Raw genomic sequence first — 144,179 nt, 5'->3', positions numbered from 1 at the left:
AGACTTAAAATATATTAATCAAAAGCTTATTTAAAAAAGTAATATCTTCACAAGCTTGGTAAAAATGTGAATGCTCGATTTCACATTTTTAGGCAGCGTCTCCAGATCTATTTATGTTTTACAGTAGAGTGTGGCAAAAAAATGTCACCAGTTGAGAAACAAGGTTTAAAGTAATAATACTATAGAGCTTTATAATAGTAAGAAATGATTTCTAAACATATTTGTGTCATGTTTAAGGGAGTATTATGCATGCCGTTGCGTTTTGTTGGTACATATATGCCCTGACATCAGCTCAGATCTGCTGTCAGGACGCTTTACCTTCATAGCAGTGCACTCAAATCAGCCCTCACCGGCTAATTCTCTCTCTCAGTGCACAGATGCCACAGGCTCTCTGTGTTTGCTCTGAGTGCATGATGGTCAGTGTTAGTCATCAGCCCTTCTGTTCCCTGCAGGTACTTCATGACTCTTTTTTTCATTCCAACTTCTGTCTTTACTCAGTGCACTGAAAGGGGCTTCGGATAACAGCACTTTAAAGGGCTTGTGTCGTGAGGAAATTCATTTCCTTTGATCTTTTCAGATAAAAGACTTCAAACATACTATGCATTTTGAGCGTCGATCCATTTATTGAAAATAAAACATATAAATAATAACATATTCAGCTCACACAGTAGAGCATGATGCTAGCAACACCAATGACATGGGGTTTGATTCCCAGGCAATGCATGAATAGATAAAATGCATACTTTGAATGCAATGTAAGTTGCTTTGGATAAAGCATATCCCTGTAGTTTCAACATCTAATTCATTTTAAGGTAAATATTCTGGGTGGTTGTTACACAAAACTCATTTAATTCTTTCCCTGCCAGCATTTTTTTTAACAAAGTTGCCAGCTACTTTGTTCATTTGATCATTTCCACAAATTTTTCATGGCCCCCAGAATATCTGAACTTGAAATATATCAAATGAAAGAACAGAGCCTCTGCTTTTTCATAAGCAACAAAAAAAGTTGTATTTCTACCTTAATGCAGTAATTTTTTTTATCAACACTAGAATGTGGGTAAATATCATTAAAAAAAAATCTAAATTTTCATCAAAAAGCTGAAAATGTCACCAAATTTCATTCAAAATTCAGAACGATGATCAAAACACAGATGGAGTAGATCGAGTCCATCAACACCAAGGTTGCACAGTCCTATATCTTGTCCCGGGTCGACATTTCATTCAGTAACATTAGGCAGTTTTGATTTATATACTGTTTAATGTTGATGATCGTGCTATTTTACATATACATCTGCTTACATATGAGATTGCTTGTTTCTACTTCTTTTTCGCCTGTGATTTGATCAGGAGATACTGTACTCTTTTTAGAAGAAGTGTCAAAGTGCCCCCCACTGTATAATAGTAAAAACACGGAAAACCGTAAATTTCAGTCAATAGCGGGGAAGCGTTGTCTCCTAAATGTCGGAAATTTCTGTCAGTGGTGGGGAAAGAGTTAAAGGGATACTTCACCTCTGGGAAGATGAATGTGTATTTAAAATAGGTCATTTAAGTAGAAGAAATGTGAAGAAATTTTTGAATTTGGAGCTTTCTAGTCTGAGAAAAGCCAGAAAATGTATTTTTGGCTTATGTGGATGAAAGACAACAACTCCCAGAATGCACTTGCTTCGCTGCCTTAGGAGGCCACGCCTACCGGTAAGAGTGCGCAGTTGATAACAACAAAGCTAGCCTACGTGATGAGTTTGCGAGGGATTTAGAGATCGTCCAAAATGTCCGGGATTCGGCTTTTGCGTTCTACAGTCGCCATTCATCATGTTTACTGTGGCGAGCAGGACGAGGCTGACGGCCGCGGGAGAACGGCGCGAGGCCGGTGGCGTCATTACTGAGACACGCCGGGTCTCGCATCTCTCACGGAGGAGCGGGAATTTTTCTTAGCAATGGTAAAACGCACATCAACCGATCACTTGTTTAGCGTTCATGTAAACACTACATTCAAATTCACCAATCGGAATGAATTCAGTTAGATTGAAAGGTGTGCATGTAAACAATGAATGGCGACCGCAGAAAGCAAAAGCTGAATCCCGGACATTTTGAACGATCTCGCCCGCCGGACAAGTCCGGGAAAAGGAGGATGGTTACTTACTCAGCTTTCTCCTACTACTCAGCTTTCTCCTACTATTCAGCTTTCTCCACAGAACAAGAGCCTGCTAGCTTAGCTTCCAAAGAAAGACGGCTGACACTGTGTACATTCTGAGTGAGATCCCACCCTCTATGGGCGGGTTGAAAACATGCGGAACAACGCCTTCTACTGGCTGTAGTCTTTAGCCTCTGGCCAGAAAATCCTCCGATGACGCAAAATGACGATTTTTGCGTCATCGGAGGATTTTTTCCAGACAAAAAAATACATAAATCTCTTGTCTCAGGGGGATATGAGGGTGGAAAGCATGGTAATTCGAAAATACTACAGGTTTTCTACTAATACAAAGCTTAATGCTAAATCCTGAAGTAACCCTTTAAGTTAAGCTAACTAATGTCCTCCAACTTAGAATTTCTCAGTTGTATTTACTTGAACAGTGATCTGTTTTACTTGTTAAAACCATGCAAACCGAATGCCTTAAAAGGCCAAGTAAGTGTTACTCCAGTAAATGAAGTGCTTCAATCATCCAGCTAGACATATATATAGCGTGCTGGAAATGTTTTCTTCCATTTACTACGCCTGGTACAAGATAAATCCTTCCTCACACAAAAAGTTCATGCCTTAATTTCAGCTCACCTAGATTACTGCAATTCGCTTAACTATGGAGTTAATCACTCATCTATAGAGCATTTAAAAAAATTGGTTCAGAATGCCGCAGGCAGGCTGTTGATGGGCATACGTAGCATATCACCCCTATCTTAACTACTTTGTCCTGGCTGCCGATTAAATTCTAGATTTTCTATTAAATCACTAAATGGGCTAGCTCCTGGATATCTTTCTGAAATGCTGATATTCCACATAAATCGAGATCGCTTAGGGTGCTTTCACACTTTCACTTTGGTCCGCTCTTGGTTTGATTGATGTCAGAGTTCGGTTTGCCTGGATGATGCTTTTCGAAAGGGAACTCACACTGCGTCCTCTGGGGGACGCTATGGGGAATGCTTCCGGCATGACAGGTGTCTGAAGCATGAGTCTAAACACGACAATGAACTTGACATTGCCAGGCAGCAGGGCCAGGTGCTCCCACCTGAGGCAGTGGAAGAGCTGCGCCATACCACAGATTTGGCTCTCAAACAGACTGCAGCCAAACAATCCTTTGCTGTCATGGTGACTACGGAGAGACATCTCTGAGAAAACCTGGCTGACATCAGGGAGAAGGAGAAAAACGTTCTCCTCAAGAGGCGAAGGCACACTCCATGGCTTTCAAGACCTGTATACCACGCTTGTCCAGGTCTACGCCTCAAGCCGCAAAGGGGGCTGAAGGCAAGACCAAAGGGATAAGAAAAGATCTAAGGGAAGTGATCCAGGGTAAACTTGGATTTTTGTTGTAAACTAGCATATTGATGCCTCCTCTCGTCTCAATGAGTCAGCATATTGAGGCCTCTGTTCTTGGAACTAGAATTGGGCAGTAGCACTGGGTCGTAGGATCCTTTCTTAACCATTGTTTATTTGCTCCCCTGAACTCAATCTTCTATATTAATGTCAAGTTGTTAGGCCTTCGTTAGGCCTCTCCCTGACATACATTGGATGTAGCTAGTCTTCCTCTCTTGTGAGAATCAGTATTGCAAGTCCTCTGTCTTCCAAGCTCAGCCTGGGGCTAAGTTGTTAGGCTCTCTATGAGCCTCCTTACAAGATATCCTGAGTGTGGGGCATCGTTAGGTCTCCTCTCCCTTTGAAAGTCGTTATGCTGAGACCTCTGCTCCTAAAGCTCGGCTAGGTTGTTTGTCAAGTGGTTAGGCTCTTTGTGAGACTTCTTGGCTGCTGCGAGCATAGCTAAGCCTCTTCTCACTATATCTTATTGAGGCCTCTTATTCAATGGATATTTTTTTAAATGGATACTGGATTAAAAACAAACATAACACTCCAAGTAAACCAGTGCTGCACTGAAATGTGCTAAATGACATAAAGATATAAATATGAATATATTAAAATGAGAAGTCTTACAGAACAAACTCTACAGAAAATTATTTAAACATTAAAATATTACAGGTATTACAGGTAATATTACAAATGTGTGTTTCTTTAGCTATAACCTAGAAACATATGTACATTTCATAGGTAACACTTTGTTAACAAGGATGTGTTAGCTAGCTTTCATGAACTATATGCATTATGCAATATACAATATATGTTTTTACTGCATGTATTAATATTTGAGCAATAGAATTGTACCTTTTATCATTCATGTTAGTTCATAGTACATTAACCCCCTGAGGTCGGCTATCGCGCCGGCGCGATAGGCTCGTTTTTTTCCGTATGAGTGCAAAAAATAAAAAAAATAAAAATATTAATTTTTATCTTATATGCTTGTGTTATACATCAATCGATCCTGTTTAGTGTGTATTTTTTTTGTGTATGCTCATAATAAAAACAAAGTGTTGTGCTTTTCGCCAAATAAAGAAAAATAAACATGATGCGAGTTCTGCCTACTCTCCGTCAGTGAAGTCAATTCTGAAACGCGTCCGAAAATGAACTGTAACTCAGCGAATACTCAGTCAAACAGACATACAGTCACACAGGCATGAAGCTTGAATTATCTTCTTTTAAATGAAGTAATTTTTATAAAAAACAAATATTCACAGTTTATGTAATATGTATGCAAAGAGAGAGATGTCAGTCGTTCTCATCTCAGCTAATTAAGTTTTAATGTGCTCCGCCCACGGAGAGCGCGCGCTATTCAAACGCAAATGTGAGGCGATCCAAACAAACCTGTGAAACGCCCACATCAGCTGGATAACACACACCGCGAGTTCACTTTCAGACTTATGTACTTTACGATGCTGTGAGGAATAATACTATCTTGATAATAATCCTGCAAAAATTTACCTCAGAAGTTCTGGAAGTATCATTTCGAGGAGCAAACGGATCCCGCTGAGGAATAGGTCAGTTCTGTTTGCTTTGTTCTAATCGGAATGAATGAACGCACAGATGCGTGCTGTTGTGGAGCTACTACAGCTGGCAAAAATACTGTTTTAATATGAATCGCGAATACAAAGAAAGATTACACTGGAAATAAAAAAAAAAAAAAAAAAAAAAAATATATATATATATATATATATATATATATAAGGATAGATGTAAACAAAATCTTAAAAGGTCATTATAAGCCTTCTCTTTAAATAATTTTATTATGCTTTATTAGTGACACATTTGGGAAGAGAATATATTCCAAATCAGTATGAGAACAATTAACTGCACAATTACTAGAAATGTTTACCTTGGATATTGTACAATTTGCAAGCAAAATTTGTGGAAAAAACAACAAACCAGTTATATATTGTCCTTGCATTCTTGTGGCTCAGTCACACACCTGAATGAAAGGCTCATTACGTATGCAGCCTCATTATGCAGGCCCCATTGACTCTGCAGGTGTGAATCACGCCCACCCGCATATGGCCTTTCCAAACAAAAAGTGTTTTACAAGATTTAAATCAATGTATTGTGTTATGTGAATGATTAGGCAGGATGATTTTCACATAATTTTGAAGAAAAAATTCTAGGCAACGTCATCCATTAGTCAAAAGTCTTATTTACATATATTTAGAATGTGTTTTATGGCCTTATTTCAGAAACTTTAGTTTTTTGTTTTTGAAAAAACCATGCATAAACATTATTCTATCAAAAATACAAACATGTACATGCAAGTTGTTCACATATTATGGTAGCAATGTTTGTGCTAAATAGAGTGAATTTACACCTTTGCCATTAATATGTTTATAAGCAACTGAAAAAAGCACAAATGTCAGGGCATGTCAGAACATCTCAAGGACCCCAAAAACCCCTCAGACCCCAGAGGGTTAAAGGTGCTCTAAGCGATGTTGGGTGACGTCACTTCTTGTTGACGTTCAAAGTATTGTCAAACAAAATGGAGGCTAACTCGACCCTCCCTCCTCCTTATCGCATCCCCCCACCCCCTCCCTTCCATGCTTCCTGAAACAGTCATGAACCATTTAGAAAAACTAAACTGGATTTACCTACCTGTCCAGCAAAAATAGAGCCACCTGAAATTCGGATTGGAAGCCCTTCTGCCGGCGGAGTTCTCGCCACCTTTTGAACGCTTTTCCAATGTAAATTCGGGACTTTGTGCGTTCCTTCTCCTTTTCCCTATTCTTTGTTATTTGTTCATTGGGACGTCGTCTCTTTGGTCGTGTGTCGGCCATATATAAATTCTCAAGAATATACATTTTTAACGTTAGTCGTTGTTAGGACATCTCTCCTCTAGCTAACTTCCCTCTCCATGCTTCTCTCTCCTCCACTCCCCACACCACCCTTCATGTGCATGCGCACTAACCCCCCAACCCCCACTCCCAAATCATTCTTGTCGGTTATTGGCTGGAACACTGTTTGTTACGTTCGTGGTCCAGGCTGGGCCAGTTTGTTTTTCTTGCCGTTTGTGGAGCCTGGGCTGTCTACAGAGACCACGTTTCTTTATAGTGTTTTCAGGGGACAGGCAGCTAGCGGATAGTGAGGAGCTGTTTGCTGTATGTGACAAAAAAATTGTAGGCCTAAAAAACGCATGACATCGCTTAGAGCACCTTTAACTAAGGTAATAACAGATAAAATTCAAATTAAAACTCAATTTAAAATGTATTAGTAAATGTTGAAATTAAAGGTAGGGTAGGTAGGATTTTTATAAAAAACTTTTTTTCAAATTTGTTTAAACTGTCTTTATATACCAATTCATAATTAACCCTCTGGGGTCTGAGCTGTTTTCTGGGCCCTGGAGGTGTTCTGACATGCTCTGACATTTGTGCTTATTTCTGTTACTTGTGACATTTTCATGGCTAAAGTCTAATTACACTGTATTCAGCACAAACTCTGCTACAATAATATATCAGCAGCATGTGTGTAAAAGTTTGTAGTTTTGAGATAATGACATTTATGCGTGGTTTGTGAAAATACAAATAAAAATTCTCACTGAAATAAGGTCATGAAACCCATACTGATTATTTCTTCACAAGACTTTTGAAAATTGTATGACGTAGCCTAGAATATTTGCTCTAAAACTATGTGAAAATCATCCTGACTGCTCATTCAGAGAAGACAATATATTGATTTAAAATGTTTACGACGTGTTTTGTGCCACAAAGCTTTGTGCCACGGGAGCTCATTAATATGTAAGCTTTTCACACCTGAGAAAGACAAAGACCCTCCTCTAACGGCCCTATTAGGAGCTATCAGGCCCTGTCATTCTGAGCAACCTTTCACAAAGAATGAGGAGATTTAAAAAAGAATGGCTTTTAGATTGTTTGATTTATTTACAGCACAACATAATCCAAAGATACACAACAAATGACAAAAAAGCACTCATTGCGCGGGCGCGTTTGCCGACCTCAGAGGGTAAAAATGTAAGTGCTCTGAAAAAGAGAGTATAAAAATCGAGTGACTGTAGACCTTTTAATCTGCAATAAACACAGCTCATTATTTCCATTCGGGACGAAACAATTGATTGGTTTGGGCGACTGTCACTCACTCTCGCAACCATGGCTACCACCCCTGTTGCTAGATCTGCCCATATGCGCGCGCACCCGTTTGATTTGAGGAGTGCAAGAGGCGCGGAACCTACGAAGAGTAAAATTATGGCAGAGAAAGAGCATTCAAAATTCAAAGCACCTGCATATTCAGTCAGCGAAGGCAAACAAGGCAAAAACTACTTCCTCGGACCCTGGTTGCCCGCACTCTTGAACGGCCTCCTCTGCTTCGCCCTCGACCCCGGACCTTAAATCCCTGCATTTCAGCCCGAGCCCGACGGGCCCCGACTTTTTTACGCCCCTAGGGCCGGGCTTCGGGCCAATTTTCACGTCATAGTTCACATGCGGGCCGGGCCTCGGGCCTTTTTTGGGTTATCCTTCTTTTTATATTTTTAGACATTAATTAAAAAAAATATGAGAAGTTGACGTCGACGATAGAAAAACAAACATAGAAAGACATTTCATAACCTCATAACTTTCATAATCTTATAATTACACTGACATATGATTGACATGACAGTCGCACGCACGCACGCACACACACACACACACAGAAGGTTTCCCGTCAGCGCAACCAACAATTCACCTGATGTGCAAATAATGGAGAATATTAAGAGAAAAATCGCGAGTGATAGAAGAGAGGACTGGGTTAAAATCTTCCACTGTGGATGCTATTCTTTTTCTCCACGATGCTCTGTAAGAGACTGTTCTAACTTTTCATTTTCGTTTAACTGTTGGAAACTACTGATGTTTTTCGTTTTTCGTTTGATTGGACTTTATTTTCGTTTAACTGTTGGAAACTACTGGAAAAAAGAATGGCCATGTTCTGTGGTGCATTTTTGAGGTAAGATAACCTGCAAGTTTGTTTTTGATTTATTTAATTAAATTTGTTTAGATTGACTATTGCTCATTTCGTTAGCGAGCGCTGTTGCGAGCAGCCTGAGCCTGCCTCAGTATTTCAAAAAAATTTACTCACTGTGGTTTAATAAATAAACATTAAACTAACTGTCTGTGTGATATGCTTGAAGTGTTTTATATCTATGGATTTTATTGTAGCCAAGTAAAGTATTAGCGTTGATTTGAGAGGCTAAATTGATCAAACATGTTTTACTCGCTGTTGGCTCGGCTTGTTTGGTCGTCAATTTTTTTATTTTTTTTTAAATGCTCCAAACATTTGTCTAAATTAACTTAATAAAGAAATGAAATGAAAAGAAACATAACTAACAAAACGGACATATTTTAATGGCAGTCTGCCACGGAAAAAAAAAAAAAAAAAAAAACGGGCTCGGGTCGGACTCGGGCTGATAATTCTGATGAGCTGTCGGACACGGGTCGGGCTAGGGCCTGAGCATCTCGGGCCAGGGCCGGGCTCGGACCTAGATTTGAGGCCCGTGCAGGGCTCTACCGGACCTGTCCTCGAACCGACGAAGCGGTACTTGTCTCCGGAGTGTAGTCCTCATTAGAGTCAACAATGCTTTCATCATGGAAACTCGCAAAACACCATATATGTTATGAATCTTACACGAAATTCACCTTCATCACAGTGTAACTGATGGTAATGGAAAAACGTGTATCAATGCAACCTGTTTTTAGCTTTGCCTTATAAATATAGCTCGTTACCTATAAATATAGCTTGTTACCGAATCAAACAAAGTAGATTTTAAACTTTACCAGTACCGATATGCTAGCTTGATATTGAGTACTAAAAGAAATCTTATTTGTTTATATTTATAGTGATAAAATTAGGTATTTTATTACATGTGATTCTGACATGATGTCACTGCATGCACTGCGCTCCTTCCTCTCCACTCGTCTCAGGTAAATAAATGCGTCTTCCAGCTGAGCCTGAGCGTTTGGCGTCGCGCGTTCATGTGTTTTGGGAGCGTGGCTTTGGAAGGAGCTCAGAAGGGAGGGGGTGGAGTGAATGGAAATAATTAGCTGTGTTTACAACAGTCGTGAGAGGTCTACATACACTCGATTTTTATACTCTCTTTTTCAGAGTACTTACATTTTAATTATGTATTGGTATATAAAGACAGTTTAAACAAATTTGGAATGTTTTTTTTTTAGAAAAATCCTACCTACCCTGCCTTTAACAAACTAACAATGAATAATACTTCTACAACATGTATTAACCTTAGTTAATGCTAAAAATGGAATCTTATTGTAAAGTGTTACCATTTCATATAATTCATTAAAATTACATAAATGTAGACCTATATTACATGTATAGTCTCTAATTTTATTTGCTTCTATTTTAGAACACTTGATCATTATCTTATCAAAATAACAATATGTATTGTAGTGATAAAAAAGAACTGAAATCGAATGCGTTTCTGATTTGTTTATGTTTTTGTCGGCTGCATGAACATATCAGTGTTGAGAAAGCAATCACGTCACTAGCTTTAAATATGCAACTTCGCCAGCTAATGAATGGATAAAAGTGACCAGCTGGATATAAACTAATGCAAATAGATGGTAACAATTGCGACATAAAACATTTGGGTCAGGTTTGCGTGTGTTTTTGTCACATTGCTTTAGATCTTTGAGTTCAGCTCATGAAAAATGGGGGCAAAAACAAAAGTGTTGTGTTTATAATTTTGTTAAGTGTAATTACTTTATAATGATATGGCACTATGTACTTTAGTGTTCTGTATTCATACCGTTTCGCTGTCTGTGTTTTAAATGCACATCTAAAGTGTCAGTGCTCTCTGTGAAGCGTGATCTCTCTGTGCTGCGCGCAGCCTCACGTGTTAACGTAAACAACTCAGCCAGTGATAGTTTGTTATTTGGCCTCTGGAGGCCGCTCTCGCTCTGTGTAATGCCAGCATTGTCTCTGTCTCTTCCCAGCATGCTCGTACTGTGTTATGACAGCATACTCTTCTCTCAGCCGCTCCAGCAACTGACGCAACCCGAGAAAAACAGCATGGATTTTTGACGATAACGATAGTTCCTCCAATCAACTATCGGTACCGATATTTAGGCAAAAACGATGAATCGTTCGACCTCTACTAGAGAGAGTTAACTTATTGAGGCCTCTGATCCCTAGGATAGCAATTTGTGAGTGGTAGGCTCTCTTTGAGCCTTCTTACAAGATATCCTGAGTGTGGGGCATTGTAAGGTCTCTTTTTGCTTTAGAGAGTCGTGATGCTGAGACCTCCATTCCTAGAGCTCAGCTAGATTGTTTGCCAAGTGGTTAGGCACCTGTCATGCCAGAGCTATTCCCCCATAGTGACCCCTACGGGACTCAGTGTCTCGTTCCTTATTCTCACGGAACCATGGTTACACGCGTAACCTGAGACGCACCCACGAAACGGACCCGAGTCCGTATGAAAAGTGTAATTGCTGTTATGCAGATGTTCTATGCATTTGTTTAATAATTCATTTATAATTAAATCCATCATTTCATGCATTCGGCGTCGACCGGATGAAGAGCCAGCGTATCAGATAAGCAAAGCCCATAACCTATCGTCGTTATAACGATCACAAGCAACAGTGATTAGACTTTGAAAGTGCAACATTTCAAGCTATAATCAAAAAGTGCTCTGCTACAAGGAAGCTATAGGTGACATGAGAAGTGATTCAACTTTAAAGATTGCATCTAGGACAAGTCTATTTATCCTGCATACTGTGTCTGGGAAACTGTCTGGGATATAATCAAGCTTTAAGTGCTATTTAAGTGAAGCTTAAAGGGAAACTACACGTGTATAGAAACCGTTCTTTTGGGAAGAATAAGTGATTTAATACATTTTGAGTACATTCTCTATGCAGTTAAGGTTTATTCATTGTGTTATACACAGTGAAGTGCAATTTGTAATCATTTTATTTTAAACTGATGCAATATTGAAGTCTGTATTTAGAAAATCCTGATTTAGTTGTTAAGAAACTCGCACGGTTATTATCAACCTGATTATTCACTTTCAGGCACATTGTAGCTTACATTCACTTATAAACAAGCTTAATTTAACACACACAAATTGAATTTAAGCTCAGTGGTCACATACATTCTATATTCATTCGAGGATGTCAGACTCAAATGCTGAAGCCTGCAGTAAAAATGCCAAATCAATTGTTCAGCTTGAAGTTGCAGATCAAGAACATGCAGAGGAAGAGGTGGAAAGGCTGCAAAGAAGTGAAAGAACCCGAACCCTAACAGAAAAGGGAAGAGAACTTCAAGAAAAGAGGTTGAAGAGTGTACAACGATGGTACAGAATCATCCATGATAAATGGAGGAATTATGCAAGATTAGGCAAGGAATTATTGTTTGATGAGGCCTCCCAAGATGACTTGAATGAGCTGCATTGAATGAATTGAATGAAGTAATTGATTTGCTGCATGCTGAAACAGTAGGAGAACTTCAAGTTCCTAGCTTCACGATTCTCCCAGCCAATACCCAATCTCTGCCAGTCACGGCCCAAGTCCTCCAGGCCTCAAGCCCTCCATTTATTCCTCAAAATCTGCCAGTCCCGACCCAAACCCTCCAGGCCTCAAGTTCTCCATTTATTCCTTGATCTTCCCCAATCGCAAATCAAGGTCTTAATTCCCAATCTCCGCAATGGGCATCTCAAGCTCCACCAGGTTTAACATATATGCCTCAAATGCAAAACAACTCTAATTTGGTGGGCGCGCTCGCAGAAGCCTTCCAACGCCAGAACCTGCATTATTTATGGGAGATCCTCAGTTCAAAGATTGGCAGCTTTCTTTCGAAACATTAATTTATAGGAAAAACATTCCAAAGAACAAAAAGCTGTATTACCTAAGAAAGTAGGTGGTGCTGCAAAGGTGGTGCTGCAAAGAAAACTGTCGAAGGATACTTCCTACTAGGCACAGAAGTAGCATATGGCTCTGCCTGGCAGCTGTTGGAAAAGCGTTTCGGAGACCCATTCATAATTGGGAGGTCCTTCAGAGACAGGCTGCATGCATGGCCGAAGATAAAGTCTAAAGATGGTTGTGAACTAAGAGTGTTTACAGACTTCCTCAAGAGCTGTGAAGCAGCAATGCCCCTTCTTAAGACATTGGAAGTTCTCAATGACTGCACTTCCCCTTTGAAGGAACTTCGAACTGACCTCGGCTGGGGTATTGTCGGCTGCTCATACCCGGCAAGTGATTTCTGTGATGTGATAGGAATCAGTCTCAGAACCTTACTGCGACAAGTGATGCCTGCAGTGAAGCCATCAGTTGATCTACAGAGAGAAGTGCATTTTGTGTGCAGAACCAATGTGAAGGAAATCATTCCAACAGATTTAATCAAGGCACTTGAATTCGACTTCACAGATCACAGTGCAGATGATAACCCAGTTTCTCAGGACGACATGCTCTTCTTATCCAAGGTGAGAGAAGGTATAAGGCAGAAGGAAGATGGCCACTATGAACTTCCACTTCCTTTCAAGACAGACAAACCTAGACTCCCAGATAATAAACAATCTGCAGTTCATAGACACATCTCATTGAAGCGGCGAATGAGGGGAGACAAACAGTATCACAAGAATTATGTTGACGTCATGAATGACATAATAGCCCGAAAGGATGCTGAGAAGGTTCCAAAGTCTGAACTGGAAAACCAACCAGCATGGTTCTATTGCAATGGCAATATTCTGCACCACGGAGTCTACCACCCCCACAAACCAGGAAAGATCCGGGTGGTTTTCGATTGTTCAGCACACTTTCATGAAACCTCTCTGAATGATCACCTCTTGAATGGTCCAGACCTGACCAGCACATTAGTTGGAGTACTGTGTCGATTTAGGAAGGCTTCAATTGCCATAATGTGCGACATCGAAAGAATGTTCCATCAATTTCATGTCGCCAAGGAACACCAAGACTAACTGAGATTTCTCTGGTGGGATAAAGGCAATCTGGATTCCAAACCCTCTGTGTATAGGATGAAGGATGAAGGTAGGAATCTGTTTGGGGCAGCTTCATCCCCCGGCTGCTCCAACTTTGGATTCAAGTATCTGGCATCGCAGGGTCATGGAAAGTTCAGCAAAGAGTCTATCAAGTTTATCCAGAGAAGCTTTTATGTCGATGAGGGCTTAACAAGCGTGTGGTCACCTACCGAAGCTGTATGTTGTGAAGGAGGCAAGAGCCTTTCGCAAAACAGGAAATCTTCGGCTACACAAATTCATGTCTAATAATAAAGAAGTGATTGCCACAATACCGCCTGAAAAATGTGCAGAAACTAAAGATCTAGACATGGCCTTTGGAGAACTTCACATTGAGTGAGCACTTGGAGTTCAGTGGTGCGTCGAAGCAGATGAATTCCAAGTCAGGGTTGTAGTCAAGAAAAATTCACTAACAAGGAGAGGAGTTCTCTCAACGGTAGCCTCTGTTTACGACCCACTTGGATTTGTTGCCCCTTTCTTACAAACAGATACTTCAGGCACTATGTAGGGAAAAGTTGAGCTGGGATGAAGATCTTCCCGAGCACATTCTGCCACAATGAGAGTCATGGCTTAGAGACTTGCCTGCATTGGCAGTCCTGAATATCTAATATAATAAAGGTTGTTCTGTACAAGTTTCACAATTTTTCAGACGCAAGTTTCAGTGGATACTGTCCATGTTCATATCTCCGTGCAGTAAGTGAAACAGGGCAGGTCAGTTGCTCACTCATCACTTGGTTAACGACTACCAAGTTAACGACTATCCCAAGGCTTGAACTGTCATCAGCTGTGACTTCAGTCCATAACGGTGATGTCATCAGAAGGGAACTGCAAGACTACTACTGGACTGATTTGATGGTGGTCCTTGGCTATGTGAATAACGATGCCAAGAGATTTTTTTGTAGCCAACCGAATTCAATGCATTAAATCCAGTACACACCCTGAACAATGGCGTCATGTCAGCTCTGAAAACAACCCTGCTGACCACGCCTCACGAGGGCTGAGTGCCATTTAGCTGAAAGAGTCTAACTGGCTAAAGGGACCCAACTTCCTGTGGCAGAGGAATTTGCCACACGAAGAGGAAATGGTGGAAGAAATAGAAATTACTGACCTGGAGCTTCAGAAAGCCCACGTTTGCACATGTAGCAGGCTACAGCTGTCTGGCCAAATGGCAATTAATTTGCAGTGCTGTGAGTGGTGCTGGGCAGTGAACAGTAAGCCAACCGCGATGGTCGAGTCCCTATATAAATCGGGACCTTTCGTTTGACAAGCTACGTCATTGACATGCGACTGTTGTCCTGTCTACCTGCCGGCCTATCCGTCTGATGTCTGTCTTGGTCTGCCTTGGTTATCTATTCTATCCTAGCGTTACAGGTAGGAAAAGCTCTGGTTCTTTGTTTCCACTCTTTTAACTTTATGACTGGGGCTTATAGGGAATGTTTTAATTTTAGAATCCCCGTTGCTGTAGTAGCCCTGTTAGCAGCTAAAGTTGTGCCCGGTTATTGGTGATCAGAGCCTGGGGCCGTGACTGGATGCTGTTTAGCAAAGGTATGTGACTACGATAATTAATAGATAAATGTTACGGTGAGATGCGTTTATAAGTAGACATTTTTTGTATTTCAGGGAAGGCTTTATAGCCGGGGTGTAGCGGCCAGTGGGCGACATCAGCGCCGAACGCCTGCTGCTTTGCTTACGTTTTTTGTCACGATTTGTTTGCGGATATAATATGCTCATGTCAACAACTGCGGCTGCCTTTTTCACCCGGGACCTAGAATAAGTGGAACCGTAGACGCTCACGTTAATCGGCAGCTTCCTGGTGATCTCGTTCCTCCTGTTATACCGTGAATTGGTTTCATTCAGCATCATATGGCCAGTTTCATGGTTTAAGTGTGGTGTTGGATGGACTGACACCACTAACTGTAATTATTTTGGTCTATATTTTATAGGCTCAGTGTTGTTTTGTTTGTTTATTTAAACTCTTGTATGGAGGCTTTTGTCTGCTGCTGATATACACGAGCATTATTCTGATTTATTTGGGTTGATTATTTATTTGTTTTGCTTTGTCTACCCCGACCAAAGATCGTTAAGCCAGAGGGCATTTTTGCCCCATTGTGCTGGATGGGCTATGATATTTTGTTTGTTTAATTTGTATTTTGATTTGTGATTTAATTGCTACCCATATCTTTAACTCTAGTACCATCTTGGGTTTAACAGTGTTTTGCAATTGTTGTGTGTAGTTTTGGTTGATTTTCACGTGTTTGTCTTTTGTCTAGGTGCTGAAGACCGCCAGTGGGAGCAGTGCCCCTTGTGGTGGTGGGTCCCTTGGTGTGTGCAGTGGCGGTGCGTTCACCAAATGTGATCATTTCCCTTGTGGTGCGTGTGTGTGAAATTTATCACGTGTGAGTGGGGTGTTGTGTTATGGATGTTCATTGCTCGGGCCACTAGCCTCCCACTGGTAAGTTTCAGCCCTAGCTTTACCTCGTGTGTGTGTGTGTGTGTGTGTGTGTACATTGTGACCAGAGTATATTGTGTGTTTGTTATTTGATTTGGTGTCAATTACATTCTATTTGCTGTGAAATTCGTACTATATGTTTGTTGTGAAATCTTGAATTTTTGGAGTGACTCTGGTGTGTATGGCTCCATTGGTTGTACATTTTTATAAAAAGTAAAAGAAGAGAAATTAATAATAATAAAATTATATTTTTGTATTTGACCACTGTCTCTGGCTGATCCCTTCACGAACCTGAGTGCCTTGTTAGCGAAAAACCATTAAGTCTTTGGGTGTAAGTCCCATCGTGGCGTAGTCTGCTATTTGTCTGGGTCTAAGCCCAGCTATATATATTCCACCTGCCACACACAGTTAAGACAAAGGAAGTGAATTCAATGGTGAACCGCTTTACCAAATTTTCTGACTGGTCCAGGGCAGTGAGGGCTGTCGCCAGGCTCAAGAGATGCATCAGAGAATTCAAGAGAGTTCAACCAAGAACGAATGAAGCAACTAGTCTTGATGAAAGAAAAGAAGCTGAAATAGCCATTGTCAAGCTGGTGCAAGAAGACGCCTTCGCTGAAGATATCCAAAAGATCAAGCTCCAGAAAGAAGGTACCCTGAACAAGCACCAAGAACCTTGCTCGTTAAACATCATCATGAGCATGTACACCACCAAGGAAAAGGCATAACCATGAATGAGTTGCGTGCAAACGGAGTATGGATCTTGGGATGTGGAAACGTGGTCTCTTCACACATCTACAAGTGTGTAAAATGTAGACGCTTTCATGAATGCACTTTGAGTGTTCATAGCATCAGAGGACCTGTACGCCAATTAAGATGTGATCAGGGAACAAATTTCATGGCCGCTAGAAGAGAGTTTTCTGAGTTGATCAAAGGGATGGATTTAGGAACGTCTGCGAGCAATCAGTTGTGAATTTATATTGAATGTTCCCTCAGCGAGTCACATGGGCGGAGTCTGGGAGCATCAGATTCGAACGATCCAAAGTATCCTGACCGCCATGCTCGACAAGTCAGCAAGTAGACTTGATACCACAACTCTGAGGACATTCCTTTACGAGACAATGGCCATAACCAACAGCAGACCGCTGAGCATTGAACATCTTCACAATCCTGCCGGTCCAGAACCCCTCACTCCTAATCACATACTAACCATGAAATCTGCAATCATTCTGCCACCTCCGGGACAGTTCGGCAAAGAAGATCTCTATCTGCGAGAAGAGGTGAAAAGGTGGAGAAGAGTGCAGTTCTTGGCCAATGAATTTTGGCAAAGATGGAAATGTGAATATCTGTTGAATCTCCAACAACGTCAAAAATGGAAATTCACAAGTAGATGACATTGTGATTCTGCAAGTTAACAATGCTCAAAGAAATGAATGGAAGCTTGCCAGAGTGGTAGAAGCTCACCCTAGTTCAGATGGCATTGTGCGAAAGGTGAAGCTACTAGTCAGTGACACTATCTTTGTTAAGGGAAACCCACAAACTAGATCAGTTTACCTAGAAAGGCCTATTCACAAGGTAGTTACTTTACTTGAAGCCAATTAAGTCACATACACATCACGGCTACACTCATTTCGGACTAAAAGGCATGAATCAAATTCTTTTCATATTATTATTTGATCACATATATTATTTGTTCTAAGAAAATTCCCACATTTCGAGTAAATGAGTGATTTTGGTGGGAGTGTAATTGTTGTTATGCAGATGTTCTATGCATTTGTTTAATAATTAATTTGTAATTAAATCCATCATTTCATGCATTCATCTATTAGAGGTACAATGTAAAAATGTGAATTTGATGTAATGCTATGTAAATTCATTTGTGGCTCTTTAAATGTAAGGCGTGAGAATGCGTCACTTGACATAGCGGAAATGACAAAATATTGCGTCGCCCCCGATGGACTGATGATGAGCGGACGCCTAACAAGGCTCTGAAAGTTGAATTTAAGTTTAAAATAAGTGTTGTCTCAAGTCAAAAGGGGACAGTAAAGAATAATTTGTTAAACAAAGGACTCAAGGACCTCTTTTCATGACAAGCAGCCAACAAGGTATTTGTTTCACATGTATATTTGTTATATATGTATAAAGCATTTTTTTTTTTTTTTGCATCTTGTTTCCTTTAAGACTGCATTGTATAATAGGCTGATGTGTTTGTATTACGTTCATTTATGAATGCAGTTCTCACGGCGTTAACAAGACGAGCCAAATAATTCAACACATTCTCATACCTAAGGCGTCACTTTTTGTCACTTTCAACCATGCTTCAATATCTGACGCTCAAAGCACCCTTTAGCGTCCATATGTGACGCTTCGGTTATGGGTAGGTTTAGGCGTCATGTAACTGACGCTTTCGGAAGCGTCAATATCTGACGCTCAAAGCACCCTTTAGCGTCAATATGTGACGCTTCGGTTGGGTAGGTTTAGGTATGTGGTAGGGTTATGCGTCTCATATGGACGCTAAAGGGTGCTTTGAGCGTCAGATATTGAAGCATGGTTGAAAGTGACGCCTTGGGTATGAGAACGGGTTGAATAATTAAAACGCCCGTTTTAAGGAACCGACCTGTGTCTGTGTTGTTGTGAAGAGAGCTACAAAAAGGGTGGTCTGGGGTACAGTTCATGTGATCTCCAGTATGGATCGCTGCTGATAAGAACGCAATCGCACTAAATCTTCAAAGCAAGCCACTATTAATGACGTATTATTTGATGAAATTGTGTGTTTGTGTGTTTCACTCCCTTCCTGGCAAGCATGACTACAATGCAAGCAGAGAATGTATATCTCATTCTGTTCCTTAGAACATTTACAGTACATTCGTGGCAGACTGACACAAGTGTTGTTTTGTGGTGACACTCTGAAAACCAAACCAAAGGTTCAAAAACCAATATATAAAAGTGAGGTGAGCAACGCTATGCATTTTGCCACCTTCACATGCGCCATCGTTACCATGCAGTAGGAGTAAACAGCTGCTGCTGCTTTAATGAGGCAAGGATTTAAGATTGCTCTCTGTCCGTAGCTCTTAACTGAAACATAGAGGGAACCAAGCCTTTGCTACTGCCGGCCCTAAACTTTGGAATAACCGGCCAATATCTATCAGAACAGCATCATCTCTTTCTGTTTTTAAATCAAAGCTCAAAACTCACTTAATTACTGTGGCCTTTAATCTTTGTTCCGTTAATCTTTAGTCTCTATGTTATTTTTTATATGGATTGTTAATATGTATTAATTTTGTTTTTCCTTATTTATTGATCATGTTATTTCTGTACAGCACTTTGGTCAACCTTGAGTTGTTTTCAAATGTGCTTTGTAAATTAACAATGAATGAATAAACGAACATAACCAACAGAGAGCCTACCACTGCATCAACAAGTGCAGTTACAGCTTTTTAAATAAAGCAGTATAGTCTTAATGTTTATAGGCCCATCCTCGACCTAACCACGTTACTGTAATCTGTAACACGCCTGGTTTATAATTATTTGTAATTTGACTCATTATCCCTACCGAAACATTTAATAATACACAATATTTCAGACACAATATTATCATGAATTGTAACTGTGAAAAATATGCTTACATTCATTATAAATGGCTCTACTCTTCAGCACAATGTAAAACCAAACATAACAGAACATTAACACTAACAGATCTCCTATTAACATTGTGTAAAAACATGCAATACCACTTAATTTCAACATTTACTAGAGTCTTAAGCAAAGCATGATGGGAAATCTGCTGTAACTCATTCTGTATAATTGCGTAAATGTGTATTGAATTTCTGCACCCTTTATGACCAATAGCTGTATAGTAATTATATACAGCTGAAATTGCATGAGTTTCATAATGAATTTTTCCACATTAACATTGTTTCATTAACATTATAATTTTTTTCCTGTTTATTACTGTGAAACTTTGAAAAAGCTTTGTTACATTTCTTTGTGAATTGTGGCTTTCTCTACTTTTCTAATACTATATTTGCTCCAAAAACAGATTAATTGAATAAACAAAATGATTCTGAAGCACTGGGACAAAAGACTTAACAAATATGAAATAATCTGTTCAACATGTTCAGATATTTATAATAGACATTGAAAAGTAAATCTAACTAAATCAAGTCTATTTAGAACCACCTGGTTAACTGAATGAAGGAATGAAGACCAACTATTTCCTGATTTTAAAATGTTTAAAACAATGAACTTCAGTAACACTTCATTTCGATAGTCTACCTTAGACACTCTTCTGACTATAAGTATCTTTGCAACTACATCAACTTCTACTAACCAGACTTACGGTGCGTGTCCACTACAGCGGCAAAAGTCCGCTCAGTGCCGCTGGCAACGCTGTAACGTCTCCGCTTTGGGGTGTGTCACAACACACACACAGTATAATCATCAGCGATGCACGCGATTACATTTAGAAATAGACAAGCTATGTTTCCAAATGCACCAATCAAAGATTTCCTTTCAATTTTATAAACCCAGCCAATGTAATCACAATGAACACATCCAAAATAAAAAAATTAACATACATAACAACTGCAAAGCGTCTAATTTGTAAACAAAATGATTTACGCACTAAATCCAGCATAAACTCCGGCACAATTTGCATATTTTTAAACTCTCAAAACAGAGGTCACATCCCGAACCTCACAGCAATTGGCTGCCGACCGCGTTTTTCGCTTGATATTTGCATAAAGTCGAGAACTGCCCAACCTTTTGACGCTCTCGGTCGCTCTCAACGCTTTCTCCGGTCCGCTGTCAATCCCAAAATGCACTGCGCGAGCGTGAAGCTCGACTTCCATAGGAATGAATTGAAAACGCTCGCTCCGCTCCGCTCGCACCGCGCCAGTGGACACGCAAGTAACAATCTACTAACAGTCTATTACTAGTCTGCTAATACTCTAATGAGAGTTAGTTGACATGTAGTTGTAAAGTTACTTTGAATGTCAAAAGTGTACCATCGAAATAATTTGTAACCTGAACTACTACTTCCGAAAGAATATCATAATGTTAGCCTACTTATTATTTTTATGTTTTTTTTTTTTAATATAATAGGCTATGTAATATGTAATTGAATCTATATAATGTATTGAGTAGTGTATGGTCTAAAATTTGAGGGATTTGAGGTAGTATTATATTCTGTGTGAATCTGTGTTAAGAACACTGTAGTTGAAATCAAGGCAAATGTATTTGTATAGCACTTTTCAAAATAGACATTGTTTCAAAGCAGCTTTACAGAAAATTGTGATGTTAATATTTATAATATCAGTTGAGATTTGTGTATGTAGTGATGATCAGATTCAAGTTGTTATTCTACCAGCTAATGGCAAGTAACATTGTAGGGCACATTTGGTCTCATGTCTCATGAATAGGAAGGGAGCTGTGCTCGTGGATATTACCACCTCTAGCCTGCTGATCTGAACAACTAAATTCTTCCACTGCAATTAGAGGTGCTCACCAGTGTGCTCAACATGATCAACGCTGGTTGTTAGTGGTTACCTGTTGTTATGGTTACCATTTCCCTCGTTCCTCGCAACAAAATCTCCCAAGAGCTCTGTGTAAGCACCAAGACACTGCGTACTGTATGAACGTGGCATTTGTCCCTGAGATGTGCAGCAGAGACAGACACACGCAGACAGTTACTCAGCATATATAAACACACACACTTGTTTATTTTGAGGACTTGCATAGATGTTGGAGTTTCATATGTTTGATGGGGACGTTCCATAGACATAATGATTTTTATACTGTACAAACTGTATATTCTGTCCCTTAACCCTACCCATAAACCTACCCATCAAAAAAAAAAAAAAAAAAAAAAAAAACGTTCAGTATTTTTACATTTTCACAAACCATCATTCTGTATGATTTATAAGCGGTTTTCCTCATGGGGACCAAAAAATGTTCCCACAAAGTCAAGGATTTCGGAAATGGCTGTCTTTTTGGGGATGTAGGGTTTACCAGGACCACACACACACACACACACACACACACACACACACACACACACACACACACACACACACACACACACACACATACACACACACACCATTTGTCGATAAATGGCATATAAAAATATGAAATTTAATGCAAACACTCAAACATTAATGTAAGTGTAGAATAAAGACCATCCTGTTAATGGTAATATGTTTGTTTATGCATAGTTTGTTCTAACAACAACAAAACAAAATGTATTTTAAGGCAATTTGGTTACTGTATATTTTGACAGATCCAAAGTGATGCACACTGCATTCAAGGTGTAGTTTTTATTTATTTTTTAAATCAGTTCATGCATTGGCTGGGAGTCAAAGCCACAATCTTGGCGTTGGTAGATTTGTAAACTTGGAACAACAAAATTCTGCTTTATACGTTTATTTAATTTGTTTTTATTATTTTGTAAAATTATTTTTACTATAAAGGTTTTTTATACAAAGGTTATTTAAAAATTTCTCACACATTTTTATTTTTTAGTTAGAGATGTAAACCTGTAAAAAAAATCCGCAGGTAATTACGCTTTTTACTTGTGAAAAACATTCGCCACCAGTTTACAGTTGATAACATGCATTAATCATTTTTTTTTTACATATGTTTTTAAATTTTAATGTTTTTAAAATTAAGCAGTTAAGACCTTTTTACTGTATATATGACTTAAAAAAATATATTAATAGTGTATTTCTGGTGTTTGGGGTTGGTAAATAAGATGCATGCGATAAGAATTTTTTGTATCTAGTGCATGAAATTGTAATGCGGCTAGAGGCCAATTACGCTGCCACATTAGCTGCTGTTGTGTGCTTTTATTTTAGCACAGGCCTGCGGACAAAACCTTTATATGAGTCAAGAACATGCAGATTCACAAGATTAAACTGGATGAGCAGATAAACATACATCTAACAATCACAGTCATCAAAGCAGCAAATGCATTAGAAGCTTTTAAACAGGACATACATAAAAAGGAAGCAGCCGTCATCTGAGCTGCGGTCATCTCTCGATCATGTCCAGAGCTTGCGTCTTTTTGCATTTCACTGAAGACTGGCATTATTGCTCCAGGCGAGCTTTCATGACAGTTAATGCAAAGACGAGAAGAGCTGTGTCACGTGTGCAGATTAGAGTCTCTCACAAAAGCCATGTATTCAGACTTCAGCCCTTGGCATCTGCTGCACTCTCAGCTCCTGCTGAATCAAGAAAAAGAGGTTCTTTAAATCTCCATTGACTTACCGCTCTTTCAGAATGCCTAAAGGGAACTAACGCAACAGAAGAATAAAGCTCTTTGCTGTGTAAATATATATGGGGGCTGGCTGGCAGTACCACCTCAAACAAAAATCAATAGTACAAGAGTAAAACTTGAGAAATATTAGGAAAAATAAGATTAAACAACATATTAACCACCAATTGTTCTTATCTGTTCAACAGCTGATTGAGCAGAAAAAAAAACAGCGGAAGCCTAGCATGCCATTTTGTTGTGCGTAGGGTTTCTGGTTATTTTTTGGGAACCAATTCCTAATGTTTTAAGTTCTTTTTAGGTTCTATTATTTGTAACCATAAATTAACGTTTTCAGAATGTTGCAGAGAGGTATTTGTATGACAGCCTAATTAAAGTTATAAAGAACACAACAAACTCTAAAGGTTTTATTTTTATAACCATAAATTAACATTTCCAGAACGTTGTAGGAATGAAATGTTGTTAGTTGTAAGGCAGCATGAATTGTAATCATTATTAATGAAGCACTATAAAAATTAGAGATTGATCGATCCTGAGGGCGGTGTGGAGAGCCAGGCCCATGTGGTGGAAGTGGGCTTGGAAACTAGAGGTCCTTGCACAACTGAGTCCCAATTTTTCGTATGCGGTTTTTCGTATTCGTGATTCGGTGGCTCTGAATTGTCAAAACACCATTTAAAATGCTTGCTCTGGATGTGAAAGTTGCAGAAAATCAAACCCGATCTGAAATTTTTCATGACAGACTAAAGTTTCGGAGGCAGTGTGTAAGCGTGATTGACAAAACATTAGGTCGTATTTATTTTTTAACGTGCGAAAATTTCAGACGCGATTTTCGGACTCAGTGTGCAGGGACCTTTAGGTGGAGACGGAAGTTCCGAGAGCCAAGGCGGAGCCGGCAATGACCAGGATGGAACCAGTGGAGTAGAAGGGCCCCCCAAGGTGGAGCAGGACGGAGCTGAAGATCTCAGGAGACCACCAGCGTGAATCAATCAGTTTCTTACAGCTACAGGTCTGGATTTCAAGTAACAGGATTTTTAAGTTTGTCCAGAGTGTTTACATATTTGTCCAGAGTATAAAGTTTCTAAGTGCATTAAATATTTGAATTACAAAAATAACAGATAAGACTTTACTTAAAGATTCACAATTTACTGCAGTAGTACACAACATTTTGTAAGAGTATCTGGGAAGTACACAGTCCAAACAATGGAATCATAAAGAGCAAAAATTACATTTTCTAAACCAAAAACACAACCCACCACAAGGGAAAAAAGAACACAAACTCAAACATACATCTAGACAAGTCAAATCTAACAAGACATGTGGAAAACAACACAATAGAAAGAAAAAAATAAACACCACAAAATTATGTTCTGTGTATATGAATTGTTTCATACGGAATTTCAAAAACTGTCATTTTACAGTGATGCTTCAGGCTGAAGAGAGACCTTAGAATTGTAATGGTTGCCTGGAGACGCTGGATGTTTGGTTTAAAGATGGCATGGAATGGAGCGCATGCGCAGAGTTGTGAGTGATAGAAAGACAATGAGAGAATTTAGTTCAGAATCAGATGAAATGCTGTTACTGAAGGGTAATTCAAAGTCTTGATTGATTAGTGTAATGCATTAGGTTCAATCACAGCTAACAAAGAACACCACAAACACAGAACTTTCCCCCTATCGTTCCCATATGGTTCCCATTTGGTTATTGTTTTGGGAACCAAATAAGAACGTTCTAGGACTGTTCTCTGAATGTTCTCTCTTTATAACCTAAAGAGAACTTTCAAGAATTTTCCCTGCAGGTTATTTTTAGGTTTTATTTTATAACCCAAAGAAAACCTTCCCAGAACGTTCCCTGCAGGTTATTTTTAGGTTTAATTTTTCAGTATATTTTAAAGAGAGCTTTCCAGAACGTTCCCTGCAAGTTAGTTTTTTATAACCTATAGAGAGCATTCACATAACGTTCACTACATTCTTTAAAAGTTATGTATAAATGTTAGGACAAAATGTTCTTAAAACATTTAAAAAAAAACTGGATGTTTTGAATGTTCAGAAAACATAAAAAAAATAAGGTTTTCATAACATTTCCAAAATGATAAAACGTTCTTAATACTTAAAAAAAAAAATGTTTGTAATGTTGAGAAAACATTCAGAAATAACGTTTTCCTAACATTTCTAAAATGATAGAATAAACAAAGAAAAAAAAACGTTTTCCTAACATTTCCAAAATGATAGAATTGAATGTTCCTCTAACTTCACATAAACCAAGATAAAAACGTTCTTAACACTTTGAAAAAACAAAACAAAAACAAAAAGCAAAACGGATGTTTGGAACATTCAGAAAACATTCAGAAATAACGTTTTCCTAACATTTCCAAAATAATAGAATGGAATGTTCCTCTAATGTTCACATAAACAAAGGAAAAAAACGTGGTTAATACTTAAAAAAAAACAGATGTTTGGAACGTTAAGAAAACATTCAGAAATAACGTTCTCCTAACATTTCCAAAATTATATAATTGAATGTTCCTTTAACGTTCACATAAACAAATAAAAAAAAAACATTCTTAATTCTTTAAAAAAAAACTGATGTTTTGAACATTGAGAAAACATTCAAAAATAACGTTTTCATAACTTAATGAATGTTAGAAAAACATTCTAAGAACATATTTTTGTTATCTGGGAATGTTGTTCTAAGAACGTTCTCAGTCCCAATGCCTTCTATGTGCCATAGACATAGGTGTTTAAATGTAAATAAATAAACAATAGCCTGATCTAATCTCACTTTTTTATATTCATATCCAGGTGGGAGAAAAATTTGCTTTTTTTTTTTTGGTAAATATTGGTAAAAATTCTTAGACATTACTGCTTTGGCTCTCAGGGCCCAAGATTCTCATCTTTGATTAATATTTTTAGTGTTTCGGATTTTTTCTTCTACAAAGTATACTACGGCTGGCCCCGATGGAAATGTATGACTGTTCCAAAAAAGTATTGTCTGGACCTCTGCTGGGAAGGAAATATAGAGACTGGACCTCTTGGAACTTTAATTGAATATCCCTGCTTTAGATGAACGTTTGACCCTGATTTCAATGTCACAATACTTATACATCTGGTTTAACAAGTGATAGCCTCAACAAACTACAGACACACAGAAACAGGTGAATGCAGTTCTATTTTAAACTGTTTTATATAGCTCTGGAGATTATCTTGAAGCATGAATAAAGACTGAGGTCATGTGAGCCATATTTTACCACAGAATGGAGTGAATGAGAAAGAGTGCAAATGCCATGATAAGAGAAGCAGCAGCAGATCTTCAGCCACCTCATTGTTAATACTCCACCGGGATCAGTTCTCCATCACCTGTTACCCGCTTGACACCTTCAACACATAATCTCTCTCCTTTCCTCTTACACTTAACCCACTCATTCCTTTTTTTAAGCATTTATCATTTCCCTACTTGTCTTCAACGGCAGCAGTTTTTCAGTGTTTTATTTCCACACAGGCAGATTGCTCAGCATATGGAGAGGGCAAATGAGGCAGTGTTTGAGGGATAAAGGACTTCTGTAAGATATCACAGCTTCCCCGCAAAAAATAAAATAAAAATCTAATGATAAAAGGGACATGTCTCACTCAGTGTGACTGAGAAATTGTGTACTCTGCATTTTCAGTAACATCTTAAAGGGATAGTTCAGGATTTTAGACATGAATCTCTATAGCTTCCCCATAAGCAGTGTGGTGCATTGACCATGACTTACCCCCGACAGCGTCCTGTGAGCCGAGCTCCGGTCCAGTTTTGGTCAAGATGAAATTAGTCCGGCAAGTTTGCTGGGGTCACGGCAATAAAGCTTTTTTCTTCTCAAATCAATATGTGTTCAAAAGAGTGATATATTTGCAGCACAAAACCGCTGTCTATGGAGAGGTCAGACCTCGTAATGGCTTGGCACTATTTTCTTCCCCGTCATATCACTGCGCGCTGCCGCTACCTACAGCCAGCTGGGAGCCGCGCACGTGTCACTTTGTTTACAGCTCGTAAAGAGAACGATAACATGTCTGACTACAGCAGCGACGATGACAACATTGACTTCGACACACAGCCAAAAGGATTACAAACTGATCGCTCTTGGTGAGTAGCTATGTTAGCTCGTTCGTGTAGCTGTTCTGAGCACGTAAACACTGCTGTAAACACTGCCGAACAACTGAAAAAGTGGTGTGCGCCTGCGCAGCTCGCAGCTGGCTGTAGGTAGCGGCAGCGCGCAGTGATATGACGGGGAAGAAAATAGTGCCAAGCCATTACGAGGTCTGACCTCTCCATAGACAGCGGTTTTGTGCTGCAAATATATCACTCTTTTGAACACATATTGATTTGAGAAGAAAAAAGCTTTATTGCCGTGACCCCAGCAAACTTGCCGGACTAATTTCATCTTGACCAAAACTGGACCGGAGCTCGGCTCACAGGACGCTGTCGGGGGTAAGTCATGGTCAATGCACCACACTGCTTATGGGGAAGCTATAGAGATTCATGTCTAAAATCCTGAACTATCCCTTTAAGTAAGTTTTAAAGTAACATCTCAGTAAAACGTTGTACCTAAAATGCATCCAATCGCAACATAGAAATGCATATATGCTACTGGAAAAGTATAAATAAAGCTGTATTAATCCATGAAGGTTTTTATTAAGATTTTTTAGTCGGGCTCAGCCCGAAGGAGCGACGTGGGGCCGCCCTCCCAAGGGCTCACCACTGGCAGGAGGGACCGTAAGGGGCCGGTGCAGAGTGGATCGGGCGGCAGTCGAAGGCGGGGGCCTCGACAACCCGATCCCTGGACAAGGAAACTAGCTCTAGGGACGTGGAACGTCACCTCGCTGACGGGGTACCGACTAGAGATAGTCGGGATAACCTCCACGCACGGCTTGGGCTCTGGAACCACACTCTTTGAGAGAGGATGGACTCTTAACCACTCTGGAGTTGCCCATGGTGAGAGGCGTCGGGCTGGTGAGGGTTTGCTTATAGGGCCCCAGCTCAGCCACCATGTGTTGGAGTTCACCCCGGAGAACGAGAGGGTCGCTTCCCTGTGCCTTCCGGTCGGGGATAGGTCTCTCACTGTAGTTTGCGCCTACGGGCCGAAGAAGCGGAAGAAGACGATGATGATGATAATCCATGAAGGCAAGTCAAGATACAGTATGTGCAAGGCATTTATAATGATATTCGTAAATCGAATTGAGGTAAATCAGGCTTTCAGGTAAAATAAGATGTTAATAAAATAATATTTTAAAAATCACACTGACAATGACTTGAATAACTTGAATTAAAGACTCTTCAATGATAAAAAATATTTTAAATGTTTAATTATTTAAGTAGGGTTTGATGTCAAACACTCTATGTGGTGTTACTGTACCACCCATAATGAAAAACAAATGTTTTTAAACTTTTATTTAGGACATGGTTGGTTGATAGTTCATGCAGATTTGGTCAAAAAGATTTTTTAGTCATATTCTATTTTGGTACCTTCATGACCTGAGTCATTAAGTTGGCTTCACATGTCTCAATCAGAAGTGCTGTTGCCATAGTTTTATCCCAGTGGGAGAAAATATTCCAGATTTTGAAAATCTAATTTTAAATCAGGCTTCAAATCAAAAGCTTTGACATTTGTGTTCATGCAAGGCTTAAAATGTGTGCAAGTTGACATTACACAATATTTGAAGAAGAAAGTATCTGGTCCTGTGAGATTTCTGAAGTAAAATTGAGCATTGTGATGCATCATTTGCAATTCTAAATTGATGCACATACAGGAATCATCCATGTGAATTCCTCTGTGCTCGGTTAGTTGAATATGTGCACCGTTTCTCAAAATAACTCACAGATGCCAGAAAGTAAATCACATGAGAAGAGTCAGAAAATGGCAGTTGGCAGGCTTTCGTATATTTCATACACCATTGTCTGTAGACAATAACCTACGTGTCTTGTATATTGCATAATGCATACATATAAACATGTAAATAAAAAGCTTAGTGAGCATGATGAAAAAATCTAGGACCAGAGCAGACTGTGTGCGTGGTGTGCCGGTTCGCATGAAACCAGACTTCATTCGTCCCAATGGAAAGCATATTTACACTGTCTGAATGGTTCCCTATTCCCTATATAGGGCATTATGTGCCATTCACCATTAGAAAATAGTAAATGTGTGAACAAGTGACTGATTTCAGCAGCAGCTTCAGCGTCTATTTATAATGTAGGCGGAGGTGCGCTTTCGATTCTAGAGAGCATTTGATTGGCCAGAAAATCTGATGAGAAGCTGAAGTGCAGAGTGATGTCATCATAATCATTGAATACATATTGGCAGAAGTGAGAGACTGTTTTGAATACTTCTATCTTCTAAATGCGTATTTTGTCATTGTTTGGAGCACACTAGCTTCTAGAAACCTTGAGGCTTAGGCCTACATTAAAATCTAAATCTTAACTTAAATTTACAAAAAAATTTTTAAAGGCTTTGCTACATGGGTTAGAGATCAACAATTAAAAACTCAAACCTTCAATCTTAAATAGGCTATTAAAAATTTATTTTATAGCATGTTTGGTATTAAAAAACATAAATAGCTAGACTGTTGAATGGAGGGAATCTCTCCCCCCACACATTTCAGCGAAATGATTCGCTTCATTCAATTCATTTGTTCTGGTCCCCGCGCGGCAGGTGGCTGCTTCTTATTAATAAAATCAACATTTAGTTTGTTTATCACTTCGAATTTATTTCCATATCCATCCACCTCAAAGAAAGTCCTCACAGCCGAGTGATACACCACCGCTTTGCGAATCGATTCATTCAAAAGAACCCGTTCAAAAGAACCGAGTCCTGTGAATCACTCCAGTACTTACGCTCAAAGCACACACATGTATTACCAGAGTGACGGGAGGATGTTTGGATTATGATGCACATCTTTATCCGAAGCAGAATCTAACGGCAAAGAAAACGAGTGTGGATTTATGAGTGGCTTTTTGGTTTTTAATTCTACAGGTCTTTTATTAATGAATATTTAATGGCTTGGAAATGGAGATAGCTTTGGTGAGTTTTGATAAGCGAGGAGATGGAGGCAGTGATGGAGAAACCTACCAGAACCAAAACTCACTGGATCGTCCACGCTTGGTCCACAACAAAGAAATATACTCCAGAAGTCCACAACAGAGCTCATGGAAAATGAACGACATGAACAATACAATGATGGGCTCCACTGAGAATACGGTGGATTATTACAGTCCCCATTTGTTTGATGAGGACATTCTTGATATGGATATGGACCATGAGAACAACGAACGAGTTCTTATTAATATCGCCGGGCTGAGGTTCGAGACCCAGTTGGGCACTCTGAACCAGTTTCCCGACACTTTACTGGGAGATCCTGACAAGAGAATAAAGTATTTCGACCCCCTCAGGAACGAGTATTTCTTTGATCGTAACAGACCGAGTTTTGACGGAATTCTTTATTTCTATCAGTCCGGAGGGAAAATCCGGCGACCTGTTAACGTGTCGATCGACGTGTTTGCCGACGAAATCCGCTTTTATCAGCTGGGAGAAGAAGCGATGGACCGTTTTCGCGAGGACGAGGGCTTTATCAAAGAAGAGGAGAAACCGTTGCCACAGAATGAGTTTCAGAAACAGGTATGGCTCATTTTTGAGTACCCTGAAAGCTCCAGTCCTGCGCGAGGCATCGCTATCGTCTCCGTCCTCGTCATCACCATTTCCATCATAACTTTCTGTCTGGAAACTTTACCCGAGTTTCGCGACGAGCGAGAGCTTCCAGTGACCAGTCGCGCGATCAATGGTACTCAAGAGCGCCCGTCGCTAACCTTCACCGACCCGTTCTTCATCATTGAAACCACCTGCGTGATTTGGTTCACCTTTGAGCTCTTTGTGCGCTTCTTTGCTTGTCCAAGTAAGTCAGAATTCTCCAAAACCATCATGAACATCATTGACATCATGTCCATCATGCCTTACTTCATCACACTGGGCACAGAGCTGGCGGAACAGCAGGGCCAGGAGCACAATAATGGCCAACAGGCCATGTCTCTGGCCATACTAAGGGTCATTCGTTTGGTTCGGGTGTTTCGCATATTTAAGCTCTCTAGACACTCCAAGGGGCTTCAGATCTTGGGTCAGACTCTGAAAGCCAGCATGCGAGAGCTGGGCCTCTTGATCTTCTTTCTTTTCATTGGTGTCATATTGTTCTCCAGTGCTGTCTTCTTTGCTGAGGCAGATGAACCTGAGTCTCACTTTTCCAGCATCCCAGATGCCTTCTGGTGGGCGGTGGTGACCATGACAACAGTTGGGTATGGTGACATGAGACCGGTGACAGTGGGGGGCAAAATTGTGGGCTCTCTCTGTGCCATTGCTGGGGTGTTGACCATTGCACTACCGGTGCCCGTCATCGTGTCTAACTTCAACTATTTCTACCACAGAGAAACTGACCAAGACCAGGCATCTCTCAGAGACGAGCCAAATAATGGTGGCACTTCAAACCCATGTGATGAAATTCATGGGCTGAGGAAATCATCAACCTCCAACTCCAGAGATACAGAACACAATGAAGAAACAACGCCTGTTGAAAAGACTAACATGAAAGCTAACAGCAGAATGGATATTAAACGTTCCCTTTATACATTTTGCTTGGACGCTAGAGAAACAGACCTCTAGTTCAACCATCACCACCCCATTGCACTACCTGTGCCCGTCATTGTTTCCAACTTCCAACTTTCCAGCTATTTTAATCTCAGGGATACTTACCAGGAGCAGCGTTGTTGTCGTGTTGAAGAAATCTTCAAATTCCAGTGATTAGGAATATTGTGAGGAATCAAACATGTTTGAGAAGACTAACGTGATAAATTGAATATTAAATGCTCCTGAGAAAGACAAACCTCTAGTCCATCCATGCTTAATGCACCCAAAATCTGTGCAATCCAAGGATCATCGCACTGCTAAAATCCTGGAAAGTTGCAGTTATTTTTTTTAAAGTACATTTTAATCTGTTGATCTCTTGGTCACCAACAGCTTTTAAGCGTTACTTTTAAGATTTGTTATTCAGAGCAGAAAACAAAATAATAATGAATTAAATAAGTAAAATATTAAGAACTTGCTTTGATGGGATGCTTTGAAATTCAAAAATCACAGGCCTTAACTCTTTTACTTATTTTATTGTATATAGTTCCCCAATGTCTCCAACTTATGTGAAAAGCCAAAATAGGGTTTCTTCTTTTAAAGCATATTATTTTTAAAAAAATGCATGTACATAATTTTCTGTAACATAATTGTTTGGACTTTAGGGTCTTGATCAATGCCACTTTTATTGTTAGTCTAAAACACAGTTTTTGTGAAGTTTGTGGCTAACAGTATCTTAATTTATTTATAGAAATATTTTTTCACTCAATTTTAAAACTAATTGGTGTATGAAATCTAAGAAGCACTCCAAGGAATCGGACAACTTTAATGTGTTTTGCCGCTGAACTCACAACGATGAAGCCTTGTCAATTTTATCCCTGAAGTTTGATGTATTCAAGCAGAAATTGCCGTGTACAGGAAAGAGAAACCTCTACAAATGACTGAACCATGATAATCCACTGACACCAGAGGAGAACTTGAAGAAAATCCAGTGATCCGATTTCATATAAGGTCAGTCTCCTCATTTAGTCTTCACTGTCTGTTTCATTTGCTTCCAGTGCTTTTCTTGCGTTTGAAATGTTGTGTTTTTTATACACAATTGTAACCACAGTTATTGTACATTAATATTTTATGACATTACAATATTTTAGCGTTTGTTCATTTAACCCTAATAGACTAGCCCAAAAAAAAAACCAAAAAAAAAAAAAAATGGTTTATGTACAGCGTAAAAAAACGTTAACCCCAAAAATGTGCAAGTACATATTCTTGAGTAGGCCTATGTTTATTTCAGAGCAGTTGACCCACACACACTTAACATTTTCATGATTCTGGAAAACTCTGGAATTTACCTCACTGACACCCTGTAAAGCACCTGAAATGGCATGCTGTGAAAATAGTATTTAATAATAAGGATCGTTCACCCAAAAATTTTAATTCTGTCATAATTTACTCACCCTCGACTTCCATAGTAGGAAAAAAAAAAAAAACTCATACAGATTTGGAACAATTTGAGGGTGAGTAAATGATGACAAAATCTTCATTTTAGGGTGAACTATCCCTTTAAATTGTTCTAAACAAGTGTTTCAATTTTTACACAGCCATTGCGTTGCATGATCTAAAATTCTGAGAATTAGTTCATATTTATTCATGTTGAGCTGTTATATGACATATCATAGACAAAATAAGAGTCATTATTGACGCTGTGTGAACCTCCTGTATGCAAGTGCTTGAAAGAGAGTGAGGTGTTATTAGGTGCCAGGAACCAGAAAATAAGTGTGTGTGATTGTGGCCGTGGCGATCACACACAGGGTTGTTCTATGAGGAGTGACATATCCTGTTTCACAGAGGATTAGATATGCCCGTTATAGGTTATATCACATAACCTTCGAGAAAGTGTTTGAGTTTGTGTACTGCATGCTTATTTTGGTTGCATAGATACATGAGACAGCTGCATTTTGGACAGTGGGCAGTGTAGGTCAGGAGTATAAAGTATAAAGACTGATAGCAATAAAACTTAGGCACATCCAAATGACATATCGACACGTTTCTGCAGGAAGATATTCATATGCACTCTGAACTAAGCTCTATGGTGTTTGTGTTAATTACACACTAAAATGTGAAATTTGGCGCTGTAGAGACTCCCTTCAGACCCCTTGGCTTGTTCATCTACTAATTTCGTAATTTCCACTGAAACAGGAAGCTAAGGCGAGACATATTACCTCATGGACTGCAATTCGGACTTGACAGCAGCACCATGGAAGCGAATCCGAGCACTGATGATATGTTAGATTAAATAGTAGAGGTGTGAATAAATTCTAGTCATTTCATTCATAACCAACGTACTGTTGGAATACGGAATACGGCATATTGTTCCATGACATGTCAACGGTTGCTTTGGCCAGGTGGTATTTATAGCTAGGGGGCATTTATAGCATAGGGGGCGGAAGTTGCGGGACTCTCTAGATTCTAGAGAGCATTTGATTGGACAGAAGATGTGATGAGAAGCTGAAGTCCGCGGTGATGTCATCAAAATCCGAGATCCATTTTAGCGGAAGTGAGAGACTATAAGTTTTGAATGCTTATAACTCCTAAATGCGAATTTTGTCATTGTTTTGGAGCACACCTGTTTATTCATAACCTTAAAGCCCAGTTTGTACTTCTGCAGCGAACTCGCGCCGTAGCTACGTCGTAAGCTGTGTGTAGCAAGCGTAGCCTCTTCCATACCCTGACGTGCACAAAATGTAACAACTCGTCAATTCTATGTGGACCGCAAGCGCTGTGATTGGTCTGCTAGAGCCCCTCCCCCAGGTTTCACATGCTCCCTCTGCATGTGTAATTGCACATCAATGCGGGCAACGATGCAGAAGTATAGAGCAGTGGTTCTCAAACTTTTTACACCAAGTACCACCTCAGAAAATATTTGGCTCTCCAAGTACCACCATTATGACCAATATTAAAATACAGTAGTAGTAGGCCTAACTATTCAGCTACAGCTATGAAAAACCAGGCAGTTTTATTTATAATAAGAATATGTATTATTGTCAGCAACTTTAAACATTGTAACAACACAGTTTTAACATCAACACTGCACAGTGCTGCTTACATACAGGTAAATAAAAAAACTTAAATAATGATTAAATTAAAATGTATTGAACCTAAAAGCAAAAATATAAACTGTACTTAAAGATTGAATTAAAATGTATTGCACTTAAAAGTACATGTTGTTGACAACTTCCATGAGCTTATGTTATGTGTGCGCATGCTTCTGTGAACACAGTCCTGAGATGTCTGGGTCAATGGAGGTCAGCTTCAGTCTCACGTTTGGTTCAGCATCCACCCTGCTTCTGTACTTTGTTTTTATGACAACAAGTGAAGAGAAGCCTTTCTCGCACAGATACGTGGTCACAAAAGGAAGGAGAAAACGCACGGCCTTGTCGGAAAGCACAGGGTATTCACTGTGCTGCTCTAGGATAAAGTTATTGTCCAGCTAAAGTTATTTTTGATTGATTGATTCACTATCCGTTATCTCTGCGCAAACCTCAAAAACGCAAACCCGCGAAAATGAGACGTCGCGCACATGCGCATTACGTGTTCAGTCCAAAGGTATGTGCGTTAGAATATGTATGTGCGCAGGCGTGCAGTCCTTTACAAATCAACCCTCAATAAAATACTTGTCTGGCCTTAAATTTATAATACAGATTTTTTTTTTTGTCGCATCTGCGTAGCCACGCGAACCAGAATTATCCCGACAACATTTTATCTGTACTGAGGTAAAGGGAAGGGAAAGAGGCCTTCACAGGGGAGTGACTGGTTGACATTTCAGGACTGCGTTGTCATCATGTCCAGGCGTAGGTCCTTCATCAGATCTGGATACGGCTTGGATCTGGCGGACTGCGGTAAACCTGGGATAAACAGAGAGACTAATATTAGCGTAGACGCCATCCTTCTTATGATGTAACAAATACATCAGGATTTATGGGAAGGGTTCCCAGTTCCGGCTGACCTAATCTATGCAGCCTAACATTGAATTATAGATGTCTATAATGTGTTATGTGTATGCTAGGCCAAAGAGATGTGTTTTTAGTCTAGATTTGAACTGACAGAGTGTCTGCTTCCCGGACAATGTTAGGAAGACTGTTCCAAAGCTTTGGTGCTAAATAGGAAAAGGATTTACCGCTAGCAGACGTGATATTCTAGGTATTATCAATTTTGAGATTGCAATAGACATGAAGGACCATCATGCATTAAGAGCTCGCTCAAGTACTGCGGAGCTAAACCATTTAGTGCTTTGTAAGTGATCAGCAATATTTAAAAATGTATACGATGTTTAATAAGTAGCCAGTGCAGTTTTGACAGAACCGGGCTAATATGGTCATACCTCCTGGTTCTAGTAAGAACTCGAGCTGCTGCGTTTTGAACCAGCTGTAGTTTGTTTTTTTAAGTGTGCAGTGCAACCACCCATAAAAGCATTACAATAATCTAGCCTTGATGTCATGAACGCATGAACTAATTGTTCTGTATTTTTCACTGAGAGCATATGACGTAATTTAGATATATTTTTAAGATGAAAAAATTTGGTTTTACAGATACTAGACACATGACTTTCAAATGAAAAATTGGTATCAACCAGCAGTGCATTGATTTTGTCCTGCACGTCAAAGACATTGATGGAGAGTCCCTGTAGTCCCCAATTCAGTTTGTTTAAATGTGAAAAAATGTCAGACAAGTATGCCAGCTGACTAAGCCACAACAGTATCCTCGAAAATGTCTGACAAGGGGAAATGTGTGTCCTGTAAGAACATCTCGACCTCTTTGTGCAATTCGAAAAGCCTCGAAAGCACCTTTCCTCTTGAAAGCCACCTTACTTCAGTATGAAGCAAGAGTTGGACATGCTCACTGCCCATTTCCTCGCAGAGCACACAAAATAAGCGAGAATTCATCGGTCTGTTCACAGTTTTCACAGCAGAGTCCAGCACAGACTTCAGGTCATCAGGCATTTTCTTCACTGCCAGCGCCAGTGCACTGGATGCTGCAGTGAGTCCAGCGCTTCTCAGGTGCTACCTCTCGGATGCGAGCTGCAACTCCACTGTGACGACCTGTCATAGCCCTCGCGCCATCTGTACATACTCCCACACACTTTTTCCAGTCCAGTCTGTTCTCTTGGATAAACGCGTCCAGTACCTGGAATATGTGCTCTGCTGTAGATCTGGTCTCAAGTAAGTCCTCCTGAGCTGCACCATCATTTTCATATCTCACATAAGCCAATAAATTAGCCAAATCTGCAACATCTGTAGTCTCGTCAAGCTGGATGGCAAAATATTTACTTTTTAATGAGCTCAATCAGTGTCATCGTCAGCCATGTCTTTTATTCTCCGTGACACAGTGTTATTTGAAAGCGGCACCAAGTTTAACTCTTTGGCAGCTTTCTCTCCACACATGATGTGTGTCATCTCTTTGGCTAAAGGTAGACACAGTTGTTCACCTATTGTGTGCGGCTTACCAGCTTTGGCGATCCGGAGACTCCTGTGCTCGGTTCGCTCTCGTCCTCTTCAGTTCTTGTACTTGAAACATTCTCCTCCTGATCCGAACTTCTCTTGCCAGATTGAAGCCACGATAGCAGTTTTGAACTTTTCATGATTTTATCACCCACCTAACATTCATTTATATTTAACCTTTTCACACACTTAAGTTTAAAAAATGTGTCTGTCCCCCAAGTATGAGTTTTTCAAGGCAACCGTTATTTAGAACGTATCACTTTATTGTTTCCAGTGTGATGCATCATTACTTGTCACGTGACCACTGAATTACTGATGATCTGCTTTTATTTCTTTTTTTATTCAAAATAGTCACAAATTTGTTAGCTATAGCATTACATCACCTTTATAATGATCACGTTAGTTGAGCTAAAGGCCTATGTGCGATGGGCACCACCTGATTATAATGGATAGGATTATTATTGCTGCTTCCATAGACATCAGTGTGTATTTTACAAACTCTAAATGTATTGGTTTTTTTTAGTACTTATGTGAATTTAAATGTCTGAAACCTGAAAATAAACATCATGTGGTTGAAAACCCTGAATAGTTGTGAATGATATATGACAAGCGCTGACTCCGCTGAGCGTGTCCGTCTCTGGCTCAGCGTCAGCCAACGCGCGAAAGCACAGTTTGAATTTAGCAGTTGATCACGTGATGCACTGACCGTTCTTTGACACTTTGAGAATCAATGGCATAGAGGATACGCCGTAGGTCCGACGCAGAAATATAAATTTGGCTTAAAGGGTTAGTTCACCCAAAACTGAAAATTCTGTCAGTAATTACTCGCCCTCATGTTGTTCCAACCCCGTAAGACTTTCGTTCATCTTCGGAACACAAGTTAAGATATTTTTGAATATTTCTGAGAGCTGTCTCATTCCTTCATAGGCTGTATGTTCTCGCGCATGCGTCGTGGCACTCTCGTGAACTCACTCAGAGGCCCACACAGAAGAAAATGAATAGTTGAATAAAGTCGTTATTTTTGTTTTGTTTTTTGCGCACAAAAAGTATTCTCGTCGCCTGAAAAACTTAAGGTTGAGCCACTGTAGTCACTTGGACTATTTTAACGATGTCTTTACTAACTTTTCTGGGCAGGCAGATGCAATTACATAGAAGCCTATGAAGGAGTGATCCAGCTCTCAGATTTCATCAAAAATATCTTAATTTGTGTTCTGAAGATGAACGAAAGTCTTACGGGGTTGGAACAACATGAGGATGAGTGATTACTGACAGAATTTTCATTTTTGGGTGAACTAACCCTTTAATGCTATCATATTCATACTAAAAGCTAAACAACTTTAGATTTCATGGGGCCTTTAAGCTCTTGAAAGTGCTTCATGATTGCAAACATGTCACAACTGTCTGTTTTTTTTTTTTTTTTTTATGTGTGCAAGCTAACCATGTTAAATTTGGTTGAAGAGGAGGGTCTGAGCTCATCATAAGCATTCGCTGGAGATGTGATAAGCTCAGACCCCTCTTTTCAACCAAATATAACATGATTAACATAATGGTTAGGCTGCGAATGGGGACGAATTTGACAAGGACCAACGGAGGCTTTCAAAGCAAAATTCACTGCACTGCAATAGTACAAAAACAGTACAAACCTTTGCCATTATAGTGAGATGAATAACATATTCTGACATCACCTGTGCTCCTTACTTTAATGTCCTTGTATAAAAAAAGTTTACATGTAATTCATTGCATCACAATCATTAAACAGCAATTTCGTAGATTTACTATAGCCAAATAGCTATTGCTGCAGTTATGACAAATTTTTGTAGGCCAAGTGGCCAAACACAGACGTTAACATAACACTAGATCCAAAAAGCATATTTCCATTTGCTTAAGGACAATTCTAGAAAATAAGCTCTATGTCCAACAAAAGATTATGATTCATAGACTTTTTGATCATAATGATAATCTTCACAAATGAAATGTTTCTGAATTTTTAAGTCTAAATAGAATCACCAGAAGTAAAAAGCTACACCGCAGTCACATGACTTCTGACGACTCTTTTATTTAAACATTTTTTTCCCCTGAAAGTCTGAGTTAGAGTTCTTTGCAATAACACAACGAGGCTATAAAAGCGAACTAGTGAGTAGATGAGTTCACCTGTCCGACTGATGTCATTTGATGTCCAGTTTCAGGTATTTAACCAAAAGCCCATTCAAAAATCCCATTGACTTCAGGACAACAGAACCAGAAGTGCTAAAATGCCCTCAAGTTGTTCCAAACCTGTATGAGGTTCTTTTTTCTGCAGAACACAAAAGAAGATATTTTGAAGAATGTCCAAACAGTTGTGGGGCACCATTGACTTCCATAGTATTTTTTTCCTTACTATGAAAGTCAATGGGGCCCTTCAAACTGAACAGTTGTGATTGTGAATTGCTTGCCTTTATCGAATCAGTTATCTGTATTGACCATAGAATGCTTGCTTCATTTGCAATCAAAAGGCTGTTGTATTACTCTGAATCTAACCTGTCAATGTACACCGATAGATAAGCTTTTGTCAGTGTGATCTGGCTGTTGGTGAACATCTGGCTGGAGTTAGTAATACCTGTTAGTAATCTGCATTTCACCCTTTTGGGGTGATTATGTTGAAAATATTAGTAGAGCATCAGTAGAGTATTATTTAACACAACGATTCATCTTTCATCAATGAATATTAACAAGATTTTTATGAGGCAAAGATGGGCGGTGTTTGCATGTGCAAAACTCACTAGCATGAAGCTAGGGTGTTATAAATAAAGCATTGCTATAGTTTTCTTAGTGTTTTATCATGTTGTTATGCAATGGCTACAGTGTTCTAGGTGGTCAATAATTAGTTTAGCTTTGAAGCGCTTTTAGGCATTTTATTTACTCGAGTATAACTTGGTTTCAACTTGATGTTGAAATCCTTAAGGATGTAAAATTGCCACCCTGGCTCAGAAAAGAGTTACAGTTTGCTGGTGTAGAATCAGCATAAATGTGGTCTAGGTCATTTTGTGTCTATTCACAGTCAAACATCTGTGTGTTGGTGAATTGGATCTCAGTATGTTTTATTTTCCTCATTCTTCAGTCAAATGCATCAATATTGTGGATAAAGTGTGATTTCAGCACCACAGACAGCTCCATAAATTCTAGCGAAGCTTGTAGAAAGGATGCTATTAATTTGCAAGGCATTTAAAAAAGAAACCCTTTGAATGGTACAGTCATCATATAACCGATGAAAATGGCATTAGACAGGCTTTATCTAAGACTTAACCTCTAGCCGTTCTCATTCAAATCAGTAGTTCAACTGATTTGTCCAGGTGAAACACTCTTTATGACCCACAGTACTGCGTGTGGCAGTACAGCATCCTGCAGCTTTGTTACAATTTGAGCATGACGTTTATAGGAATGTTCAAGGTTCAATACTGTTTCAATGAACTGCAGTTCCCTTTCAGTCAGTCACGTTCGATGTAACGTCTCAGAGGTTTATACTGAGATGCTCTTTGGACTTAACTGAAAGTGGTTTTTGACTTGTCAAAGGCAAAAATCTCAGTTATTAATATGCACTTACAATAGAATAAAATAAAATAAATAATATAATTAGATTAAATACATTTACCCACGTTCATGTCACTTCACTTTATGACTTATTTTCAGTTGAACACTAAAAGGAGAAATTTAGCAGAATGTCCAAGATGTGCTTTTCCATACAATGGAAGTGAATGGTGACCATGACTGTCAAGCATGATTTTCAGTGAAAAATAAAAAGTTTCAGTATGTTCCTTACACAGAATTGTAGTAGGACTTCAGAAGTCTTTGAATATGGTGCACAAAGTCATAAACACTTCTTTTACTGTCAAAGTCATAAACTTTCTGTTAAGCATCTGCTTTTGTGTTCCACAGAAGGTTTGGAAAGAGGTTGAGCCAATGATCACATAATTTTTGGGTGAACTATAATTTTAAAATGTTTTTTAAAAAAAGTATAATGTTTCTTCCACTTAGAACCCTCCACATTTTTTAAATATTGTGTATTTTATTATTTATTTATAGGGGTGTAACGATACCCTCATGTCACGATTCAATACATATCATGATACTGAACTCATGATACGATATTATTGCGATACTCCAAGACATATGATAAAAGTTTAACAAAAAATTACTGTTGATTAAAATGCTAAATTTGATATTACATTGTGGGTGTAAATGGATAGGCTTGGACTTGATGCTATGCACAGTACAGTTACACCAGAATAAAAATATTGATGATTCTGATGCTGAAAATACAGAAATATTTGCTTGAACTCTGTCACTGACTAGATATATTTAAAATAATGTTGGCCACTTTTTACTGGTAACATAAGACATTTGGCATTATCAGGACCCACAAATATCCCCCCATTGCATTATTATACATGATATTCAACATCATATTTAGTACAATCCACAGTACATATTGTCAGTACATATTGTCAGTATATCCACAATACATATTGATGTATTTTTTTATATTGCGATATATTGTGACAATATATTGTTACACCCTTATTTATTTATTTATTTTATTTTTTACTGAGGAACAGGCTGAAATTACACCACAAATACTGTGAATAGAGCTTAACTTGTATTGAACCCAGAACATCCTTTTAATCTTACAAAGATTAGCAAATGTTTGACTCCCAAAAGTACAATGTGACTCCGTTTTAAAGGAATGCAGAAAAAACTCTTATATTAGATAGAATTGACAAGCAGCGTGATTCTCACCTCCCTCTCGTGTTAATATTTTCACAGGAAGTGTCACACGCAGTGAAGCTAGCAGGATAAATCAGGTTCAATCTGGCAGAAGTGCGCTGCTAAACTACAGCCTACATCAGCCTACAAAGACATTGTGAGGATTGTTAAAAGCTGTTATAGAGTTACTGGTAAATCAGTAACCAATTTGACTTGTGAATCTTGAAAAGATTACCATTTAAACTAGGAAAGTAAAAATTCCAAGTCCTTTCTGTAGACACAACATACATGGTAATGTCAAACATGACTCAGATGGAAACACAACTAAAATTAGATCTAATCCTAATTTAGTCATATTTTAGTTTTTCATGAGCATGTCCCCTCACTGACCCTAAAGAAAAAAAAATGTGTGAGTTTGAGACCTCTATACAAATGCCTTGTTCTCCACATACACAATGTAAAGTTACAGGAGTGACGACCGGATTTAAATGCTAGAATGAGTCCCCTAAATTATCGTTCCATGTGTGTACGGAACATGACTCGCTCCTGAAACTGCGATGATTGAAACCATGGTAACCATAGCAAGGTTTTGGGCATTTCGCTATTTTGACCACAGTAAAATTACAGTGACAAAAGACTTCTTGTGTTCTGCAATTTTACCTAAGGCACAGTTGAAGGAGGCATCATGTTTTGTTTATGCTTAAAGGGATAGTTTAAAAAAAAATGAGTATTAGCCCATGATTTATTCACCCTCAAGTCATCCTAGGTGTATATTTGACAATCTTCTTTCAGACGAGTTATAAAAAAAAAATGCCCTGCCTCTTCCAAGCTTTATAATGGCAGTGAATTGCTGTGGACTTTTTGGACTTTGTTTTGAAGTCCATAAAAGTGCATCTATCCATCATAAAAGTGCATCTATCCATCATAAAAGTACATCTATTCATGATAAAAGTGCTCCACATGGCTCCACATGGCTCATTGACGATCACACATTGACCTGATTGGTTACAAGGTAGTTTGTGACATGGGGTGGGGGATGTTCACATTAGCAGATAATGAGTTGCCATGAGAACGACTGACATCTCTCTCTTTTCATACAGATTACATAAACAGAGAATAGTTGTTTTCGTTTTGAACTAGATCATTTAATATCAGAGACTTAAATGTTTATAAAAATATATTGCTTATGCCTGTGTGACGAGTATTCGCTGAGTTTTGTTTAAGTTTAGAGACGTGCTCCAGAATAAAAAGTTCACGGAGACAGAGAGGCAGAAAGCATATTCTGTTTATTTTCTTTATTTTACAAAAGCACAATGTTTTGTTTCGACTGTAAGTGGACTCAAAAAAGTAGACAATTTACAGTTTATTTTTTAATTTTTCTTAAGTCTATATGACCATAAATGACAGACTATTTTAAGTCTATTTTGCTGCTATGTGAAAAAATCCAGCAAAACGCGCTGGCGCGTTTGTCGACCCCAGAGGGTTTAGCCTAACTTTAGCCTAATAGGAAGAAACATAAATTGTGATTAAACATATATGCTCACTCACATCAAGATGCCGCTGCAGTGGTGGAGTCCATGCAGGAGGAGCAGCGTTTGGCACTATGCCGCTTTTCAGCGCAAGCTGTTTGGAAAATCCCATTTCCACCTCCATTGTGTTGGAGAACCAATTAAAATGCAGGTTGCACACTCCAGCTCTAGGCGGGAACTCTTGGTCTTCCAGGCCAAGTGCATGCAACCACTGGCACCTAATTTCAAGTCTGCTGGAAAGCTATGCAGTCTAGCAGTGCTGTTGCAACCAGCAACACTACACCTACATCCCATCCTAACCACTGTACTAAATACAGATAAAGCTAAAGCTAAAAATCGATGTTAACTTGAAGCTATCCTAACTGATGCAATGCTATGCTACTAACTATGCTTCTAACAATACTACACTAACAACTATGCTAATTAACTACCTAGGCTACGCAAAATAATCTAAATAACTATATAAATGCTATGCTAACTAGATGCTAATATACGCTATCCTGATCGCTTTCAATACTCGCAATTCCAACTCCTGACTCGCTACAGTGGTTTTGACGGAACAAGATGTTTTTATACCAGGGGCTGAGCCTATGCCAAGGACATGGTGAGCTGGTGCCTGCTTACGTCACGCAGTACCTGCTTACGTCACGTGTGGAAACAACTTCCAATAAGAAAATTCAACTGCAGTAGCCACCGTTCAACCTGAAGAGGGCAGCAGTTTTAGGGTTTAGTTACCCTTTAAGAAGTCTCATAAAAGTGGTCCAACATAGTCATTCGATAGATTTTTTTGAGGAATAAACTTTCAGGAAAATGAAAAGTAGTTGAGGAAATCACTGGATAGTGTTCATAATCAAAATGATCAAGAGTGTTTAAATATTACTGTAATTTTTAAAATGGTTACCTTTACTTTTTGCAATTGAAAACCAAAAGAAATTATATTACAATAATTTTATAAATTACAAATTGTTTATATATATATATATAGTATTTATATATGGTGTATATATATATATATATATATATATACTATATTAGTTATCATGTGTGGTTGCTTTTAAAGTAGAAGTAAAGCCATTGGTTGGTTTTGTTGTTGTTAGGTTGTGTGTTAGAGTTGGATTGCTTATCCTGATGTGGCTGTTTTATCTTGTCTTTGTAATAGAAAAAAAGGCTTGAAGCAAGAAAACCGTTCCGGGTCTCTTATATAAGCGGCACTTCTTCTCTGACCGCCGCTCACAGAGCGTAAATGGCCTTTCAATTAGACAAGAAAAAAGAACGTCTTAAAAGGAAAGGAAATGTGATGTGAAAGGAAACAGATTTAACCTCATGATCTGAGTGGAAGTGGATTAAAATATCACTATAAAAAATATATACTTTATGGCTTTCATTTTGTTTTAAGACAGACAAAATTCAGATAACTATGTTATCACTTTAATATGTTCCTCTAAGTGCCATTTCTCTTTTTTCAACAGATTTTACTTCTGAATTCTAACATATTTCCAAGTAAAACAAAATATCGCAAAAGATATGTACATTTAAAGGGATACTTCACCGATTAGCATTAAGCTTTGTATCAGTAGAAACCCGGTGTGATTTTCAAATGACTGTGCGAGTCAACTAGTAGCCTAGTTGTATAAATTCCTTTTTTTTATTATTATTTTTTATTATTTTTTATTTTATTGAACAAAGTTCACAGGGGATACATGTATCACACAAAAAATAGGATTGTATCATTTCTTCCGATACTGCCCTCTGTAACCGGCAGGTGTGGCTTAGGAGTGGCCTTGTAGTGGGCAGTGAAGCAAGTGCATTCTGGGAGTTGTTGTCTTTCATCTACATGAGCCAAAAATACATTTTCTGTCTTTTCTCAGTCTAGAAGGCACCACCTTCTAAAATAATTTCACATTTCTACTAAATAAATGACCCAATTTAAATACACATTCATCTTTCCAGTGGTGAAATATCCATTTAATATCATTCAATTATATTTTCATTTATTTTATTGTGCTCTAATGGTGCGTTTTGTCCAGAATATTTGTCAAAAATTTTGTTTGTGTTCCACATAAGTAATCAATTAGTCTGGAACAACATGAGGGTTATTTTTGTTATGTGATTTGTATTATTTGAGCTCTGTAGTTTAAATGACAACAGACATTCTACCTTAAAATTCTGTTAGGTTTCTCAGCCTGCTTGGTAGTTTGCTGGTTAAGAAATAGGACTTCAGATATGCTTTGCAATCAGAAATGGCTTGTTTTGCTTTTAAGAGATTAGGCCTGTATGAGCAGCATGAAACGACTTGTGAGACTTTAGATGAATCGTTGGGCTGGTTGTTTTATGGCTCTGCATTGTTGTGTTTCTTCTGGATTACATGAATGAATGTGTCAACTAATGACAAAACTAGAGTCTGTGAAACCCCTAACACATACACATATTCTACTCTTTTAATGGTTCCTTTTCACTCTCTATACAGAAATGAGAACCATTTCTGTATAGAGACTGAAAAGGACCCATGAAAAAGTAGAATATGTGTATGTGTTAGGTTTTTCACAGGTTTTTTTTTTACTTGAATTATTATCATAATATGAACATATTATCTAACACAGGGGTGCCCAATCCTGCTCCTGCCGATCGACTGTCCTGCACAGTTCATCTCCAACCTTAATCAAACACACCTGCCTTTAATTTTCAAGTGATCCTGAAGACCTTAAAGCCTTGGTTATACTTTCGCCTGGCTCCGCAGCGCGAGTCTCCGCAGACTGCGCGCGCACCTCCCCAAACGGACGAGGCGTTTATACTTGACGCGCTCGCCGTTGTACTATTCTTTGAAACGACAGGGGGCGACTCAAGTAATTGTCCTCTAAACCATCAGGAATCAGCAGTGAGAAGAAGAAAGCTATACACACGTGACAATGTTTATTTTAGTACACCACCACCAATACCACACTACAAAAAAAGAATCGTGTAAAACCCAGTAAACCCTGAGATTATCACTCGTGACAATAAAACAAAATATATGGATCTGAGAATGTATACAACATAACTAAATTAACGATCTCTGACATATTTTCTAATTTCACTAAACATTTCATTAAGTTTCGTGAACATTTTTATTAAACATGGACCTTTATGTTCATTAAAAATACTTTTTATGCTACTGTATGCTCATTTTTTAAATGTAAGCAACTTATTTAGACGTGCAAACTGGGTGCCGGTGTGGTGAGAAATTCGAGCTCAGCCAGATTCGGCTCGAAGTCGTTCATCTTCGGATGCGGCGCCGCGCGCATTGTTACAAAAAAAAAAACGACCGCCCACACCGCATTGACGTCATTTTTGCCGCGCGCACCTTCGCGCTCCTGTGGACGCGTCGAGTATAAACCAGGCTTAATTGGTTGCTTCAGGTGTGTTTGATTAGGGTTGGAGATGAACTGTGCAGGACAGTCGATCGGCAGGAGCAGGATTGGGCACCCCTGATCTAACACAACAGAGTTTTGCTTTGATGCAGGGATGACGTATTTTTGTAGGCCAACCCATACGTTAACATCACTTTGGTTCCCTCGACAGAAACCCAGTAGGATTTTTTCATTGGCTTCTGAATTATTGCCGAAAATAAGCTCTGTGTCCAACGAAAGTTTGTGATTCTTGCACATTTTGTTCATCATGATAATCTTCACGAATGAACATGACTTTTATGAATTTCGAAGCCTAAATACAAGAAGTAAAAAGCTAAGCGTAGGCTTTAAATGAACTACACCACAGTCATTTGACTTCAACATCACCACCATTTAGCTTTCGACGACTCTTTGAGTCTTAATTTTTTTTAAAACTTGTGAGCAGATGAGTTTACCTGTTCGGCTGATGACGCTTAATGAAAAAAAAAAAAAAACAGAAAAAAAAACACATTTGACATCAGGACAGTAGGAAGGTGGTACAATGCTAATTGATTTCCAGGTTTTGGCTTACAAAAAAGTAGTCATCCATTAGGGCTGCAGTACTCTATATTTGAAGGCCACCCATATTGACTAAGATATTCTCTCTGGTATTTCTGCTTTAATTGTGACAATGCTACTACTTGTTTGCATACGCTTTACTAACAGAAACAATAGTTATTGAGAAAAAAATTATCTCTGTGTCCCATCCATGACAACAACAAAACAATGGGATTACAGTTCAGTGCTACTGATCATTTTGAATGTCTTTATTTGTATAGATTTTTTTTCACATCAGTCGAACATGGTCGTCTGAATCAGATTTATAAGGTCAAAGGTCGGGGCTGTGACCTCTTTAGATGTCAGGTGATATTTAGTAGACACTTTTATCCAAAGTGACTTGTAGTGTATTTAAGGTTTATCTGAGTGTTTCCTTTCACTGCTGAATAACATCTGCATCTTTGAGTGCGGTTCATCAAAGAATCCTAGAAAAAGACGCTGTATTGTGGTTTCTGTATTGTGCGTGTACCATATGCTGTTATTATAATAAAATTATTTTTAAGATGTAATTGGCAATAATGAGAAATACTTAAACTATTTTTTTTTCTTTTTCAAATTTTGTTTTTTTCTCCTTGTAGTGGAGATTTATCTCAGTAATTTGAATCTTTTCAATCTGTTTACTTAAAAAGATTTGTTCATTGATTTATTCAGTTACTCTAACTGTAGGTAACAGCATTATACTGTATGTCAGTATAGTGAGACATACTATATCTTTAGACATACATTCGCAAACTTTCCTAAGCATTTCCTGAGAGCTATTTTGGAAGTGTGTGCAAGGGAAGTAGTCCAACCCACATATATACACTTGGTCCCAAAATCCAAACAATTTGTGATGTCACAGTAGGTTGTGCTTAAAACTTACCCCCACCCCCTAGTGTATGATACTTTGGAGTTATTTTTTGCAATGTAACCACATAGTTCTTCCCGCATAAAGAGGTCTCACTACACATTTCGTTCCATTGACTCTCATTCATATGCATGTGAATGCGGGTGACGGGGAACACAAGCTCATTAGAAATTTGCCACATTCCAGAGATTAAGGCTGTGTCCGACATAGCCCCCATACCCTCAAATGGGTTATATTTGAGGGGACAGTCATTTGTAGAGAGCACTCATTCAATTCCACAATGCACCGCAATAACGAGAGTACAACCGATGTACGCTCAATGGCTAGAGAATACCCATAATGCACTGTGAGATGCCAAATGAATTCCCGCGTCTGACCAGAAGATGGCGCCTGCAGCTGAATCATCAATCCATTAATAATGGGAAGTTCGGATCATTTTACTGACTCGGATTTTTGAATCTCGTTCATCAAAATGAACAAATCTTTTTGCAAGTCATTTAGTTCATTTCAGCAGAATATAATTAAACTGTTACATGTTAATAGCCAAATTCCCCAAACACATCAAATGTTGATCACTTTTAGAATAAGAAAAAAATTGCAATGCAAGGACAAGGCCAAATTATGAGAAACAATTAATTCATTGCTTATCTGGGTCTTCAGGCTATGCAGTCTAATAGTTTACCTCACCTCCTGATCTGAGTTGTTTGTTCATCCTGTGACATCCCCATAAACTGATGTTATGCAGTCTGTAGTACAGGATACAGAATTGATTAGTTCATCTCTCGAGTCATTCTGTCTTTTGTCACGTAACTGTAAGTTGTTATTATATGTAGGTATCTTTGCTTTATCAAAGTGATTTTCCCCATCATACAGATAAAGTTTAAAGCATTACCAGCTCTTTATTACCACATTCAATGTAATGGAAAAGAACCATGACATAAATTAAATAAAAAAAAAGTATATATTGTAAGAAATAAAAAGGCTACAATTTGAGACCAGAAACGCAGCATGTAACTGTACTATGTAACTGTAAATGTACGCACTTTGTTTGTAAGGAAGTTTGAGAATTATTAACTAATTTCTCTGTATTCAATACGCTGTCATGTCATGTGACAAAAGAATGAAAGACTCAGACCCGAAGACTCGAGAGGTGAACTAATCATTTATCTTTCTGGTACAGACAGCATAGCATCTATGGGGCTGTCACGGGATGAACGAATGACTCGTACCCGAACCCGAAGACTCAAGAGGTGAACTAATAATTTCTGTTTCCTGTACAAGAACGCGCGTGCGCGATCAACACAAAATGAACAAATCACTCTCTGAGACAACTCGGTGTTCCTGAGTCATATTTAAGATTTGTTTAAAATTAATGAATCGTTCATGCCCGACCCATCACTACCATCCATCCATTTTCAAACCGCCCCAATGTGGCTACTGCATAATATCATACACGTATAAATTCTGTTTTTAAGGTGAGACATGGCAGGCAAAAACATTGATTTTTCATGCACTGGTCATTTTTGAGATTTTGGACTAGTTTACTCCTTCAGTATGTGTTCCCTCCTTCAGTATGTGTTCTTTCAAGCTGCCATAAAGGAAACGTTGAAAATATACATTAAGATGTTTATTTTATTACATTTTGTTTACTTGCGGCAGTAAGTTTCTCCCGAATTTACCAAGAAGTTAGCATTCCAACGCGACATGCCGAGTTCCGTCTGTTTGCTGAAGTCTGTCATGACCTATCGTTGTAAAGCTCTGAGTCTCCTGCACTACGCTATATAACCCAAATATGGACATTTCCTTTCTATCAGTAACCAATCGTGAATGTCCAAAGGGGGATTTAAAGCTAATGACGAAATCTCATTTAGAGCTATTTAAATCTTTAAATGCCGTTTTCTCAAAATGAGTTTTTTATCACTCTCCAGTACAAACATCTCAGCCTATGTAGCATCTATGTACACCAAACTTTCCAGTTATACACTTAGCAGTATTCTTTCTGAATATATTTTCAGAGGGATTTGTTAATAAATCATGCCTGGCCTGATTTATGTGACATTTTAATAAAAAAAAAATGGAGACAATCGATTTAAGGCTATGGACAGTATATTTTGATTTCCTAGGTAATGAAAGCATATATCCTGAAATCCCTCTGAATTTTTTTTTTCATCTTGTGTGTAAACAAAATGAAAAAAGAATTTTGCACCTGGCTTTATCATATGTTCAGGTCTATCTACCGAAAATATATACAAAATCGTGCATATTTAATGAGATAATGCCTAATTTGCATAATTAAACATACAAATTTCAAAAACTTGTAATCCATTTTTTTATATACTTGTGTAAGTAATCAACTGAGGAAGTTTCATGGTGATATCTATTATTTTAAAATGTTACCCTATTCACCTGTAATGTCTCGCCTTAATTGATTATTAAATTGTTTAATTAAGGTTTATACATAGTTCATATTTCAATACTACTGGAACTGCCTGTTTGCTAAGTTTTAAATAATTATTAAACAGCAAGCACAAGCTTTGAAAAAGCGGCAGCCCTTTCGGCGCACTCAGTGTCCGACTTCACTCACTCGTTTTCATTCACTCGTTCAAGTGGACTATAATAGCGGACTAATGTAGGGAATAGTGAACGATGGTATAGGGGGCCACGATTTCGAACACAGCCTAAGTTTGGTGAACTCTTCTCTGCAAAGTAACTTGTTTGGGAGGGCATGGCCTGTGAATGCCTTGGCGCCAGCCATTGTGTCCATAGAAATTTTGCTTGCCCAAATTCTAGTGTGACTGTTGTTTATTTCCCTTAATTAATTAATTCAGCATTCAGTGGTTATTTTAGTTAGCATCGTTATTCTTTGTGTACTTTAAAGGCCAATTCACACTGCACAGACATACGCCAACAAACACGTTTGTTGGGTTTTGTCGGATCAGTGTGTTACTCCTGTCGGCGTCTCTTGGCGTTGGTCAGGGTTTGTTTTCACCCTACTGAACATGTTCAGTCAACATTTGTCTGTGCCTGTTGGGGCAGTGTGAACATGACAGTTATTTTTCATAAAATTTTAAATCCAACGGCCAACTTGATTGTTTGTTGGTGTTTTTGCGGTGTGAATTGGCCTTAAGTATCAATACAACACTCTGCATTCCAATCTATCAACATGGTTTAGCATGATCATCTCTACATTTTATGTGAATTACACCGATACTAAGGAGTTTCAGAGAGTGACTCCTCAATAATTAATTATCTTCTCTGTCCAACAAAAAAGAAGCAACTTGAGAATCTCTACTCAGGATTTTCTCCATCATCAAATCTTTAAGTCAAGTCACCAATTTTTATACATTGTTTTATACAAGACAGATTGTTTCAAAGCAGCTTCACAGTAATAAACAGGAAATCAGTGATGCAAACTTCATCAAATTTGAGAAGTTCAATTCTACTGTAAAAGCAGCTCTACAGAAGACAATATTATTAAACTCAAGTCAGTTCGGTGTTGATTCAGTTAAGAAAGTGGTCTATGCAATCGTATATGACGTATCAGTTTTTACACTTGTTTTTGTCTTTGTCGATCGTACGTGTACTGATTTTCCATTGTCTCAGCTGGTAAAGCAGATGATAAGTCTCTATATATGCCTTTGTCTATATGCACTCGCTCAACGTAAACAATGAGATACATCCGATTCCTCGAGACAAAGGGAAGCTAGTGAGGGACGGGCTGTGTTCCACTTCAAATATTTATGCCCAAGTCGACCAAGCAGAACTTATTCTTCATTGAAATTTGTGTCTACAAATCTCAAGAGACTTCACATTAACACAGGATATAGTAAAAGGACACAAATTATGGCCTAAATAAAACAGGAATTTTAATCAGGATTTTGTTTTAATTGTATGTTCATCAGGAATCTCAGTCATATACATTCATGATTCTTTTGATCCCTTTCTCTTCTTATTCAAAAAGGTGATGTCCCAGTTGATTCAGTTTGTTCATGAATGAAATGTCTCGCTCAGAGTCCCGCTTAAAATAGTGTTCAGCAACTTCGATTAAATCAAACAATGAAATGTTCCTTCAGACTTTGGATGCTGTTTGTTCATATATAGTCAGTCTTTGAAGGCATTATAGAAGTCACAAGCTCTTGTATCATATATCCTTTCCTTCCAAGGTGCTTGCAATTCTTTTTGGCATCCAGGCGTCTGGTGCCCCGGGGCCTTGCAGGATAATAATCCATCCTTGACATAACAACACTAGAACCTCATGAGCCGCAGACACACTTGAATTATTCAGGGAAACTGAGCTCAGCTGCTTACAGAAACAAATGAGTGTGTTTGATCAAGGAATCTGATATGCTGATCTAGATCACTCAACATGTTCAGCATCAAATATGAGGATTATAGTGCATTCTAGCCACTATAAAAAAAAACACATTTTATTGTTTATTTTTATCTTAAATACATGATGTACTGGTTATATAAGTTGAAGCAGCATATAAAAGCAGAACGACCAGCGAAGCGAGTGTTATGTCTTTATCAGGTTAAATTAAGGCATAATGATTCCCAGAGGCAGTGAGGGGGATGAGGAAAACAAATTCCTATTAAGGTCAGTTTAATTCTCAAGAGATTACTTTTACAGCTATGTAGATTACTTATTTTATCAGGAATTATTAGGGGAGCACCAATACCACTTTTTCCAGAACTAGGCTGATTAATTTTTGGTACTTGCAGATACCGATACATGTAAATTCCGTCAATAGGCCTTTATAAGCTTCAAATAGGAACGTGAAAAAAGTTTACTCTGCAGCCTGTATCAATGGCTGTGCAAGTAACATGGGATTGTTGTGATTTATTTTTGTAAAATTCAGCACAGATACTTCTTTTAAAGACACCAAACTCAGTTTGCAATCATTAATTGAGCATTGTGAAGCAAATAAAAAGGTGATTTAGAGGGGAGTGGTCAAACCATAATGTATGTGTATTGCTCAATACTTCAGAGTCTGATCACCTTATTTTATTGCAGAACTGCAAGAATACAATACAAACAACAAATCACATTAAAGAGCATTAGAATTAGTTAAATCTTAAAATATTAATTACAACTAAAGTCTATTTTGGGGGGATTAAATCAAAGGTTTGGGGGAATATTGTATTAAACAATAATGTTCGCATTTTTTCATGCACTTACTTTACGATACAATTATCAATAATTAGATAAAACTGAAGTTGTTTAAATAAAGGTCTATTTCCAGCCCAAAAATAAGTGGTTTGATCATTGTAAACGAGTCAAATCCTCTGTGTTTGAGTGCAATGATCGGATAGCATTATACTGTAGTGTAGACAATAATGGGTGTGGTAATATCATAACATAAAAAATTAAATTAAATCAGTCCAGTTATTCCTTCTGGCAGTAACTTGAATCTCATTACTAGCAGTGCTGGCAATCACGTCTCTCAGATAATGTTACTCAATAAAATAAAAGATGACATACACTGCCGTTCAAAAGTTTGGGATCTGTACATTTTTTAATGCTTTTAAAAGAAGTCTCTTATGCTTACCAAGGCTGCATTTATTTGATTACAAATACAAAACAAACAGTAATATTGTGAAATATTATTATAATAATTTAAAATAAGTTTTTTTTTACTTGAATTTATTTTAAAACGTAATTTATTCTTGTGATTAAAGGCATCATTACTCCAGTCTTCAGCGTCACGTGATCCTTCAGAAGTCATTCTAAAATGCTGATTTACTGCTCAACAAACGTTTATTATTATTATCAATGTTGAAAACACATTTTTTTTTCAGGATTCTTTGATGAATAGAAAGTTCAAAAGAACAGCATTTATCAGAAATATAATCTTTTGTAACATTATAAATGTCTATACTGTCACTTTTGATCAATTTAATGCATCCTTGCTGAATAAATGTATAAATTCTTTGTGTTCTTTCCAAAAAAATTTAAAAATTCTTCCTGACTCTAAACTTTTGAACAGTAGTGTATAATGCTACAAAAGCTTTCTGTTTCAGATAAATGCTGTTCTTTTGAACTTTTAATTCATCAAAGAATCCGAAAAAAAAAAAAAAATTTGTTTTCAACATTGATAATAATAATAATAATATTGAATGTCTCTTGAGCAGCAAATCAGCATATTAGACTGATTTCTGAAGGATCATGCATTTCCTTTGCATCTTGATTGCATGTTTTCTTTTTTGAGTTAAACATCACTATTACTTCCTTTTACATTTTTACATTTGAGTTATTAAGTCTCCCGGGCACTTTGAGACATTGAGAACAGTCTGCTCAGTCTCTTTCCATCTTCAACCTATAGCGAGAGTTTGGGTGTTTAGCCACTATGAGTATACTTTGGTTTTTTACGCATACGTGAAGGCCCACAAATTTCATCACACAGAATAGTATGCGTGTACTGGACCCGCACCACCCGAATTTTGTACGGGCAGGTCGCAAATGCGCATTGAATTTGTTTTGCACTAATCAGTAGTTCCACAAGGTGGCAACACTTGGCCCAGGCCATTGTTTTACAGTAGAAAACGAAAATAAAGAGAAGGAACAACAACAACAAATAACTGGAGACTTCAAAAACAACAGACAGACGCATTGACAAGTGCTTGTGTGAGGGGGTTTAGAGAGAGCTGCAACTTTAGTTTAAAACAAAACAAAGACATTTTAATTGGTCATAAATTCTGGAGATAAATAGCACAGACACTTGACAAAGACGAAACTTTCTAGAGTGCATGTGTCAACCTCCTGCGTTCGCGCATGCTATCAAATGGAGTATACTTTGAAAGGCTAAGCATTTGACAATACGCTTACACTTTTGTACAAGTAAAAAACTATGTAGAATTTGGGCTTGAGATCTTGGCTGATGCTTTACATGGATAAAGAAATTCAATGTGCGAAAGAATTTCATTTGCAAGTTTTTTTCAAAATATGCTTTATTTTTGTAATTCCCCTAGATGCCACTAGTGTTGCAGAAACTACATACTTTACCTTTAAGGTGTGTTGAGTCAGAGCCCGTCTACGGAGAGCCTTGGCACTCCCTATTCGATTCAGCCCCATTGTATTGATTTTGGTTGCAGTTCCATTAGAATTCCACTGGGGGTGATCGAAAGCGAGTGCAGACTGAATGGGAGTCAATGGGGCTAGACGGCTAAATGTGTCTCTTTCACCCAAATGCCGTTGAGAAATCTCAGATTTTATTGTAGGTTTTGCAAGTTCAACATGGGTTATAGGTCGAAAGTTGAATGAACGAGTACTTATTTCTTTTCTATTTCTTACAGGTTGAGTTGTTGTTGCCCATAACACGCTAGCATTCTGCTAATGACGTCAGCATTCTGACGTCATTGACATTTTAAAAGACTTTTTAAACCAAATAAGTGACTCTAAAAAAATCTAACACCCAGCAATGTGTAATTTCTTTGCATCTCCTTTCGAATACAACATTCAAATTACTAGACAAAAAATTATATCCTGAGAAAAGTGGGTTTTGAGGGGTATTTCGCCATAGACCTCCATTCATTCTGCACTCGCTCGCGAGCGCCCCCGCATGGATAGAGACGTGTTACTGCAACCAATCCAGAACCCGGAAGTAAGCAGAGAGTGCCAATTCTCTTCCTATTAGACATTCTCTGGTTGAGTGCAGAGGTGTAAAGTCCAGGTTTAGAAAGTAAAAGTCCTCCTCAGTATTTTGTTCCAATCACCTGGATTTGCTAATTAGCACAGTTTCTCAGCCAGGAGATAGAACTAATTAGTGAAATCAGCTGGCTGAGTTAATGGGTGGAATAAACATATGGCAGGACTTTTACTTTCTGACCCCTGGACTATTATCACCTCTGGTTGAGTGTTTTAATCACATTGCTATGAGGTTGCTAGGATATCCTATTTGCTTGTTATGTAGTTGCTAAGGTTTCCAAGGTATTGCAAGGTTGTTAATGTGTTGGATGTAATTTCTAAGGTGTTGCTAGGTAGTTGCTAAGGTGTTACTTATCAACCCAAGTGTGCATGTTATAACCTTTTTGAGAAGTCCTACAGTCTATTCAGGGCCTAAATTTCAGTGTGGGATTGCAGGCATTGAACTGTGAGCATCGTAACTTTGCAGATGTTGTTTATGCTCAAACAGCAACATTACACACCAACTAAAGTTTAAAAAGTGAAATAATAATCAAAGACCCCTTTAAATTAATAACTTTTGTAGCTTTAATAAAGATTAAATCTAAATTACATTTTTACAATAAAGACTATGCAGAGTTATTTTATAATTGATTATTCAGTTTCTGTGGTATTTCTTACCTGAATACTTCTGTTAGACCTACCTGAAAACCATACAGCGCTGTTTAAAAAAAAAAAAAAAAGTTTCTTTATTCTATTGTATTTTTCTGTGCTTCTGTAAATTGTAAAAAACACATTGACTGAGCATACATTTAGGTGTTTTCCAAAACGAAATTCAGGCCCTGCTATTCTAACAAACCGCCTGCAATATTTCATGGACATGTATTAGATATTATGTTTTGCTGATTGTGTTCCTCTTGTGGTGAGCAGAAGGATTTATGCTGCTGTAATAAATGCAGAATTAGACTGAACATAAAGAGCATAAAGGCCAGTGCTTATGTCTACCTACTTCAATCTCAAATCCTCAGGCTCTGATTTAGACACTGGGAGGTTTTACTGTAGTAGTCATAATGGCTGAGAGAGATACAATCCTGTCAGAGCTGAGCTGAGTTGAGAGTATACTACACTACAAACATTCAAATGAATAAGAGACTGAGAAATGAGAATGTTCAAATTGTGCATTATGCACAAACATTTAAGCACATCTTTAACCAAAAATCACATCCCTTTCATGCATTACTTGGAAGTTACGACCCGAGACACTGGGATGGGCTCCGGCATCCCCACGACCCTACATATAGGACACGTTTTTGTAGAATCGATAGATGATGTAAATAAAAAAAAATCCTAATGGTCCATCTTCTATTAAATGAATAGAATGAACTGACAATATTTGTAATCTTTAATTTAAATTTTGGGATGAAATGTGGCCTGCATGTTAAAATTGTTTAATGAGATTTACAGTACCCAGTAATACCTGAAAATTATTATTTTTTGGACATTTCATTATGTTCTTACACTCAAAACACTGTGGTTAAGTGTCCTATGTGAATAATGCCATGCTGTGATATGACACAAGCCCGCTCTGCTTAAGTCCACCCACATACAGCACAGCAATCACACAAAACAGTTGAACCAGCCCTTCTGACTGCATGTACCAAACACATGCAACCACATACAAAATCTCAAACACAAACTAGGCTTCTTTATATTACATGTCTTAGTCACAAACCAAACTTTCAAGCCGGGCTACTATGACATGATGTTGATTTCCTTTAACAGAGAACACATGTGTGTCATGTGACCCTTTCAGGCAGAGATTATCCAATATAATGCACATCATCATCATCCGTGTGCAGATGTAGTATTTATAACTAGCTCAGAATAAAAACAGATTCTATGCAACAATAGAATGTATGTTGGGATCAGGCTTTGGTCAGCCTCGGTTTGAACTCACCATGGACTCTGTATCTCTTTTCCATATTTGAATACATTGCATTATGATCCCTAGAATATTATGCAGCAAAGATCAGCACAGGACAAACACATTCCAATGTTCTTTGGCTTTTCATCAGATGTTCAACAGGTCTAGGCGTTATTCAGGCCATTCAAGTTCTTCCACACCAGAACTGTTCCAACAAAATCAGAAGTACACAATCTGGCGCATTATGATTAGTCAACAGAAATGGCTGGAATAGCCAACCCAATATTTAGAAGGGGGCATCCACATACTTTAAGGCCATGTAGTGTAGATCATGTGCAAATGTGTTTACTAAATTCACGTCAATAACTATTGACCCCAGTCACGCATCCCTGAAAGGTAAATTCCCACCATTCCATTGGAGATTTCACCATAAAGCTGTATTTAATCTGCTTTGCATCATTACATGGAGGTTACATTAGTGCTGCAGAGTCCTAGGAAAATAAGTCCATGTGGACACTGCCATTTCAATCTTTATATAGATTACACAGCTCATCTGCCCTCCATAGGCACATGTAGGCGGCAATAGTTGACAGGCTTGGCAGAGCCAGAGCACTCTGAGTCATATTCATATTGAGTGGTATTTTTTTTTTTTTTTTTTTTTTTTTTCAGTCTTTACAAAAGTAGCTTTGTGTCTGCTAGAATAACAAAGTCATGAAATACATGAAAGGATTCTACAATTATTTGTTGTTTTACCATTGTTTCTCATGGATAACATACTTCAGCTGGCAAACATGTAGTAGAGTTTGCAGTTGAAGCAGACTGAGATATGGGACCTTGTTCAGAAACAAGATTTGAACAGTTGAATAGTGTCACCTAGTGGCATTAGGCAAAACTTTGGTAGACAATGTACAATGTGTTTGGATATTAATCAACTACTACTACAAATTATAAATAAAATGGTTGCCTACAATCATATTTTCATATTCATATTTTCAACTTTATCAAAATAATTATATAACATTATTTTTTTGTAAAATTGTAGGGCTATATGTGTAGATTAACTGTCATGTCCACACAATATCAACACAGCCTTCAATATATGCACACTAGTGTAGCAGCATAGACAGAGAAGTTTGGTCCATCATTTTTGTAAACCGTCTGAGGACACAGCTCCAACAGTTCATATTTTTCCTTGAACCCTGGACCTTACAAACACAAATTTGTTCCTAGCTGACTGATAAAAACCTGTATATCCTGACTTCTGAATGTTTCATAGTGCCACCCAATCAGATTGGAGATTGTGATTTCGGCCTGTGCAATATGCAATATTATATTAGGCGGTCAATGAAGGACTGTGCGACGGAGGCGAAAAACAACATTACACATATCGTTAGCCTCATAGCATAATTGCCTAAGTCATTTTTTTTAAATATAACTTTATGCTATGAGGGTAACGATATGTAATTTTCCACTTAATATAAATAATGTTTTCAATATTTACTCAAATTTAGTGTTGCTGCATTCATCAAGCTCAAACATTTTAACCCTGTAAGAAAAGTTATTGTAAGTAAAAAAATGTCAAAGAATTATCTTTAATTCCCCTTATTCACTGCGCCTCCATCTTGAAAACCAAAACGAGGCTAGGGGGTACACTCTAAACCCGAAGTTCAGTGATAGAGCGCAGCTGTCATAACGTTACCTACAATGCCGCCGCATTGTTGTGTTCCCAGCTGTATTTCTTCCAAAAGAAAGAAATCCTATACAGGTCAAACCTTCCATCGTTTCCCCAAAGATCCTGTACTTTGCCGTGAATGGATTCACAAAATAAGAAGAGATCCCGGTCGCCATTTCAAGGTAAGATGTTAACATTAGCTTACGATGCGAACTATGCTAACGTTATCCATATTTACGTTAACTAGCTCAGAGATAGCTAGCTATCCCTTCTGGAATGTGTGTGTGTGTGTGTGTGTATGTGTGTGTAAGAGAGAGAGAGAGGCGCAGGCGCGATCGAACAGTGGAAACACAAAAACATACTCCGTCATTTTGAATATGACTCCGTCATTTTATTCATACAGGACATCATTCAAACTGCAAAGTGTTTACTTATATTTGTGTACACTCGCAATAAAACACAACATTGTGGTTTTGTCAAACTGTAAACTCTTGTCAAACTGCAACCTACAACTGTTGCACTGTAACACACACACACACACACACACATCTTTTGGACATTAATCATATTGCATTGGTTTTCATTTCTTGTCCTCAAACAGAGCACTAATCTGTTTATTTTTAAGTTACACATTCTACATTAAAAGAAAATCAAATGTGTTTTAATGGTAGTATTATATTGTACAGAAATAAATTATTTATAATTAAGATGAGAATAAAGTCAGGGTTAATTAAAATTAAGGAAAACAAATATATTGATCTGAAATATAGCAAAATAATTTTAAATTCATTCAGGTAGGAAAAAATGCATTCCGAACCGAGGTCTGACCTAAACCGTGACTTCTGTGTACCGTTCCACCCCTAACGTGACCTGTGCCTGTTTATGATAACCATTGCTAATCTAGATCAAGTTAAGCACACAACTATAAACAATAACATGCATTTAATATCTAACGTTACAGATACACGTGGACACGAAAGTATGTTCAGACCACTTCACAGAAGAGTCTTTTTTGAAGACCCTGGTTGGCATGCGAAAGTTGAAGAAGCGTGCTGTTCCAACATTGTTTGCATGGACTGATAGCACCGTGAGCCTGCAAGGAGGTCTATCGTCAGAGGAACTACAAGGTATTTTTCTGTGCAGTTACAGTTTCTGTGCAGTTACATTCTCAGTCCATAATGTTTTTAAGACCTCTTTACATGTGTCAGTAATACTGCTTTCCAGTCATGCAACCACTGCAGTTGTTGAAGAGGATGTCCGGCAGGTTGATGTAAATTCCAATGAGTTAAGGTAAGTGACGTGTATCTCTGAGTGACTGAGTCTGAACATATTTTGTCCCCCTACTATTATCTGATTGCTAGGATCAGAGGAATGCTGGTAGAAAATACAGTAGCTATTGACTCAGTACACTCTCAGTGCCTCCCGTTTATTTAAAGGAGAACTCCGGTCAATTTTAACATTGAGCTCATTTTTGTGTAAATTTGGAGTGCTGTCAATACAGAGAACAACGACAAAAATCGGTGTTGCCTACACCGTGTTATCCTCTTTTTAAAATTTGCACCCTGTTGACTTCAATGGGGCAAGTTTTAAACCTGCTTTTAGCCTCTTAACATCCTTGATGTGTCATTACAAGTGCACGGCTAATGTGAGTGATTCCTTCAGAGTGATCACGGGTGAATCTGACTGCAGTAGATGTGAAAGATATGAATAAAAATGATGTTAATTCAGCCAGCGCTCATACCTGTATTTGCATCCTGTTTTCGGTCGAAGTCCATAGTAATTGATTGTCGAGTTCACGCGCATGATCATAGTTAACTAAACCTATGCGCGTGAACTCGGTGCAAATTTTAAAAAGAGGTTAACACAGTGTAGGCAACACCGATTTTCGTTGTTGTTCTCTGTACTGACAGCACTCCAAATTTACAAAAAAATGATGAAATTTTTTTTTAAATTGACCGGAGTTCTCATTTAAAATAACAACTGAGCATCCGGCATTGAAGGGATAGCCTACTCCACCGTTTTTTCATATTAAACTATGTTATTCCCTTAACTAAGACGAGTTGATACATACCTCTCTCATCTCAGTGCGTGCACTTAATCGCTCTAGCGCGCGGTGACACTTTGAAAGCACTTAGCTTACCCCAGTATATTCAATGGTATCTAACAGCAATGAATTTAGAAGTGACCAAACACATCAACGTTTTCCCTATTTAAAAACAGTTACACGAGTAGTTACACGACCAAGTATGGTGACACAAAATAAAACGCAGTAAAAGCAGTAAAAAGTCACGCCTGATCCTCTTCCTCTCACTTCTGTCAATAGTGGGAAGAGGATCAGGCGTGACTTTTTACTGCGCCGAGTCGAAGTACTTCAAAAAGTGCTATTATGCCATACATTATAGTTATCCTTTTTAACCTGCTTAGAAAAGCGCGTTTTACGTTTACACGTTTATTGTTAACGTTTTATTTTGTGTCACCAAACTTGGTTGTATAACTACTCGTGTAACTGTTTTTAAATAGGGAAAACGTTGATGTGTTTGGTCACTTTTAAATTCATTGCTGTTAGATACCATTGAATATACTGGGCTAAGCTAAGTGCTTTCAAAGTGTCACCACGCGCTAGAGCGATTAAGTGCACGCACTGAGATGAGAAAGGTATGTATCAACTCGTCTTAGTTAAGGGAATAACATAGTTTAATATGAAAAAACGGTGGAGTATCCCTTTAATGCCGGATGCTCAGTTGTTATTTTAAATAAACGGGAGGCACTGAGAGTGTACTGAGTCAATCCACCTTATTCTGCTCAGTCTAAACAATGCGCGCTGCCATGACGACGACTCCGGTTGCCTACTTCCGGTTCGTAGCGCTTGACCTGTACTAGCAGCGAGAGAATGAGTTCATGTGCTGTTGTTGTTTGTTTGAACAATTCAAAGAAGATTTCAAACTTTTTAGAAACTGAGTGTTTCGAGCATAAGATAAGGAGATAAGAATTTATTTTTTAAAGAGCCGTGAGTCAAAAGAACCGGCTCTTTTCAGTGAGCTGAGTCAAACGAGCCGAAATGTTTACTTTTCACATCACATCATTTTAAAAATAAAAACAGTACAGTATACAGTAGTCATAACTTAGAATTTTATTAATTGTATTTCATATAAATATACAATAATGTAATTTTTACTTGTCCATAAGAACCCGAAAACTTGCCTGCTTGCCTTGCACATCTAATTAATGGGCAAATTTTTGCGACTTTTTTTCTTATGCTTCAGTTTAAAGGCTAACCACTCTAAACGTTTACTTTATTGAATGTATCTGATATGGAACCGGACATGGGCATTATCTCCTTCTTTATCTTATGCTCGAAACACTCAGTTTCTAAAAAGTTTGAAATCTTCTTTGAATTGTTAAAAGAACCAACAACAGCACATGAACTCATTCTCTCGCTGCTAGTACAGGTCAAGCGCTACGAACCGGAAGTAGGCAACCGGAGTCGTCGTCATGGCAGCGCGCATTGTTTAGAGCAGAATAAGGTGGATAGCTACTGTATTTTCTACCAGCATTCCTCTGATCCTAGCAATCAGATAATAGTAATAGCAAAATAGTAGTAACAAAATATGTTCAGACTCAGTCACTCAGAGATACACGTCACTTACCTTAACTCATTGGAATTTACATCAACCTGCCGGACATCCTCTTCAACAACTGCAGTGGTTGCATGACTGGAAAGCAGTATTACTGAAACTTAGTCACATGTAAAGAGGTCTTAAAAACATTATGGACTGAGAATGTAACTGCACAGAAAAATACCTTGTAGTTCCTCTGACGATATAGACCTCCTTGCAGGCTCACGGTGCTATCAGTCCATGCAAACAATGTTGGAACAGCACCCTTCTTCAACTTTCGCATGCCAACCAGGGTCTTCAAAAAAGACTCTTCTGTGAAGTGGTCTGAACATACTTTCGTGTCCACGTGTATCTGTAACGTTAGATATTAAATGCATGTTATTGTTTATAGTTGTGTGCTTAACTTGATCTAGATTAGCAATGGTTATCATAAACAGGCACAGGTCACGTTAGGGGTGGAACGGTACACAGAAGTCACGGTTTAGGTCAGACCTCGGTTCGGAATGCATTTTTTCCTACCTGAATGAATTTAAAATTATTTTGCTATATTTCAGATCAATATATTTGTTTTCCTTCATTTTAATTAACCCTGACTTTATTCTTATCTTAATTATAAATAATTTATTTCTGTACAATATAATACTACCATTAAAACACATTTGATTTTCTTTTAATGTAGAATGTGTAACTTAAAAATAAACAGATTAGTGCTCTGTTTGAGGACAAGAAATGAAAACCAATGCAATATGATTAATGTCCAAAAGATGTGTGTGTGTTACAGTGCAACAGTTGTAGGTTGCAGTTTGACAAGAGTTTACAGTTTGACAAAACCACAATGTTGTGTTTTATTGCGAGTGTACACACATATATGTAAACACTTTGCAGTTTGAATGATGTCCTGTATGAATAAAATGACGGAGTCATATTCAAAATGACGGAGTATGTTTTTGTGTTTCCACTGTTCGATCGCGCCTGCGCCTCTCTCTCTCTCTTACACACACATACACACACACACACACACACATTCCAGAAGGGATAGCTAGCTATCTCTGAGCTAGTTAACATAAATATGGATAACGTTAGCATAGTTCGCATCGTAAGCTAATGTTAACATCTTACCTTGAAATGGCGACCGGGATCTCTTCTTATTTTGTGAATCCATTCACGGCAAAGTACAGGATCTTTGGGGAAACGATGGAAGGTTTGACCTGTATAGGATTTCTTTCTTTTGGAAGAAGTACAGTTGGGAAGAAAACAATGCGGCGGCATTGTAGGTAACGTTATGACAGCTGCGCTCTATCACTGAACTTCCGGTTTAGAGTGTACCCCCTAGCCTCGTTTTGGTTCTAGATGGTGACGTAGGTGAATAAGGCGAATTGAAGGAAAATACACATTTACAACAATTAAATATCAACATTTAGTCACTAACTAACTAACTCCTACTGAGTGATCTTAATTTAGGCTAGCTGTAATGTACACTGGCATATTTGACAAATGTGTCTATTTCTTTCTGTTTCTAGAGGTGTTCCTCAAGGTTCGCTTCTCAGTCCACCTCTCTTTTTAATTTATATGCTACCCATGGGTCAGATTATTTGTCAGCACATTTTAAATTTCCATTCATATGCAGATGACATTCAAATCTACATCATAGCCTCCCATTCTATCTGTATACCTCATTTCTTTCCCTAACAAACAGAATTCAAGATCTGAAAAAATGTATGGCTTCTGATTCTTTGAACCAATACTGACAAGACTGAAATGTTGTTAGTTGTCCCCAAACATGTTATATTTAGATATTGATGGTGTTTTGCTTATTCTCTCACCAACTGTTAAAAATTTGGGAGTGGTATTTGATTACTCTCTCTCAGTTTTGAAGCCATTTTTATTTATTTTTTTACAATCGCTAGGACACATTTTTCAGTACTTAGGTCATTTTTTTCCAAACTCTTCACACAGTTTTTACCCAGCAAACACACTTTGTCAATCATAAAACACAGACCTAAAAAACACTAACATCAGGTAGCATTATACAATATTTTCTTTTGTACAATTTCTTTACAAAACAAGAATGACACTCTCTACTGTTTATAATTCACTGCAGTTTATGTTACATGATTGATGTTTACATTACAGTACAAAATTATTCCAAAGTTTTACCTTTTGAATGGATGATGATGAAATTGAAAGACTAACACTTGTGTAGGTGTTCAGTTTTATCTAATTGCATTGATTGTATTTGATTTTTTAGATTCAGTATATTTCATTTCTATATTACTGTAGAAATGTAGCATATTTTATTTCTTATTCAGTTTTGTATTATGTTATTGTTTTGAACTAAAGTTTAACAGTTTTGAAAACAGTATGTATTCATGTGCAAATTGGCCTGAGGTACTCAGAGTTTGGCATCATCATTGAATGCATTTTGTGCTAAAGCAATGATAAATTATCCATAGTTTAGCCCACATAGATCTCTGTTGTGCTCACTGTGTGAAGAGTTTTGCAAACGTGACCTAAGTATTGAGAAATGTAAAAAACTGTAACCATCTCATCAGGTCCTCATTTTTCATCTCCGCCATATTGCTTGTCTTCAGTCCTGCCTCAGGTCTTGAGGAAGCTGAAACTGTTATTCATGCTTTCATTAGATTATTGCAATTCCCTTTTAGTTGGTTTACCTAAAATACTTCAGTGTTTACAACTTGCTCATGTTATCATAAAAACTAGTAAGTCACTCCAATAGGATAGATCCTACAGAGTCACTGCTACTAAATGTTGAAAAAATATATCACAACCTCTAAATGGATGAGTGAAATCTCGGATATTCAAAACTCAACTGAAATCTCACTTCACTTCTGTTTATTTCTTGTTTCTAGCTCTGTCCTGATTCTCACTTCATTCGTTTTTGTTCTGCTATTGTTTACTTAGATTATGTATTTGTTTTTATTCCTGCTGTTCTCTGTTCAGACTTATATGCTATTAATTTGTTGTTTCTTTTTTTTCCCTTTGTAAAGCGACCTTGAGCACTATAGAGTGCCTGAAAGACAATATATAAAAATAAATTATTATTATTAGTTCATTTTGATAGTTACATTCTATTTTTGACAGAAAATAATTAAATCAATCACACAAATTAGATAAAATTAGTTTAGGTAATCCAAATGGCTGTAACAGGGCTGCAAAAACTGATACTGTATATTTATGTTTATATAAAATGAATAGAAACAGCTCATATAATATTTACTTTGGTCTGCTAAAGGTTAAGCATCTCCTTTAGCAGACCATCCATCCATTTTCTAAACTACTTGTCCTATAGGGTCGCAGAGATGCTGGAGCCGATTCCAGCATCTCGGGCCATAGGCATTTTAGCTGACCATTTGTTGAAAATGAAAAAGAAAAAAATCTTCATTTTGTAAAAGTTTCAGGCTTTGTTTTGTAGCCTATTGATGGTAAGTGCCAGGAGCTCAGTGGATGCTGTGGGCTTTGGTGGACATGTGGCTTCTGTGCTGTCTGAGTGTTTATGTGCATGTATCCACTGAAGCAGTATAAACTAACTAGAATACCCAGTGAAGCAGAATTTGACCACAAGAGTCTCATGAGAGAGAGAGAGAACTATATATATTTTTACCGGTGTGATGTGGATCTTTTTAACCCATTTAAATGAAAACCTGGGATTGTTTACATGTAGCTTAAGAGAGTCACTTAAAGTTGACATGGGCCTTGTTACTGTGTCATGACAATGTCATTTTTTTTTCAAGCGTATGTCTTTGATGCAAATATTGTGGCCATTTCTTCAATCATATTGTGCATACTGTGTTTCTTCAACACCTATTGTAGATTGACTCAAAAGCACTCACCTTTCGCTGCTTTTGTGGTACACATGAGCAGCGCTTCACAAATGTCCCCTCTGGTAGCTGGAGCAGCTGTCCTCATCCCAGAGCGAGGGATTTCTCTTTCTTTGAAGATGAATGAGATGACAGTGTGTGAGAAAAATTGTTTTCTTCAGACTCAGTGACCTGAGAACAAGTGAATAAAGGAGAAATACATTACAATACTAAAGTTTCCTTGACAACAAACCAGGAACGAGACATGAGAGAGTATGTGGGTACTTTTAGTTTTACCTTTACACACTAAAAAAGATGGTTCTTTAAAATGTCTATAAATGTTAACTTTTATATTGCGACCTTTCGAAAGGGAACTCGCACTGCGTCGATGACGCTATCAGGGAACGCCTCCGCGTGAACCGGTGTCTGAAACGCTTATCCAATCACGGCAATCGTATTGACCGGCGACAGCCTATGGCGTCACTACTAGTGTGACCCGGAAGTATATAAGGGGCGCCTAGAGAACATGTCATCCTCTTTTCGTCTTCAGAGACCGTTTTGTTTGTACGCTTCAACCTGAACCTTAAAAAGTTTGAGAGAGGTGTTAATCTCTCACACCCCTCGGAGGCTTGTGAGAGTGAGCTGCCAGATGAGCATGTGTTGTCACTAACATCCTCTGATCTGGCAGCAAGTGCTCTGCTGGCACCCAGCCCAAGAGAGCAGGAGATGGCTGATGAGGGTGAAGAGGATGTAGAACCCAAACCCTCACAGCCACCCTGTCCCCCACGTATGTTGAGATGTTGAGTGTAATGGAACGCGCCTCAGCAACGCTTCAGTTGCCATGGGAGCGCTTGAGGGAAGAGACCGCTTGTGGCAGACTTGATGGCCCTAACGCTCCAGCTCCTGTGAGCCTTGTATTCCTGCCCAATCTACACAATGAGATCGAAAAGTCATGGAAGAACCTGTATTCAGCGTGCATCCATCACCATTAGCGAGCGACCTACGCTGATGTTGAGGGGATGCGCGAACACGGATATGTGTCGATGCCCCCAGTTGATGAGACGTTAGCGAATCTCCCAGCTGGAGAGGCGCCGACACTGAGTGCTCCGGCCCTGCCTTCTAAGCCACTAAAAAATGACATTGTGCTTAAATGGCAGGGCATACGTGGCGGTTGGTCTGGCTGGTGCTGCCTTGCACACAATGGCTGTGTTGTAAGCATACCAAGCTGATCTGCTGAAAGATTTGGACAAAGGTCAGGGTCTTTTCCCTGAGGCAGTGGACGAGCTGTACCAAACCACAGACTTAGCTCTCCGGGCCACCAAACAAACAGCCTCCGCTATCGAGCGTCCATGGCCACGGAGAGGCATCTGTGGTTGAACTTGGCTGACATCGGGGAGAAAGAAAAAGCCTTTCTTCTTGTTGCACCAATGTTGCCTTCTGAACTTTTCGGCACCTCCGGTCGAGGCGGTGGTGGGAAAGTTCAGAGAGGCAAAAGCACCCTCTGGCTGCATTTAAACCTTGCATAACACATCAGCCTGAGGCTGGACCTATGATGAGTTATTCCTTCAATTTGGAACCCTTCTGTAGGTCTGCTGTCGGATTTGATAGTAAGTGCGCTCTTCCGAGCTCTTAATGGTGATAGGCCTCCATTCTGCGAATGTTGTTCAGTAGGTCTCATCTCTTTACGAGAGTTCTAGTAAGGTTGAACAGTAGACCTAGGTTCCCTGTTAGAAATTCTTAAGGGGTGTGTTAGGTAGGGTTTTTATAGGATGGTGAAAATAGGACCCTGAAGATCCCATATATAGGTTGGCTATGCATACCCTTCCCATAGGCCTCCTCTTATGTTAGAGTCGTCAGGCTTATGTAGTGGGTAGTGCCAATCTGTGGTAGTGTACAGGTTGGCTTTATTATATGGAAAATTCTCTAGTGAGGTCACCATTCATCTGAGCATCAAACAGACATTTCTGCGTGAGATGGCTTCCTCCCTATCGGGATCTATTCTACTAAGTGCCACCGCACTGTCAAGCTCCAGATATAACTACAAAGTCATTCATTGGCCCTCGTCGGGCCACCTTGAAAGCCACCTTATACTAGAGCAGCAGTTTTGAGATTATAGCTCTGAACTTCAAGTCAAGTCACCTTTATTTATATAGTGCTTTTTACAATACAGATTGTTTCAAAGCAGCTTTACAGCGATAACAGGAAAATAATGCAACAAAGTTTGTTTCTTCAGACATAGCCTCGATATCTGGCTTAGGCTTGGTAACTAGGAATTTGGTGGCGTTCTGCTAAGCATTCTCACCTCGAGCCTCTCAGTATCTGAGTGTAGTTTCCTTAGAGCTAGAGCCCATCAGGAGATTTTATTCCTGTAATCTAGTTTTTCCTAGTACTGGCTTCCTCTTACAAGTCGTCTAGCCAAGGCCCACCTTTTGCATTAGGTGTAAAAATACTAGTGGCTATCTTCAAAAAGTCTCACATGCAGATATCTCATGGGTGTTGTCAGGCCTTTCTCTCTAGAAAGTAAGAAGCAGTATGCTCAGGCCCCCGCCCTTTAGAGCTGAGTATAGTAGCTAGTATATCCAGCAAGGCCTTAAGTTGAAAAAGGATTTTTCCTCTGAGCCCCTTGAATGAAATAATTCAAGTCATAAGTAGGGCTGGGTATCGAGTTCGATACTTTTTAGGTACCGACCGAATTGCCTCGATACTATCGAGTATCGAAAAATGATTTGTTTTTCGGCACCAGATTTCGATACCTAAGGGGTTAACTTGTCAACGTCAGTGCTCAAACAAATACATATGAAATGCACAACGACACACCTAAAGTCGCTCACGCATATACACGCAAACTCTACACACACGAGACGCGCAGAACTCTCTGCGCACATACTCATATGAGACTTGTGCGCGCACAAACTGTCCACGCACATACTCATATGAGACGCGCGCGCGCCCACAATCTGTCCACGCACATTCTCATTTGAGACGCGAGCACACACACACAAACTCGAGCACATACTCAATGAGACGCGAGCACACACACTCACAATACCCTAAAGATGTGGAAAAGTCGATCAAAAGTGTGGCTACATTTCTCCAGGCTCGATGCCAACAGCGCGCGATGCAGCTGTATTTGTGGTAAAATAATTGCTGCAAAGACCGGTTCCGCGACAGATATGATGAAGCCCTTGACAGGTGCAAGCCCCAAAAGTTGCTCCGTCTTTGACGTAAATGAAGAGATACCTTGTTGATCACTCTGACAGTGTTTATATTGCAATAATGACCAACTGAATGTACACTACCGTTCAAAAATGTGTTGGTTGGTCAGAATTTTTTTTTTCAGTAAGGATGCATTAAAGTGATCAAAAATGACCTTAAAACGTGTAATGTTACAAAAGATTTATGTTTCAAATAAATGCTGTTCTTTTGCAATTTTTATTCATCAAAGAATCATGGAAAAATGTATCATAGTTTCCAAAAAATGTTTTCATATTTCTGAAGGATCATGTGACACGATCATGTGACATACAGCAAGGATATAATGATTTTGAAAATTAAGCTTTGACATCACAGGAATAAATTACATTTTGAAATATATTCAAATAAGATTTTAAATTGTAATACTATTCCACAATGTTACAAGTTTTACTGTATTTTTGATCAAACAAATTCAGCTTTGGTGAGCATGAGCTCTTTATAAAACAAATATGTTGTTCCTTATGTATATGTATAAGGAATATTTTGTTCCTTTGTGCTTTTTTTGTTCCTTTGTGCACTGGCTAAGGAGCATGAGTCAAACTAAAAAAAAAAAAAAAAAGTTTTTTTCTGAGGTAATGTGTTATGAAATCTTGTTAAAATGGATTTCATAAAATTGGTATCGAAAAAAGTATCGTTAAGGAACCGGTATCGAAATCAAGGTATCGGTATCGGTATTGGTATCGAAATTTTTTGAACGATACCCAGCCCTAGTCATAAGGTAAAATGCCGTTGGCCACTTACATCCATTCCCTTGGGTTTAGTTGAGAATATAAAATCTGTCTTTTGAAAAATACAAGATAATATGCCTTGACCCTGATACATTTCTCAGGGTCATGCTGAGTCTGAAATAATGGGTCATTATTTAGAGTACTTTGCTACTCATTGCTCGTATGTTATCACCCTTCACCACCCAGGCGCAGGTAGAGACAGATTAGTTACCCCCTCCCATTTGGGATGGTTGAGTATGCTCCCTTAGAGTCAAAGCGCTGCCCGGGCTGACGTCTGTGACATTCAAAGCTGTAGGCTTTAAAGTAGGCCTCCTTGATAGTCCGGTACCATAATATTGTACTCCCCTTGCTTTAAAGGGTCGATAGAACTTCTGCCGAGTACACTGCATGTTGGCAATGTTAAATAAGTATAACCAGGCCCACAGAAATGTCTGTGAGAGCACCTGGCTTCTGAGGCTAGCTCTGCTAACAGTCTTGCTATCAAGTAGTTGGCCTTAACAGGCCTCCTTGAAGGCGGCTCCCCAACCAGTTGGATGCTTAGTATTGCAAAGGCATTAAGTATCACATTGCAGGCTCCCATGTAGCCTCCCTGATTCTAGCCCAGATTCTGGTCAATACTTGTCAGGTTGAGCATAGTGTTCCAGACCCTATCTGAGGATCGCTCTGTATGAATACTTAGCTCACTAAGTCTGGTTGGAAGGTCGAAGGACTCTCACAAGGCCTCCCTGTTAGATCAGCCCCCTTTTAGAGTGCGCTGTGTAGATCCAGGATCGAGTAGAGTTACTCCCCTCGTTTGCCAGGGTTCGAAAGCGTTATGCTTAGTTCTACTCTCCAGGATGCCCATCTCTATGATCAGGTCTGTGAGCGATTGCTGCCACTATATGCATTCCTCCCCATCAGATGCCTGCACAAGTTGAGGCAAATAATGTTTGAGACTCTGTTTAGGAAACAGACAGGTTGTTGGCAAGACTAGATCAGTAAACTAGACCAGGTCAGCCTCCCTGGTGGCATGTGAGGTTGACTTTATATCCCCCTCAGAAAGTGACTGGACGGGACTCCTTTCGGACCCCCCGGCCATATTCCCTTAAAGGACCCCTTCCTTTGAAGTTGTTGGTTCCAAGCCTTTCATTGGCCTTGGTAGGCCTTCGTTGTATCAGAGGCCTCTTTGAGGCTTATAGCTTGGGCAGTGGCCGTAGTGAATACTGTCACTGACAACCTTTATGTGACCTGAAGGGGGAATGTTTGGCATTTCAGTGAAACTTACGTTTTCTGCCATTTTTGTCACAGCCATAATTGGCATGCACTCCCCTCAGCATGGTGTCGTGGGTACTATATATCGTTCCCCAATGGGGAGGAATCAACGCAGTGCGAGTTCCCTTTCAAAAGGGAACGTCTCAGGTTACAACTGTAACCTATGTTCCCTGAGAACAGGGAACAAGACACTGCGTCGTTCGCCATGCCTCGGGATGCCTGCTGAACGGTCCCTACAGACAATAAGTGGATGACATGTTCTCTAGGCCAGTCGTTCCCAAACTTTTTGAAAGCATGGCACCCCTTTATAGCATTTTTTTTCCCACGGCACCCCAACCCAATTAAACTAAACGTGCATGTGTACATACATGTTTAATATTATTATGAAAATAGCATATAAATGATCAAATTGACTTGTTTTATCAAACAACTTGTTGAGAAAAATAAGAATATAAAAAAAATATATTTTAATTTTGTGTCATTTAACCACTTTTTACACTCACTGAAGTTAGCTGAGCAGTGTGTGGGACATGCCAAAGTCACATACATCCAATCAAAGAAAATGGTATGAAATGAAGAAAAAAACACATTTCAAGAGATTTTTCATTGTACACAGCAAAATCAGCAGTGCTAATTCAACACCTACAGAGTTAAATTCAACACTTTAAAAGTGTCTATATTGGTCCACACTAGATCGAGTTAAAACTACACTTTTCAAAGTGTTAAATATTTAACACTATGACAGAGTTGCAGCAACTCTCAAAATAGTTAACATTTAACACTAGTCAACACTGGTTAGTGTTGAATTTGCCCAACACCAGTGCGTAGTGTCAAAATTTAACACCAAATGTGTGTTTTTCTTTCAACACTACCGAGTTGTTGCCATATTAACACTACATAGGATGTAAAGTTTAACATAAAATGCAACTCTTTTGTAATTTGTAATACTATTGGGAATCAATTTAATCCCCCCCCCCCCCCCCCCCCAATGCAACTCATTAAAATAATTTACAAAAAAGACAAAAACGGAGATTGTAGTTCAAGTGAAACTGTATTAAATAAAGCACACCATCCACGACAAAGCATTGGCTTTACATTAACAATGGACAACCAAACCTCTAGCACAGGTCACACAAAATGGCAATGTGGCACTACATATGTTTTTTCATCCATCTCATTAGAAAACTGTTTGTCATACGGTCTGTAATAAATCAATTCATCAATAGAAATAACAGAAAAGGAATCAGCTCTCTCCTCAATACAATATGCATTAAAGTGGTCATCAAAATAAAGTGTGTCAACTCTGCATGTCAAAATAAAAGCTTGATCTTCATTAATAATGATATTTGTGATCTTTCTGAACACAGGAATTTCCATATCTGTTGTAATACAAACAAACATACCAATTTGATACTCAGTTCCAAAGTTTTTCACCCAATTAGTAGTTGACACATCAGAAAATGCATTCACATGAAACTTAGCACTTAAATTCTCACCACCCTCCAAGCTATTGATCATTTCTTTCCTCACTGGACCAAACTCAAATCTCTGAAAATTAAAATTCTCCCAGTGATAAGCTAACTGTCTCTGGTGTTGTTTTACCAAGGTTTTTGTGATATTTTTGAAATTTTTAACAGATCGTTTAAAAAAATTATGTTTGGCCTCAAACCTCATGCACCATACTGTACATGAAGAAGTGGACCTATTTTACGAATGCACCTCGGATAATGTATCATAAAATGATGCTTTGGAATTAATCTTTTGTCAGGAAACAAGGATCTGAACAGCTTGTGGTGATCATTAATCAAATGCTTCAAATAATACGTCAAACCATTAGTAACAACTGGTGAAAACACTATATTCACTATCTGAATCAAGAGGAGGAGCAAGTTCCAGTGACTGTTATTTCTTTCAATTACATCACCAAAAATCAGGGGAGCATTTCGCACAAGACACCACGACTGAATTGCATTCAATCCAAGATCTTTACTACCCTCATCCATTTTCAACCCACTTGGCCTGTTTTTTCGCTCAATATAACCGTAGTTGAAACTTTGGATCCTCTGTGACAATGTTTCCAAAGACAGATTCTTGTTACTGACCAGGGCTGCGTTTCCCAAAAGCATCGTAAGCCTAAGTTGATCGTAAAAACGATCGTACGACTGATCTTAATATTACGGTCTGTTTCCCAAAAGCATCGTAGCTTAAGTAGCACTTGAAAATCTTCGTAGATCTACGAGTGCTCTGGAGTAATCGTACATCCCCAAGTGCATCGTAAGAAGACAGATTTATGAGGACACCTGCAGGACAACCGGCAGATTACACCTTTAACTTTATTCAAATGTATGTGATTATAATATAAGGTTTTGATTGTACTTTATTGTACACTTTATTACTCTTTTTTGTTGTTGGTTAAATTAATGTATAAATTAAATAATTAAAAAGGTCAGAAAAAAAATAGAAATAATTTAATCTAATAATTTTAATCAAAATTAAATGAATGAATAAATAAATATATAAAAGAAATCCTTTAAATCTGTTAAAAATTACATATTTGTTTCGCTCTATCTCCTCTAAAAGGACATTAATTTCATCTTTTTGAAAGGTATCTTTTTGTGTTTTTTTTTTTTTTTTTTCAGCAATTTTGTCAGTGCCTCCGCCTGTAGGTGCTTTATATATACTTGTCTTGATTGCTAATCCACAACAGATGACAATTATTAGGTTAAACGTTCAGAATACGATTCCATATAAGGTTATATTTCAGCACTTCGCGAATGGACAGCGACTCTTAAGTAGCACGTAGAGCGCGTTCTCGCGCGTTCATGTTAAGTGCATTTTTGGGAAACGCTCGTGGAATTGCTGCGAGCGTTCGTAACTTTGCACGTAGAAAGCGCTCTTAAGAGCTAAGATACATCGTTATCGGGAAACCCGGCCCAGGTATTGAAATACTAGTTTCAATTCGTACTGCACTACACCTTCAAGCAAATCGTGCATGATGTCAACTGCATAGTTATCAGAGATGTGGTAAAAACATAGTGTATTGAGCAAGCATGTCTTCTTGACACCAAATGTAGATGCCAACATAGGATTTTCCTGTAGAGCTGCACAATGTTCTGCATGGATTTCTTTTGTACGGAAAATCAAGCAAGGGTTATCTTCAGTGAAGACAGATTGTAACTCTTCCTTTGTAGTTAAACAAAATCTACAGAAATATGTTGCACTGAAGGATTCAATCAAACCAAACAACCCGTGCAAACCTAGATTATCACCTGTTACTTGAATAACAGTCCCTCGCAATGGTGAGTCTGAGAAAGGTACCTCTATTCCTTCCATTTCTAGTGTTTTAACATCATCAATGAGAGGCTTTAGTATTTCATCAAAACCATATTTCTTCAGGTCTTGTGAATGAAAAAGTGCCACAACATGAATATTCATCAGAACAGAATTACATTTTGGTGGCAGGTTCCTCAATATAAAGTAAATGCAACCAAGCTTGTGTATCCCTTTCTTTGAACCCAAGGGATTTGCCGTCTCAAAATCATCGTAATAAAGCTGAATCTGTAGAGCATGTTTTTGCTGGGAAAACAAATCATTACTTTTGAAGTATGAACCATCACATATATCTTTATAAACACCTTCTTTATGTTGCTTGACCAGCAGGAAACTTTCACACAATTCACTATTCTTAAACATAGATTTCAGGGTTCCCAAGATGGGTACATACACAAATTTATCTGTTACAGGGATCTGATTGTAAACTCCTGTTGTCCGATCTCTTCGCAAATCAAAACGCACCCCAAGAACATACTCTACAGGTTCAACTATTTCCCACTTTTCCTCGAAGAACTTCTGTCGTTCGGCTGCTGTATTTAAGACTGAGAAAGGATTTTCCAATTGATCAAAACAATTTTCCACCTTTTCTTCCAAATCGGTTGCTTGAATCTCTGAAGAAGTACAGCTGAGAACAGCTTCTCTTGTTTGCTCATGAATGTCATTTACAAGCTCTTCCATTGACCCTACCATTGCTTGGACAGTGCTCTCAGCAACACCTGATGCTTGCAATTGTGCTACAACAGATCCACACAGGTTTAACAAATGATGATTGTCAACAGAGGTCCGGCTAGTTACTGGAGTGTCTGTACAGACTGCCTGAGAACTTGAAGGCTCATCACCTTCACTTTGAGCATCCACATTGTCAATAGTATTTGGTGAACAAGTGGCCCTGTGCAAACAAACGAGGTGTTTATTTGGTGAACAAGTGGCCTTGTGCAAACGAACAAGGTGTTTTTTGAACCCTGAATACGTACAAAATGATAAAGAACATTCTGGTTGTCCACATTTCAAACGTAATGTCTTTCCTGGATATAATCCATGGTGAAGTCTCAAATGCTGACAAAGCAATGAAGAACTTTTCTGGTGTGCCTTACAAATAAAACAAATCAGCATATTTGCAAACAAGGATGTGTATCACCTCAAATATTAGTGTGCAACAGCCTTGCTCTGAGTTCCTTCACTCTGGGACTTTCTTTGGCACTTCCCAAGTCGATGTTAAACACTGTGGTTTGGATGAATGTGTAGAAGCTGTTGAGGGATTCATGGTAGTTAACACTGAAGATGAAGTGTGCCTTGAAAAGCTCATCGAAAGCTGCCAGGGATGTTTGCGCCTTGCAAGGGATGGCCTTCTGGTCAACGATGACATAGAACCTCTGAATGTTGTTCTTCTGTTCACCAACACAGAGGAGGAAGGGCTGTCCTGGTTCCAAGCTCCCTAGGAAGGCCTCAACACTGGCTCCAATCTGTGACAAACACAGAGACAGAAAATATGAAATTTATGCAACACAAGCAACAGCAGTATGAGAACAAGTGGATGAAAAACATTAAACACGGAATACCTTGAGATATCTCGCCACATTGTTGACAGCTTGATATGAGCTAATTTTAGCACTCTTCTTGTGGCCTTTTGACGTAGGGGGGAGCAGGTGAACCAGCAGTAGAACGCTTGACAGGTCACTGTCCCAGCCTAGGAGCAAAGTAAAATTAAGTGTAAGATGTTCAGAAACATTTCTATCTTAAAATATTATTAAAAAAATTACAGATTATGCCAAAGACAATACTTAAGGTAAGAAGATAAGATTCTGTTGTGTAAATGTTTTAAAGGCAGAATGAGGCACACTTACCAGACTCATTTGAGTTTTGCTGCGCAGACAAGAGTTCTTCAACATGCTCATTAGAAGTCCGGTTCTTGCAGTCTGCCAGGAGCCTGGGTTTGAAGAACGTCGGCCATTTTGACAAAAATCTGCCGGAAACCTCTTCTCCAAACATCATGGTGAAATCTTGGTCAATCTACAGAAGAAACACCTTAAGTCCTTGATACTGAAAGTATATTGAGTCATAATTGTTCACTTCAAACATAAGCTGATCAAACAAAGGTATGTCTTTCTTACCAAGCCGGGGATGTCGAGAAACCGCGGGAACACATCCAAGACTGTAGCAGAGTTTTGCTGGTCCTGAACTAGCATCTGGCGGTATTGAAATGTTGCCATCATCTTATCTTTGACAACTGACACATCAGTTGAATGTTTCAATAAGGATATTGCCTCACGGCATTCCTCGCCAAACAGTTGCTTGTCAGCCAGGAGAAAATCCCTCTTGCTCTTTGGACCATACGTAGTGCTGGTGGAGCATCTCCGGGATTGAACTGCAGTGTTGCGCTGGACGGTCTTTATCCTCCAAGCCAAGTAGCCAGACCCACTCTCTGCATCATAGTAGTGTTCCTGTAAAACCCAAAAAGAACACAAGTATGCAACACAGGGGTCACATCACCACATGGCAACATCAGAAGAAATTAAGAACATACACATTCTCTTCATATATTGCAATATAAGCCATTATTTAAAAAAACTTACATATCCGTTTCCAGAGTATGGATCGCTAAGGTTGGGAAATAGAGTGGTGATGCCAACAGCATATTTTGTTCGCACATGGGTTGGTGGTATTCTCCTTTAAAAGTAGAAAATATATTATTGTTCAAGCTTTTTCCCCCTTCAAGAGGGATAAAAATATTGACTTAATGCCTATCAAAAAAAACTTTATAAATATACAAAAATAAGACTTGGAATGAGAATAAAATTGTGAGGGAAAACTGTCATCTAAAAAGTAAAGGTAACACTTTACTTGAAGGGGTGTGCATAAGACTGACATGACACCTTTATAATCATGACATGACACATGTCATGAATATGAAGGAGGTTTTATGCATGTTTATGACAACTGTAATTAAGTGTCATTCGCTCAATTATGACATTTTAAATGCAAATATGACATTGTTTGAGATGTCTTTGTTATGACAACTTGACATAAACCAATACATCAAAACCTGTCAGTGTCTTTGTCATGACAACTTGACATTACCAAGACAACATAAATTGTCATAAACATGACATAGTAGATTAATTATCAAACTTAAGAAACCACTTAGCTTTATGGGTTAACATTACATTAAACTGTCATGTGATTTGGTTTTGACATTGGCTGTCATGAGGCCATTATAACTGTGTCATGAATGTTTTTCTTGACCTCAACTACAGTGGTACAAATTGAATTTGTCATTAAAGTGACATAATGTCAAGTTGTCATGACAAAGACATCTCAAACAATGTCATATTTGCATTAAAAATGTCATAATTGAGTGAATGATACTTAATGACAGTTGTCATAAAGATGCATAAAACCTCCTTCATATTCATGACATGTGTCATGTCATGATTATGAAGGTGTCATGTCAGTCTTATGCACACCACTTCAAGTAAAGTGTTACCAACATGGTATACTTACCCATGTACTTCCATCATGTCTGCAACCAGGAGGTTTACCATTTGTCGCCGTGTAGCATCCGTCAATGTCTTTGTTTTGTCATACTCGTGCAAGATTTTTTCTCCCCCCGGCTTAGACTGGAGAACATTTCTCACCATCTAAAAGATGAAGAAGAATCACAAAGGTAGTCATCATGTTAGATATTCCTGCAATAAAACCACAGCTCTTCTACAGAATCTTTGTGTTTGAGGATTAATAACTAATTTCATTTATTATTGAAATTCCCCAATACCTCATTTGCTGATTCCCGCTCAATGTGGGTTCTTTTCATATTCATTCTATCAAGAATCACTGTTGCATCTGATGAATCAGACGCCACAGAGGATGACGTGTCGGACACAAGCAACTCTGACGAAGAATGTGAGAGATCTTGATTAAGCACAACTGTAAAAGAAACATAAACGTTTTAAATACTATTGTTTGCTCAAGAACCTCTAACAACTTCTTTTAGGCTTGACAACCAAACTGTCTAGCATATTAGGGCACAACAGGCTAGTTCAGCTTTAATTGAACTTTGAAAAACAAACACTCTAACGGAGTAAAGTCTTACCTGTAGACTTTTCTGTGGACACATGAATGGTAAGATTCCCTGCTTTTAAAAGCTCCTCAAACACATCCGCATCCACTTCTGTCCCAGATTCATCTGTGACATGCAGCTCGGTCTGCAATAGAAGACCTAACTTTTCTATGACTGAGAGAATATTAGATTTAGGAAAATAAAGAAAAACACAGTGCATTTCCCATTATTATTAGTATTAAAAAATGTTAAAAACGGGAGCATTCTGAGCAGTGTGCAGTGTTTTTCTTTTTCTGCATTTTAGATTCATTTGGACTGCTTGACAAGAAATTATTACTGCCCAACACAATAAACACAACTTGGTGGCTCGGGCAACATAACCAGATTACCATTGTAAATGGAAAAGACATTTAGGTAACTGATGACTTCAATGTAATGAAGTAATGCCAACCTTTCTGAAGAAATGTATTGTAGTCTTCATAGCCCTCTTCAGTTTGGGCAACTTTAACATACTTCTGAGTTTCACCAAATCTCACTTTGACCAACATGATGTGCTGTAAAGAAAAGAAAATACATTCAGAAACGTAATGAATGAGAAAATTCACATTATCATGACAAGCACCAACACAGAGGAAGTAAAGCTAATAGAGGCCAGTGAGGTGAGTTAACATAACGTTTACATTAACATTTCATAACATTTCCCTCGGAAATGTGACTAACCTAAAAATAGACCTGTACACTTATTTACACGATTTCATTAGAAAATAGTTACGCAATATCAACAATCATAAAGGTTCACATGAAACATGATAAAGGAACGGTATCCTTAAAAAATGAAGGTGGATGCTTATCCACACAAAATTCTTCCAAATTGCACAATGCCCTGTATGCAACATCTTGCTATAATCTTGCTTTGAATCCATTCGAGCGTCAAAAAAAAAAAAAAAAAATTACGCGCGTCGGAGGCGAAATCCTTTGGCCATCTTTTTACAAGACATGTATATTAGCGGGAAAATAGTTGTAAAATGGCAGCACGGCAGCTTTCTAGCTGGTTAGTAGGTCAATAACGTGACTCAAAAGTGACATTTGTACATCTTACAACTTACCAGGTTGTACAATCTCCTCACTAATCCTCTTCCAAGAGAGATCATTTTTGTTCCTGTCGACGCGCGAATGAGGCGTATTTGCATCTACCGCGCCGCGCTCATTTAACCGTTATACCCACCCAAAGACAGTAAAGTTAACGTTACACACTTCCGAACATGTGCACCTGCTGATTTAGTTGGTTAAGCTAACGTTAGTTTAAGTTAGCTAACGTTAGCTGAAACCCTCACATAAAACGTGTTGCAACTATTTATATTGAACGTTAAGCTACCTTTGTCCAGCTGTAGAAATGATTAAGGTGCAAATACAAATACACCAAGCACGTTAAGCATGTTAATTATTCGATATACAACACAAAGTTACAAACAGCTAATGTCACCATAACATATCCTTACCCTGAAAAGAAAATGCTAACGTTACTTCGGTCTAATTTGACTAATGTTAATGGACCACTTTAACGTTACTGGTTGTTCTGATTTCCCAATAAGAAAATTCTCACTGTATTTGTTCCATACATTGAGCGTTACGTGAAATTGTACACATAAGTTATCCTTTTGAGCGTGGTAATAACTGTTGCATGGTGAACTGGTTAGCTAGCACTATCAAACTAACTAGGATATTAAGCATTAGCTAATGTTACCTGTCGAAAAAAAAATAGGCCCACCACTACAAATATAATTAAATAAACCTAATTTACTGGTTTAAATTTACTTACATGTGAATGCTCCCACTCACGAGCGTGTCCAGTCGAATGTCCAGTCCGATCCAGTCGAGCGAAAAAAAGCTGTCTGGTTTCCCGCCTCACTGCAGGCAAGTAACGGAAATGATAGACTTCAGGAGGTAACACTAGCTTTTGAGTTGAAATCAACACTGTAGAGTTAAACCATTAATATGACATTTAACTCCCAGTGACAACACCAACTCTTTTTGAGGAATAACTCTCTTGTAGTTAAATTAGATTTAAAAAGAGTTGAAATGACTCTACATTTTTACTCTCAACTCTAACACTGAAAATCTAACACTTTTGATTTTGCTGTGTACTACTATGTGTGTGTAAATGTTTGTTGATTTACATTTACATTTAGTCATTTAGCAGACGCTTTTATCCAAAGCGACTTACAAATTAGGACTAAATTAAGCGAGTCATCATGAAGACATGAAGATTTAACATAACACCTCAGAATTTCATTATTTTGCATTATGTTCATGATGACTGAGTGATTCTGATGAGGAAACTGAGTGATTTTGACCCATATATAAAATTAAATCTAGATGTGCAAACAACAAATGAAGCATAAACAGCAGCATGAATTTATTATGAATGCATCATAACAAACAAAGGCCTAACACCGTGTCCTAACCAGACGCGACGACACGCGATGAAAGGTATCTTGTCAATGTTAATCAGAGTTTTTGTCCTAACCAGCCGCGACAGCGACACGCAGTGATTTTATTTTAGAAACGGTTTCTATACATAAACTGAACACTTAGAAATCAAAACTCAATGTTTTGAGAAACAAATAAATTTTTGACCCTTGCATTTCTGTTTATTTTGTAAATATATACTGAATATGCATACAAGTCAAGTCACGTTTATTTCTGTTGCTTTTTACACAATACGGATTGTTTCAAAGCAGCTTCACAGTAACAAATTAAAATTGTGCTGTAAAGCAGCTCTAACAAGCCAATTATGTCATTATTCAGCTCAAGTCAGTTCAGTTCAATAACAGTAAAGTTCATCAATTGTGCATACATACACAGTGCATTTGTACATGTACATGTGACAAACTCATGTACACTCCAATGCACACTAAACAAGCAAAAGATACAATATTGTAGTGTTTTACATTTTTCACATCCGTGTGTAGTTTGACGTGTATGTGGCTAATCATTTCATGGTTTGTGTGTAGAGTTTCTATACAAAAACACCATTTTTAGAAAGGTTTAAATAGTTTTGAATTAAGTGTTTGCTTTTTTAGAGTTTTAAGACATGGAGCCATAATTTCAGAAATTGTGTGTAAGTGTAACAGAGGCCAGATAGTAAGAGCTGTGAGAGTAAACCTCACTCCCCTGATCTCAAGAGGCGCTCTAGCAACTGTGACTGTGGTCTGTAGCCTCCTTGTTAAGAGCGCCCGCCTCCCACGCCGTAGTGCTGGGTTCGAGGCCCGCACAGAGCAAGGCAATTAGGACCTGAGGGGTTACATAAGCAATTTTTAAAAAAACTGTAATAATACATAATTAGTATTAATGAAAATGAACTATTATTAAAAAGGTTCCTTATAACACAATATACTATTTAAATTTTATAGTACTTTCAAAACATGGTTCTTTATGGAACCTTGTTCTGTTTAGCACCAAAAGGGTTCTGCTATTGTTACAAACTGAAGAACCCAAATTGGGCACTGTTCAGAATTATTTTTTCTTAAGAGTGTAAGGGTACAACAGCCCTTATAAAGGGACATCTTCAGAATCAGAATGATTCATAATCAGAATGAGCTTTATTTTCCAAGTATATTTGCACACACAATGAATTTGTCTTGATGACAGGTGCTTCCAGTGCAAAAGTACAGACATAGCGCAGACATACATGGGAATTACACAGTAGAATTAAAATATAACAATAATATAAGAAACAAATTTAAATAATGTGATATATACAGTAGTAGAAATATAGAGAAAAAAATATGTATTACATAGTTGTTTTAATGAATGTACAGATAGGTTATTTACAAGTGAACAGTAAATATGGGGCGGGGGGGGGGATCATCTCTTGAGCGTGTTCTGCTCTAGGTTGTTGTGACAGTACCAGACAGCCAGCTGTTCAACATCCAGTTTGTAAGCAGACTCCTCGTCACTGTTTTGGATGAGGCCGATGACTGTCATCTAAAAATTTCAGGAGCTTGACAGAGGGGTCTTTTGAAGTGCAGTCATTTGTGTACAGGGAGACGAGCAAACACAATCCTGAGGAGCACCAGTGCTGATCGTGAGAGTCCTGGATCTGAGTTTTCCCAGTCTCGCAAGCTGTTGACTGTCTGTAAGGAAGCTGGTGATCCACTGACAGATTGAGGTTGGCACAGAGAGCTGGGTCAGTTTGTCTGTGAGAAGGTCAGGCATTATGGTATTGAAGGCCGAACTAAAGTTCACAAATAAGATACTTGCGCAAGTCCCAGGTCGATCGAGTTGCAGGATATAATGTAGTCCCATGTTGACTGCATCATCCACAGACCTGTTTACTCTGTATGCAAACTGCAGGGGGTAAAGCAAGGGTCCGGTGATGTTCTTCAGGTAGGTCAGCACCAGTCTTTCAAACGACTTCATGACCACAGACGTGAGAGCGACTGGTCTATAGTCATTAAGTCCATTGATTTGGGGTTTTTTGGGGACCGGAATGATAGTGGAGCGTTGGTCAGTGTAGACATTTGAAAACAGACAGGTGAAACACCATCTGGGGCTGAAGCTTTCCTAATTTTTTGTTTTTTGAAGACCTTGCTCTCGTCCTCCACACAGACCTTAAGCGCAGGTTGAATAGCTGGAGGAGAGTTGCAGGAGGTGTATGTGTGAAGTGCAGGTCAGAGCGGGTAAGGGGTTTGGGTTTTTCAAACCTGCAGTAAAATGCATTCAGATCCTCAGCCATTTGTTGATTCTCCACAGATTGGGGGGATGGTGACTTGTACTTTGTGATGGTCCTCAGGCCTGTCCAGACTGATGACAGGTCATTGGCTGAAAACTGTTTTTTCAGCTTTTCAGAGTAGCGACTTTTAGCCACTCTGATCTTCTTTGATAGTTTGTTTCAGTCAGGACCACTATCGTCAAATATGATTGGCAACTAGCATACAGTTTGGATTGGCGGTATGGTTCGGTTCTGGGCAAGAACTCCCTGCGCATCCATGCAGCCTAGCATGGATAAGAGCAGGGAGAGCAGCAGTAACCCCCCTTAGGATAAACAGAACAGAACCAACATGAATGTATTGCAGATATCATTAATTCAAGATTTTAACCTGTTAAGCTTCACCAGTGCGTGGGCGCACTGAAGCGTTTTTTTATTTATATAGTTCAAAGTTACTATCAGATTTAATGTTATACCTTGACAAACTATACATCATTAAAAAGATATAATACTCAAGTTTCAGTATTTGACCACTATTGTATTCTGAGAAACTTATAGTGACAGTTATGTCTTAATTTGTGTCAGGAGTTATGAAATGAAAAAATGAGTCGATACCTTTAATATGAATTATGCACGTCAGCCGCTTTCATTCATAAAAAACTCCCGTGCTGTCGTCATGACAGCGATACACAAAACAACGTCCTTCAGGGCTTTTAGCTCAAAAATGTGCAAACTTGGAGAAATATTGATATATTCTCATAGATTCACGTCATATTTCTAAAGACAGGAATAATATTTATTTAATTTATACCCAAATGCGTCGATGTAATCATTATGATCGCTTCTTACTGAGATGTGCAGTGTTTTCAATTCATACCAATAGCCTGAGGGCGCTATATGCACAAAAAATAATCCATATATGGGACATGAAGAAGAGCCATAATCATGTGACATTCCAGGACGTCACTGCTACACACAAAGCTACAGAGATCGTTGTAATATGCAGATAAAAGATGTTTTGAAGACAATAAACATGTTTGCTATGATATTTGATTTGCCTGTGTTCTTCAAGCCATGCCAGGTATTTTATATTTTATATTATATTTATAATGTAATGCTAATCGATATAGACTTTATCATCGTGCATAAAACTATAAATAATGTTTTCTGTCTGATTTTTTTTTTATCTGAAGCCAAATTATATCACAGAAGATTATTTAAAACACTCGATTGCGTTATGAAGTAAGTTTGGAGCACAAACATGGTTTTAATCTCATAAATGGTCGTGTATTGATGGTGTGCTAAGCTAACATGCTAGCTAGCCCAGGTGCACCTGCCACCAGGGGTTATTCTTTTATGAATTTTGTTCTAAATAAGAATGCTTACTGATATGTTTTAGTGCATTTGACCACTATTTAGTGCACTTCAAATGTGAAGTGAGAACTTTGATAAAAGAAATTAGGGATTAAAACCCTGTGAATAGCCAATCGTTAGTAACTATAATGCAGACAAAAGAAATGCATATTTCGAGCCATAACCAGGCTGGAGAGGTGTGAATGTGTGCAGGGGGAGACTGAGACTGAATGGGGCTCGTTTGCACCACAAAACAATAGAGACAAAAGACTGAATGGATGCTTAGACGACGACTAAACATCAGTAGCATTTTTAGAGTAGCCTAATCAAAATAAAGTCATGACATGATCTTGAAAAACATTTAACTAAATACAGAGTTTTAGACTTATTATCTTCATATTTTAAATATAACATGGTCAGACATGTGGCTTTAGCTGTAGTGCATTTCTAGATTGCTCCAGTGCCAACTTCAATTTTATTTTCATTAATATGTTTCATAAAAAAAAAATTCTAATAACTTTACAAAACTTTGAAGCTATTTAAAAAAAAAAAAATCATTATGACAATAATTAATTCTACATTTACAATAAACTACCAGGTGTCAGCTTTCAAATGAGATCATACTTGTGCTTTTAGTGCAAAGGGTTCATGAACTGTATCTGTTTCAGTTTGGGTATGTCATTTCTGGGGATTTTTCAAAAGTGGGGTTGCAGCTTAACAGGTTAAAGTACAACATATTTCGAGAATTTATTCTGATTCAAGGGGAATCAGAATGCCAAATCCTGACTGACGAGAGGAGGAGCTGGGGGTGGAGGAGGGTATTTAGCTCCTGAGAAATGTGATAGATGCTGATAATACTGAAGGAGCTTATATATGTATTGTCAGGTGTGGGATTGGAGATGAAGGAGGCAGACGAATAACTACCAATAAATGAAAGGTTTAATTTCCAGAAGGCAAAATACAACAAAAGGTACTACACAGAGAGCGTATGCTCAAACATTGACCGACGACCACTTAATCAAGAACAGGAACTAAAATACACAGATGATTACCACACTGATAACAAAACAACAGGTGAAAACCATAATGATGATGGGTAAATCAACTGAACACAGGTGCTAGAACTAAGCTAATAATGTTGAAGATAACAATGAACTCAACAGGTGAAGACAGTGATGAAGACGCACTAAACAGTGAAGTAGATGAAGAACCAACAGAAAAGTCCAAGAAAACGTGAAAAACATCTCCAAGGCCTGACATGTATACAGTGATAGGCGTCGTATTTCTATAGGTAGACGTGGATCAGCTGAGAGTCAGCTGATGCGAGCTTGACTAATGTGACCTGCCAGAACTGATGCTACACTTGACTTCTGACCTGGTTATACATGATTTTATCCCCAATTCTGTAAGCATCCTCTTTGGCATTACAAAGATGTTTGAGTTTCACAGTAAACCATGGTTTATCATTAGTGAATGATAAGAATGTCCTGGTAGGAATGCATGTATCCTCACAGAAACTGATGTATGATGTTACGGTCTCGTCCAGGTTTTTGGACTAAAACTAAAACTAAAGTATACATTTTATCATACGTATTTCAAAGTAAAGGATTAATTAGTTTAAATATAGCCTACATTGGAATAAACACTATAACATCTTAGTTGATGACTTTATTTTTGACAAAACATAATATATATACACTCACCTAAAGGATTATTAGGAACACCATACTAATACTGTGTTTGACCCCCTTTCGCCTTCAGAACTGCCTTAATTCTACGTGGCATTGATTCAACAAGGAGCTGAAAGCATTCTTTAGAAATGTTGGCCCATATTGATAGGATAGCATCTTGCAATTGATGGAGATTTGTGGGATGCACATCCAGGGCACGAAGCTCCCGTTCCACCACATCCCAAAGATGCTCTATTGGGTTGAGATCTGGTGACTGTGGGGGTCAACTCATTGTCATATTCAAGAAACCAATTTGAAATGATTCGAGCAGCAGATTCAAAAACATGAAATGATTCCACTTGAAATGATTCCACTTAAAACAGACTTGAAACAGATTCCAATTTGAAATGATTCGAGCAGCAGATTCAAAAACAGTCCAATTAGTGCAATCGAAGCAGGCTTCTAAATCCCGGTCTGCTTCATTAGTCCATCTTTTTACAGTCCTTATTACAGGTTTAGCTGATTTCAGTTTCTGCCTGTAGGCTGGTATAAGATGAACTAGGCAGTGATAAGAGAGCCCCAAAGCTGCTCTTGGGACGGAGTGATGTGCATTCTTTATTGTGGTGTAACAGTGATCCAGTATATTACTGTCTCTGGTGGAACATGTAGCATCCTATCTGTATTTTGGCAGTTTACGGGAGAGATTTGCTTTGTTAAAATCCCAAAGAATGATTAAAAGAGAGTCTAGGTACTTTTGTTATGTTTCAGCTATTTATTTAGCCAGCTGTTGTAGCGCCGCACTCACACACGCATCTGGAGGGATGTACACATTCATGAGAAGAAAGGTTGTTTATAGTTTACGAAGAGCGCCTTTTAACCCTCTGGGGTCTAAGGTGTTTTTGAGGTCCTTGAGATGTTCTGACATGCCCTGACATTTGTGCTTTTTTCAGTTGCTTATAAACATGTTAATGGCAAAGGTATAATTACACTCTATTTAGCACAAACATGGCTACCATAATATGTGAGCAACATGTATGTACATGTATTTTTGAGAGAATAATGTGTATGCATGGTTATTGAAAAAACTAAAAACTAAAGTTTCTGAAATAAGGCCACAAAACACATACTAAACATGTGTCCACAAGACTTCTGAATAATGCATGTCGTCGCCCAGATTTTTTTTCTTCAAAATGTTGTGAAAATCATCCTGCCTAATCATTCACATAAAACAATACATTGATTTAAATTTTGTAAAACACTTTTTGTTTGGAAAGGCAATATGAATATACAGTGGTTCATGAATATATAGTGGTTCACAACACCACAACACCATCATGAATATATAGTGGTTCACAATGGGGCCCGCATACATAATGAGCCTTTCATTCAGATGTGTCACTGAGCCACAGGAAAGAATGCAAGGACAATATATATATATATATATATATATATATATATATATATATATATATATATATATTAAAAAATTGGTTCACAGTTGGAAACACAGTTGTTGTTGTTTTTTTCACAAATTGTGCTTGCAAATTGTATAATATAAGGTAAACATTTCTAGTAATAGTGCAGTTAATTCTCATACTGTATTTTCAGAAAGTTTTGGAATATATTCTCTACCCAAATGTGTCACTATTAAAACACAATAAAAATTATTTAAAGAGAAGGTTTATATTGACCTTTTAAGATTTTGTTTACATCTATCCTTGTATATATTTTTGCTATTTTATTAAAAAGGTTATACAATTACAACAATTAAAATTTTAACAATATTTCCAGTGTAATCTTTCTTTGGAAAAACTAAAGTATACATTTTATCATACGTATTTCAAAGTAAAGGATTAATTAGTTTGAATATAGCCTACATTGGAATAAACATTATAACATCTTAGTTGATGACTTTATTTTTGACAAAACATAATATATATATACACTCACCTAAAGGATTATTAGGAACCCCATACTAATACTGTGTTTGACCCCCTTTCGCCTTCAGAACTGCCTTAATTCTACGTGGCATTGATTCAACAAGGTGCTGAAAGCATTCTTTAGAAATGTTGGCCCATATTGATAGGATAGCATCTTGCAGTTGATGGAGATTTGTGGGATGCACATCCAGGGCATGAAGCTTCCGTTCCACCACATCCCAAAGATGCTCTATTGGGTTGAGATCTGGTGACTGTGGGGGCCATTTTAGTACAGTGAACTCATTGTCATGTTCAAGAAACCAATTTGAAATGATTCGAGCTTTGTGACATGGTGCATTATCCTGCTGGAAGTAGCCATCAGAGGAAGGGTACATGGTGGTCATAAAGGGATGGACATGGTCAGAAACAATGCTCAGGTAGGCCGTGGCATTTAACCGATGCCCAATTGGCACTAAGGGGCCTAAAGTGTGCCAAGAAAACATCCTCCACACCATTACACCACCACCACCAGCCTGCACAGTGGTAACAAGGCATGATGGATCCATGTTCTCATTCTGTTTACGCCAAATTCTGACTCTACCATCTGAATGTCTCAACAGAAATCGAGACTCATCAGACCAGGCAACATTTTTCCAGTCTTCAACTGTCCAATTTTGGTGAGCTCGTGCAAATTGTAACCTCTTTTTCCTATTTGTAGTGGAGATGAGTGGTACCCGGTGGGGTCTTCTGCTGTTGTAGCCCATCCGCCTCAAGGTTGTGCGTGTTGTGGCTTCACAAATGCTTTGCTGCATACCTCAGTTGTAACGAGTGGTTATTTCAGTCAAAGTTGCTCTTCTATCAGCTTGAATCAGTCGGCCCATTCTCCTCTGACCTCTAGCATCAACAAGCCATTTTTGCCCACAGGACTGCCGCATACTGGATGTTTTTCCCTTTTCACACCATTCTTTGTAAACCCTAGAAATGGTTGTGCGTGAAAATCCCAGTAACTGAGCAGATTGTGAAATACTCAGACCGGCCCGTCTGGCACCAACAACCATGCCACACTCAAAATTGCTTAAATCACCTTTCTTTCCCATTCTGACATTCAGTTTGGAGTTCAGGAGATTGTATTGACCAGGACCACACCCCTAAATGCATTGAAGCAACTGCCATGTGATTGGTTGATTAGATAATTGCATTAATGAGAAATTGAACAGGTGTTCCTAATAATCCTTTAGGTGAGTGTATATATATTTAACATATGAGCAGAAATTGGCAACATTATAAGCTTATTTGATGTGGCAGTATTTTACAGTAAAAACTTTATAATCTATCCGATTTTTGTAGTCGATTTTTACTCATCTCAGTATAGCAATAGACTTTGGTAAAAGCTGTTCATTCATTCACACACAGAAACGCGATTCATATTTAAACAGTCTTTTTGCCAGCTGTAGTAGCTACACAACAGCGCGCATCTGTGCGTTCATTCATTCACACACAGAAACACGATTCATATTTAAACAGTCTTTTTGCGTGTACAGACACTTGCGATTAGAACAAAGCAAATATATAACTGACCTTCCTCAGCTGGATCTGTTACTCCTCGAAATGAAACTTCCAGAACTTCTGAGGTAAATTTTCCAGGATTATTATTAAGATAGTATTATTCCTCACAGCGTCGTAAAGTACTTGAGTCTGAACGGTGTGTGTTATCCAGCTGATGTGGGCGTTTCACAGGTGTGATCGCCTCAGATTATTTGCGTTTGAATAGCGTGCGCTCTCCGTGGGCGGGGTCACATTAAAACATAATGAGCTGAGATGAGAACGACTGACATCTCTCTCTTTTCATATACAGTGCTATGCATAAGTTTAGACACCCATACTAAAGTTGACTAAAAAGAGGAATAAAAAATCATCGTTTGGAAACTGAACTTAATGCCTTAATTAAAAAAATTAGGAAAAATCCAACCTTTAAGGACACCTATTTTCTTTGTGAATGAATAATGTATCGTACATAAATAAATGTTCTTCCTTAAAATACAGGGTGTAAAATACAGGTATGGTGAAGGCTATGTGATGATGTGGGGCTATTTTAATTCCAAAGGCCAAGGGAACTTTATCAGGATGCATAGTATCCTGGATCCATGAAGTAACTGGGCTTTAAAAATAAAAATCTGCCTGGCTCTGTGGGAATTTAACATAGGGGTGTCCAAACTTATGCACCCTGTATTTTAAGGAAGAACATTTATTTATTTACGATACATTATTCATTCACAAAGAAAATTGGTGTCCTTAAAGGTTGGAAGTTCAATTTCCAAAAGATGATTTTTTATTCCTCTAAAGCCTGGCAGATGTATCGCGCTGTCCGGAATAGTTTCACTCAGCCTGGTTTCAGTGAAGCACAATACAACAGAGTTTGAAAAGTCCTTGTTTCTGTCAGGACCGCTGTCATCAAAGACTATTGACAATTAGCATACAGTTTGGATTGGCAGTATGGTTCTGTTCTGGGCAGGAACTCCCTGCGCATCCATGCAGCCTAGCATGGATAAGAGCAGGGAGAGCAGCAATAACCCTCCTTAGGGTAAACAGAACAGAACCAACATAAATGTATTGCAGATATCATTAATGTCAATATTTTAATGTAAAACATAATTCAAGAATTTAGTCTGATTCAAGGGGAATCAGAATCCCAAATCCTGACTGTACGAGAAGAGGAGCTGGGGATGGAGGAGGGTAATTAGCTAACATTAAACTGACATTCTTGTATAGTGTTGAAAACAGTGTCAACTAAAAATAGAAAACATGAAATTTGCATATAACAAATATTTTTATGGTGAAAAAACATCTTAACATTTTACCAGTGTGGCTCACATGATGACAAAAACACTTTTTATTTTGGTGGCATTGGGAAATTTACTGCCACAACAACTTAGCCTGGATGCCTGCCGAACTTAGCCCCGCCCACAACATTTGAGGTCGGGAAGTTCGGTCTGGACTTGATCCGTTGTGGAGCAACTATGCTCGAACCAGAGCTGTTCGGACCAATCAAATTGTCTGGACGGGCTTTATACGATGATGAACAGATGATGCACAGTAACGTAATCATCCACGTCACCATAGAGCGTTTGGGTTGAATTCGTTTACAACAAAGAAGACTGCAGCTGGAAAATTGAGATGTGTAGATTCCGCCATCGCGTTATAGAAGATATCGACAGCGCATTCATTTTAAAAGAGGAATAGAGAACCGCGATCAAGGCATTTGTTGATCGGAAAGATGAACATATGTCACTTACTCTGTTGCTCTGATTGGTTTTAGGTCTATCCAATTGAGTGCAGAGGTATTTTCTTTCCTGGTTCGGTTGAAACACGCCCCTTAATCACAGCCCAATGGAGCAGTATCAGACTCACATTCTGACTAGAATCTGAGTATGACGACGTCAGGCTAACAATAACTAGGTTTTGAAGCATGAATTAAATGTTTTGGGTGAGTAATTGCATTTAGCAGACAATAGAGTTGCGATGTTCCAGCGAACAGTTGTGTCAGATGCACTTACAGTTTAGAGAATGTTAAGACTGTTTTGAAAAATGTGCCAAAGCGCTTGAGAAAAACTGTAATATACTTTGCTTAAGACATTTCAACTGAAATGTTAAATTATATTTACTGTACAAATAAATCATTTTATCAGTGCATACTGGTTACATCGATGGTCATGGCTATATCATGATATGCGTGGCTTTTATAAGGTTACTTGGATGGTCTGAATTCTGAGGATAATTGGATGGTAGTTAATGAGTGGTGTTTTTCCTGTGCAAAAGTCACCTCCACCGCAATGCTAAAGTACCATGAGAGGTTGCCAGGGCATTGCAGTTGTTTATATGTTCTGAGTACTCGTGATTGCTAAATGTCAGTTTTAAATAGGTTGTTAGTATATTGTTATGTGGTTGAGGGTGTTGGGAGTAGTTGCAAGGGGCTTGCTTATTGGTCTATGGGTTAATCAGATCATAAACCTATGTGCAATTCTAACTGTGTGGCTTGACCAATCAAACGCTGAATATGAACCCATGGTAGTATTTCAAATGAAGTTATAAATGAGGAACAGGACTGGCCATGGATAAGAACATGTGGCGGACAGCAGTAGCTGTAGCTGCATGCTGGAGAAGAAGATCAGTAGTGTATCAATGAGTGACTGGGGGAGTGCAAGTGTGTCCTCAATGGATTGGGCCTGCAGGCCTTCTGCATATGCTGCACAGGATTACACTGATCCAACTTAATACTTAAGACCAAGGCATCATTCATAACTACAGCCACCATCTGGCATCGCTGCCCACCCGACCAGCCCACCGGATTAACTTTGAGGAAGATTCCAAGAGCGGGTGTATGCTGCACTCTCTAATACCTCAGATGGGTCAGCATCAGCGTGCACTACTCTGGGTGGGATGCCTGTCACACCAATGACCAAAGTGCTTTAATTGCAGCCGCGGTCACTGCACTTATCCGTCGCAAACCTTCACTGATCTGCACTGACAGAGAATCAGCTAGCCAGTAAGAGACTGTTGAACAGTGGGTCAAATTTCAGAGGAGTGCTGTATTGTTGTAGGTTTGAGTCTTACACAGCAGAAAATCATTCTCAAAATAAATACTGTACTTTTGTACTGTTGACCAATAAATATTTATAAACATCTTTTTAAATCGAAAATTGCATGAGATAAAAATACTTGTTTTCAGACAATATATCTTAAGTTTATTTTTGTAAACTCCTTGCTCCAGTTTATTTATTTATTTTTTATCATTAGATATCTTGGTCAAACCTTGGTCCCTTTTCATTCTTCAATTAATAATTTTATTTATTTATTTAATGTACTTTACCGATCAGTTAACTCTGCCTACAAAACAATCTATATTGTCTACATGTTCATATACTGCATACCTGTGATTGATATTGAATATTTGCAAGGTATTTTTTTTTAAAGATATATATATATATATATACATCTTTAAACATGAGCAAACACATTAGCTTCATTGATGGAGTCAAATTCAAAATCAAAATGTGTTTGTCACTGTTCACAAATGCATGTATTCTTACAAACTTGTTGGGTTTTCATGTTTTATAGGGACTTTCCAGAGACAATTATTTTTATACTGTACAAACAATATTCTATCCCCTGACCCTAAACACAACCCTCAGTGCGGGAAGATGCATGGGCATTAATTTGCATTATTATATGGACATGTCCATTCAAGCATTTCATACAATGGGCTTAAACTGTTTTTACAGCAGATTTGGTTCACAAACAACTGACAGTCGTGACCTAAATATGATTTTCATTTACAATAATAAATCTTAAAATTCTGCATTTGTAACTTTTTTTTCGTGTATTAGTAATGTAGCGTATGGACAGGACTCATGATTACTTGTCATTATAAATTTTGGGAAAGCTTTTAGCTTTTAACCTGGTAAATATAATTCATTAACTGGGGCCGCCTGGTCTGTAAGAGACATCCTCCTGGGGTGTTTTATGACCCCCCCAGAAAGCAAAGAATAACACCAAATGGACCCCGAAGAGCTCAGAAAGCCTTGGTCAAATTGTTTTCTGACACTTTCATGCCAGCATGAAATTTAACATAACATGGCTAGGATTCTCACTGGCAGACCACAAAGATTGCTATCAATCTTCCCCCTTCCCTGCAAACGAAGGCCCAGGTGGTCTGTCCACACACACACAACACACAAAGACACACACTCACCTACAAACACGTCCTTTGTATGTAATTTAGAATAGAAACCACCTTCTAATGTATGTACATTCCTATATGCATGTGTGATTAGTTTTGCTTTATAATAGAGGTGTGACTTTCTAATGCATAGCCTTGAATTCTAAATGTTCTAGTTTAAGAATGTTCGCCGGCATCCTCGGGTAATCAGACCCCCCTCCCCACTTTGGTTAGGTTGATAAAGATTTTTATAACCCTAACGGAATGTCAGCAAGCCAGGAATCTCACTGAGATTCTGGCAGAGGAGCCGAATTAAAGTGTTCATCCTAGATATTTTATATGTATAACCATTGAAGAAATATGTAAACCTGAATGTAATTTCTCTTTTCCACGATTGTTCTTCTCTGTGATGGGTTTTTGTATTCTTGTAAACCTTAAAGGAATAATGTTTCAGATGTGCACACTGTTGCACTCATAGATATGCCATGTGGATCTTTTTAAAAGTCCAATTTTCATTCCCATTTGTAAATGTACATCACATTTTGGGTTAATCTTATTCCTAGATTGTTAGTTGAACTCTTAATGCTTATTTTACAGAATAAGTCATTTCCATGCCGTAGCTTTTAAACATACCAAATGTGGTCTTGAATTGAACCTCCATATACCCGTAGGAAAGATATGGGTACCAAATTATGATAAAATGCATTTTACTGCAGTTATAATTGTTTAAAGTAGAAATGGCATGATCCTAAGACTGTCATAAAACATGCAAATCGAACTCTTAAGTGAGACAAAGAAAATTTCTCCCGCCTGGAATTTCGCGTTCCAATTGGCCCAAGCGCCAGGGAGGAGTAAAATTTCTGTACCCTAGAAAAGCGGTTACACTCCGCGTTCCGGTCAGTTCTGTTCTGTATTCCTTTCGTCTTGTTTTGTTCCTGCTTTTTCGTTATTGTTCTTTCTCGTACGAGTCTCTTCATTTTATTTTACTTAAACTTTGTTTTGTTTTAGTCGTAACTCCGACTTCTTGTTTTAATAGTCTAGTGTTCCTTCACTTACACCTCAAAGTGAAACAAACTTAAATCAAGTCTTAGCAGCTCACACGTGAACCGTTTTGAAACTCCCGCTCCGACGCGCACTCAGGAAGAACCAAAGAACGTTCTCTTACGAGAGTCCTCTCGTACTGCGTTTTTGTAAAAACGCTACGGGAAAAACTCTTTTTTCACGAAATACTGAAGCAAAAAATTATCCTTAATTTTCATACATGTAAAGCGCGTTGCAGCAGTACTCAGCTATGGCGAGACGGCTTGCTCGCTCATTGGCTGCTCTGCGGCAACTGCATAAGCCTATCGAGCGAGGCCTGAGGTGACGTCAGGCCAATGAGGGCGCTTCGCGCCCTCCTTGCCATTTCCCGCCGAGACGGGTGTGGCTAACCTCTATAAAAGGAGCTCGAAAAGGCTGATTCACTTGATTTTCATCTCTTCAGCGAAGCGCACGCATCGCTGGATCATGAGGAAGCAAGCGTCGTCTGAGGCAAGCACTTCAGCGGGACGAGCCCTCGAAGCCGCTGGCCAACGCCGCCTTCTACAGCCGTACCTGCTGCGCTTTCCGACGCCATATCCTTTCTATTATTCTACTGTTCTTGTGTGTGTGTGTGTGTGTGTTCGCCTTGCGACACTCACCCCCTAAATGAGCTGCGTCTTTTTAAAGATGCCTTCATGCGGCTCGTGCCGAGCCCCACTCACCGAGGGAGACCGCCATCTCATCTGCGTCTCCTGTTTGGGTGAGGACCATGCAGCGCTCGCGCTCGCTGACGGCGGCTGCCCTCACTGCGAGCTTTTGCCGATGGTGACTCTGCGGACTCGCCTGGCATTCTTCTCAGAGCCTGCATTCCCCGCCGCGCTGCCGCGCCGTAAGAAGCGCCGCTCGCAGCGGGTCCCGGAATCCGCTCCAGCCCGACTAAGCTCGCCGGTTTGCCCGCCTGCTTCACCGGCTTCTCTTGAATCACTTCCTGATGCTCAGCGCCCGCAGTCTGCCGCCGCTTCATCAGAGGAAGTCGTTTCCGAGGCCGCGTCGGAGGAGAAGGATTCCTGCTCTCTGCTAGCTTCAGGCAGCGAGGACTGGGCGAGCTCAGAGGATCTCGCGCCTCCTGCCCGCAAGCCCACTACGAGAGCCAACATCGAGAAGGAGCTCATGCGAGTACTCGCGCTGGCCGCGGCGAGCCTCGGCCTCGAGTGGTCTGCACCGGAACTCCCCTCTCGCACCCGGCTGGATGGTAGCTTCCTCCCTGGTGAGCGCACTTCTCCGGAATCAAAGCCCGCTCCTTTTCTTCCTGAGCTTCATGAAGAAGTTGCGAAGGCCTGGAATGCGCCCTACTCTGCGCGAACGCGCTCGTCTGTGTCGCCAGCATTTTCCTCCCTGGATAATGCGAAAGACCGAGGCTACCTTTCACTTCCGCCGGTGGAACAGGCGATAGCGACCCACCTTTGCCCACCCTCTGCTGGACGGCGGACTAAACTGGTGTTGCCTTCAAAAGCCTGCCGCATGACGTCGACGCTGCTCGCGCGAATTTTCTCCGCCGCTGGGCAGGTCGCGTCAGCACTACACACCATGGCTACGCTGCAGATATTCCAGGGTGATCTCCTCCGTAAGTTGGACGAGATGGGACCTGACGCTATCTGCATCGCGGATTTGAGGAGTGCTTCAGATCTAACACTCCGCGCTACCAAGTCTGCTGCACAAGCCATGGGAAGGTGTATGGCTTCCGCCACTTTTGCTGAGAGGCATCTATGGCTGACGCTCACGGAGATGGCTGATTCCGAGCGCACCGCGTTTCTCGACGCCCCGCTGTCTTCCGCTGGCCTTTTCGGATCTTCTCTCTCCGAGTTCGTGGAGAGATTTACCGAAGCCCAGAAAGCGTCTCAAGCCTTCAAGCACTTCCTCCCGAAGCGCTCCGGTTCTGCAGCGAGTCGTGAAAAACAGACTCCGCGGAGCTCTCAGCCTCAGCCCCCGCCTTCGGCCACATCTTCACAGCAGCGACAGCAGCGCAGCTCGAGGCCCCGCTCTCGCTCTACCAACCGACGCCCCGCTCAGCGCGGGCCGCGGCCGAGGATTGTGGTGAAGCCGGAAGCCCCGAAGAAGTCCTAGCATGCCTAGGAAAGCGCAGGTGTGTGAGCCCCGTTGCGGCCGGTCTCTCAGGTCGATTGCGCTTCCAATATAGTGAAAGTGCCCACTTCCCAGTGCCCACAAACACAGTCTCACAGACCACAGGCTCTCTGTAAAAACGGGACCTGTGCGCGCTCGCTCTGCTCAGGCAGGCAGCGCGTCCAAAGCAGTGAATGTGCCCGCTTCCCGCCCACATTTACTCGCAGACATGAGTCCCGCGAGACTCTCTCAGCCCTCCCTCACTCAGTTAAGCACTGTAGTAAGGTCGAGGACGAGCGCTCTGCCCGCTGTAATAAGCGCGCCCCCCGCCTCGAATGCCACAGGCATAACGCCTATGTTATTGCGCCCCGAAGCACCTCTGTCGCACGGCGAACAGAGCGCGCTTCGCATCCAGCCCTTAGCCAGCCATGCGAAAGCATGGGCAGCACTTCCAGGGGTTTCGGACTGGGTGCTAGGCATTATAAAGAGAGGCTTCTCGCTACAGTTTTGTCGACGCCCTCCCCGCTTCACAGCGCGCGTCGAAACTACGGTGATTTTAGAAGTAGCACACCTACTTCGCGCCGAAATATCAAAACTGATAAGCAAAGGGGCGATAGAGCATGTACCCCAAGCTCAAAGCGAAGGGGGGCTATACAGCAGATACTTTCTAGTCCCCAAAAAGGACGGTGGTATCAGACCCATACTGGATCTAAGACGGCTGAACAAAGCATTAGTGAAACGCAGTTTCAAAATGCTCACGACCAGGAAAATCCTCGCGCATGTTCGCCGAGGAGACTGGTTTATGTCAATAGATCTGAAGGACGCGTATTTTCAAATACAGATAGCGTCACATCACAGGCGATACTTGAGATTCGCCTTCGAGGGTCAGACATACCAGTATACAGTCCTGCCGTTCGGCTTGTCCCTGGCACCTCGTACATTTACGAAATGCATGGACGCAGCGCTCGCCCCTCTCAGACTCAGAGGCATGCGAGTGCTGAACTATTTGGACTATCACGATCACAGCTCATGGAGCACAGAACCATTTTACTCGATCACCTCGAGAATCTTGGTATCACGGTCAATTGGACGAAGAGTTCACTGAACCCCAGTCAAACGATTTCGTTTCTGGGTACCTGTAACGTGGTATGTTGTTACGGGAAGAAGGAGGCGGGAACCGGCGAACATTCAAACATTTTTAATCAAAATAAAACAAATACAAAATGAAAGTAAAAGCCAGCAGCCCCTCACGGACGACTGCTGGCAACACCAAACAGAAAACAAAACACAACATCAAATAAAATCAGGCCTGTCCTCTCTCGCTCTTCACTGTCGTCGCTCCTCCTTTATGCTTCCGCTCCTCCGTGAGAGATGCGAGACCGGTGCGTCGCGCAGGTGTCGCTCATTTGCAATCACGCCACCGGCCTCGTGCCGTCCTCCCACGGCCCTCGACCTCGTCCTGCTCGCCACATACCCCCATCGCCCCTCGCAGGCCGGGGGGTACCACCGAGGCTGCGCCTACTCCCCCCCCCCCCCCTCCCGTGGGGGGACCGATCACGGCGGCTGCGGTACCTGGGGGTATGGACAGACGAGGCGAGAGAAAAGGAGACGGAAGCATGAGGAGCGACAGAGACGAGAGAGGGGAGAGAGGAGAAACAAACAAACAAAAAAAAAATTCTTGATCCGGTTCCCGGACACACTGCCGCTCGGTCCTCAACCAGCTGAGAGTCACTCGCGGTGCCATGCGATGGCACTGGACATCCGTTGGGGGACGGCTCGACGCTCCTCCGCCTCCTGGCGGACGGCGATGGCTCCTCCGATCGAGGGCAGCTGGCAGCGAGCCTCCCGTCCCCTGCTCCGCCCCCATCATGGCCGACGGCAACAGGCTCCGGCCCACGGCGAACGGGAGCAACTCCTCCGCTCCCTCGCGGATGGCAGCCATCCCTCCTCGACCCAGGAGGACGGCAGCGAGCTCTCCGTCCCACCAGATCTTCTTTCGATCCAGCACCATCGCCTCGGGCAGCAATCGGCGGCAGACGCTCCCTCGTGCTGCCCGACCTCCTCAGCACCGCGATACCTCCCAGCAGCGAGGGCTCTCCGACAGCGTGTCCCTCCTTCCTCCCGGGTTTCGGCACCAATGTAACGTGGTATGTTGTTACGGGAAGAAGGAGGCGGGAACCGGCGAACATTCAAACATTTTTTATCAAAATAAAACAAATACAAAATGAAAGTAAAAGCCAGCAGCCCCTCACGGACGACTGCTGGCAACACCAAACAGAAAACAAAACACAACATCAAATAAAATCAGGCCTGTCCTCTCTCGCTCTTCACTGTCGTCGCTCCTCCTTTATGCTTCCGCTCCTCCGTGAGAGATGCGAGACCGGTGCGTCGCGCAGGTGTCGCTCATTTGCAATCACGCCACCGGCCTCGTGCCGTCCTCCCACGGCCCTCGACCTCGTCCTGCTCGCCACAGTACCATTCTGGACTCACAGTCTATGACAGCGCGGCTGTCGCCACAGCGCGTGCTGCACATTCAGCGCGCGGCGAGATCCTTCCGCTGCGGCGCGACTACCCCGCTCAGGACGTTTCAAAGGATGCTAGGTCTCATGGCCTCAGCATCACCAGTTCTTCAGCTGGGCCTGCTCCGCATGCGCCCTCTGCAGTTCTGGTTGAAAGCGCGAGTACCGCGCGGAGCGTGGGTGTCCGGCCGGTTACGTCTCAAGGTCAATCAGAGCTGTGTGACAGCCCTGATACCTTGGTTGGCGGACGACTGGTACCGATCAGGTGTAAGCCTGGGGACTTCCTTGGGAGTGAGGATGGTGTCGATAGACGCATCCACCTCGGGATGGGGAGCGCTGCTTGACGGCAGACCGTTCTTCGGCCTGTGGTCGGAACGAGAAAAGCTCCAACACATCAACTGCCTGGAAATGCTGGCAGTGCACAACGCGCTGACGCGTTTTTGTCCCCAAATCAAGGACCAACACGTCGTAGTCCGTTCGGACAACACGGCCGTGGTGTCCTATATAAATCGCCAGGGCGGTCTGAGATCCACATCCCTGTACAGGCTGGTGAAACGCCTCCTAATATGGGCTCAGCACAATTTGCGCTCGCTGAGAGCAGTGCATGTGCCTGGGCTCCAGAATGTGGGCCCAGACAGACTGTCCAGGAACAACATTCCCCTGGGCGAATGGTCTCTACACCCACAAACAGTCCGCGTCCCGCGAAAACGCTCATTGCCCCGTGTTCTTTTCCAAGAACGACAGTGCGCTGTCCCAGATGTGGCCGCGCTGCCCGCTATATGCTTTTCCCCCCGTCTCCCTCCTGCCACAGGTGTTAGAGCGGGTCAGGGAAACAGAATGCCCAGTGCTGCTTGTAGCACCGTTCTGGAAGAACCAAGCATGGTTTCCAGTCCTGATGCAGCTAGCAGACATCGCTCCATGGCCAGTGCCATTGAGGAGAGATCTCCTCTCGCAGGCCGGGGGCTCGATTTGGCACCCACACCCTGAGCTGTGGTCCCTTCATGTGTGGGCGCTCAACGGATATCCGTTGACCTCGCAGAGGGAGTGATAAATACCATCACTCAGGCCAGAGCACCGTAGACTCGGCGGCTTTATGCCTCAAAGTGGTCGGTTTTCTCCGGCTGGTGTACAGCTCGGAGCCTATCACCTCTCGATTGTGAGGTGACGGAGGTTCTCTCCTTCCTACAGGAGCTGTTGGATAAGGGCAGATCCCCTTCCACGCTCAAAGTTTATGTGGCGGCTATTACAGCGTTCTCTGGAACAACGCTGGGTCAGTCACTAGGAAGGAACGATTTAGTCATCCGCTTCCTCAGGGGAGCTAGGAGGCTGAATCCACCCAGACCTCCTTCAGTCCCTATGTGGGACCTTTCTACGGTTTTGGCGGCCATGAAAGGTGCCCCTTTCGAGCCTATCCAATCTATTAGCCTCAAACATTTGTCTTTCAAAACAGTGTTTTTGATGGCTCTCGCTTCGGTGAAGCGCATAGGCGACCTGCACGCGCTCTCCGTGAGCCCAGCGTGCTTAGATTTTGGACCTAATGACTCTAAAGTCATACTCAAACCTAAGCATGGCTATGTGCCAAAGTCCCTCAACACGCCGTTTCGGGCTCAGGTTATCTCCCTGTCTGCCCTGCCGGGATCAAGTGAGGAAGGGGACTCAAGTTTTCTTTGCCCCATTAGGGCTTTAAGAGCTTACGTGTCCCGCTCTGCTGTCTTCAGACAGACTGAGCAGCTCTTTGTCTCGTTCAGTGGACGTTCCAAGGGAATGGCTGTTTCGAAACAGAGCTTATCCAGATGAATAGTTGACGCCATAGCGCTGGCTTATACTGTCAAGGGCCTCCAGTGCCCGTTGGGAGTTAGAGCGCACTCCACGAGGGGCGTTGCCTCCTCGTGGGCTTGGTCCAGCGGGATTTCCTTACAGGATATATGTACAGCGGCAGGCTGGGCCTCGCCGTCTACATTTATTAGGTTTTACAACCTAGAGGTTCCCGCCTTGCAGGCTAAGCTACTATCGGTGTAGTCGATTCAGCTGTCTAACTAGAACACTGAAATCGCATGCGCAACGCGCTACCGACTGTCTTATGGGCAGAATTGTGTAAGACCCACATTTCCCACATTTAGTTCAGGTTCCCCACCCTGTCTATGTGATGTCATATTCGCGTCTGCTGACGCGACCATATAAGGACGGAGGGAATCCCCTCTTGTCTCTAGACTCTCTCTGTGAGGTCATGTTTTACGTCTGCGGACGCTACAGTATAGGGAAATAAGGTCCCCCTCCCTTATTCCCAGACTCTTTGTGAGTCTATCTGGTGGTTATGCACTGTACACCTGGTTTAGCTTCCAGTGATCGGTGTCTTTATCCCAGCACGCACGGCGTTTTACAAGGGGTTCCTGTAGCGTTTTTACAAAAACGCAGTACGAGAGGACTCTCGTAAGAGAACGTACTCGGTTGCTAACGTAACCTCTTCTAGAGAGAACCGAGGTTACGTTAGTAACCGAGTACGTTTCAAACGGACACGCAAGCATCGGCTACTCGCCGTCCCATCTCAACCACAAGGTTTTCAATGCAAGTATTTTTGATCTCTTACCAAGATTTGAATGCGTATTACATTTACCTGTTTAAGGTGATTTTGACACTTTGATGGTTCTCCAAGGCTATACATTGTGATTTGTTCACCACTCTGCAATCTGCTGTTTTTCTTTTCTGTTTATTTTACTTTCATTTTACATATACTCTTTCACATATATTCTTTGTTAGATGTAGTTGTAACGTTACCTTTATAATCGCATTTTATTAAAAAGAAAACTATTATACTCTTGATCGTCTCTGTTTGCTGCTCACAGAACAAAGCCTCTTAAATGTGTTCGATCTTATAGCTACAAGCTCGATAAATTTGTGATTGACCTACAAGTTAATAATCTTGTGAACAAGACAATTATTCTCTGTGGCCAAGAGAATAGTTTTTCTTGAGAATTCATAAGGATATCTCTCCTTGAGAGTTGATAATAACATTGCATGATTCGCCTGGCGGACAGACGGATTATCTGATACAATTTGATTTGGGAGGCATTCACAAGATTTGATATAGCCCCTCTGTGCATTTATAATTAATTGTAATTCGTTGTGATTGATTGTTTATATACAGAGATCCAACTATTTGGGCTGTGTATTACCTTTTGGGTAATTTTAAATTGTGTAAGTTATAGCCAGTATGATTAGTTATTGATTTATTAATAATTCATAAATGAAAATTAGTAAATCAATAACTGTACATTCCCCTCATATTTGGGCTGGTGTTCTTACAGTAACTTTTTGTGCCATCAGTCGCACATTCACTCAAACTCTGAGGATCTTTAATTTTGAGTCAGACTTGTGAATTCAGCAGATTGGCATGACGGCAGATGGTTATTTTGCTTTATTTCCAGATTCTGGATTGTTCTTGCGTACTAGAGCACGTTCGCACACGCACTCTTCAAAAACAGTGCTTTAAATCTCTTGACAAACTAAAACACTTAAATGACATTTGTATTTATTCTAAATAAAATATATAGATTGTACTGAATGTTAGCTTGCTTATTTTGCTTAAGATTTATTAAGTCCACATGTCATGCAAACAAGAAACTATGCTTACGCCCTAGGATGAGAATGCGTTGCAGCCCGTGCTGGGGTCAGAAAGTAGAAGTCCTGCCATATGTTTATTCCACCCATTAAATATGGAGTCATCTCAGCCTTAATAAGCATGTTAACAAGCAAAATCACTGAAGAAAAGAAGAGAAAAGAAATAGAGTCAAGCAGAAACACAAGAACTACAACTGACTTCAGCCACAGCCTTAGATGAAATCAGTGATTCAGGCTATTTCATGATGATTTTAAAACCATCAACAATAACCATCATCACCTGATCTCGTTTTACTTTAACTTTCTTTGCTGCTGCAAATGTGTTTAACGAACACACTGTCACAGTGGCCAAAAAAAGACAAAAGATATAAAAAGAGTTAAGAGCCCAACTAATGGAAACACTTATCACTGTTATGGTGACTTCAAATGAAACACATTAAAGTTAAACCTTTGTTAATTCTTAATAACAACTTCTGTAGACGTCTAACAGAAATAAAGTCAGTCTGGTTAGTAATAAGTGAAGCTGGTTATGCTATTTGTGGAGTTGTTTAATCCTCCTCTGCTGAGATCTAAGATTTAATGTCTTCTTTTCTCTTCAGTGGATTTCATCTAAGGCTGTGGCTGAAGTCAGTTGTAGGTCTTGTGTTTCTGCTCGGCTCTTTTTCTGTTCTCTTCATTCTTTCAGTAATTCTGCTTGTTAACAGGCTTACTAAAGCTGAGATGACTTCATATTTAATATACACAGGTTTTGTGGCTTAACAGTCTTAACATTCTCTAAACTGTAAGTGCATCTGACACAACTATTTGCTGGAACATCGCAACTCTATTGTCTGCTAAATGCAATTACTCACCCAAAACATTTAATTCATGCTTCAAAACCTATTATTGTTAGCCTGACGTCGTCATACTCAGATAAGGTCCAGTTCTGGTTTATTTCTTTTGCTCTTGGCTGACATGTGGCCAGAGGTGTAAAGTCCAGGTTCAGAAATTAAAAGTCCTCCTCAGTATTTTGTTCCAATCACCTGGATTTGCTAATTCAGCCAGGAGATGGAACTAATTAGTGAAATCAGCTGGCTGAGTTCATGGGTGGAATAAACATATGGCATGACTTCTACTTTCTGACCCCTGGACTATACACCTCTGTTCCAACCACACAACTTTACAATGCTGTTTGTGAATGTTCGTTGGAACTACCTTGGTGAAAAAAAAAAAATACGCTAAGTATACTTGCAGCCAGACTAATTATCAGTATACTTCAAGTGTATTAATGATTAGTTAACTTGAAGTGTGCTATTTTGAAACAACTAATTTTGTACTAAGTATATTTTAGTAGTAATTAAATTGTAGTAAAGCATAACTTTAAGTGTATTTAGTGTACTTTTGTGTACTAAATTGGAACAACTTTAAGTATACTTTAAGTATATGCTTGTACACAGCAAAATGCACTCTCAGAGTGTTATAAGTAACACTGAAGCAGTGTTAAAGTTAATGAGATAATTAAGTGAGTGATGATTGAGCATTATTGAAGACACCTGATGTTAACAAGCAGAGTCACTGAAGGAGAAAATCACAAATTTTAAGTCACCAGTATGGGGATCAGTGTCTGCTTTAGTTGGGCTCTTGACCCTTACATTTTTAGCTTTAGATTTAGTTTGGCTGCTGTAATTCAGTTATAACAACCCTATGAAATAAGAGAAAAAGTGATCTGGTAGTGCTGGTTGTGTTTAAACAATTTTTAACATGAATCACTGAACTCATTTAGAGCCTATAATCTCTGAGTTAGGTTTACTTTATTGATTATAAAAGCACTGTTCTTGCATAGCATGTTATATTTTTTAACATTTTCATGTCTGAAACCAAAGTTTTTATTTTATTTTTTATTTAGACACATAGACATCAATAATCAGCCTGTGAATCTCAACAATGGTGACAATTATAAAGCATGTTGCAGTGCATTCTGGGTACCACCAATCAAAACTCATTAATCATGCATTGCTGCATGAATAAATAATGAGGTTAATTTTCTTGTTAATTTCCTTTATTCTTACTATTTTATTTTATTTCTGCTTTTTTATGTGACTTTTCAGTCGCTTGTTTTCTAATGTTCAGAGTTGATCTGTTTATCTGAATATGCTGTTTATCACCATTGCTGAGATTCATACACTGATTCTTGATGTCTGTGTCCCCTAAATGCCAAAAAAAAAAAAAAAAATTCTTTTTTTGTATCAGAATAACTTAAGAAATCCTTTGGATTACGTTGAAAATGCTAAAATGATTATACTGTACAAGGCCAGTATAATCAATAAAGTAAATCTAACTCAGAGATCGGGTTCTAAATGAGTTCAGTGATTTAGGTAAAAAAATTATGATGTTAAAACATAATCAAGACTACATTTTCTCTTTGTTCATCTGGCAGTTATAACTCAGTTACAGCAGTCAAACTAAATCTTAAGTTAAAAATGTAAGGGTCAACAGGCCAACTAAAGCAAATACTGATCACCATAATGGTGACTTACAATTTGTGATTTTTCTCCTTCTGCTTGTTAACATTAAGTGTCTTCAATAATGCTCAATCATCACTCAATTAATCACTTAATTATCTCATTACCTTTAACACCGCTTCAGTGTTACTTGAGTGTAACACTCTGAGAGTGTATATTAGATAAACACTGAGCAGTGTTAATTTAACACTGGGGGTTTTGCTGTGTGTAGGGACTAATTACATGCTTGAGTAGTGATATTAAAGTGTACTTTATTTGTGTTACAAGTTCATTACAAATTCATTATGAGTGTCTTCGAAACATACAAGCAATATACCCAGGTGAAAAATAAATATATTAAAATTGTACTATACTAAGTGCATATTAAATGTATTATTTTGAAACAACTTCAAGTATATTACGTGCTTTATATGCTTAAGATCAATTTTAAGCTATTTGCACTATATTTTAATATATTAAATTGTGCTAAAATGGAACCACTTCAAGTACATTTAGTGCATTTAAGTGTATTTCTTTACAGTTAATTTAAAATATACTTTCATATGTCTTAAACTACAGTTATAATATATTTGAAGCTTAATTTTAATGTACTTCAAGAACATTTAAATAGCATTTCAGCTCTCAGTATTAGCATTACACTAATAGTTTATTATAAAGCTGTTTTAATCAGTATTCAAAATGGTATATTAAAAGTGCAAAAATAATTTAATATAAATGTTAAGACATACACAGACTTTGAAATCCAGAAAACTTTAATATACTATCTTGTTGTGTACATTGCAAAATAAATACATAAGAGTACATTAAAAAAGTATAGCAGCATATATAATCTCTTGAACAAAATACATTATAACAAAGATCAGTGAAATGCTATGGCAGAGCTATATTCATTTTTTTTTTGTAGAACATTCCAGTTATTCAATTCAATTTTCTGAAAAAATAAAAGTTACGGAAAAACAATGTGCAGAAGTGAATAATGCATTATTTACAAACTTAGGCCTACAAATGGCTTAATCAAAGAAACAGAAGTGTTTGACTGTCACATCTTCAAGTGGACGATCACTTCTTTGAGTATGACTCACATTTTCTGCAACTGAGGGCTTGTGGTTCAGACACTGTAGTATTTGAAGACTGCTTTATCACAGGATCTGTGAAAGGAAAGAAGAATTTATGTAAAATTAACCAATGATTAACATTTTTGTATCCATGTTTGAATATGTGTGTAATAATTTGAATAGAAATGCATTAGCATTCCATTGACTTCTCAGTTTACCTTTCAAAGCTTTGACTATATCCTCATCAAGCTGGACATGAGTGTCCATTTTTATCCTCTTGTCTGTCGTCACTATACAGCACTCTATGAGTTACAGTGAACATGAGATCAGCCCAACACAACTTACAGTGAGCAAAGTTCAATCAAAAAGTCACTGATATAGTTATTTGCAGCAATAAAGCAACCTGTGAGTATTACACTGTAAAAAAAAAAAAAAAAAAAATACCTCTGAAATTTACGGTAAAAAACCGGCAGCTGTGGTTGCCAGTATTTTACCTTAAAAAATATGGTGGCAACCTTTTATGTTTTACGGGACTTAAATTTACGGGCAAAAAACAACAACAAAAAAAAACAATGTAAAAACAACTGTGATATTGACGGTAAAAAACGTCAGCTTGGTTGCCAGTATTTTTTCTGTTTGAGAATTAACAGAGGTTTAGATGTTGATGATTTATTGTTTCATTCATTTGAAGTCCCCATGATGGTGATCAGTGTTTGCTTTATTTGGGCTCTTGACCGACTTTCTAAGATTAGTTTATCTCTGGCTGCTGTAACTATGTGTTTATAACACATGTTGGTTATGGCAAGAAAATCAGAGAGAAAATGAGTCAGGTGATGTTGGTTATGTATTGATGATGACATAATCATCATGTAGAGGCCTGATTCACTGAGCTCATTTAGAGTCTTACCTTTGATTATATGTGATGCGATCTGGGAAAACCCACCACATGGTGAAATTTTACCTATTACAGGTTTTGATATCATATGGAAGCTGGTATCAAGCCCTTTCCAAATCTGTTTTTATTTTTATCATAGCTTGTTGGTAGCAAAAGTTATGTTTATCTGAAGTCGGCAGATCGCTATGATTTTCTGAAACGGAATTTTGAGAAAAACAGGTTTAATTAACTGTCACCGCCGGGACGCTTGGCACTCTTTTTTTTATTGCCTTTTTCTTCATATCACACATTTTATTAATTATCATAAATTAGGTATCATTTGGAATTGGACATTGTTTTACCATGGAAACGGTACTCTAAATTCTTTTAGTGGTTTCCTCTCCTATTGGGCTGTCAGTTTTCATATTACAAAAAGTATCTTTCTGTAACCTTTTCTAATCTTAACAAATCACATATCATCAAAAATGTCTCAATGTTCCATATTTTGTGATATAAGTGATATTTGGACAAAATATATTAATTTGTTAAAGAAGAATGCATCAAACAATATTCAATGGAATGTGTGTGACACCCGGTAGATATTTTTGGTACAGCGCCTAAACAAAATCTCATAGGAACTTAAATTTTTGTGACATCAACTTCAAATTTGGAACATACCTTGGTTAGATATAGCCTATGGCTTTTATTTTTATATGAATTAATATATTTATGTTATATGAATTAATTAATTTGGTTATATAAAATAAATATTTAGTACAGTACATTTGATTTGCCATAAATTTAAACTTCCAAAACGTTTTCATACTTTCATTTTATAAAGTGCTTTCACTTCCTCAATAATCTAAAATAAAATTCCAAAATCATACTTGAATTACAACCTTTTAAGTTTGGATAATGCATTTTCACGTCTATTCTCAAAAAGGGGACTGAGAGTTACGGGGTTAAAGAGACAATGAAAATAAATGCACAACAGTCAGGCATCACAAGTAAAAGTCATTTTACTGTGGTAAAAGACTTAATTTAGTCACTGTACATGGGGTCAAAGTGACCAATTTGTATATTTTACAACAAGGAACACACAACACTTACAAACAATCTGTTTATGAAGTTCAATATATTCACTTTTTAACTCATTTTCTGTTTGTAAAAGAGCGTTATTATAAGTTACATACTTTTTTAAAAACGAATTACTCAAGTGCCTTGGATTTTTTCTTATAAATAATTTTAAAAAAAACATTTAGTGTTGAAGTCTATACAAATATTTAATATCTATACATATTATTGTAGAATTTACACTTTAAAAATGACACACACCATACAACTGCAAAAGACTTGCAAGTTCAGACACCTACAGTTCACTATTATTTACAGCCTGAGGGAGGGGACAAACCAAGTTCTGTTTGTCCTCACTCACAAATTCCCTTATTTTATTGTAAAGATACTGTTGCCTTTTAGCATCAAGGCCCTTTGGATGGAGTTGACAAGGCAATGCATTTGGGTCAAGAGCAAGAGCATCCAAGTTTATGTCATTTTTGCCCAAGTCTTGGGAAACTTCATCACTGTTAAGGATTTTTTTCATTGTGACAAGTGTGGAGCTCTTACTGAATGAGAAATGATGATAGCTTTTAATGTTGTCTAATTTTCTGAAATATGTACCCAAGAATTGTAACGACAAACTGATAGGAAACAAGTGCGAGTGCACAATATGTTTATTGTGTAATAAACACTCAAGGTTAATGACAGATAACGTATTCTTCTTGACGCGATCGTCAGGCACACAGCAAACAGGAGATCGCCAGGAACACAGCAAACAGGAGAGCGTGACACAGGGGCTGAGAGAGGCGATCCTCAGTGAGAGTGCTGGTGAAGAATCCGTGGTGAGATCGGCGGTGAAGAATCCGTGGTGAGATCGGCGGTGAGTAATCCAGTCCAGTACAGTGCAGGCAAAACACGAGGGAACAAACAGGAGCAGGCACGCAGACGGGGATTCATCAAACAACGATCTGACAAACATGAGACGAAAGACAGGGCATTAAATAGGCTGTGATGATTACAATCAGCTGCCGCAGATCAGGATGATCAGTGACAACGCCCACATGAAACAATGAATGAACTGGGACACACCCACACACTCACACACACACACACACACATGAACACACAGACTAGAATGAGACAGCGGATCTACCAACCGTGACAAGAATGTGCTCCATTCATACATTGGTACAAGAACAGTACCATCCTCTTTACCGCAAAGACACGGTACATTGACCCCAGATGGACTTGATCTTTCAACTACTTGGGCAATATCATCTAAACAGTCAACCTTATTTCTTTTCAAGTTTCTTTTAAAGAGTCCAAAGCACCAGTCACAGGAAAACTTTGTGTGACCAGTAAGAAGGAAGCTCATTGTGACTGACACATGGCGACCTGTCAAGACACGCCACAAAATATACCACATCACAAAAGAATTCTTATTTTGCCCTGCACAGTTATCTGCATGGAGATGCATGTGCATTTCACCCAATCCATAGTTCTCAAGGAAATGGTGCAAAAGGCTAATAACACAGTTGCTACCTTTCCCAGTCTGTATGGATTAATCCAACAGGAAAGTGACTTGTTTTGGCAAGGCCTCATATGCTACACCAAAAACGGCACATTTACGCTGTGTTTTAAAATACATTGGACCTGGTTGTAGGGGATTGCTGGGGTAGTGAATCTGTTGTGCAAAGTCCATGCTATAATGTGTCATCCCCTCAAAGCTACAAGGAATGTGTGGACCTAACTCTAACTCAGCAGGCAAGTTTGCTTTTGAATCCTAACAAAGTTGCTGATAGTATGAACGTTCTATTCTAGCTTTCTCTAGATGATCTGTGGCCAGACGATGCAGCTCTGCCTTCTCTGCGTCAGACCTATTGGCAGCCTCACTGATATTTTTTTGATACTTTTGGCATGTCCAACATAAGTCAGTTGCTGGCCGCATTGTGACAATAAATGGTGCAACCTCCCGCCAGATGCAACGAAATGTAACAACTGAGACCACACGCCGGTTTGTCGCAGCAACTGCCACACAGTAATCGGAGTACACCATTGCCTTTGTGCAGTTAGTTGGGAGCAGTTTCAAATCACTTCTCCAAAAGCCTGGTACCCTCCCAGGAAGATGAATGCCATGAGTTTCTGCATAGTTAAAAATGAAATGCGCAACATACACATTGTCATCTTTCTTAAGTGCATTAGGAGGCTGACGTTTTTTGTTGCCATGGATGCGCGGAGTAACACCGTGATCCTTGTAATGCTTAATAAGAACATTTAGCTTGTCCTGCCCAATGGTGTGAAGATATTTGAATGTATCCCTGCATATTTTCTTGCCATGGTGACAGAAATCAGTTCTTTGGGACTTTCGAGATGTCTGTTCTTTTTTTCGCGAACAGGATGTCAGCTGGGAGAGATGCATTCCACACGAGAGTTTGGCTAAAATGGCAATATCTAGCTCTTCCCTTGTCATTTCCAGGTAACAGCAACGAATCATCTGCAGCTCCTCTTGTTTAAAACGTGTTGAACATGGATAACCGCCATTGTGTTTGCAAGTACATACAAACTCTTGAATTTCATCTTCATCATCATCTTGAACTGCAGCTGGTGGTAATACCTGTGCTACATCTTCAATAATAGGATGGTCATCATCTGAAATGTGAAAGGACATAACTGTTAGACTATATTAAATGTTTTAAAAATGGCTAAACCAGACATGCACTCCTAATACATCAACCCTGACAATGCATCACCTATTTCACCTGGACAGTGCACCTAAGACCTGTTAAAACTTGTAGGCCTATAATAAAAAACTTGTGATAATAATAAAAATAAAAATAACTAGACTAGGTTACGTATGTCGCAGAGTTAAGAAACTCTGTATGTTTTGTATTTGTTCAGAATCAACTCTTATCAGGCACATTAATAATCACTGAGTGTATTACAGTATACAGCAACTTATAGCCTAATACATAACAGCTTCAATATCTCCTCGAGAAAAGATGACTTTACCCGTAGCGCAAGCTAGCCTATGCAACACGAGAGTACTCTCGTAAGAGAACCAGACGCAGTTCGTAGCTGTAAGAAGCTAGAAGAAGTAGCTCTTTGAAGTTTAAGTTCAGGCTGTCAGCGTTTGAATATGAAAATCACATTTATATGAAAATGGTGCGTGGCAAAATTCAAGAAGAAAAAGAAAGCTCTGTCAGGAGCACTAAGAGCACTGTATATCACTACACAAGGAGACTATACCAGTAAGTTAGTCCTGAAGAGGACAGCAACCACTTAGTAACTAAGTTAGTGAAGTAAGTTTTCTGTTGTTTATACTGGGCATAGTCTCTGAACTTTTGATCACTGCATGTTTAGATAGCACTAACGTTATTGGAAGCCTAACGTTACATTTAGAATAGCAAACACAGCGCACGAAAATAATGTTAGCTTACCTTCATCGGACTCCTCCTCTTCGGTAACTTCATCATCAGATCCTTCATCTACATCTCTGGATGTGAAATAGTCCATTATGACATCATTTAGGGCACTGACATCCCCAGGAATTAGCAGATTGAGGCGAGCGAGATCATTTAAGTGAGCAGCTATTTCAGACTCCGTTGTTCTCTTGTTCTCCTCCATCTCGCGATTGTTATAAAACTGCGTGACGTTATAGTTTAAACAGGATTGGCGCGAAATGCGCACTAATACACATTCACTGTACATGTTATGTGGTTTATTTTATAGGTAAACTATCTTTGTAGTGTTAAGAGATGGACAGATGTATGGGATATACGGCGTTTTTTTTTTTTTTTCACCTCTGCCGGGCGTTAGAGAAAATGGTCGCATAGAATGCATTAGAGAAAGAGAGTATTTTCAGCTTGACACTATAAATCGCTGTTTTTCTGCACTAAACAAGGGAATTTTGCCAAGATATTTTCAGAGATAAGAGGAAAGATGTTATAGAATAATAATTTAATGAAAAAAAAATTTTGACAAAAAAACTGACATTCAAACTATTTTGGAATTTACTGAAAACGGCCCAGCGCGACATCCGACGGGTTTTCCCAGATCGCATCACATATGGTTCATTAATTTTACATGATTGATTGTAGTAGCCCTGTGATTCTACAGCATGTGATCCATCAGTGTTGTGATTATCTGAAGAATATTAAAAAATATTGTGCACAATAAAGGTTTGAACTGCTGTATCATTGAGACACACACAGACATCAAGAATCAGCATATGAATCTCAACAACAGTGATGATAAAAGTGCAGTGCATGATAGGAGCCATCATTCAAAACTCATCAATATCTCCCAGCATGCATTGCAGCATGAATAAATTATACTGAATTGCCTTAGTATTTTATTATTATTATCTGCTTTTATTTTTTTGTTGTTTTTGTTGCAACTTTTTAGTAGCTTGTTTTGTGATTGAGCTTCTTTTACTTGTGTTTAGCATATTTCTTAAAAGTGTAACTAAGCATATATTTATTACCAATGTACTTATAGTGCACTTTTTAGAAATATATTAAAAGTATGCTTGTTTTTATCATATTTCTTAAAAGTATAATTAAGCATATACAGACCCTTTCCAAAAAATTAGAATATCATGGAAAAGTTTATTTATTTCCATAATTCCATTCAAAACGTTAAACTTCCATAGATTATAGATTCAGGGCCCACAACTTAAACGATTTCAAGTATTTAGTTGTTTATTTGTACATAATTTGGGCTTCCAGCTCATAAAACCCACGAAAACAGGATTTCAAAAAATTTGAATATTACATGAAATCACACAGTAATTACACAGTGATACCATGGTCATTGAACCAGGTTTTGGTTCTTTTGGCAGTGTGGGCAGGTGCAAATCCTGCTGGACAATGAAGTCAGCATCTCCATAAAGCTTGTCTGCTGAAGGAAGCATGAAGCGCTCTGAAAATGTCCTGGTAGACGACTGCGTTGAGTGGACAGCACAGTGGACCAACACCAGCCGATGACATGGCTCCCCAAACCAACACAGACTGTGGAAACTTCACACTGGACTTCAAGCATCTTGGATTGTGTGCCTCTCCATTCTTCCTCCAGACTCTGAGACCTTGGTTTCCAAATGAGATGCAAAATTTGCTCTCATCAGAAAAGAGGACTTTGGTCCACTGCGCTTTATTAAATCCAGAGTCAACGCAGCCGTCTACCAGGACATTTTCAGAGCACTTCATGCTTCCTTCATTTTCCAGCAGGATTTGCACCTGCCCACACTGCCAAAAGAACCAAAACCTGGTTCAATGACCATTAGCATTTTTCTTAAAAGTGTAACTAAGCATATATGTATTACCAATGTACTTCTAGTATACTTTTTTAGAAATATATTAAAATGCAATTCAATGTATTTTTAATGCACTTCAAATAAGCATGTTGGGAATACAAATGTATTATAAATATACTACTTGAATTTCAAGTATATTTTTAATACATTTAATACCACATCTTTTTCACCTGGGTATGTTTTTGCGAAACACCAACTCGTTGAAATATGCTGATAACAACATAACTTGCGACCATAGTCGGCTAACAATGCTTTCGGGAAACGCACTCCAGATCAATTGAATCAGTGAGTTGTTGACTCAAGAACAGATGCCATTGAATCAGGCCAATTCACGAATTAATAATTTAGTGTGATTAGCGAATAGCTAAAGAGGTGTATGAATGTTATTTAAATAAAGTCTCTCGAACTTGCATACGGACACACATTTGAAGGTAATAATTGCCACACGTAGGCGTAATTTATGGAAAAAAGATTTTTTCACTTTTTGAAAAATCTTTTGTTGACTAGCCCTTTATTAATTTTGTTCCTTTGTGTTAAATAAGGGGCAATCTGGTGTTTTTAAATCATGCTGAGTAATCATGCTGTTATCAGTGGTGGTGGCTTGCACACAGATGAGCTAAATATTTTGATTTATTGTATTCTATTGTATTATAGTAGATGTAAGGATGAAATGATCAGAATGTGAGATTTTAACCTGCGCTAGCAAATATTTATGATTGGAATCTATTTCGGAGTTGCATATTTGAAAAAAATAACATAATAATTAAATAAATCTGTTTTTCTTTTTATTTATTTATTTTGTCACAGATCCCAGAAGAGGATTTCATAATCATGACAACAGATTCTTCAGACTCTCTAAACACCTCTGCAGAAAACCTGTGCCTTTGATCAAACCCTGTGAATCAGTCGTTTTCTGGACATTTATGGGACCAACATATGATGACTTGTACTCCACTTCTGACAGACACCTTTATGGACTGAACAGGTGTCATGTAAATCCATGGATTCCAACAAATATGTGTAGAACATAAATCATGTTAGAGGAAATCCCATGTGCAATATTAGTCTATTTTAGAGTGAACTTTATTTCTAAGTAGATTTTGGATGACTATGTTCAGTTGGTTTATTTTTGTAAAGCTTTTTCCTGATGTATATTTTTCTAAAACAATATTGTTCTCCAACGGAGGAGACACTTCTGAACACCTATAGATAAAATAGTGTTAGGCAAAGAAAATGCCTCCTTTCTTAAACAGGGGAAAAGCCATAGTACCTCTCATCAACAACAGTGATCATGTTAAGAATGGCATTTGCTGATTTGTGTGTCATCCTTACATACTGTATGTGTGCCCTATAATTTAAACAATTTGATGACTAAGAGAAATTTAATATTTGGATCTGATGTTTTATTTAGTAAAAGATGATCATGATTTTGATATGATTTTCCAACGCTATCTTACCCTGGAAATCCAGAGTTCTCGCGAGAGCACAAGTTGAATTTGCTCAGCGAGTTACTCTGGCGTCGAGTAATGATGCTCATTAAATATGCCCTTGTATCCGAGCTGCACCAATCACATCGGGTTATCTGATATAGGTGGGTCAGAGGCGAGCTAAACAGATGACGACAGCGCTGTGACGTCGAAGTCATTAGTAAACATTGCAAGATGGTTATGGATGAACACCAGTTGTTTGAAACGGCTGTGGCCGCTACAATAAACGAGTTAGACTTGGCTTTTTATCTAAAAGAAGAACAGAAGACGCCGCTCGAATCCTTCCTTTGCAAGAAGGGTGTTTTTGCTGTTTTTACGGTAAGAGTCTAATCTACCAGTTAGCTCCGCTGGTAGCTAAGCGATAACTTGTTGTGATTGGTCATAGTGTTCTCCAATTGCGTGCAGTGAGATTTTCAAATGCATGCTTGGTGCCGCCCCTCGAGCTGGCCGATTTTAATTAGTCGATGCCAGACCCTTAATCTTTCAGATTCCAGGCCAGGTTATTTCCAGGCTAACGCTATCTCACAACCAATTTGTACAAATTCGTACGATTTGTCTAAACCCCAGTGATGGGTAGGTTTAGGGGTGAGGTCAGGGGTAGGTCATTCGTGCGAATTCATACGAATTGGCCAACTCGTAAAATATGTACAATTTAGCAAAAATCGTACGAGTGAGGTCGTATGAATTCGTACGAATTAGCCACCTTGTAAAATACATATGAATTGCCTTAAGATTGGGTTGGATTATCATGTTTAAAATCGACAGCTTTTATTGATTTTCTTAATGTGTGCTTTTCGTGTTTAGGTCTCAAAACGCACATGTGATGAAATATCTATATTATTTTATATTTATCTGGGTCTAAATGAAGAAATAAGAACATAGTCTTTTATATTGTACTACACTAGCAAATCAAAATATTTCACTTTGCTGTTGTTCACAAATGTTGAGTCTAATACATATATTCTGCAAATATGCAACCTTTTCTCCCAAAACCATGTGTGCTTCACATCATTACCTTTAGTGACAGACATTTTGATGACAAATTGACGAGGGGGCTCTGATTTTCATTACTTCATAAAATATAATAATAATAATGGTTATAGAATTTATGAATTAAGTTGGATTATATGTTTCAACTGTAAAATATATAAAGTCTTGCCTAATGCTGAAGTTACAGCAAAAAAAAGAAAAGAAAAAAAAACTGTCAACTATGTTACTCAGAATATTAAGTATAGATCACTATTTATTTTATTGTCATTCATTCTGAAGAATGAATTGGCATTGTGTTGCTGCACAAAATATATCTTTAAGATACAAATTAAATAATGTTCAGATTTGTCAACTGTCATGTCAACTGTTACCTTTTTTTTACATTGTCAGTGACTTAAATTGACTTGAAAATGCTGCTGCTGACATGCTATAAAGTGCATTTTATATCCCCGCAGGTAGGACTTTTGCAAACCAAACTGATCTATACTGTAGATTTAGCTTATATTTAAAAAAAAAAAAAAAAAAAAGAAAGAAAAAAACGTTACTATACCTACTGATACCTATACCCATGAGAATATCAGTTCATTAAAATCTTAACATCTGTGTCATCTGACCCTGTGGATGCATTCCTTGATATGTACCAGTAAGTATACTGCTATTTACTGCATATCCACATTGATATCTGTGTAACAAAGTATACTGAGGCTTTGAAATACATTGTGGATTATTTCCAAATGCTTGATTAGAAGTGTAGAGAATACTTGTGTCCTTTAAGCTGCTGTCTTTAGACCGTTTGGCCAGGATGTGGCTACACAAGGATCCAGTGCGTCATCTGTTGCGACTCTAACAGAACATCTAACAGAAGTTGATCTTGGATGCCTGAATATTTATTTAATTAATTAATTTATGTTTTTTTTTTTTTTTTTTTTTTTGATGTCCATATTATGACACATTTGTACAATATTCACACTATTAAACCACCAACATGAAAATATTACACACTAAATCATGATTGATTGATTGATGAATTATTTATTTATTTATGACAGGTGCCCTGGTTTGAGAGAAAAAAACTGTTTTTTGGGCAGTATATTTTCTTAATTCACCTGTCATTGGCATAAAGGTAATTTTGTACTCTGGCTACAGTAGCGGAAATATTTATTGTTGGATGAAATGGCACAAAAGTTCTCAGAACACATGTACGGGTCATGCAATTGTACTGGGATTTTATGGAGATGCTGGAGAAAACTGATTTATCTGAATAGATGTAGTGTTTTACAAAATCATACAGTCATGTCTATATAAACAGTGCTTTATTTATTTGTTCACTCACGTCTTTGTCAAGTGTTGCTTATTCTGTTCTGTTATGAGAGGGAAATATCTCAATAAAATGTTAAATTTGTCATTGTCCTATATGAACATGTTGTTTATATGAATTGTTGATGAGTATGTTCATTTTTCATCCTGTCACTGAATAGAGCTTGTGAGAATTTAATGGATCTGAATAATTTTCCCCAGAAACCCCAGCAAAGCTGGCAAACTAGTTTTGTCCACAGAACTAGATCGGGCAACACTTTATTCTACTGTGTCATTGTTACATACTGTATGTTACATGCAGTTACAATAGTAATAACTATAAATGATGCATAATTACATGCAATTAACCATAAACCAAACCCTAATCATAACCCTATAGTTAATTATTATATTAATCAGTACTTAAATGTAGAATTACAGTGTAACCGCATTAGGTATTGAACATTAGCTCAAATGATCTATAGGGAATTTTAATAATCAATCAGGAATATGATTAATATATATATCGCATATTACAGTTACATTAAATTATCGAAGCTGAAAATAGATCGATCGTATATATGAATGATTACCACAACGGGTTATGGTTCGTCATTAATATATCAATAGTCTTATTTCAGATCGAGTTTATGAGATAACTTTAATGGAATAAATTTAGTTATCAAACAATCTGTTTGTCCAGCAAACGGCCGTAAGATTAACTGATCAACTTCTCAATAAAGTTATCACTTCTTATAATTTCAGGAAGCTAGTTTCTGGCCATGGAAACTATTCTCCTGTCCTTATAAGATTTAGGTTACTGAAATAGTAACAAATCGTAAAGCTTTGTAGCTAGGATCAACAAATAATTGACTTTGTAATATGAGCATTTAGACAGAAGCAATCAGGAATATATTGGATTTTAATAATTGAAACGAATAATACATACAATTTACACGAGTATGCATACACAAAATACAGAACACATAACAATACAAGATACGAATAACGAATGAGAGAGGATGAGAAAGGGAGATCCGAAAATGAGAGAGGTGAGAGAGAGATGAGCTAGAGAAAGTGAAAGCAAAAATCAAAGACAAAATGAACCTTGAGAGACACTAAGGAATCAAATCACCTTGAAAAAGGGAATAGACAACCTTAAACAGTATTTAAATTTCGATACTTGCATGTGGCTTCGTTGTGACTGCGAAAGACAAGCATGCGTGTGTCCGTTTGAGTGAAGGCGTGCTTTCTCGTCTCTTCCGGCGCGAGCGCGGTCTTTGCGGGAAATTCAAGGCCCTTTGAAAGCGAAGTTACTAAAGAAATAATTCAGGGTAAGTTCATTTTCCCTCTTAAAGGAGCATTTCACCCATGGGAACATTGATCTTTATTGAAAGTGGGTCATATATGTAGTCGAAATGTAAAATAAATTTTGAATTTGGTGCCTTCTTGACCGAGGAAAGAAAGAAAGTAACTTCAGGACGCATTTGTATGAAAGACAACAACTCCCACAATGCACCACATTGCACAGCTGCGCAAGCCACTCCTACTAATCCAGAACAGCATATGAATCACTCATCCATCTATAAGGCTAGCTACCACCGGAGCTTGAAATTCATTTCACACAAAATGTCTAACGTTAGTTATTTGGCGAACTCATTAGTGAATTACTCCTCATATGTATTTCTTTCGAAGTGGTGAATTATTGCATGGTAACGTTACCGGGATGTTCAGTCAGATGCGGTGCGAAACTAGGATTGTTCACAACACAAACGTCCGTGTCCTCGTCTGATTCAGAGATTTCGTCCAGGAGAAATTGGCATCTTTTAAATTCTTTGCAGCAGACGGACTCTAGCTCTGTGTTCGTAGTTGCATAGTGAGATCACCGGCGCCATCAGTCCGCCCCCAGCTCGAGCCAGTCTGGGCTTCTCGTCCGCGGCAGGCAGGTCTTCTGCCTCGGCTGCTCTTCGCTATGCGGCTCGTAAAGGTAGCCACAAACACCTGATTCAAGCATCAGACTTCCGAAATCCTCTTCTTCTACATCATATTGAGTAACGTTACCCTCCGCTATTGTCATATCTTCACAGCTGGCTCCACAGTGCCTGTTAGCTTAGCTTCCAAACAAGATGGAGGATATTGCTTTTAGTTTCAGAAAGTGAAGTCCCACCCACTGATCTGTAATAGGCCTGTAGCGTGAGCGGGTCCCGCCCCCTGGAATAATGAGGAGCTAGTGTTTGTAGTCTCTACACTTTTCAATGAAATGTGACTTCCTGCTTATTATGACGCAAAATGATGATTTTTACGTCATAATAAGCAGGAAGTAAAACACTTAAATCCTTATTTCTCCCATCTCAGGAAAAAATTAATGAAAAATCCACGTTTATTATAATATATGACTGGGTTTCTAACAATACAAAGCTTAATGCAAATGGGTGAAGTGTCCCTTTAAGTGGAAATGAACAAAGGAGAATATGAAAAACAAAGACAAAAGACTAAACTAAAAAGAAAAGAAAAGAAAGGTTGGGAGTGACGCGGAGGTGCGCGTCCGAAGATGGTGGCCGAAGCCTGTCCGAAGTTGGTGTCTTCCGAAGTTTGCCCGAAAAGAAAGAGAAACGGGTAAGTTCCGTCTTTTGAGGGAATCCTGTCCACGCCCCTTTTTGCGGGGAGGGCAAATCATCTCCCGAGATTTTCGAGCGGGAAGAAGTTCCTTTGTCCTTTGAAGAGAACTTATCTGCATAGTTTATGATAGTATAAAAATTCAGCAGAACACTCCAGCAAGATGGTATTCACAAAATAATACATTTTCCTGTAATCTCCTGTATACGGTTGGTTCAGTCAGAGCGAGACGGTTAAACAGATACCAAGAATGATAGTTAAAGGTAGTAGAGATACAAAGTTACATTCATATGCATGATTATAGGCATTTAAAGTTTGATTAACACACAATAAAATTGTCGGTACTTCCAGTATGACATGTAAAGACATCTAAGCACAACAAGGAATACATTTAATACATTTAAAGGTACTTTTCATCAAAAGGGGTCCAAGTGTGGTGTTTGTGTGTGTGTGTGTGAGGTGACTTCTCAGTCTCCCGGGGGTTGTAAAGTGTTATCCTATAGAAAGGGGGTCAGGTTACAAGACCATGATTCTATTTGAGAACATTAATTAGGAGAAACACTTCCAAGTTACAAATTAGAAAATCATAACTATCGCATAAAAGGGCTAACCAAACATGCAGGCCTTAATACATAATCTTAGATTCGGAATCACTTGTATCCTGAAACTTCGAAAAAATCATTGCAAACTTCGTTTAAAGCTTGGAAGCTAGGAGAACGTCGTGTTTGTCTGTTAACACTCCGGGGGCCATAAATGTGTCGGGAGAGACCATCTATGGCAGACTAGCTGGGGCCGACGCATGATTTGTATTTGGGAGTTCAGAGTGTACAAGGCTTTGGGTTTCATAAGGAATGTGCATTTGTGTTCAGATTCAACTAGCCATGATTCATTAATTCAGAACCAATGAATGAATAATCTGCTCATACGCTACAACAGTGTAACAAAGACACCTTAAAATAAAGTGTAACCCTAGATTGTTTCGCTTCCCGTATTTTCACAAATATTCTCATCAATATGCAGGACACTTTGCTTAAAATTAAAGTGTATTTTAGAGTAAATGTTCATGCATATTTATACATACAGTGTCCTGGGTACAGAAATGGCACCCATAAAGTTTTCTGTGATGGGTAAGTTTTGGGGGATAGAATATACCGCTTTTACTGTTTACACTGTAAGCCCGTTTATCGGTCCAAATGGGGGTTTCCGCCAGAACAGGTGAAGGTCTCTGTGTGTTACTGTCTTTCCGCGTGGCAAAGTAATTTAATTCCATTTAAGCTTCTATCTAACTCCATTTTATATCTGACTCCATTTTATCACTTCTTGTCTTTGCAAAACATGTACACTTGAATTAGCGCCAAATATTAGTTGTCACTAATCTGATGCAAAACATGCGGTAACATACGTACAAATCCGTTTAATCTACTTTGGAAAACAATTTCAGAGTCAGTCGTAATAAAATCAGATGTAATAATTTATTATGTCAGGTAAATGTATCATGCCAATTTCATAATCAGTTCAAAGACAATAAATACAAAACATCAAATGCCCTGGAATAAAGATTGTTGCAATTCATTATATACCCAGACCAAGATAGAAACTTCTTTCACATGGAAACATTTGGTAACAATGAATTTGCATTCAGAGTTTACACCTTTTGAGAGCAGAAGGCCATTTGCCTGGAAGACGCACCCTCCTCTGTGTGCAAGTTATCTCTAAACTCTTAAAGACTTTATTACCTTTTGTTTTACTTCTTTGGGAATGAAACCTTTGTACCAGTCGCACTGAGACATTTCAAATGATACCAAACATGTATAATTACTTATTGTACACATTTAACATTGCATAGGTTTTTAGTGAGTTTTAGGTGAGGAGGAGAAGAGGGGGAGCAGGGGGAGATGATGAGACTGTAAAAGTGAGGTGTGAGCTGCACTCTGTGGTGCATCTCGGATGTTGCTGTTACATATGCAAGAGAGAGTTCAAATGTTAATTCTCAGGAGAGCCTTTTGCTTTTTCGCAGGGTAGCCCACACTTAGTGGCACCCGCCCTACAACACTATAAAAATCATTATGTCTATGTAAAGTCCACACAAAACTGTTTCAACCTTGCTGCAAAAAAAAAAAAAATTCATTGTAATTTGTTTGGACATAATCTAAATTTATTTAAACCATTTTTGAATGTGAATGTGATATTTCCCAGGCTAAAATTTTGTCCCAGTCCGGCCCTGGACATACTACCATGTATAATACTAAATATTAGTTAGTATTATTAGCTGCTGAATATTAGACTAAATATTAGACTAAATAACTAAATATTAGCTGCTGCTCCCTCCCGTCCGCCGGCCGCAGACCCTCCGTCTACTCGTCGCCGAGGTCGGCCTTCTGCGGCGTCCTCCGCTCCCGCTAAGCCCCAGCAGCAGCAGCAACCATCCAGGCCTCAGCGCGGAGCAAGCCGTAGGAAGCCGACCCCGCCCGTCCAGGCCGCTGCCAAACCAGGAGGCAAGCGACGGTGCAAACGACCCTGAGACGGGCGGCCCGGAGGTGGATCAAGTTGCTCTTCAGGAGATGGCGAAGGCGCCACTCCTTCCCCCGGTGGAGGGCCGGGCGGAGAATCTTTTGTTTCCTTTTCTTTTTGTTCCGCCACTGACCCACGGGTCAGTGGTACCCACATTTTCAAAAAAAGAGCAATTTCTGAAACCTCTGGGCCCCAAGAGGGCGCGCTTGGCAGTCGACGACGCCGCCATGCCTTGTCACTCCCGAGCCCCTCTTCCATCGCCAGCGAGCAGCAGTGGCTGTGTTCCGGACGTGCTGTCGCCTCCTCACACTCACTCTGCCCTTCGTCGGAAGCAGGTATGTGCTGCACCACACACTCAGACCCCACTTCGGGCCGCTGTGCCGTCCGAGTCGGGTCCCTGCATTCCGCCGCGCTGCCCCACCCCGGGTACGTCTGTGGTGCCGTTAGTCCCGCTTGCTCGGTCTCTGGGAGCCTGGTTAACGCTTTCCAGTCCGTCTCGCTGGCTCATCCGTACCATCAGACTCGGCTATGCGATTCAGTTCGCCCGGCGTCCCCCTGCTTTCAAGGGCATTCTGTTCACCCGTGTTCTGGCGGACAGTACCCCTGTGCTCAGGGCCGAGATCGCAGTCCTACTGGCGAAGGACGCGATCGAGCCGGTCCCTCCAGCCGATATGAAGACCGGCTTCTACAGCCCGTACTTCATTGTACCCAAGAAAGGTGGTGGGTTACGACCAATCTTGGACCTGCGCGTCCTGAACTGGTCCCTTCACAGGCTACCGTTCAAGATGCTGACGCAGAAACGCATTTTCAAATGCATCCGTCCCCAAGATTGGTTTGCAGCGATCGACCTGAAGGACGCGTACTTTCATGTCTCGATTCTCCCTCGACACAGACCGTTTCTTCGCTTTGCGTTCGAGGGACGAGCATATCAGTACAAGGTCTTACCCTTCGGGCTGGTCGCGGAGTCACGAAAGTCGCGGAGGCGGCCATTGCTCCCATGTGCGAGCGTGGTGTTCGCATTCTCAACTACCTCGACGATTGGCTTATTCTGGCCCAGTCGAGAGAGCAGTTGTGCGAACACAGGGACATGGTGCTCAGTCACCTCAGCCACCTAGGGCTTCGGGTCAACTGGGAAAAGAGCAAACTCACCCCCGGGCAGAGGATCTCTTTTCTCGGTATGGAGTTGGACTCAGTCAACATGACAGCGTGCCTCACCGAGGCCCGTGTCCAGTCAGTGTTGAACTGCGTGAGCACGCTCAGACGCAGAACAGCGGCACCACTGAAACTCTTTCAGAGGCTCCTGGGGCATATGGCATCTGCAGCCGCGGTTACGCCGCTCGGATTGCTTCATATGAGGCCGCTCCAACACTGGCTCCACGATCGAGTCCCGAGATGGGCGTGGCAGAGCGGCTCGTGCCGGGTCCAAGTGACTCCGCACTGTCGCCAAACTCTCAGCTTGTGGTCGGACCCTTCGTTCCTGCGGGCAGGTGTTCCCCTGGAACAAATGTCCAGGCACTCTGTGGTCTCCACGGATGCCTCTGCCACTGGCTGGGGGGCCACGTACAATGGGCATGCAGCTTCAGGTCTGTGGACGGGGCCTCAACTGCATTGGCACATCAACTGCCTCGAGTTGTTAGCAGTACGTCTTGCACTGAGCCGTTTCAAAACGCTGCTACTAGGCAAGCACGTACTGGTCCGCAAGGACAGCACTGCGACCGTTGCGTACATCAACCACCAAGGTGGTCTACGTTCCCGCCGCATGTCACAACTCGCCCGCCATCTCCTCCTCTGGAGTCAGAAGCATCTGAGGTCGCTTCGTGCCATTTACATTCCGGGCCTGCTCAATCGTGCAGCCGACGAGCTCTCACGTCAGCAGGTGCTGCCGGGAGAATGGCGACTCCATCCCCAGGTGGTCCAGCTGATTTTCAGGCGCTTCGGGACCGCACAGGTAGATCTGTTTGCCGCTCCGCACACGTCTCACTGCCAGTTGTTCTATTCCCTGACCGAGGGGACCCTCGGCTCGGATGCTCTGGCACACAGCTGGCCCCGGGGCCTACGCAAGTATGCATTTCCCCCAGTGAGCCTTCTTGCACAGACCTTGTGCAAAGTCAGGGAGGACGAGGAGCAGGTCTTGTTAGTTGCGCCGTATTGGCCCAACCGGACCTGGTTCCCGGAACTAGTGCTCCTCGCGACAGCCCCTCCCTGGCCCATCCCTCTGAGAGAGGACCTGCTCTCTCAGAGACGGGGCACCCTATGGCACCCGCGTCCAGACCTCTGGAAACTCCATGTCTGGTCCCTGGACGGGACGCGGAGGTTCTAAGTGACCTACCCCCTGCGGTAGTTGACACCATCACTTCCGCTAGAGCCCCCTCTACGAGGCGCCTCTATGCATTGAAGTGGAACCTGTTCGTTGACTGGTGCTCCTCTCATGAGGAGAACCCCCGATCTTGCTCGATCAGAGCCGTGCTTTCCTTCCTGCAAGAAGGGCTGGAGCGAAGGCTGTCTCCCTCCACCCTTAAAGTGTATGTTGCCGCTATTGCTGCACATCACGATGCTGTTGATGGTAAGTCTTTGGGAAAGCATGACCTGATCGTCAGGTTCCTGAGGGGAGCAAGGAGACTGAATCCTCCTCGCCCACTCTCTATACCCTCTTGGGATTTGTCTCTGGTCCTTTCGGCACTTCAGAGACCACCCTTTGAGCCTCTGCAATCAGCTGAGTTAAAAATTCTGTCCTGTAAGACAGTACTCCTGGTTGCATTGGCCTCTATCAAGAGGGTAGGGGACCTGCATGCATTTTCGGTCGACGAATCGTGCTTAGAATTCGGCCCGGATAACTCTCACGTCATCCTGAGACCCCGGCCCGGATACGTGCCCAAGGTTCCTACCACTCCCTTCCGGGACCAGGTAGTGAACCTGCAAGCGCTGCCTTCGGAGGAGGCAGACCCAGCCCTGGCTTTTCTCTGTCCCGTTCGCGCTCTGCGTCTGTACGTGGACAGAACGCAAAGCCTCAGGACCTCAGATCAGCTCTTCGTCTGTTACGGAGGCCAGCAGAAAGGGAAGGCTGTCTCCAAGCAGAGGATGGCCCACTGGATAGTGGATGCCATTGCCTTGGCTTACGAAGCCCAAGGCATGCCCTGCCCGCCTGGGTTGAAAGCCCACTCCACTAGGAGTGTCGCTTCTTCCTGGGCGCTGGCTCACGGCGCCTCGCTGACAGACATCTGTAGAGCTGCGGGCTGGGCAACACCTAACACGTTCGCTAGGTTTTATAGCTTACGTGTTGAGCCGGTTTCTTCCTGTGTGCTCGCTTCTACTAGCCGGTAACACCGAAGTTCCCGCTCTAGTGTCGGCTTGCTGCGCCACTCCCTTCCTAGGAACGGATACGTGCGCTTTTTACTCCAGTCGAGTTCCCCACTTGGCGAACCCTGTGAGTTCCTCCGCACCCCTTCGGCAGTCGGACGTTGCGGAGCGTCCGACGTCAGGCCTAGTGCTTGGATGCTTGTGTAACTTGTGCTAGGCTGGGTTCCATATGTGGTGATCCCTGCGGCGATCCCATATGTGTATTCCTCCACGACCAGCTCCCTGTGGTGAGCCCGTGTCTTCCCTCGGCAGAGTCTGCTCTGCCGTCACTGTCGGTGTAGTCTCCCCCTTCGGCTGGAGCCAACCCAGTGACATTCCATATGTCGCACTGCCCCTTCGGCCAGTCCATATGTGTATTCTCCACGTTACCTCCCTTCAGGCAGGATGTGGCTCCGCAGCGTTCTTTCCCCTGGAGAGGTACGCTTTCCCAGTGTTATCCAAGAGTTCCGCTGTGTGGGGTGTAATGGAACAGCAGTTGAACTCCCTCTACGCAGGTCTTCCATCCCAACAGTTGGGGGTCTGAGAGTCTTGGGTAGGGCGCTGGATGTGGCAGCAACCGTGGCGTTTTCCATGGGATCCCAATTACGTCGTCACGTCAACGTTACGTCGAACGTGAGCGACTGAAAGGGAACGTCTCGGTTACTGATGTAACCCTCGTTCCCTGAAGGAGGGAACGGGAGACGTAACGTCCCGTCGCCACCGTTGCTGACCATCGCTGCATGGCCGTCACAAATCTCGGCTCCTCAGCGAAAAACAATGTGTGCGTGCGCCCGCTTCCTGTTTATACCCGCGCGGCGGGGCGGGGGCGCGTGACGCGATTCACGCACGCCAACGTTCATTGGCTCGTTCTGTAGACACTCGAAGTTGATAGGGCTCCCTGAAGTGATCCCAATTACGTCGTCACGTCGACGTTACGTCTCCCGTTCCCTCCTTCAGGGAACGAGGGTTACATCAGTAACCGAGACGGTTTTGGAAGTGGATAATGCAAATAAAAACCTTGCAGTGCTTTACCTTTGAATTTATTTTGGATGCTGTAAGTAACTTTTACTATCAGAAACTATTAAGTCTTTCACTTATTATTCATATGAAATATTATTTGTGTGATCATGTGTTTTAACCAATACATTTTTTGGCTTTTAGTATGAATATGTTAGCTTTACTGTTATCTATAATCTAGTGTGCTCCAAGCAGCACGATGTGACATTCCATGCACACACACCAACACACAAGCATTTGCGGCTCACACATGGACCTTTTTGATAAAACTACCTTTAAATGTATTAAATGTATCTCTTTATATGCTTAGATGTCTTCACATGTCATATTGGAGTAGCTATAATGTTTCCTGTGTGTAAATCAAACTCTATATGCTCGTAATTGTGAAAATCCTGTATCTCTGTATTCCTGACTCGCAGCATTATAGTTTGTGGTGTCTTTATAATCGTGAAAACCCGACTATGTCGAATCTCGATGACAAATTACACAAAGATGCATTATTTCAGAAGTACCATCTTTCTGAGTATAAATGCTCAATTTTGTCACCATCATAAATTAGACCAGGAGGTTGTACTAATCAGACAAAGAAAGTTTTTCCCGCCTCAGAATCTCATAAGTGATTGGTTCATTTACGTGAGATAGGTGTGACCTACATTGTCCATAAAGACAAGGAAAGACCCTTGCTCTTGGCATTCCGCCAGAGAAAAGAGAGGGTCATCATCTTCACGACGAGGAGTCTCCCCAAGGAGAGTCTCCCCATCTCCCCAAGGAGTCTCGCCGTTTGTTCTTCTTTAATTTCGTTTCATCTTAGTTTTTCTTTATTTCCGTCTGATACTTGACTTCGTGCAGTTGTCTTCACGAGCCAAACGAACTTAAGTCTAATCATCTTTTGGCAAAGTTTACATCCGTGTTAACCGTCAAGTTCTCGCATCACCTGCTCCTGGAAGGACTCCGGAAGCTGCGCCAACGGACAATTTGAACTCAGCTATACACAAGAGCCAGATCAAAGCAAGTACTTTCTTATATCGCAATCTAAAAATGCTGTTTAAGGTTGTCTAGGCTATTCCCTTTGCGGAATTATCCAACGACTTGGGGTCTCTTGCAAAGTTAACTGTTGGAAAATTGTCACTCTGAGATTTGCTTTCATTTTCTCTCCCTCTCTCTCTCTCTCTCTCTCATTACTATTCGTTGTTCAATTATCTTGTTTGAATTGTACTGTTGTTTTGCTATATACTCATATTTACTCTGTGTGAATCGTAGTTGTATACTCTTTAGTTTGTTTTTATTAAACCCAATAATCTTCTTGAATTGAACCTGTTTTATTGTCTCACCAAATCGAAGTCCCTGAATCGTATGATCCAAGCTACAAAGCTTTGTTTTCTTGTTACTATTTCAGTAACCTAAATTGTACAAACACAGGAAATATTGTTTTTCCTGATCAGAAAATCAATCTTTCTTGGAGTTTGTAAGAAGGGTACTTTTATTGATATTTGATAAGGAAGTCTAGCATCCAGTTCGCGGGACGAACAGATTGTTCAGATAACTGAAATTCATTCTGGTAAAGGTTACCCTTAAATGATTAAATATTCCCTCTTTGGGTAATTTAATATTTGTAGGCGATAAGCAAATCATATTCATAGACTCATGAATATTCACTTCATTTGAGTTAATTATTACCCAGAAAGTGATTGTCGCTACACGGTTCATGAATTCATTGTTTCCTTTTTGTCTCGTGTCATTGTTGTTATGTGTGTATGTGTGTGGGCGTGACCGGGCCATTACATCTGATCAGCGACACAGCTGATCTCGTTAACGGCGCCAGCTGCAGTTCATCACAGCTCATCAACACATCTTCAAATACTCACCGATTTCTCCTCTCATTGTCAGATCGTTGTTGATGTCTCCGTGTGCTGTCTCTTGTTTCCCGTTCCTGTTGGCGTTCCTGTTCATTGCTGCTGTCTGGTGTTCGTGAGTCAGAGTCTCTGTTCGGTGTTGCTGTGTTCCTCGTTCTGTGTCTGGATATTCTCACTCATTCACCAACGGACTTCATCACCTTCACCTTCATTCATCTATACGGTTCATCGAGGTCCCTGTGTCACTCATCGCCTCTCTGTTGCTGCTCATATCTTCACTCATTGTTTATACCAATAAAGAGACTGTTCACTCGCAAGATTTGCTTCCTCATAATTCATCATGACAGAACGATCTGACCACTTGATGGAAGCAGCGAGTGTGCCACCTATTTCCCTGGAGGAGTTCATCACCAGAAGCATTAGTCGGATGGATTCCCAGGAAGAGAGTTTGAATAACACGGGTCGTGCTGTTCAGGCTCTAGTGACGCAGGTGTCTGAGCTCACCCAGCAATTCCAACTTCTGCGAGCTCCCACTGCGCCGCCCACGCCGTCGGTTCCCCCCACACCACCTGAGACCCTCTTCCAGTCGGAACCCCGCCTACCTGTTCCCGAATCCTATTCTGGGGAGCCCAGCTATTGCAGAGCCTTTATCACACGGTGTTCCATGCACTTTTCTCTGCAACCAAGAGCCTTCAATACGGAACAAGCCAAGGTCGCTTTTGTGCTGACTCTGCTGACTGGAAGAGCGGCGTTATGGGGGACAGGGGTGTGGGAGAACCTGGATCCATGCTGCACTTCGTTCCAGGCACTCTCCGCTGAGATGAGGTGAGTATTCGACCGTGCCGTCGCCGGGAGGGAGGCGGCTAGAATACTCGCCGACCTTCATCAGGGTGAAAGAACTGTATCGGACTATTCCATCGAATTTGGGACCTTAGCGGCAGAGTGTCACTGGAACGAGGAGGCCCAGTGGGACATGTTCCTGCATGGGCTGGCTGACCGTGTCCAGAAGGAGATCTATGTCCTGGACCTACCGAAGACACTTAATGGACTTATTGATCTTGCTCTAAGAGTAGATGCACGGCTATCCAGAGTCGAGCGACGCGTCCTTCCCAGACGAGTGTCTGGAGGAACTGAAGGTCAGCGGTTCAGAAGCGGGGACGCGGTCAGCCCTATCTACGATCATGAGCCCATGCAGGTAGGGCGAGCTCGGCTTTCCCGGGAGGAGAAGGAGTGGCGGAGATCCCAAGGCCTCTGCCTCTACTGTGGAGGGGCAGGGCACTATCTGAACAACTGCCCAGTAAAGAGCCAAAGCCCGATAGTAACTGTGAGGCTACTATCGGGTGGGATCTCCGCCGAGAAGACCTCATCATCATCTACGCTCCTCCCGGTAAGACTGAGATGGACCACACACTCACACGACTATCAAGCACTACTGGACTCCGGGGCTGAAGGCAATTTCATGGACTGCACTTTCGCGCACAGACTTCAGATTTCCATCAGACCACTCACACACAAGATTTCCATCCACGCCCTCAACGGTCAAGAACTTCCCACCATTTCATTTACCACTGGACCAGTCACTCTCATCACATCAGGCAACCATACTGAAACCATCTCATTTTTGATCATGGACTCTCCCCTTGTACCTGTCGTTCTCGGTCACCCCTGGCTCATCCATCACAATCCCAAGTGGACTGGCACCAGAGATCCATTGTGGAGTGGAGCAATAAGTGTCATGAGTCCTGTCTAGTGTCTGCCTGTCCGTCTGTTTCTGTTCCTGTGTTTCAGGAGGAGGCAGTGGATTTGTCTAACATGCCCGCAGAGTACCGCGACCTGAAGGAAGTGTTCAGTAAGTCTCGTGCTGCTTCTCTTCCTCTGCATCGTCCCTACGACTGTGCCATAGATTTACTGCCAGGTAAGTCTCCGCCTAAAGGCAAGTTATATTCGCTTTCTGTTCCAGAAAGGGAGGCTATGGAGAAATATATTTCTGATTCTCTAGAAAACGAAGTTCATCCGCCCTTCCTCTTCTCCAGCGGGGGCAGGGTTCTGTTTTGTGGGGAAGAAGGACGGTTCTCTGCGACCTTGTATTGATTACCGGGGGTTGAACAGCATCACGGTAAAGAATACTTATCCTTTGCCGTTGATGTCTTCAGCCTTCGAGAGGTTGCAGGGAGTGTCAATCTTCACAAAACTGGATTTACGTAACGCTTATCATTTGGTCCGCATTAGGAAGGGGGATGAATGGAAGACTGCTTTTAACACCCCCAGGGGGCATTTTGAATATTTGGTCAAAAGATTGAACTCCAGGCAGGCTCGGTGGGCACTTTTTTTCGGTCGTTTTGATTTTTCTATCTCGTACCGCCCGGGTTCCAAAAACATCAAACCCGACACTTTATCGCACATTTTTGACCGTTCCGAACGGCTGTCTACTCTCGAGTGCATTTTACCCGAGACCCTATTTGTCTCCACACTCACATGGGAGGTCAAATCGAAGGTCAAGACGGCCTTAGAAGGGGTAACGCCTCCTACCGGTTGCCCACCGAACCGCTTATTTGTGCCGGAGGGATTACGGTCTGATGTCATTCAGTGGGGGCATTGTTCCAACGTGGCTTGTCATCCAGGAGTCAATCACACTAGTTTTTTGGTCAAGCAACGATTCTGGTGGCCACTTATGGCTCGCTATATATTCACAGTTTTGTTTTGGCTTGCTCGGTTTGTGCCACTGGTAAGACTTCCAATCGACCCCCAGATGGGTTACTTCAACCGCTGCCTGTCCCTTCGAGACCCTGGTCCCATATTGTGCTAGATTTTATTACCGCCCTCCCACCCTCCCAGGGCAACACGGTCGTTTTGACAATGGTGGACCGGTTCTCGAAGGCGGCCCATTTCATTCCCTTGCCCAAATTACCAAAAGTTGATGCCCCCAAAAGCAACCTGAGGAACTTCCTGAGTTGAGGAAGGATGGAAAATAGCAGTATGCATCCTAAAGATCTACTGTGACAAACCAGTCCTTGGATCTGATTGTGTCATGATTTGCCTCAGCACTCAGATCTAGAGTTGGATCCTGCATCCTTCTTAGGAACGATAAAATACCGGCTGTAAACCTGGACTGTTGGAGGAAGGAACAAGTTCTATGGCCCCCTTCCCCAGCAAAGCCTTTACCACTTGTTCCATAACCAGAGCCTGCTCAGGGCCTACCATTGTGGACAGGACTTCTTCCCCGAAGCCTTCTTGGAGATAATGACTGTCCTCAGATCAGTCTTACTTTGGGAAAACTTTGGCTGAGAGCGCCACCCCGACTCCCAGTTTGAAGTTCACGCGCTGCCAAAAAATGTACTTAGGGAACCTGTCTCTCAAGACTGGTCTTAAGTGTTACTCAACCGACCAATTCTGTGCCCTGAAGCAGCGAACCGGCAGGGAACAGCCGAACTGATTGCTCTGAGACCCTCCTTAGAGGGGGCGAGCATCCCAGTGCCGCTATATTTCCGGGCGGACACTAAGAAATAAGCTCACCGGAGATTGATGCGCCCCGAAGCACACGAGGTGGAAGGGTTGGCAGAATAGCCCCCTGAGGGCACCATATAGTGAGGTGTTAACCACTTCCCCCCCGGAAGCTAAGAGAACCAGCCTGTTGTGACTGGTCTCTTGTATTACTCAAGTGACCAATTTGGTGCCCTGAAGTGGCAGACCGGCAGGGAACAGACAAACTGATTGCTCTGAGACACTCCTCAAAGGGGGGTGAGAATCCCAGCGCCATTACATTTCCGGGCGGACACTGAGATATGGGCTCACTGGAGACCACTGCGCCCCGAAGCACACAAGGTGGCAGGGTTGGCAAAACGGCCCCCTGAGGGCACCGAAGGGAAATTGGCACAGTAATATGAGGTGATAACCACTTCCCCCCAAAGGGGACTGCCTTCAGAGTTCTGACGCCATTGGCCTCAGGACCTCTTCCCAAAGCCTTTTTAAAAAAAGTGAGGAGCTGTTCGATATGTCCCGGCCTGTCTTCCTGTTTCAGCAGAAAGGAAAATCATCAACACTATCATCCCTTTGTAGCATATGAGCAGATCATTTATTCATTGGTACTGAATTAATGAATCATGGCTCGTTGAATCTAAAACAATGCACATTCCTTATGAAACCCAAAGCTTTTAGCCTCTGAACTCATGCATGCAAATCAAACTCTCTGCAAGCTAAATGACCGGCCTGGTGCCAGCATGGCTGGGTTTAGATTGCTTTATGACACCCCGGAGTGTTAACAGACATTACAAACACACACACACACACACACACTTACACACAAACGTCCTTTGTATGTAACGCAGAATTGTATCTGACCTTCCTGTATGCATGCATGTCTGATTAGTTTTGTCTTATTCTATAGGTGTAATTTGAGACTGGTGTGTAACTTTGAATCTTAAGTGTATTTCTAACAGGATCACATCCTGTAACCTTACCTCTTGCTAGGTCATAAAATGTATGACCCCAACAGGAATTTCAAGAGAGAGAATCACAACTCTCACTTGAATTCTGATAAAGAAAGAGGAAAAGAGCCTGCAATCTTATATTTTCTATATGTATAACCACTTAAGAAGTGTATAAACATGGATTTGATTTTCCCATGTCATAGTAGCAGGTATTATGGCTTGATAGTCGTGTGAGTGAACTTTAAATGTGTGTAATTCTGCATATGAATGTAACTTTATGTTTCTTCTACCTTTACCTGCCATTCTTGGTCTCTCTTTAACCGCCTCGTTTTGACTGAACCAGTCATACATAGGAAATTACAGTAAAATGTATTATTCTGTGTGTACAATCTTTCTGGGTAGAAATGACTAATTTTTATACCATCATAAACTATGCAGAGACAGAACAAAGGAACTTCTTCCCTCTCGAAAATCTCGGGAGATGATTTGCCCTCCCCGCAAAAAGGGGCGGGGACGGGATTCCCTCAAAAGACGGAACTTACCTGTTTCTCACTCTCTTCGGTCAAACTTCGGGAAACACCAACTTCGGCTTCGGCCACCGTCTTCGGACGCGCACCTCTGCGTCACTCCCGACCTTTCTTTTCTTTTCTTTACTAAGTTTTATTTTCATATTTGCCTCTCCCTCCACAAGGGAGATGAACTCTGAATCATTTATTTGGTAACTTCACGTTCGGTGAACCTTTAAAACTTCGCGTGAGTCTGCTCGCACCAGAAGACACGAAAGAACGCACAGCTCCGAAAGACCGACACATGCGTCTTCTTGCCTCAGCAACACAAAAGACTATATGCAATGTATCCTATATCGAGCTTTTAATGTGTTTAAGATTGCCTGCACCACTAAGGTGATTTGATTTCTTGTTGTCTCTCTCAAAGGTTACCTGGTCTGTGATTTTTGCCTAACTGTGATCTTTCTCTGATCGCACATGTTGCTTTCACTTTCTCTCGTTCATTTCTCTCTCACCTCTCTCTCTTTCTCTCTCTCATCCTCTATTAATTCGTGTTTGTTTGGTAAGGTTTTCGTGTGTTTGTTTTCTGTTGTAAATACATGTATTTACTCTGTGTGAATCGTAGTATGTATTATTAGTTCAATTATATTAAAACCAATATATCCTTGATTGCCCCTGTCTAAATGCTCACATTACGAAGTCAATGAAATGTTGATCCTAGCTACAAAGCTTTACGATTTGTTACTTTTCAGTAACCTAAATTGTATAAGGACAGGAGAATAGTTTCCATGGCCAGAAACGAATTTTCCTGAAATTATAAGAAGTGATAACTTTATTGAAAAGTTGATAAGTTAATCTTACGGCCGTTTGCTGGACAAACAACTGTTTGATAATTACATTAATTTCCATTAAGGGTTATCTCATAGAATCGATCTGAAATAAGACTATTGACATATGAATGAGGAATTATAATTTGTTGTGATTGATTATTCATATATACAATCGATCTATTTTCAACTTCGATAATTTAATGTAACTGTAATATGCAATATATTAATCATATTCATGATTAATTATTAAAATTCCCTATAGATCATTTGAGCTAATGTTCAATACCCAATGCGGTTACACCTTACATGTGTTTTATTTAACTAAATACATCGTAATCGGCTAAAACGCATGCGCAGGTTACTTTACTTACTGAACAAGCTCGCACCTAAGTCTGTACTGCTTTCACATTAACGTGAAACACGCAACAGTTAAGAGTGCAACTGAACTCAGACCACCTCCTTCAGGGTCCGCATGACAGCTTTCACATTACCTATTTTTCATGCGAACCGTGCCCCGATCAGAACTAAACTGCCAGTGTGAAAACACCCTGAGTTCGGTTGCACCCAACTACAGCTGCACATAATAGCACCAAATTAATTAAAAAAAACACAAAATATTGACCCACGTTCTGTTTTCTATCATGTGGCGTGCACGTTTGTGATGACGTAAGATGAACGCAAGTGCACCAGGTTTCGATAGAATCAAGTTGAGTGTGAAACCAGACCAAAGCTGTGGGGGGCACTGGGAACAATCGCGCTTGGACTCGGACCGCAGCAAACGTGTCCAGTGAGAAAATGCCCTAAATCTGCTTGACTGAAGAACTATGCTGTTGGCTGTTGTGTGACAGTACTTTAATCTATTACACGAAGTTGCATGTTTGTGATAAGGTTGAATCCAATTATTTATTAGTCAACTACTTATTGACGCTTTTGGTTTTATCTTGAATAACATGACACTTCCATAACACGTCTGTATCCAATATAGCGTTGTTCTCATAACAGAGAGCGCTTTTCTCTCGCATTTTCAAAGGACCATAAAATGTAATACTGTGTCAAATCTGACGGACTAGATTCCAGTTTTGAGTGGAGCATAGGGCACACCAACTGCGATTTTAGAGTTCCTCTATTATTTGGCACTAATTAAAGTGTACTTGGTTTTGTAAAGACTAAAATGGAATTTCTGTTTAGGACAGCAAACTGTTGCTAAATTAATAATGTTTAATGTAATGTTACTTTAGTTAAGTGTACGTGGTAAACCATGGCATGACCAAACCAAAGCTACTATCAGAGAAGTAAAATTGGTCGGCTTATATCTGTAGTAGTGGCCATGACCTCTGACGTTACTGAAAACTGAAAATGTTACTTTTAAGTGTATACAAACCAAGTGTGCTATACAAAATATCTTTGATTGTGTAAGTGTGAATGCGACCGTCTAAGATATTAGCAAATTACCTCTGTTTAGTGACCGAAACTGGCGAGTTTGTGATTGTGAGACCTGCGTTAAACGGCCGGCGTGAGGACCTCAAAGCGACATGGTTTCCTAATCTGAACGGATAAAATATAAAGTAAAGAGTTGAATAGAATAATCAAACATTCACCAACATTTAATGATACTCAGATATCATTAAAACCTTTTTTATTTATGAAGTCATATGTCGAGGTAATACATATGAGACAATGTCATTTAATCTTGTTGTGTGAAAGGTGAAAGGAAAGACTTTCACCCATCCTATTGGAAACCGCCATTGGACCAGTAGACGGGCTTACAATGGCTTGAGGGTGAGTAAATCATGGGGTAATATCGTTTTAAAGTGAACTACTCCTTTAAATTGAGCAGAGTAGCGAAGACATGGGGTGCGTCTCAATCAGCTCCCTAGTTCAGTAGTTAGGGCACTAATCAGGGAGTCGGACATTTTAAGTCTCAATAGCAGAATCCTTCCAGGGCACTGAAACGCTCCCTAAAAAGTCCCACAAAAAACAGGGTGCATCGATGCTCACTATGCTCCCTTAATGGAGGTTCTGAAGCGTGAAACTTGAATTACGTGAGCCAGCTTACTACACAAAACAACACTTAATAGATGTTTTTAAAAACACAAACCATTTTACAATTATTATTTCAGGTAATAATAATTGTATTCTATCGCTAGACAGGTAATGAACATAATCTAGAAAACATTTATTGTAAAGCACTTTGGGTGTTGTTGTGGAATCTATTATCTATTTAGTGGTGAAACTGCAAAGAAAACCAAACCCACTTGTCTTAGAAGTACTTTATTGTTGCAAGAAGACCATTCACATACAGACTTCAAAGTTTTCTGCTGCGAAGAGCAACCCCGCCTGTTCGGGCTGCCTTTTTATACATCACTCACACCTCACTCTGCTGTTTTCATGTTATGTTTATTCAGAAAGAAGATCTATACCATATAAGAACTTTTATTGTGTTATTCTCTTGACCCAGAGAAAGATGGACTATTTCTAAGAAATGGCAGGATGTCGAGTAGACATGTAACACCTTTTGTTGTAAAGACATCTTCAGTTCACATTTGGACACAGTACCCGCTCAAATAGCACAAAATATTTGTCAACATCTCTCTTAGAAAAAGGTGGAATTAAACGAATGCATTTACTAACATCAAAATCCGTCACGCCAAATTCACTGCTCACCTGTCTAGCTGAGACGGAATGATTTACGTCTTCCTGTCTCTTCTATTTCAAACTTACACAGCTCAAAATCATGCTGGAGCTCTTTTTCCCTGAGCTCTAAACGCTATGTAGCTCTAATTAACGGAGCCCAGAATCTGGATGCGCAGCCGCAAGGGGAGGGACAGAGCTAACGGGAGGGAGAAGCTTTCTTTCAGCTAGACTAATGTGCGATTGAGACTTAATATTTAGTTTTTTATCTTGTTTTGATATAGGTACTTTAAAATGAACAGCAAAAGTGCATTGTTCAAATTTTTCAAGTGTAGCAAATTAGCTCCAAAAAATATGAATAATCAATCATAACTTGTTATAATTGATTATGAATATTTGGATCAGTTAATAGAATTAACTTAATGTAGTAATATTAATATTACAATCAACCCACCTGTTTGTCCCTTGAACACTCAGCATTAATTGTTTATTGATTCTATGAAATATTAATTTCCGGGGAGGAGAATGTCTTTCTTACTGTACAGTACTCTACTAAGAGCCTGTAGTCAAAATCTAAATCATAATGTAAACTTTGTTGCAAGCAGAGAATCAGAACCAAATATGTATTGTGCACAAGTTTTATTAATTAAAAGTTCTCTCTCTCCATGAGCACATGGCTGGTTGTGAGTCAAGGCCTGCTGCAGCCAAGCAGGACAGCACAGCACCCCGAACGTACCGAGAAGGCCAAGAGAGAGAAGGGCTTGTGTAGAGACCATTTAAAGCCTGAGATAGGTCCCACCTTTCAGGGTTGGCTCAACCAATACGAAAGGGGGAATTTCCAAGCGGGAGATTCCTCTGTTGGGAGGATTTATGACTCTATCTCAAGTGTGGTTAGACATAGACATTGCTGTTTGTGTCCATTTATACTCAGATATATATAACAAACACACACTGCATTCTAAGAGAAGGTGATGTACACTAAAGTGTGAGTCATTAAATGAGGATTAATTAGATAGGAGACACGATACAGATGGGGTTACATTGACCATTGGTTGTATCATAAAATACATACTTGTAACAATATCAGCTCAAAGGGAAATATTAATAATAATCCATAATTACCAATTATGATTAATTATTAATATTTGGGTCAGTTACTTAGATTAAATTTGAGGTAAGCTAAATTAATATTACAATCAATTAATCAGTTCCAACGAACTCTTTGATTATTCATTTTATTCTAAGAAAAGTGTATCTTTCATGGTCACCGAAAGATAATTATTCCTTAGCATATACAGCACTTAGAGCATGTAACAAGATCAAGATCGTAAAAGGGACTTTGTATGCAAGCAGAGAATCAGAAACCAAATGCATAATTGTGCACAAGTTTTATGAACTAAATCACAAACATAACTAAACTAAACAAACAAACATACATACATTTATCCATACATACATGCATAGGTAAAGTGGTGAGTGTTATGGAACCGGAAGCAGGAAATAGAACTATGGAAAAGATCTATTTAAGTATGAAAAAAAAACATCAGCTTATAATTTTCAGAGCACCTCATTAAATTGATACTTGCATAGTTTGTGTGTGCGGACAATTCTTGAAGTGGTTGAAAATTGAGTTTGTTGATGAGTCCGTGAGTATCAAAAGTCATGGTGCAAGTTGCCATCGTTTCCTTCTCTGCTTGATGGAGAAGATGATGATGAGCTTGCATGGTGGTTTCGACGAGCACATGGCTGTTGTGAGTCGAAGCCTGCAGCCCTGGCCTGCTGAGAGCACGCTGGACGGCACGGCATCCTGAAGTATATATAGATCCCAAAGTGAGTTTTAAAGATTGTTTGTTAAATATAACAAATAATTGTGTCTGATTTGTCTCAGTCGTTACACAAGGTTTGGGTGAGCCACAAAGTCCTCTAAATTAAATTCCAAAATGAGACCAAGAAACACTGTCAAAAGAAAAAAACAAACAAAAAACAAACAAACAAAAAAAACGTGTCAACAACAAAATACAAAGTAATCTCAAAAAAATACAAATGCACTGTAAAGTGAAGTGGTTACTCAAAATAGCTAGTGCACAACATAAACTAAGAGCTAACCATTGCATCCCACCAGCTATTCCTGCCTAACAAAACCTCACCTGTCTAACTCAACTCTTAATCTTCACACAGGTTCTGTGGCGGGATTTTATGCACTATAAACCAGTAGGTTTGTGAAGCAATCTGCAATAGACAACCACACAAGCTCCAACGGACGTGCTCCCGAGATAACTGCTTTCACAGCTAACACTAACCGCTGCCCCGCGACACGATATATATATATATTCACTTCTATGACTTAATGAAGTTTTAACATACATATCTTCATTAAATGATTGTTAACAATGTAGTTTAAAATGCCTTCTTTGTTCTATTCAATAACTCTTGTAACATTCAGTTAAGTTACTATATGTCTGTACCGACAATCCCTCCAGGATTTCGCGATGTCGCGATCGCAACTATTAACGCAACTTCAACAAATCCCCGTGAATTCAGTGCGACTTGCAATTTTGACCAATCACCGCAACTTTTCTGCAACTTTGACCAATCATCGTGGTCTCCTGAAAAGCGTTGTCATATGTCAGCAAACTGTGTGTGTGTGTGTGTGTGTGTGTGTGTGTGTGTGTGTGTGCGCGTGCGTGCGAAAGAGATAATGGGTTTTCTGGAAAAAATTTCAAGCACATTCATATGTGCTGTTGCATATGTGCTGTTGTTAACTAACAATTATCTGCAAGAGGATTGAGTTAAATTGATGTTTTGTTAACTCATTTAAATTCATTCTATTTTTTAGAAACATTCTTTTTTTAGTGAAATAAGATCACAGTATAAATATGAAATGGCAATTGACCAATTTAAGATAACCAGTTTCCTCAAATGAAATGGGTTTACACAGGTTTTAATTCATACTGTAAAGATTATAGTAAAGAACTGTAAATTCACAGCTGCTCTTGTTTTGCTGCTTTTACAGGTGTGCTGTATTTTTACAGTTTAATTGTAGTTGATGATTTACGGTAATCTTGTAAAATTTACTGGCTTACTGGCAACCAAATTTGTTGTAAACAAAGTTTACAGTATGGGTTAAAAACTGAAGAAGTGGATTTTGGAGGTTTAACATCTTTTTATGATTCAGTTCTACATGCATGGCAGATTTTGAATATATCAAGATATTTAACTGCCTTACCTGGCATGTGGCTCTTTGAATTGCCACTTTTTTATAATGATTTTATTTTTGTGAGGTTGATAAAGTCTGCCAGTCTACGTTCAGCACTGAGAGAGGCAGGTTTTCTTTTCTTTCATTTTCAAATGTTCAGCTGGGTTCTTTTGATGAGCTGGGCAAGAAACAGACTTATATTCTGTGTGTGAAAATCATAGACTGTAAAAAAATATGGACGTAGTGTCCGTGACGTCACCCGTAGGTTTCTGAAGAGCATTTTTGAAGCCTAAAGTGGGCGGAGCCGGCCGTCGCCATCTTGGCCTCGCGTCACTCCCGGATAACAGAAAATGGGCAAAGAGGCGGGGCGTGAGTGGAGCTCAGGAGCCTGTCTATCTGAAATCACCACCTAGCTCGACGTGATCGAGTTAGCTCATATACTGTCTCTGGTTAGCTCAGGCTGGGGAGGTAATGCTATAACGTTATGCTACTTACAGTACCAAGTCTGCGACTGCACAGGGCCACGCGCTAAAGTGACAGTTGATGATGTAAAGCCAATTTAAAGTTCCTATTTTTGCCCTTCGAAATATTATAATAGTTAAAAGACATGGTTACAAGTGAGACTGTGTATCGTGATTCTGTACTATTCTGCTAGTTAAAAATGTATTATGCAGTAACTTAATATTACTCTTGAGTGTGTGTGTGTGTGTGTGAGACAGTGATTTGTGCATACATGTCAGTCACTCTTCCGTCAGCGCGGCATCGCTCGTCAAGTTCGTGGAGAGCTTATTCAGTACATTTTAAATTCTGATTTTGGCCGCCTCTCAAATGGGTTAAATCATAGATATACTGCCTATGAAGATCAAGTAAATGCTCTAGAAAATCCGCGCTCATTCAAGGATGTGCATTTATAGCATGAACGGAGAAAGTGCAGACACCTGCAGGATTTCATCTGACAGTACATAAGCATATTATAATCCATCTGTTCCGTGAGAGCAGAACGAACGAGCCTTTATTGACGTTTTTAAATCTGAAAACTCCAAAAAGCAACGAAATTGTCAGACATCTAGTAGTGCATGTTCACAGAGGAAAACAACTGAAATACAGCGCTGGTTGTTCTCTCGAACGATACTCGACGACAACGACCGAATCCTAAGCCATGGGCGAAGTAATGGGTATATTAAATTGTATGAAATAATCCCCAAAAAAAGCACAAACACTGCAGAGATGGCAAGTTCAGCAGCTAAAATTTGTTGAGGTGAAGTGACGGCTAACAGCAGACAAACGGCTAGCATTGACATCAGCGGCAATCCACCTGTCACTCAAGTGGCCACGCCACACCCTTAATTATGCAGAACTCTAAATATTAATCAACTAAACAGATGAGTTATAAAAAAATTCACCCCCCTCACAGTTGTCATGAAGGGCAAACTTAGCTGTATAGACCAAATCCACATACAGACACCAGGCGGTAAATACGTTTTTTTCTGCTGTAAAATTTGGCATTTTAACATGGGGGAGATACAGATTTGACTCCCTTTTGACAACAGCCTCAAGCGGCTAGTCAATGAATTGCAGTTTAACTCACTTCCGTGTTGGTTTCAAGAGAGAGACGGGGAGGTTGCCGCTTGGTGAAAATACTCCATATGAGATCTTTGGAAGAAATTAAACCATCAATGTGGTTTGATTTTTTTTTACCCAGATCAGTCTGTGAAAGGTTATTGGAGATCTTTGTATAAGTTATCAATAATACATGGGGCTATAGCCACTAAAAAACATGTAGCCCATTTAGATTCCAGTTGTAAGGGTGGATTCCTGCAGTGGTTCAAGCTGCAAGAAATGCCGAATGACTAAAGAAACGTTATTGGCAAGATGGTAGAAAACGTAATCGGTTACCTAACGTAACCTCTGTTCTCTCTAGAAGAGGGAACGAGTATTGCGTAAGTAGCTTACGCTGCGGGAAAAGTCATCTTTTCTCGAGATATGAAGCCAAAAATTATACTTAATTTTTAATAATCTTGTCAACGCAGTGCGGCAGCCTGCAGACCTAGGGCAAGCTTACTAGCGCGCCCATTGGCTGCCCTGCGGCAACTGCAGCAGCCTATCGCTGAGCCCTTGGCGTGACGTCACGTCCAATGAGCGTGCTTGGCGCGCTCCATGCGTCACAGCCCGCGAAAGGGGGTGTGGCTTAGCGTATATAAGCAGGGCTCAGAGGCTGCTTTAGCTGGTTTCTGTCGCTGAAGCGAGTGAGCTCGTGGCGCGAGCACGGCA

General features: G+C 39.9%; 1 protein-coding gene across 1 annotated transcript; it reads left to right on the top strand.

Moving 5' to 3' along the window:
- The first annotated feature begins 30,222 nt into the window (after positions 1-30,222).
- On the top strand, positions 30,223-118,550 carry LOC307157125 (potassium voltage-gated channel subfamily A member 1). Its single transcript, XM_079868900.1, has 2 exons — positions 30,223-32,909; positions 116,020-118,550. The coding sequence occupies exon 1, from the start codon at positions 30,297-30,299 to the stop codon at positions 31,935-31,937; it is 1,641 nt and encodes a 546-aa protein (XP_079725026.1). The 5' UTR covers positions 30,223-30,296; the 3' UTR covers positions 31,938-32,909; positions 116,020-118,550.
- The last annotated feature ends 25,629 nt before the right edge of the window (positions 118,551-144,179 follow it).

This window comes from Squalius cephalus, assembly GCF_949319135.1.
Source record: "Squalius cephalus genome assembly, chromosome: 4".
In the NCBI taxonomy this organism is placed as follows: Eukaryota; Metazoa; Chordata; class Actinopteri; order Cypriniformes; family Leuciscidae; genus Squalius; species Squalius cephalus.
This window is presented reverse-complemented; position numbering and strand designations above follow the sequence as displayed.

What these genes read in the sequence shown, in the direction of transcription:
- LOC307157125 (XM_079868900.1), top strand. Translation starts at nt 30,297, where the DNA reads ATGGAGATAGCTTTGGTGAGTTTTGATAAGCGAGGAGATGGAGGCAGT.